Genomic DNA, 112,570 nt, shown 5'->3' with positions numbered 1-112,570 from the left:
TCCAATCCGGCCCAAGGGACGGATTTGGAAAATGTGAAGCAGTGCATAAAGATTTTTTTTGTAAATTGACAAAAACTGTTTGACTTTCATACCTTTTTGTACAAATTTAAACATTTATCTCGCAGTTTCGCTGGTCCAGCCCACTTAAGATCAAAATGAGCTCCCAACGAACAATGAACAAAGCATTCAGTGGACCTGTACACATGATTATGTCTTAGCACAAAAGCTGAGGTGTAACCAATAACATTATAAGCATGACAACTCTCTCCGCCGCAGATCTGATGACACATAGTAGCTAGAAAGCATAGGTGTAATTAATAAACTTAATTATTGATGGATGCAGTCGTCCCACATTCACATTCCTGGCATCATCGACAGAAGTGAAACAGATGCAAGATTAATGTGAATATAACGCGACCTCTTCACTTGTTTTTGAACTTGAAGTTCTGACATTGTGTAAAATGTAACTCAAAAGCAAAATGCAATAATTTAAAGCCTGCATGTAACTAAAGATAGTTTTATGTTATTGTTTGATGCTGGTTTTTTGTTTTTGTTTTTAAAGCTTTTCATACAGCAACACTTTGTGTTTGGGTACTCGAGAGAGCAGATGCTGTGGTTTTGAAAGCCAAATGTCCTCCCACTCTTGCTTGAGATAGGATTTCATCTGCTCGCTAGTTCGGGACCTCTTTTAATGGAGTCATGCTCTTTTTACAGCAGCTCATGTTACTTTCCTGTTGCCAATTTACCTAATTAGTTGGGGTTATGTGGCCTGATATTCAAAACAATAACAATCCTCAGGGCGCACCAATGACTGAAGTGAAATGAGGGTTTTGAAGGTTTTTCCGTCTTTTTCATTTTCATGCTGTTAATAAAAACTGAAATCACACGCTCATCCAACGTGAATCATAATGTAGCTCAGTGTGTGTGTGTGTGTGTGTGTGTGTGTGTGTGTGTGGCCTCCACATGTCTGCATACACTCTCAACAATGTCTGGGCATGCTTCTACTGAGACAGACGATATTGTTCTCGTGGACCTCACAGACCTTCAGGGCATCAGTGAGCTCCTGGACTGTCTGTTGGCAGCATTGGATGCACTGACACATAACATATCAGAGGTTCTCAATTGGATTCAAGTCTGGGGAACGCAAGGACCTGTCACTGACATCTGTGTCTTCATCATCCGTGAAGTTTTTACATATTTTGGTGTTGGTGAATACATGGAGAGCATGTGGTCCCAGATATTGAATGACCCACTGCCAAATCTGTTATGCTGGATGATGTAAGCAATGTAACATTCACCACCATGTGCTCTGTGGGAACTTGCTCCCATGTATGAAGAGAGTGGTGATGCCCCTCTACTGCCCGCCTATCTCTCCTCATACCAGGAGAGATGGTCTCCTAATAGGACATATTATGTGATGGCCCATGTCCTGGTATCTGGCCCATGAGTTCAAGGTAGCGTCTCATGCTATTTTTGTTACCTTTGCCTTTTTTTCAGGAATTTTTGTTACTTTAGGGTCATTTTGCATGTGTAGTCTAACGCTACTTTGTAGTCACTGTAGATGTGTGGTTGTGTGGTGTGACTTTGTGGTTATTTTGTGTCAAATTGTATCAATTTGTGATTTTATGTTACCTGGTGTCCCTTTATAGCTGTTTTTTGACTCTGACACTCATTCATCAATGAGTTTATCAGCCACAAAGAGCAAACATGTCATACAACTTGCGTTCATTGCATTCAGTTTTATTATTCTGCTTTAGGTTTAAAAAATGTAACATTAGTGCAAGATGGGATTCAATAAGCTTACATTCAGCTCCAACCAACCGATTCAGCACAGGGACTAACAAGGGCCGCACTCCAAAAGACGATGTACAAAAAACCTATGTGGTTCTAAACAGGTGGGCTATTCAACCCCACTATTATTCTGTAGAATCGTATTGTGTAGCACCTTTTAATGGTCGTAACATAATCAGTTGCTTTTGAAGCGGGAGAGCCCTGGAGAAGGATTCATAAATACAGAGGCGTTCCTCAGCGTGAGTCAGGACAGGAACTGAGACACGAAGGTCACGGCCTGGTGAACATCATCTGTCAGCTCGTCTGGCAGTAACAGCACCATCGATGTTAAGCTTTGAGTTATTTCTAATATCCTGCACAGAGAACAGAACATGTTTGCCATCAGATTCTTGCTGAATTAATCATCACCTCATTCACAGCTAATTATTTCAATGTAAACCCACCAGTTGATATAATGAACAGCCAGCTGAGGCTCATGCCTTGAGCCTTCCTCTACCACCAGAGACTGTTTCATCTGTTTGAAGTTGGCCTCAATATCCTTCTTTATTTCTGAGAAGACCTGAATTCCCCTGAAAGAGCTGAGGACTTGCTGTAAAACAGAGACATTAAATAGCACAAAGCAATTTTTTGTGGAATGAAACAAAATGCACACATTTTGCAAAAGGCACAGCTAAACAGAGGATGGTTATAGTTCATCACTCTTACATATATAACTGAGAGCTGGTGGGCAATGTACTTATGACTTCCAAGGTGCCTGATATCCTCTTCTAGCTGTTGACTCAGCACAAGGAGCTGGTTCAGTTTGGCAATGTGGAAGTAGTATTCTGCAACAGAAGTATCAAGGCAGCAGAACTTAAGAGTCAAAAACTGCAATAAAAGGAAAAGTCCTACAAAGAAACTCTCACATGCTTGTTTTTTTTGCTTTATAGACATTGTTAGTTAAGAAGCATCCACGTAGTGGTGCAATGGATCACGGTTGATCCGTAATCTGAACCGATCCCACTCCACGGTTCGGTACGCACGTGATCTGAAGATTCGAAAAAGAAGGAAAAAAAGTATGTGTATGGTGCGCGTGGTGGGTCTGTCAAGCGATAGTTATGGCCCGCGCTAGCGGTCCAAGTGGAGGAGCAGAGGAGTTTGCGATATCTAAGCAGCCCTTTGCTGCCCAGTCCAACCGGGCTAAAGCTATTACAAAAGCTATTGGGGTGTTTAGCTGCAGACTTGAGGCCATATTCCGTTGTGCAAGGGGTTTAACAAGGGGCAATGATATCCCGTTGCACGTCCACTTTAGTGGCAAGATCGTTCCAAGCATGTATGAGCAGGAAAAGATTTAAGTTATGGCTGAACTGTCCCAGGCATCTTCTGTTGCCCTAACTACTACAAATGGTTGGACCTCCAGGGCAACGGAAAGCTACAGTGGGGCAAAAAAGTATTTAGTCAGCCACCGATTGTGCAAGTTCCCCCACCTAAAATGATGACAGAGGTCAGTAATTTGCACCAGAGGTACACTTCAACTGTGAGAGACAGAATGTGAAAAAAAAATCCATGAATCCACATGGTAGGATTTGTAAAGAATTTATTCGTAAATCAGGGTGGAAAATAAGTATTTGGTCAATAACAAAAATACAACTCAATACTTTGTAACATAACCTTTGTTGGCAATAACAGAGGTCAAACGCTTACTATAGGTCTTTACCAGGTTTGCACACACAGTAGCTGGTATTTTGGCCCATTCCTCCATGCAGATCTTCTCGAGAGCAGTGATGTTTTGGGGCTGTCGCCGAGCAACACGGACTTTCAACTCCCGCCACAGATTTTCTATGGGGTTGAGGTCTGGAGACTGGCTAGGCCACTCCAGGACTTTCAAATGCTTCTTACGGAGCCACTCCTTTGTTGCCCGGGCGGTGTGTTTTGGATCATTGTCATGTTGGAAGACCCAGCCTCGTTTCATCTTCAAAGTTCTCACTGATGGAAGGAGGTTTTGGCTCAAAATCTCACGATACATGGCCCCATTCATTCTGTCCTTAACACGGATCAGTCGTCCTGTCCCCTTGGCAGAAAAACAGCCCCATAGCATGATGTTTCCACCCCCATGCTTCACAGTAGGTATGGTGTTCTTGGGATGAAACTTAGTATTCTTCGTCCTCCAAACACGACGAGTTGAGTTTATACCAAAAAGTTCTACTTTGGTTTCATCTGACCACATGACATTCTCCCAATCCTCTGCTGTATCATCCATGTGCTCTCTGGCAAACTTCAGACGGGCCTGGACATGCACTGGCTTCAGCAGCGGAACACGTCTGGCACTGCGGGATTTGATTCCCTGCCGTTGTAGTGTGTTACTGATGGTGACCTTTGTTACTTTGGTCCCAGCTCTCTGCAGGTCATTCACCAGGTCCCCCCGTGTGGTTCTGGGATCTTTGCTCACCGTTCTCATGATCATTTTGACCCCACGGGATGAGATCTTGCGTGGAGCCCCAGATCGAGGGAGATTATCAGTGGTCTTGTATGTCTTCCATTTTCTGATGATTGCTCCCACAGTTGATTTTTTCACACCAAGCTGCTTGCCTATTGTAGATTCACTCTTCCCAGTCTGGTGCAGGTCTACAATACTTTTCCTGGTGTCCTTCCAAAGCTCTTTGGTCTTGGCCATGGCGGAGTTTGGAGTCTGACTGTTTGAGGCTGTGGACAGGTGTCTTTTATACAGATGATGAGTTCAAACAGGTGCCATTCATACAGGTAACGAGTGGGAGGACAGAAAAGCTTCTTACAGAAGACGTTACAGGTCTGTGAGAGCCAGAGATTTTCCTTGTTTGAGGTGACCAAATACTTATTTTCCACCCTGATTTACGAATAAATTCTTTACAAATCCTACCATGTGAATTCATGGATTTTTTTTTCACATTCTGTCTCTCACAGTTGAAGTGTACCTCTGGTGCAAATTACTGACCTCTGTCATCATTTTAAGTGGGGGAACTTGCACAATCGGTGGCTGACTAAATACTTTTTTGCCCCACTGTACGTGACCGTGACAGCTCATTATATCACAGCGGTGTGCGATATAATTAGCGGTATGTGTTAATGTAGGGTCTACCTTACAATATAAATCGCCTTGAGGCGACTGTTGTTGTGATTTGGCTCTTTATAAATAAAATTGAATTGAACTGAATTGAGATACAAAGCCCTATACTGCCCTATATTGTATCTTTTTTTTTTAATAATTGCGTGGAATGAGTCTTGAGTTGAATGTTTTTAACAGGCAAAAATAATTCAATAAGTAAATGTAAAATTTTTGTCTTTTTTTCTTTTTTTGCTGATCCGAAAATTGATCCGATCTGTGACTTGAAACCGTGATCCGATCCGAACTGTGAGATTTTTGATCCATTGCACCACTAGTAGGACGTGTTCACAGAGACTTGACCATGACCACAAGGAAAGGAAAGTAACAAGGGGATGGTCTTTTCTCAATATACTGTCAGTCTACAAACACATTAAAGATGCCTTATGCTCAAAGATTTAACAATAAATTAATAATGTTACTGTCAACATACAAGAAAAGTTACGTGTTTGTGTGTATGAATTGGAAACACGTTCCTCTCACCATCCATTGGTGGCCTTTCCAGCATGTCAACAGGACTACCTTGAATAAGGAACACCTCAACTCGAGGAAACATTGCTGACAGTCCCACCATGTCCAGGTAGTCCTGAGGAAACACATGCACCACTTGATCCTTGATATTGACAGTTACAACTCACTGTTTTAGGGGTTGGGGGCGGATAATATGTGAAGTGCTCAATTGTTTCTAATGTTACTGTTTCATTAGGACAGAACGGTTTAAGGTCATACCTCTAACTGTGGCATAGGCTTTGGTAGATGTTCAAGGCACTGCAGCATCTGGTCAAGAATCTCAGATCCTTTAAGCCATAAACAAAATATATATATATATACAGAAGATCAGAAAATATCCAAGACATCTTTTGTTCTTAGATTTCATCACACATACCTTGAGCCTGGAATGTGTCTGACTCCTCTGGACTACACCCTTGTCCTAACTGCTCCTGGAACTGTGACAGAGTAACAGTGATTAAACATCAAAGCAGTACAGACTGAACAATGTTACACCATAATTACTATTTCCTGGTGTTATTTATTGTGTTATAAACATCATCATTAACATAATAAACATCGTAATTATACATTGTTATTTAGTTTTAAGCTCGAGAAAAGCTGCTGGAAAGAAATGACGATGATGGAAAAAAAATCCATGTGCACGTCCCAAATTAGGTCACAATATGTGTATGGGCATTAATTTGCTCATTAGGTCCTATCCAGTGCACTTCCTGTTCTCTTAATACAATGATCTAAGGTCTGTGTGTGACAGTACAGAGTAATTAACCAGCTACCCACCCAAAGCTAATTGACTGATTTATTAGGTGTGTAGGAACATTAGCTGTGCATCCAAAATGACTGTTTATTTGCTGTAGACTATGGGGATCCAAGAGCACCAAAATAAAATAAAAAAACCAACAACAACTTGTGAAGTGAAAATTAAGTGAAGTTTTAAAGTACTGCAGTTTCTGTGTCACCAGCATAGGAGCACTTTTGCAAACTGACTCTATCTTGACAAATCAACCAGATTTTTAAGATTATGCCACAGTGGTCTCACCTAAAAATCCTAAAAAATTTATTTGGTGACACAGAAAAAGTAGTATCACAAACCTTTACTTACAGTTTGGGAACTGCTGCTTGTAATGTTTTTCAAAATATATTCTGGGATCCCTGACCTCCTCAAGTCCTTACCACATACCAACATGTATAAGTCATATTTTTTCCCATTTAGATTAATTGATGACACATTTACTTTTGTGTTTAATGATGTGTGTGTTTTATTTTATTATTTCATTTTGGCACTTTTGGCCCTCCATATTCTCACCAGATTCACATTTGAATAATGAAATGTTTGATGGAACATCTGACTGAAGTTTCACTTGAAAATTGATGAAAACTAACACAAAGTTGAGGAGACATACATATACCTGCTGCATCTGTGCCCTGATGAGGAGGTCCAGCTGCCCACAAAGACACAGCATCTCCAGGCCCACCTGCTCAGGACTCAGCTGGACAGGCATCAGAGGTCTCTTCACCTGTAACTCCACTGACCACAGAGCAGTCACATCACTCCATGACATTTCTCACATTTGCCGGAAAAAATAATCTCTTAACACACACAAGCACACGGGTGCACCATTGCAGACTATAAATCAGTGCGCACACGCTGTCTATTCTACAGGTCCAAGGAAGGATGGTTGATGAGGACTGAAGGGGAGTGGTCAGTGGGCTGTAAGGAGTCGGAGCCTGCAGGGCGCACTCCTCCGAAGTGAACTTGAAACGCCTCAAAACGCTGCATGAACCCGACTAAAAAGCGTGATGCTGGGACTTACCTTTAAATGCTTCATGGTAACCGCAGGGCTGACAGAGCGGCTCCGATATCCTCACTGCCATGGCTCGGACCGGCTGTGTTATATCACTCCTATTCTCCTGATTCGGTCCCGCTAATTAAAGCCATATGAAGACAATGAACGCGATGACAACTTGCTAGAGTGGGACTAGATAATAACAGATCAGATCTGTCGGTTTATTTTATTGCATTTGGTCGGAAGTCTCTTTCGCAGGTGGTGCGTTCGAGTGTCAAACGTTCAGGTGAAACACTGTTTCTTCATCCCTGATTCGCCGCTTCCTCTTAGATGACGATGCCCCCACGCAACCGCGCACTGATCAATAGAGCCTCGTTCATGCAGCCGCTGAAAGGTTGATGCAACGACGGTAACAATAAAAAGCCCGCGCCCCTTTTGCAACAACGGCGGCGCAGTCACAGCCCGTGATTTGCGGCAGGGAACGCCCCTCAAGCGGCACGCGCGCAGAGGACCAGCCTTTCACAATGATGTCATGCTTTAGGGATGAGGAGCACAGCATCACTTTAGTGAGGATGCAGGCAGAAAACAGCGTTTTTTTCCCCTGGGAAACAAACCTCCTTTCACGACCTGGATTGAGTATTTGTGTTATTTATATTCACAATCAATGTTCAGAAGAGGTTATTGCACACTAAAAAATCTATATAATTATTGTATTTTTGCAAGTGATAAATGATGTAAAAAAACCAAAAAAAACCACTTCCTAAAACGTGAGGAGTCCAACAGGCCATAAACTGATAATAATCAGTTCATAAATCCCATAACAATGTAACTAATCTTCACAACATAATGAGATTGCAGAATAATTTTGGAAAATAAAGGACTGAAAACAAAACCGCAACATGGTGGAGCAGTGGTTAGTCCTGCTGCCTCACAGTGAGAACATCAGGGGTTTAAATCCTCTGTCTCTTCTTATTGTGTGCCGTATACATGGGTTCTCTCTGGGTACTCCAGCTTCCTCCCACAGCGGGGTTAGGTTAAATGGTGTGAATGGGTGTTTTTCTATGACAGGTTAAGTGTACTCCACCTTTGACAGCTGGGGTATGCTCCAGCTGGGAGACATTGGATGGAAAGCAAAGCCTTGGCCTTTTATATTTAAGTTTTTTGCCATATTACCCCTGTCCTAGCTAGCCTGCATTGGCTGCCCATAAAGTACCGTATTCAATTTAAAATATTACTCCTTACTTTCAAAACTATTAATAAATTAGCGCCAAGTTATCTTAGTGAACTTCTCAAACCACATACTCCTGCTAGAACACTCAGATCTGCCACTCAACTACTTCTGACCCAACCCAGATCTCGACTGAAGTCCCGGGGTGACCGTGCGTTTGCTCTGGCTGCCCCGGTACTGTGGAATACCCTTCCTCTCGACCTCCGCGCATCTGACTCCATTGCACTGTTCAAATCACGATTAAAAACCCACTTATTCAATCTTGCCTTTCCCTCTAGTTAATATTTCTTTTATGATTTTATATCATGCACTTCTATGCTCATTTAAATTCTTGTTTGCTCTGTACCTGTTGCTTTCCTATGTATTAGTGACAGTTATCTGTTTGCATATTTAGTACTTGCTTTGGTCCTATTTCTATTATCCTCCTCCTATACTCTATTTTACTTGTTAAGCACCTTGGCATACCCTTGGTTTTTAAGTGTGCTTTATAAATAAAGTTTATTATTATTATTATTATTATTATAAGTAGGCCATCCAGTGGCTCTTTTACTTACTGTGGGTCATTTTTTGGTGTTGTTTGGGTCCATTGAACTTTTATCCTACAATGAGAATTTTCTCCCTCAGTGGAAGTGATCTCTCAGTGACTCAGGGTCACTGAATGGCTTGATGAGCAGGAATGACACTTTTGGGGAGATTTGGGACAGATTTTTTAAGACCGTGCTCTCTGTCACCATGAAAAAACACCAAATGGAGGAAAAAGAATAAATAATGCAAAGTTTTTCTTTTAACACCGTTTTTTTGTTGTTGTTTTGTTTGTTTGGTAACTTACCCGATTCTTTTCCATTTCTGGTGCAAAATCCTCAAACCACAAACCAACTCAGAATTTGGTTAAATAAAATACCAAAAGTCAGAAAAGATGTCTCAAATCCTTTAATCAGGACTCCAAATGGTTCTTAATAAAATACAACTGGCTTATAAAGTTTATCACAGTTTTTACAGTATCCAAAGTGTACGTCTGAAATTAGATTGCAGAGGAATGACAAGGTAAAGGCAAGAAGCCAGTTAAATAGTGTGCTAAGGAAAATATCTCCTGATACTACAACAATATCAGTTTTTACCCAAAAAAAAAAAAAAAAGCAAGTCAGCGGTCTAGCAAAAAGAAAAATCTCTCACCTCATTCTTTTAAACACTTAAATATACATATTTCTGTAAAAAAAAAAAAAAACTCAATACATAAGTTTTGTTTACAAGTGCACCTGGAGGAAGAACAAACGAACATTTATATCCATTTGCATCCAATGTCGTCCTTGTTTTAAGGTCTACCTGAATGGCAAATCTTAAAGACCGTCTCCAAGACTGTCAAAATTGAATCCCCTTTGAAATCATCCATCACATCAAAGTCCAGTGGCTGTATCAAAGGGGACGCAAGCTGGATTTTGACCTCTCGGGACCACAGCTTTTACACTCATGCGTCGAGTAAGCTTAAGGGTGAGGCTCGTCTTCTGTCTTTAAAGGGACTTGGGTTGAATTTCCGCTCTGGGTTTGACGTCATCGTTTCTACTGACGGGTGCCAGGGGGAAGGGTGAGGCTGGCCATCAGGTCGTGAACAGATGCAAATATGGTGCACTCGCCTGGGAGGAAAAGAATACAGTCAGTGTTAGCAAAGCTGTTTTACATCTAATTAGAATATTCAGTTGGAAAAGGTTTAGGTACAGTAAATTATTCAGTGCTCGTCAGCTGAGGGAGGCCAGAGTCTCACCCTGTCTGGCAGGATGCAGCTCATTGAACCTCTTGAGGATATTAGAGACCAAGAGTGCTGCGGCTCCAGAGGAGCTGTGCTGTCTGGGGATGTCAGCCTGCTGAGTGAGGCCTGTGGCCATGTCGTACACAATGGGTACGATAATGCTCACTGGTTCCTGGGGTACCGGGATGCGCTGGGTCAGCTGCAGCTGTGGGACAAAACAGACCAAATACAAAGGGTGAGGTGGCTTCAACATATTCATGTTTTTTTTTCTCTTTTCCATCAAATGAAAATGAAGTACATGTTTCAAAAAGGTAAAGCACTGCAGTGACTTACAAAGAAAAGCATTTTAGATTTGAGCACCACGGCAATGGTTCCAGGAGGAGCGATGGGTGGAGCGCTGGGGGGGATGGTGAGGCAGAACTGGACATTCCACTTCAGCTGTGCAGCCTGGTCAGGGAACTGCAGGAGAAGAAAAGGCTTATTCATGCATTACCTTTCAAACGCAAAGACTATTAAGTGGGGGTTAAAGGGGCGGTCCAAATGTGCAACAACACTCCATATAAAAGAAGTTCCTCACCAATTCAAGCTTCATGATGCGCACACAATCTCTAAGGATATTAGTGGGTGCACCCAGCAGCTTAGTGAAGGCATTCAGAGTGTTGTACTTAAAGGGAGGACCAGCAACCTAGAAGGGAGGACAGCAGTAGATGGATTAATGATTAATGCTGGTGTCTGTTACTAGTCATATATCATATAATATTCAAACTATGTTTTAATGGATACAAAATAGCAAGGGATTGTTTACCCATTTTTATGATCAGTTCAGGAAAAATCAATAAATAAAAACATGAAGACTTACACGGGTCTCGAAGAATCTCTCCAGCACCTGAAGTTCTTCCTGGGACCAGGGACCTGTGTTTTCTGGAGTGACTTTGAGCTGCAGCGTCTGGTAGTTATTTGGGTTGAGAGCCACACGGCACTTGAGCACTTCAGTTTTAAACATGATCACCCCCGGCTCGTTAGAGTTCACGATAGTTAACTGGAGGAGAGGAAAGATGACACAGTGATTACTGCACTGGGGAGGGGAAAAAAACCCCAAACAAAAACAAAAAAGCCAATCGGGCAGTTGGTGAATTTGCATATACAGACTTCTTATAGCCAACATGACTGAATTCATATTTCAGTTTAGTCTTTTACGTGTCATCCTATATTTAAGGATGTTTAATCTATTACAATCCTTAGGTATACCAAAACACTTTACAGAAAATGTTAATTTAACATAAAGACTCATGTTAATCTATAAAATGAAAATGATCCAATTACAACTGAGAAAACTCATGTTGGCTAACATGGCCTTGCTGCGTGCTTCCATAACTCAGTGCACAGTGCAGAAAGGATATCATTTAGGAAATGAAAGACAACAGACTGATTTTTGGCTCTGCTCGTCACTCACATTGGCTTCCTGCTGGATGATCCTCTGTAGGTGCCGTCTCATAATAACTGAACCCAAAAAGCGCTCCAGAGGTGAGCAGAGGTAGCTTCCTGCCAGGCCGGGCACATGGCAGGGAGTGGGGGAAGGGAGCAGAAGCACATGCAAGGCATTGTGGGTGAGGATAGTAGGAATGGAGGCAGCCCAGGGGCGCTGAGGTAGCTTGCGGGGTGGAGGCATACTGGTAGGCATGACTTGTGAACCTAAATCAAAGACAGAGACACATGTTACAAAAAAAAATAATAATAAAAATAAAAATAATATATATATTTAAACTCTATTTTTACAAAGTGTTTGTCTTTAAATACAAGGATACAAAGACAATGTGAGGCAGTACTTACTGGTCCCAGCACGTGGAGAATTCGGGTCAGGAATGGGTGAATTCAACGAAGGGTTGCCAGGGGACATGCCGTGGATCCTTGCCCCAGGAGAAGGCCCTGAGACCTGGGGTGAACCTGGCCACTGGTTCCTATTGGTGGGAGACACCATGGCATATGGAGAGCTGGGGTCTAAAACACCTAGATTAAAGGAGAGTCAGTCATCACCATCACATTAACACTTCTCATACAACAATAAACATAATCAGATGAATGAAAAATAAACCACTGTGTGCCCGTGCTGTGTAGACCATTTGTCATATGTCTGTTAATGTCTGCAGCCTAGAAAAGATATTCAGTCCAGCCCGCTCCAGCCCATGCCCAGCAGAACAAAATTACTACCAGGCCAGTATTTATCCTGCTGCTTACCGTGGGGACTGGCAAAGCTGGTCTGGCCCATGGCTATGCCCAAAGAAGACGGGGACGGGGTTGGCCCGAAAGGAGAAGGTGCCCTTAGAGCTCCACTAGGGGAGCCAGAGGCATGGATGTTCCCTGCACACATCCGCACAACACACACGCACACACATCAAAGGGCTCATCAGACTAAAGATGACAAGTACTCTTTACACACACTCACTCCATGTGCACACAAGCTAAAGCTGGGCGGAAGGGCTATAGACTCTGGCTGGCGGGCTGAGATGGAGGGGAATGGAAGGAGCATGACTAAACGCATGCTTTGTTCCCTTTTGGCTGCGAGGTGTGCATGTTGCAAGAGAAACAACTGATCGCATGGTTTCACAAAATTAAAATGGGCACACATGGTTGTGCAATCGCATTCTTTTTGCATAATTTGCTATTGCAACAAATGCATAAGTCAGCGGGGTGGCTGATGACACAATGTGTGGTGAGAAAACAATGCTGTATGGCAGCTTAACAAGCTTATATGACACAAACACTTTACTGCAACATTCACACAGGCACAATTAAGCAATCAGTGTACGATAGGTCCAAATACCTGGTGATGGGGTGGGCATCATGGATGGTGAGGGAGTAACGTTAGCATAATAATTGGGTGGCGGTGAAGTTAGGGGAGGATATACCCCTCCCGGACCACCTCTCATAGTCTGTGGTTGTGGTTGAGGCTGCAACTGGTTCATAAGACTGTCCATAACATCTACACCCACAGGTGAAGGCGGGTTGTCATCTTCATTGACCGATCGCCTGCGAGCATCCTGATTGCTGTCTACAAACATGTTTAGGAATGTCTAGAAAGAAGAGAGAGAATAAATTAAGAAGTAAGTACCTGTACACTGAATTGGATCCATTTTAATGTCTCAATCTATTTTAAAGTCATTCAACATCTGGGAAACTGGCTTATTTGTGTGCTTGGCAAGAGTCAGACAAAAACAGTGATAATTTAGCGTATCCCTGCAGCAGAGCTGGGCTGGGCATCCTTTTCTCTAGTCTTTACAGTAAGGAAAGCTAATATGGTCCAGGAAGTGGTTTAATATTTAGCACCCAATATTTAGTGTCCTTTCAAGAGGTCACAATGCTTGTAATGACAGCTTCAAGTGTAATGACTTTTTGTGTGGAAGTTCAACTAATAATTTAAGCTTAAAGGACTTCTGCTGCATATTGTCTGTTACATTATTACTGTGCCAGTGTGTCTGGCATACCTTTAATCCTGGAGCAGGATGAAAGCCCTCTACAATCTTAGTGTTGTCAAAGAGACTGTAGGCTCCATCTCGGATAGCAACCACTCCGCGGCTTCGGCAGTAGATGTCGATGCAGTACATGTTTCGGAACGCCAGTCGGATGTGTGTGGGTGACTGGGGCAGGATGGAGAAGCACTGGTAGGCAGTGTTGGTGCGCTGGGTGAGGCCCAACATGGGCACCGTAGGTAGCTTGTTGATTGCATTCAGAGGAGCCTGTGTGTCTGAAAGGACCTGGAGAGAAAGAAAATGTAAAAATTAAAAACATTTTTTCATTTAAACAAAAAGCAAATACATTAATTTCAGGTAATTATTCATCCGCTGCCACTCGCAAAATTCAGTTCCTCACACGTAAAATCAGGACGCAAAGCAAGTATTACACTCACGAGAGTGTCTACTTGGCTTGTGCTGCAGGTTTCACTTTCACCAGCAGCTCTGCTCTCAAACCTGAATTCTCCTCGTCAATGACTCTCACCTGACAGTTTGAGGGGCGTCGCTCAAAGAAGGAAGGGAAGTAATGTGAGTGGTCACTTTCAAAGTAAGTGTTCTCTGATTGGCAGGTTGAGTTTTAACTGCTAAATTCAGTTACACCATGTCAGCAACGTGGGCACTGTTTTATACAGTATAGGATTACAATTTGGAAAAAAAAGTTTGGAGAATCAACGGCTGATTTATTTAAAGGTGTATCAGCCAAAGTACTGAGAACTGGCAGTGGATTACTTTAATGCTGAAGAAATCTTAAAATAATAAATAAATTAGAGGATCCTAATAGGCACGTTTTGAAGCAGCCCCATCCAGTCACAGTGCATGCAGTTACCTCGCTGAAGACTGGGCAACTTTTTTTGGTAGGTAAATATGCCTTTGTTTTGGCTGTTATTCTAAAATCCTAGATACTGATCCACCCTTACTCTCCGGATCCTCAGTTTCTGTTCTATTTTTTTTAATTAAGTATAATAAAGTGTGAGATATTGTACTACAGCCTAATGGTTCAGGAGTGCGGAGGCTTATCGCACAGATCTTTAACTTGAATACAATTCCATAAGCAAAGCAGTGTCACAGTGGGCAGTGTGGGTTTGGATTTTAATCGGGTACGACTGATAGAAGAAATAAATATGGTTCAGTCTGATGTATTTCTCCTCCACCTGGACTAAACGCACAGCTTTTGAAGGTCTGGGTAAAGCACTGCAACTCAACGGCACCACAGTGCTGCATGTAATACGACACTGCTGCATTCACTAAGCCACACCCAATGTTTGAAGCAATCCAATCACATCCTTTTGATTTTATTTAATTTCAAATCGTCCCTTAATCCAGCTCCAAAAAGTGCATGTGTTCATTCCGTGGTTACATTTTGTAACTGGGTCACAGTGTACCTGTAGCAGCTGCATCACTTGTGGGTTTTTGTTGAACATCTCTTGAAGCTGATGGAGGATGATATTATGGCAGTTGGAGCAGCCAGAGTTAGGCCCCACAGTTCCCAGGGCGAGGTGGAAACGCTGAGTGCTGGAGTTCCACTGGATGGTGACAGAGCTGCCCTTGGTGGTGCCGTAGCACAGCACCAGCTTACGGTAGTTATACAGCCGCACCTCTGAGAAGGTACTCAAATGAGATGGCATCTCTAGAGGGGGGGAATCATAATGTGCAGCTACGTTAAACAGGTGTACATGTGACAATACAAATCTGGGATTTACTTTTCGGAAAAAAACATGCACTCACCTGGCAGTGCACGAGAGAAGGTGAGGACACACTGGTAGAGCTGACTAATGGCATTCCAGTCGTTAAGGAACATCTCAACCACTTTCCGCCCGCCCACTGGCTCCGACAGAGGGTTCTCATAGGTCAGATACACGTGTCGCGTGGAGGCTAATACAGCAAAAAACATGGGGTTGTTTAGAAGCTGGTATATGAAGAAAATACAGATTCCTTGCTCTCAAACACTAAACGCATTTTATTCTTTTTTGCTCCAGTTTAGAGCCTTTTATGGAGTTACAGCTGCTGTCTTTGCCATCTAATTTGGACACAACATCCATAAAAACACTAATACTACAGTTGTTTCAAGACTAAATCAAAGTATATAAATAAGACTTTGTAAATGCTGTGCACCTTGCTCCTTACTATGGGTGCTGTTAAGAGGACAGTTAGCCAGCACCAGTTCAGCCACCCAGGTTCTGTTGTTCCTGCCCTGCAGGCGGAAGGTGCAGTCCAGTAGGGAACGCTCTAAAGCTCTCCTGGTCTCCTCTCCTACACCTTTACAGGGAGGAATCCTGTAAAAGAAAGCCCAATAAACCGTGGAGTCACTGTGGAGTTTTCACTTTTCCTACAGTTTATAACACTTTAATTAAAATAAATTGTGTCAATATGTGTCTCTATTATAATTACTTTATTAGACGTATTGCATGACTGCTGCCATCTCCTTCCACTTGGACGCCCTGATTTGGAATCTCCATGTTGGACATCTAAAAGGCAGAGAAAGGGATCCAGCATCAACCAGAAAACACTAAACTGGGCTTGTCTAATCACCACATGTGGGAATGATTCAAAGTATCCAAGCACTCTGAAGTACCTCTGCTCTAAGGCCAATAAAAGGCATGTTGATATCACACATTGCAACTAGGTGAGCCAGCTCTTTGTTGAAGGCACACATTTCTCCAGACCGTTTAGGCTTTTTTGGCTCTGGCTCCCCTTGGTCTCCAACAATCTACAGAATAACAGAAACAAAAAAAATAAATAAATAGCCCACACTGAAAGGACATAATTGCAGTTTTAAGTGTCCAACTGACCACAAATGTTTTTCCCTAGCAATGCCATGCCACACATAAGAAAATGAGTGTGTGAGTGGGTGATGAAAGCAGTCTGTGCAGCTACCTTTCTCTTAGTCCCAGGCTGAGCCCCTCTCCCTGTTGTCGAGTCCTGCACAAGGTGCTCTAGATTGGGTTTGAAATGCTGCAGAAGCTGCGCGCACATCGGTCCATCATCTCCTTCCAGCTGAGACACTGACAGGAAAGAGTACTTGTACTGCAACGCTGTGGGAGTGCTAGGCACTTCAAGCATCTCCACTATCTAAAAACAAAACAAAAAAAATAGATGTGAGGAAAAGATTCAGAGTTGGAAGGAGGATATAAAAATCTAAGTAACAGAGTTGTTCGAGCTCAACGTTTGTCGGTAATGTACTGGCTGAAAAACTCACTATGTAGTACTGCGGTAGCCGCGTGAGCTTGATGAAGAGCCTGTGTTTTGACAGGCTGCCGATGGGGTGAGAAGCTGAGTTGGAGAGGTGAAGGACATCGGTGCACACAGTGGGAAGGTGTTTCACAGACTGCCGGCAGCGCTGCTCTCCCAACCAGAACCTGGCCAGAAAGAAAGAAAGTGTCAGTCTTCATGAGAGCTGAGTTGCAGAAACTGATACTCACTGACCAATCACTGTTCACTCGTGCAAGACTCACAACACAGACAATTCATCTCAACACCCATCATCCCACCAGCTGAGCCAAGTGTTGCTACTGACTGCAATTAGTCAACTCTGACAAGCTACAGTCAGCCGTCAGACTCCATCTCCTACTACTGACTCCTTTGTGCATTTGCATCTTTAATGTGTGCTAACAACACTTTGTTCTGTTAGCTGTAAAGATATACTGCTCTGACTTGTATCTCTGTTTGATGTGGACTTACTTCAGTTGCTGAAGCCATGAGATGATGCGCTTCATATCATCGTTGATGGTCTTTTCAATGTCATCCAATATGGACTGATCTATAGAGAGAGAGAGAAAGCACACCTAGGGTTTTATCTTCAACAAAGGGTTGAAGGTGTAGGCTCATTCTAATAATGTGATCCACATTACCATTAAATAAATACATGTTCCTATTGTAATACAACACAAACACAAGCTTACCTAACCCATACAGCATTGGCTGGAACATGCCCGAGTGCAGGTCTACGAAAATGTGTAGACACTCTGAGCGGCCGCAGGGCTCAAGTATTGGAATAACAAGTGTAGGTAAAGCAGTCTCGATGAATGCTGAAATAAACAAACAAACATTTAAGTGTACGTCTTTTCACTGCGAATGACTCAAAGGACTGGTTGCAGATACTAGTTGACAGAAGGAGAATGAAGTATGTGTGAACGACAACATCTCTAAGTTTTTTTTAACTCATGACCACAAACACTCATCAGTCTTATCTGCAGCCTGCTGATTAAGTCTGGCTGCAGTTGATAGAAGGAAACAGAAGTTTGAAAGGCTTTGCTAAATAAACACGTTTGAAGGGATTAAAAATAAATAAATAAATAAAAAATGAGGAGTGGATGCATACAGTTGTCACTGGGATTGCTGGTCTTTAGAATTGCCTTCAGTTCCTGCAGCTTCTGATGTGACCGGGCATGCACACTGTCAATCAAAAGCTTCTCCACTGACAGGTGATCAATCTAAAATGTAAAAAAAAAAAAAAAAAAAAGTAGAGAGGGGGAAAAGTTATACTAAACTGGAAGGTAATTGTACTGTAAAACAGTGAAAATACTGATATTTGTGTGAATTTCACCTTCATTGCTCTGTCCATTAATTTGGAGTCACAGACAGGGAGAGGGGGCTCATGAGAAATTTGTAATGGCTTCGATCCATCTGATTCATCGATCCTGATAGTGACCTTATGTACTGATGCTGTACCCGTTTTCCTACCCAAAACCTGCTGACTGGAGAAACAGTAAAAAAAAAAAAAGTCAGCTTGAGCCTCTCTCTGTGTGACTGTTCATGTGTTCACGCATGTGAGGGCCGCTTATAAGCTCTTACTTCCAAACAGAGAGTGTGAGGTATTTCGCTGGCACGTATCTCTCCTCCTGCACCAGGTCTCCCCAGCGCTCTCTGATCAGCATCAGAGTCTGAGAGTGGAGCACTTCTAGCTGTAGCGACAAACAGAAGGAGTCTGGCAACAATGAGGTTAAAGAAAACACACCGTGGGAAAATACCGGGCCAGGTGGGTAGAGGTAGAGTGATGTACCCATCTTCCCATTAAAATTCAAAACACACAGTCCAGTAGTAAAAGAGGTATCTGTGCCTCATACAGACTGCTCTTTGACATGCTGGGGGGAAAAGGCGGAGCAGAGATGTACTGATTAGCATTGTGATAAGCACAGTTGTGCTCAGCTCGCATGCTTGATTAAGGACTCTGATTAAAGTGAATACTGCTCACTAACAGTTTTTTTTACCTCTCTCTGCATTTAAGCTACACTTAACCAAAGACTTACAACTGTCTGACACATGGGAACAAATCGGCACTATTACAAGATATCATCTACACATATGCTCGCTCAAGTGATTTTCAGGTTGACAACATAATACTTGTATTTTGCAGAAAACTGAACAAAGAAAAGGACTATTTTCTTCACTGTGACTTTAACAAGCCCACATCTCTCAGGGAGGTTAAAATACTGAAGCACCTGACCTGGATGGGTGACCTCGCTATAGTCAGAACAGTGCTGCTCTTTCCTTGTCATTAACAAAAGGCTGTTTTAGTGAAGGGGGGACTACACAGGATTCACTCCTGCAGCTGTGTTTCTCATTGGAATTCTACACTCATCTGCTTGACCGGTCAATACTCTATATGCTCCGACACACACTCCCGCCCTACTGCAGCAGTTGAGAGCAGACTGGGATAAAAGCCAAGTGGATGCAGGCAGGACATACACACGCAAACACATTTTCTGTATGTGTAAATGTGCATGTGTGTGGTTAAATACAAAGGAAAAAAAGGATACGCAAGCAGTTGTACATGTCTTGAAGAGGCTTTTCATCAGCACAAAGACGTGCCTGGACCAACTCGTGGATGAAGTTCACCTGCAAACTGTGGACCAAGGCTCGGCCATCTGTTACAATAGAGCGGGAAGGGGGATGTGACAGAAAGACAAACCAGTTGAGTCCATTAGCACTCGAGTACATTATCAATCAGTTTGTGTTGGAGTGAGTGAGTGCCCCCCTGTCCCTTTACCTCCAGTTTCTTTGTCCTCCACCAGAATATCTAACTTCAGCAGCCTCCAGGGAATATCAGGGTCATCCCCCATCACGGTCAAGGTGGCCTCGAACTCTCCTTCTACACGAAACTTTACGCGCCCATTAGCTACATAAACACACACACAAGATCTTTTCAGCACAGATGAAAATAATCTGATTAAGACATGAGAATGGTGCCAGTTAAAACACCACACAAACTGCTTACCGACTGTGAGATTTGCTAGCTGAGGTGGCAAGTCTGTGGTGACAAGGCGGTGTCGTAGAATCTGATTAAGCTGGTTCAGAGTGGTCTGCTTCTCTGCCTTGGTGATGGGGTCTGGAGGAATGATCTTATCCTAAGCAAATAGACACAGAAACAGTTGAGCTCACATACCAAAAAGCTTCAAGAGAACAAGTTTTAGCTACATCCATCATTTCATGCAGGGAAAGAAGTCCAAGACTTACTCTTATGCAGGTGGGCAGACGCGGGTACGACCCAGTGGTGAGCACATCGATGGCAAAGGGGATGGCAAAGCTGGGCAAACGAGCATGCACCAGGGCCTCTCTGGCCAGTGATGCCAGTCTATCAGCTGTGTCTACAAACAAGATGGTCTGCTGGTCCAGGAAGCTGGAGATCATCTGTTACCATGGAGAGTTCAGCATAACTTAATGTAGTGCTCTGATGACCAGAATGAATGTTAATAATAATTGTACTAATCCACACACACAACATACCGCACACTTCTCCACTTTTCCTGCATTGCTCGCCCACTTCACCAGCGCCAGGAGACGGACGAACAGCTGCCTAGTCCGGCTGGCGAACTGAACGATTTCGATTTTCCTAAGGTGGGAACAGCAGTCTTTTGTTATGGGTTTTAAAATATGACACAGTAACTAAATGTGTGAGTGGATAAAGGAGAATGAATGAATGAAATGTGAGAAAACAAACATACCTCTCCATGTCTGTTTTTCTGGGCAGCCTGGAAGAGCAACAAAAGATCTTTAAGCATCATTTATTAAGCTCTTGAACTCAAGACCTATGTCCTGTCAAATGATCAAATTATGTATCCTTGCTCTTTACAATGAAAACATTATTCATAATAGTATTTCGGTCAAAGGGTACTAATATATTAACTCTATGGGAGCAATCAGATATTCATCTCCAAACATAATCACCGATCCTGGCTCTATATTCCTATAGTCATGTATTGTTTACATGTACGCCCTTAACATATCAGCAGTTACCTGTGCTGCTGTGCTAATCGTCTTTACTGTTAAAGCTTTTTGCTCCTTTGAATATAAATATAAAACTGTTGGTCCCAGTTTGATGAGCCTGTTAGGCTTTCTTTTAGCATCTGGAAGACGAACATCCTCACAGTTTACTCAAGTTAGAAGGTTAGCCCGCCAGGTCAACATCACTTAGCTCTGAGGCCTGCAGCAGTAAATGCTACTCACAGTTCCGCCAGTGTGGTGATTTCCTGGTAGGTCCTTTGGAGAAGAAACTCAATAAGCATGCTGAGTCGGACCCCCGGTGTACCCGGGGCACCGAGCGCTGGTGCCTGTGGACCCGAAACAATCATACCTCCGACGTGAACGAGCGGCCCGTCTGAGCCGATCTGCACCGGAGCCATTTTACAATGACGAGACAGACTCGTTAGCTACGCCGAAGCCAGAGCTGCTACACCAAACTGCTGTAGCAGCTAACTGCTTCAGAAAAGAAGCTTTTCTGTCCCTCAAAATGTCCTTGCCCAGATGAGGTTCTCCGCACGGACTCGTTTTTCTTGTCCAGAAGAAAACTCAACAAATAGACAAAATTTGGTAACTCATTATAGAGAACAGTTAGTGCCGCTCGGCCGCCATCTTTTCTGTCGGGTCTGATCGCCTAGAAGGCGGTCGGACAGAAAACCCCGACAAGACCTTAGAGGAACGACAAACAGGGACACCGCACAGTCTATGCGTTTGTTTCCAGAGCAAAAGCACGAGTTTGACATCTGTTACAATACTGTGAAAACTGTGCACAATGTTTCGTGTTAACAGGCTCAGCTTGAAAGCAATTCTTTGTCTCAAATTATTATAATTAATAATAATAATAAAAAAATATTAATGATAAAGAAACGCATTCTGAACAAGTCTCCCTTTTCTGTTTCCGACAAATTCTACTAAAACAACGCTGTTTAATACTACTCATTTAACCTATTAAACTCGTAATATCTGATTGATAAATAGAGTCTTCCTAATATCTATTACATGAACTTGATCTGTCAATAGCTTATTTATAGCGGTAATGCCAAAATTATTCTGCTCAATTCTCCTTGTTTACACCCCTCAGAAATATAAATATATTTACATAACCTAAATAATCTCATATTTATAAATGTATTTATATATTCTACGTTATGAACATTTCACAGTCTTTAAATGTTTTAGGTAATGTGCAATATTCTCCTGTTTAACTCTAAATGTTTACATATCCAGATGTTTATATAATCACCATTTTTCCTGTACATTTCATAGTCTGCAGATGTGCTAATGTGCAATGTCCTCATTTACAATCTTATTGTTTACATCCTTTAAACGCAAAAGCACTTTTATACATATGTACGCATATGCAGTATAGGTGTATCTGTTATCTCCATGTTGTTGTTGTTCCTACATCATCATATAAAATGTTGGTCCAGGATCAACGTTACAACTGACCAATCGTGTTGTTGTGATGTCATAGCTTTGAAATGTGGTGGGAAAATTAAAAAAAAAGAAAAAGAAAGAAGCTTTGTTTACATAAAACTATCTTCTGAAACAAAATGTACAAAATTTAAAGCGTTATATTTATCAATGTATGCAATTTAACAAATATATTATCAATTTGCTGTTAGCCAAATTTAGGTTAATCCTGTAGCTTTTCTAGTTTTTAATAGCATTAGCTTACTTCTTGGCTAATGCTAACCGAATGGCCAGACAAACAACAATGCTGTGATGAAGTAGGAACAACATCAGGGGATGTCTGATCATATAATTGTATATGGATAATATACATGTATATGTTATACTTATAAACATTTTATAAATGTCAGTATATTTATCTGTTCTTCTATTTTGTGCACCATCTAATTGAGTATAACTGTTATTTATACTCTCTCACATGCATACAGCCCCTATATAAATTAATGGTCACCAAAATTTGTATCCACAATGACGTTTTCTTTAACTCATCACTAAATACAGAATAAAGAATCTGAAGAAGTTGGATCGCATATTTAATATACTCTGTTCTACTTTGCAATTTAGTCTGTTTGTTTATAACAAACAGGTAGCACTGTATGAGCACTCTGCATCGAAGTTTGAGGTGCATATGCATGTAGCTATTGAACCTTATATGCCTTATATGGGGTGGCTGTAGCTCAGGTCAGCAGAGCAGGTCAGCCACTAATCAGAAGGTCGGTGGTTCGATCCCAGGCTGCATCCTGGCTGCATGCCAAATATCCTTGGGCAAGATACTAACCCCGTGTTTGCCTACTGGTGGTGGTCAGAGGGCGCGGTGGCGCCTGTGTCCGGCAGCCTCGCCTCTGTCAGTGCGCCCCAGGGCAGCTGTGGCTACAATGTAGCTTGCAATCGCCAGTGTGTGAATGTGTGTGTGAATGGGTGGATGACTGAATGTAGTGTAAAGCGCTTTGGGGTCCTATGGACTAGAAAAGCGCTATACAAATGCAGGCCATTTACCTTATCCCTTGCATTAAGCCACACACAGACAATTTACATATAAAGCACACAAATGTTATCAGGTGAGTCTTCAAGACGCCTTGTCTGTGAAAGCCAGCTTAAACAGCAGTGAAGCAGTCACGTTGGAGGTGGGGTCATTTAAGCTGTTTCGTGCTTTGATTTCTGTGTTTTCTCTCAACATCTTCTTTTTTTTTTTTTTTGGCCTGTCCCGTTTGGCTCTTTTGCCATCAGAATTATTGTCTAAAGGCAAAGAAAGATGCCCAACGGATTTACTTTACCAAACTGACCATCCCAGCCTTGCCGTAATGGTCCATTTGATTCACCTTTTATTGTTTATTTTATTTTCACTTACTGAATACGGGACAGACTTGACTGGGGGAAAGAAGGGGAGAAAGAAAGAGGGAAAGAGAAACAGCTGAGAAGAGGGACGGGGGAGAAGGGCAAAAGACAAAAACCAACAGAACGGGCAGAGAAAAAAAAATGCATATATCAATCACCTGGATCACCTGCTGAGAAAGAAAAAAGAAAGCAAGCAGAAGAGAACAAGAGTAATAGAATAAACAACATCACAATGATATATGGGAATATGACAGTAAATACTAAATGTTAAACATTATTGTGCAGCACATAAGATCAACAGAACACAGTGTGCTTTGAGGTAGGAGCCAAAAAGGGTGTAGTTTGTGGGTGTGATCACCCGTGTGTACACCTGTGAGCATGGACGCGCTTGTTTTTTGTTTTTTTTAAAAGGTTCCTTCATGTAATAATCTGCTAGAGGGTGTGGGGGGGCCACAGCCCCGTCCTCCAGGGCATGAAGCAGGTATGGAGGAGATCAAAACTCCAGACATCCAGAGGCCCCCAGAACACAAGAGACCAAGGAAGATCAACAGAGGGGCAGCTGCGCCACTGTCCCGGAAAGAGCTGAGGAGAGTCCCAGATGAGGGCTCACTCAGCAGCCGCGGAGCAGAAGCCAGGGGGAGTTGCAGTGACGCGCCCGTGAGCTCCGCCGGCAGCCAGCTGCGCCTGAGTGACCGAGCCCCAGGCCGAGAGGCTGGGGGCACCCCACCTCCGAAGTGGCCCGAGCGAGCCCCAGGCTCCAGGCCCCGATAAGCGGCCGCCAAGGAGTGAGCCGGTGTGTACCTGGACGCCCATCCCCGGACACAAAGAACCACCAACGCACCGATGTCTGAGGGGGTCCGCCACTGGCAGGGGAAGTGGTGGTAGGGGGAGATAGGCCTCCAAACCTTGGAGGGCCTGAGATGTCCCCAGAGAGGTGGCGCCTGACACCCAACCTGACATATAGACACAGACATACAGGCACACACAGATACAAACATCCATTCCCACCCTCATGCTCTCATATGCACTTACTCCACACTCAACCAACGTGGAGACAGACATAAAGAGACGCTGTACACACGATCACACTCCCCAAGCGTACTCTACAAACCGGGTCTAGGTGCCCCCGCCCCTGGAGGGGGGAACTGCACCCAGACCCAGGTGGTGTTTCCCTTTTCCCTGCGGTGGGGGGAGGCAGACCGCCCCGACTCCGCAGCAGCAGGAAGGCTCCACACTCCAGACCGCAGTCGGACGGCCAACTCCTCCTCCTAGTCCTAGCCCCCCTGCTCCAGCAGGTCGCAGAGAACGGGGGTGAGAGAAGACTCCGAACCTCCCTCCACCCACTCATTGTAGTGTTGATGCATGTGTGTTCTAAGGTGCATTTAAAACCCAGGAGGGCTTGGAGCTACCTGCCAGAGAGCAGCATCTTCCTGTAGTTGTCAACACATCTTTCATCACTTGGCCTGTACAGCATGATAAAAAATGACCCCCTTTTTTTTCAGTTAGTGCTTACAGCTACACAGTCAAGCTGCCATGGCAACTGGGCCCTGCTGAACTGCTTTTACCCCTCACTGCTGCTTACAGCTATATTGATAATTTTATAAGCTGTCTCTGTAATTTACTGTTACCTCTCCCCACCTACTTGCATCTACATCTCTCTTACCAGGACCTCTTTTGCATGCAGCACCAGTGTGGTCAGAATGCTGCATTAGTGCACACTGACAAAACAGAAAGAAGTGTGCTGTTGATCAAACTGGAAACAAACCTGTGAGATTTGTTTGCTGTTTTAGTTAAGGTTAAGATGTTAACAAGGTTGACCCTCACCATGGAAAAATACCATGCGGTGCTTGTTTGGAGTATATCTTGCTATCCCATTATTGGCACTCGAATGCAACAGTAAAACTGTGACGAATGTGGTGCTTATATTGATAAATTAATTTGTTTATTCAAATTACTATCCTGCATATTCGAGGCTAACATTTAAAATTATAAGTTCAAGGAAGAAACCTTTCTACTGCCTGCAAATGTTGCTATTATGATTTTACATTGTAATATAGCTATAATATAACTTTTACTTATGTGAGGGATCTGAATTTTTCTTCTAAATTTGTAATTTTCCATCTCTCATGCTATTTAACGTGACATCATGTGTACTGGGGTGGAGGTAATCAGAGAATTCATCGGCTGGTCTGCTGCCTTGACCTTTGAAAGACTGGCCAGATAATTAAACAGCCATATTGTTATTAGACCAAGGGTTTAAAGATGACATTTCAACAAATGTAATCCGTGTTTTGCTCACAATGCGGGCTGTTAACTTATACACAATCAAGCTTCATTCTTCAGTGGAGCTTTCACAAGAAATCTTGTCTTGTGCTAATGTGTTGTTCACGTACACATTTACGATGCAGGGCACTGTAAAGGTGTATGAAAAAACCTGTTCAGTGTTTTCCAACTCAATTTTCAGTCCTGTATTAATTTCTGATAGATTTTTTGTTTAAATTTCCTTCAGACTCCTTTTCACTGGTTCTTGGTCCCTACCATTGCCATAACATTTAAAAGATCCTGGAACCAGGCCTGAATATACTTTAATATATGAAGTATGCATTTGCAAAAATGTTTCTTGATTTGAATTCTCTTCAGTCACAGTGTACTGTGTATAAGTCTTGAGCCACTCCACATATTGTCCTTCCAAAGAGCCTTGTCATTTTTAAAGTGGTCTTAAGCAATAGTTCCCCAGGCATTCTGAAAGCCTTTCAATGTTTGTAGTTCTAAAACTTGCCATATCTAAGCTTGCTATGCAGTGCGTCCTTCAAAAAATCTGGGGGAAATGGACAAGTGGAGTACAAAAGAAGAAGTGGCAGGCCTAAAAATATCTAAGAAAAAGATCCAGCAAAGATCTGACACAGGGCGTGAGAGATGCATCTGACCTTTCAGTTGATCTGTCTACTGTTTATTGGAGCCTCATGAGAAATGATCTCAGTTTATGTGTGGCTATCAAGAAGCCATTCTTCATGAATGGAAACAGGAAGAAAAATTACAATTTTTGCTTGAACTCATCACCAGTATGTACAGAAGAGGTCAGGAGAGACTGAGTGTCTACAGCCAACTGTAAAACAGGGTGGAGGCTCTGTCATGGTTTGGAGACTGCATTTTAGCCAGTGTGCTTAAAGAGCTTGTTGCAATTGATGGGATAATGAAGAAAAGTACTATTAGATTTTGATCCGCCATGCAATATCTAATTGGCTTAATTTTATTAGCATGACAGTGATCCCAAACACACTCCCAATGCAGTAAAAGCATACCTACATAGACAAAGGAACAACAGAACACTATCAGACCTCAACAGTATTGAAGCAGTGTGGGATCATCTTGACAGAGAACAGAAGAAAAGGCAGTTAGCATCTAAAAAAAGAGCTTTGAATGTCCTTCAAGATGCCTGAAGAACTATTCCCGAAGTAGTTTTTGGGACTAGGTCTCCAGAAAAGACAGAAATGACATGAAAGCTTGCCTTAGACAGTTCAGACTGTGTCGAAGAATAAAAGTGATCACACCAAATATCGACTTTCAAGCTTGTTAGAACTGAACAAACTGAAAAATCTAAAGAAATGAGGGGTGGTTCAAGACTTTTGCACAGTACTGTACCTTCTTTGGTAAGTGCTCAAGTTTGAATTTGCTCGCATTCTGTTATTCATTGTCATTACTTTTTAATTGATGACCACCCCAAGCGATAGGAGGCGATATAGTCAAGTGCATCGTACCGCTCGGCTTTTTTCCGCCTGGTTTTGTTCAAACTATGGATCGGATATCAATGCCGGAGCTGGAGTGAGTTATCAGAATCGAGAAGGGGTTTTATTCGCTTTCCATTCAGCGGGTGTTGTGTTAGCTGAGCTGTGCTCGGTTGTGGTGCAAACTAGCTTACAGACATCGCTGACTGTTGGAGTTCACACAGTCGTCTAGTCTGTTTTAGTGAGCTGCATTTGTGTCCGACTGCGCTTCCGCCATGTTGAACTGAATCAAGTTGTGACTGACTGCTGGGACCGAAGTGACAAGCCCCAGAAATCGGACTAGATAGAGTTAGGGGGGCTGTTACCGCGCCGGTGACGCAGGAAAAACACCCAGAAGCAGAGGAAAAAAACGTAGGAATTAGATCATTCTAGTAACAGGTTTGTGTCCTGTGAAACTGTCACTGATATAGGCCACGTTTATGTAATACACGACGACACCATCGTTCAAGGCTGGACGTAGCCCGTGAATAGAGGGGAAGTCATATCAAATTCCTGGTGAGTTGTTAGCCAACTAGCTCGCTGTGCTGGCTGGTGATTGTTAGCTGGCTACTGCTAGTACTAGCGTCAGCTGTTGGTGTATGCAAGGTAACATTATAGCATTTTGGGTTGTTGGTGTTATTCACTTGCTGATGGAGTTTTCTCTGTTAGCTACTGCTTACTGAATCTTTGACAATGTCAATGCGATTAAATTGCAATTCATAGTCCTGACAGTACGTGCAGGCTGCCTAGCTCATCCCGCTAGATTCACTGAAGTCAAGCTAGCGCTAGCTACCTGCGATTGGTCCTGTTTAAAGACTGAGAAGGAACATTTCCTTTAAACGTCTAATGTTTACATGTTGGCGAATTTAAATTTCATCCACCCAGAGTTGTTAATTGTTTTATTACACCGGCTTTATCAAAACTACATTGCAGCTAACCTGTTCTATAACCCGGGCCTCTGATATGTTATTTTCAGTTTGTTTTAGCTAAGTTAGAACTTAGCGTTAGGCGATACGGGTCAGAACAGTGAGTTAAATTTCAGGAAATAGACGCCTCCACTGTCACTGACATTTTATGCGTTATCCCAGAAAGCTAAAATGGCCACGAAGTGGCATTGAGTTGAATAGGAAAATTATAATTTTATGGGTTGAACACTAATTACTTGTCGAGTCATCTCAGCAAGCCGCTTGTCAAAACAGAAAGGTTAGCTACGGTGAATACATTTACTTAAACAGAAGCTAACGGCTGGCTAACATTAACTGTTTAGATTACTTCTTATTAGCTCGACTAATGTACTTTGCAAATGGCGTTATGGTAACACAGATGGTCGACAGTAGTGAGGAGAAACGCGATATTCTCTCAGTATTGGTTTTAGCTATTTAACCAAATTCTCTACGTATTTAGGCTCATCGGCTATGCAGCAGAGGTTTGCAGGACAACTATAACGTCAGGCCTGAGCGAATGATGAGGCCTGTGTTTCTCAGCGCAGTGGGCTTTGGACGACCAGGCCTTCACTGCTGTGCTGTCTGGGCGGATCGCCTTGCAGGCTAACCATCGTTAGTTGCCGCAGCTAGCTAGCAGCCAGGGTTATTAACTAACTAGACCACCAGCTGTTAGTAGTAGTTGACGGCGCTAGTTTACGACGACAGTTACGTAATGTCACCGTTTACTTCATCTGCATCTGGCTGTGTGTCATTTTGAAGATATTCCATCTTAGAGCATATGACATTACATGACCGATTTACCCGTTAATAATGTCGCTAAATAACACTATTATTTCAAAGCCGGGCGCTCCAAAAGGCCCCAGTTGCACCTAGCATAGAGAGCTAGCGTTAGTTATGGCTGTTGTTAAATTTGTATATCACTTTGTTGACTGTGGTTAAAAAACAAACAAAACATGATAGTATGTTTTTTTTTTTCTTCGTGCGTCATGAAAGTAACCCACCGTCCCTGTTTTGGCAGATAGTTAGTTAATAATGGCTGGCTTTACAGATAGCACACTTGGCTAAATGCTGTGACATTTAGTTCTCTGCAAGCTAAAGATACTCCTAACGTTTTGCCTTTATTAATAACTGTTATGGACTGCATGTTATGCTACCTGCTGCACCATCAAAATGTTGGTGGTGCAGCAGGTAGCATGTAAAGTGGAATTTGCGCTAGTTTCACCTCTGTTAAACCAATAAATATTAAATCAGCTATTTTTCCACACCCATGTTAACTTTCTTTCAGATAGTTGGTATGATACAAGGGAGCAGAACAGCTGCAGTTTATGTGTATCTCGTTTTGCTTGTTTGTTTTTTGTATAATGTACAACCAGCACTCTGTTTCAATTATGTTCTTAGTTCTAGTCTTATATTGAGCTGCTAAATGATGTTTCTAAGTTGAGCTGCGGTTTGAGTATTTGCTTTGTTAGATTTTATACCACGCCAGCTGCTTTCAGCTGGTAAAATGGTGTAGAGAATATGTTGATATTCCCTCTTTATTACAAGGGCATTGCAGAAGGGACTAAGGTTCTGGGTTCAGACCTTGTCAGTAAATCTCTCATATATGCTCCTTCTTGATTTGTGTGGGGAAAGAAATTAAATGGAAAACATGTTCACTCTGAATAAGAATATATCCTAAGTGCTCATTTTAATAACTGAAAACCTAGAAGGTTTGCTCCAGCAACATAACATTTTATTTTGGTAATTTGAATTTTCACTTATTTTTTGACTATTGTAATGGGAAGACTTTCTAGTGGTGGTTTTAGGCAATGTGATAAATACAAAATATTTAAATTAACAATTGAAATTGGTTTTCTTTCTGTATTCTTTTGAATATGAAAAAGTGATGAGCTTTAGACTATTTGATGTAATGAAAGTGATCTAAAGGTCTGATGGTTTAGAACTGAAATCCAGGGAGAAGGTTAAATGACATTTATTTTCAGAAATATGTGGTTATCGGTGACCCCACACACAGTGCCAGTGCTAAACTGGTGTCTAAAATTGCTTACTGATGAGCATATCTGACCTTAAAGGGAATATATGGTCCATTTATTTTGTGGTTCTCATTAAATTCATTGCTGTGATGTGTTCAGTCTATGGTACTGAACAAAATAACTCAAATTCGTCAGGGAATTTGATTTAAAATGTGAATGAAAATTGTATTACCCAAGCTCTATTTGTTAGACATCCTTGACAGTTTACAGGAAAACTTCCTGGCTTAACTTTGACCTGCTCTTCTCATCACAGTTGCACATGGACACATAGTTTTGCAGTGCAGTGAGAGAATTTTACTGACATAACAGGTTTTCCGTTCAAGTAAAGCAACGTGATTAAATAATCAGGCCAGACTGCCTTACTGTCTAATCATGAGCTGCTTGGGGTTCTTGTCCCATTGAACTGTACCATTTAGCAGTATCACCAAGGTCGTTAAATCTCAGAAATTACTTTGGCAGGCACACTTGTATTGTAATCTAAAAAATGATTGCTGAAGAGTAAGAAACAGAATAAATGTGAACTAAGGTATTGTGAGCTAATACATGACAGTGCTCAAAAGGCGTTTCATGATGGTGTAAAAGCTATAATTTTCAGTCTTAAATGGGAGTATAGTTTAAAACAAGGGATCAATTAGCTGATAACTAATGCAGTAGCACTAAATCTGTTTTTTCCTATACACTCCATTGTTAACCCGTTCCTTCATATACAATCGGATGTTTATGTCTGCATTTGAGATTATTATTTTTCTTGTTGTGGGATTCAGGCAGACAGCATCTTCTGGGTTAAATATTAGAATTAAAATGAAAACTGGCTTTTGGATGATGACTTATGGTTTGCCTCATATTGGCTAATCCCAGGGACATATATCAAAGTGTTACAATAGTAGTTTATTGTTCTTTATCTTTCTTTTCTTATTAAGTTAGTAAGGGGTAGTGTTATTACTTTAAGGCTTGATGGGCTGAGACTGAACTCTCCAGTTTTGTCCTTTTTGGCAAATCATCTTCCTTTCTGAATAAAAGAGAAAAGAACATGTAGGCAGTCACTGAAAAACTGAGTGATACAAGCTGAACTGAGCTGACAGGCACAGCTCAGTTCAGTTTATTTTATTTTAGATTTAAACATGTATTTTAGATATTACAAAGTCTCCTAACCCATTCAGCTTTTACATGTTAAGCAGTCAGCTGATAATTCTGACCTTTGCCCCCTCTTCTCTGCTCCAGGTTATGCAATGGTCTCAGCAGCACACCCAGATCTCCAGGTGCTTGTGTCCCTCTCTCGTGTGTTCCGGCTCTCTTCCCTCTGCTCTACAGCTGAGGTGGCTGTGATTTCCCTCCTGGCCAGCGCTCCCTAAGAGGCCAAGATTGCCAAGATCTGCCCCGTGGCGAGCATGACGGCCACCACGCGTGGCTCTCCGGTGGGGGGCAATGACAGTCAGGGCCAGGGCCAGGCTCCTGATGCTCAGAGCCAACCCCCACTGCCACAAAACCAGGTCAGCATCATCTTTCTAACACTCGTTTTAGATAGGTGAAATGAAGAAAAGAAAAAAAACCAAAAACGGTTATAGGAATGAAAAAAGATATTTGTTTTTGTTTTGTTTTGCTTTTTTCAGTCAACACAGCACAGTTTTTTTTTCTTTTTCTTTTGCTGATATTGCTCGTACCTAACCACACACAGATGCCCAGGGAGATGAAGAGAGAGGGGAGGTGGGGGCGGAAAAGGAGGGAGAAAGGGAGAGAAGGCGAAGCATCAATGAACAGAGCCTCCTGAGTGATGGATAAAGGGTGTGTGTGTGCGTGTCTTTGTGCGTGTGCAGGCCTGTGTTGGTTAGAGATGAGCTGTGGTGAGACGTGAGAGGCAAGCTGCCTATGTAGGTCAGCCAAGCAGAAGGAGCCTTCACCACACACCCCCACATTTTATATTTCTCAGTTATGCATCTCTTTCCACGTTGAGTATCCCTCCTTTACTCTTATACACAGCTGCTCACACCACCACCACTGTTGATGCGCACTCAAAAGATGAAAGAAAAAATAAAGTGGTTAAATGCATATTCATCGATGTACATTTTTGATTGTATTTCTCAAATACTCTTACTTCCAGTGTAGCCCATGTCAACTCTTATTATATTTCCTGTATGGTGAAATGAGTAATACTTCATATTTAAAGTATCAGAGTTATGATCACTTGAATGACCTTTCTTTTTTCTTTTGTTTTAAATCAAGCTTTTCACCAAAACTAGCGTAAGCAGGAAGTTAGAAAATGTCTATAATAGGAGCAGGTGGTCACAAACTAGCAGATCCTGTCCTAGCTGTTTGGTAACTATAGGACCTAATTTGGAGGAAAAAAATCCCTTTACATGTGAAAGGTTAATGTTTTTTTTCAGTCCTACCTTATTTTTGGGAATCCAATCTTCTCTCATGACAATGCATGCAAACTTCAGTATTTATTGCCTATTGACACTATCTCATCAAGCCAAACAGTTTAAAATCTGTTTGTCGGTTGAAAGCTTTTGTTTCAGTCAGTTCTCTTGGAAACTGTATGTAGTGCAGTTTCTTTTAATTGCACCCCTACTGGGAGATCCTTATGCAGCCTCTCCAAAGCTGACCCTAGTTGTTTGTTTAGTGTAGGATCATGGCTGTGCTAGCCCATATCTACTAACAAGCATCTTTGTCATGACATTGTTAGGCTTTGCCATAAGCCTCTCTGAACATATTCCACTTGTTGATATTTTGTTGACTATGTAAAAGCCATGCAGATTACAGAAGTTGAAAGTTGGCTTTTATGTAGGTTTATAGCGGCTGTATTCTGCTGCCAGGAGTACACAGAATATATCTTAAAACAAACAAACAAACAAAAAAACTTGTGTTATCAAACCACAGTCCAAAACGAATAAAATGGCTGTTTTGGCTTGTGGGAAAATTCTCTTAAATATTTATCATCACATGAGGTAAATCATTCAGTCCCTAACACACTGGTTTTTGTATCTTTAGTTTATTTGTTTTAAGTTAGCTGTAAGTGTTTTTGTTGTTAGGACAGATTTTTAAACAAAATGTGGGACTTCTTGTCCAACGGCTTTAGCCTGAACTAACATATTGTCTTGACTTGGCCACTGTGTCTGTAAAGGAACAACCTGCACCTGTTTCACCTCATCAGTGATGAAACTCTGAGACACACACTAATGTGATATCAGTAGCGGTACAACCAGCATTAGAGCAGAACATATTTCCTTTTCTAAAAGCAGAAACAAAAAGCCCCTGTTTTGAGCAGGTCTTCTGGTGCATCTCCAGCCTTGCTTTTGGTTCTTGAATGTACCTGGTTGACACATTCCCGCCCATTGTTATGCTTTCTAGCAGTACCTCACAGGTGATGTGTAAATCTACCATTTTGTGGGTTTTTATTTTTTGATAAAGTTATAAATGTGACTAAGTAAGCTATGCAATAAATGAGCTTCCTTTGTGAGACGTAACGCATTCAGTGATTTGTTTCTATATTTTGGTAAATTCCCTCTTTACTTGCTTTTTGTGGTTGAAAATTAAGCTCTAAACCTCAACCCAGTCAAAAATACAAAAAAACAAAACAGATTTACACTTGCCTGAAAAAGTAAATGATCCTGAGTGATAGTGTGACCTTCAGCTATACAAGCTAAGGCTTGAGTTAAGCATGCCTAGAGACCAGTTGGTGGCCTCTGTCAACCGTTGCTCATTAGGGGGGGAAGTGTGCTGTGTGACCGGTCGGGAAGTGGTTGTAGGCAGTCACTGTAAAATTGATTGCTAAAGCCCCAGTCATACAGGCCTAGAAATCAGTCAGTCAGTGGTAATCCCAAGTTACAAAGGAAAAAAAGCATTATTCCTTCACTGGTTAGCTAGTGGTTCCTGGGTGATGTTAGCAGACACTCTGTGAAATTGGTCATAAAGAGAGAGGTTTTTTTTTTTTTGTTTTTTTTTTTGTTTTTTTTTTTTTTAATCAAAGGCATGTGGATGTGTTTAAAAAAAGAAGAAAAAAAAGATAGGGGTGATATTTTATGACTTATGTCTTTTGCCCACTGAGCTAAAAAAATGAAAGATAACTGACTGTTAAGTGAACTGGATTTAATGGAGGTAATTGTCAGAAAAGATGAGAACAGTGAAATTGTTAGACAATGCTGCTTTTAAAGGTTAGGGTATTAAAGTTTAAATAAACTGAGGAAAAATGAAAATATAATTAGTTGGCCACTAACACTAGTTAGATGTTTTAGTAAAAACAAAGGAGTGAGTGTGCTGGAATAAAGCCATTGTTTTCCAAAATGCTGCCCAGGTGCAGGTCTTTTGAAATGAGGCATACTGCACATCGAGGGCCGTGCTGTCGTGTGTTTGTAAGCTGGTTCAGGCATTTTCTTTACATCAACTTATTGTTTGGTGCACTTTTTTGGAATTGGTGAATTTATTTGGATTTGTAGAAGCTAGGAATTGTTAATGTGTGAGTGCATTTTTTTTCAATTTGTTTCTGCATTCGTAATTAACCACATATATATCATTAGGTTTTTAGTTTGGATTTTAAGCTACATTTGCTTTTGATACTTGGTCTGCCATTGCATTTTTTTCCTTTCATAGCAGCATAGACCTGAAATCCAGAAAGATTATTACATGAGATCTGATTTTGATGGTCTGCATTTTTTCTAGACGTCATCTCCTAACTCATCTAATGAGAACTCTCCAGTGAGCCCACCAGATGAGCAGGGCCAGGGGGATGGTCCCCCTCAGCTGGAAGAGGAAGAGCCAGCTTTTCCTCACACTGACCTAGCCAAGCTCGATGACATGATCAACAGGTAGGTCACATTTAAATCTCAGCTATGACAGAGAGTAAACTCAAATTGTTTTGTAAGCATACATAACTTGGTTAAAAACATTTTTTAAATTGGGGGGATGGGAGGACCCATGTCTCCTGGCATACTCTGCGGAGTCCATTTAAAGTTTGCTTCGTGTTCAGTCTGAACACATCACACCATTCACACTCTCACAGCAGAGTTGCCTAACAGCAAAGTAAATATAGCTCTTTGGGGTGCAGGTAGACAATATCAATGTAATATTTATGCATTTTACACAGGTGAATATTACAAATATTGCACAGTATCCTTTTCCTCTTTTTTTCTGGCGATTCATGTCTTTCTGTTCTCCTAGGCCTCGTTGGGTTGTTCCAGTTTTGCCAAAAGGAGAGTTAGAAGTCCTCTTGGAAGCTGCTATAGACCTGAGTAAAAAAGGTGGGAGTGCACAGAATGTTCTTTTTCATAGAGGAGCTTTGTGGCACTGACATCCTGCAGTCTGTGCTTATGGCTTTCACTGGCTAGTTTTTTGTCAATATAATATAATGTGAAACATCTAACAGATGTAGGAAATCTCTTTCCTTTGAGCTTGTTAAATAATGAAACACTCAGTAGAATATAAAATAGTCAGTGATTTCTTTTGCCTGTTTTACTTAATTTTCCTTGCGTGCTTTGCACATCAAGAGTTCCTGGATGTGTAAAAATACTTAAATAATTTACAAAGACATAAAATGGAATATTACAAAATCTTCATGTGTAGTTGTAAATTTCAGATGCAAGTGTTTTTGTAACTTTTTTAGAACTTCATCATATTGATTAATTGATTAAAAAGATTATCACTAAACTCAAACATTTTCCCATTTGGTACTTGGTTTTGTACTTTTTGTTAAATACACATAACCTTTACTTTTTACTTAATCTGCAATATTGACATAATTATGTAAAGAGAACAGTGAAGAACTGGCCTTGCTATTGCAGTGTAGGTGTTCAGCTCTGTGCTGCCTATAACATTGCTAACAATTACCTTTTAAATGTTCTTTAAATTGATCCAAGATTTACAGTTATGCAATCAAAATATGTTGTTAACATATGTTTTGTATTTCTTATATGAAGTATACCAAAAGGACTTAACTATTAAATTGCATCAGTGATGATATTAATCTCGTGCATATAGGGCAGTTGTCTCTTTTGATGAAATCCACCAAAGTCAGTGAGGAATCAAAAAGAGCGAGTTGTATACAGAGACATTTTTTGTACTGGAAGTGCCCATGACCTCCTTAGCAGAGGCTTCTCTCAGGTGCTTGTTGTTGCTAGGTTACAAAACCGTCTTCTTTAAAGTTTTCTCCTCTGTCATTATTTTTAGTGTTGCTACTGTAAGTTATGCCCCTTCTGATTGGTCTCTAAGAGAGAAGTGACATTGATGAGAGCAGGAGTATTCCCAAAACTGACCTGTGTTCAGCTGAGAGGCCTGTAAAGCGCAGCGGAAAACTGCTGTGTGCCTGAGGGCATTTTTTCTCTGAGGACTATGAGTGGTATCAGTGCTCAGCTTCATAGGATTTCTATAGAAAAGATGTGCTGACAGCACATAAAACTGCATATGGACACGGGTCCTTAGTTAGGTTCTTATTTTATGTTTATGTTAACTGAACAAGTTTATTATTCTTAGGCTTCAGACTCCTCTAAACACTTTTTCCAAGTGTTTTTCTTTTTCTACTGTTTGCCCTGGATAATGTCAGAAAGAAAGGAAATCCTTGACTCTCCAAACGTTCTGTTTATTAGAGGCACCCAATCAGAAGATAGTCAACTCAAATATGTTTTTCACTATATGAATGCTTTGTTGTTGTTGTTGTGCCTCTCATTCTTATTTTTCATCTCCTTTACCTTGCTATTATTATTATTATTATTATTATTATTATTATTATTATTATTATCTAATGGGTGACTTTTCTTGCAGGACTGGATGTGAAGTGTGAAGCATGTCAGAGGTTTTTCCGAGATGGTTTGACTATTTCCTTCACAAAAATCCTCACAGACGAGGCAGTCAGTGGTTGGAAGTTTGAAATCCATGTGAGTTTTTTTTGCTTCTGCCTTACAGTTTGGTTTGATTTTTTTTAAGATGACCATGCTTTCAAATAATCACAATAAAGAACCTATATAGTATATTTAAAAGCAAATTCACATTTTTATGAGATACAAAATCGTTCTTGTATGTTAGATGCTTTTCTAAAATTTGATTTAAAGGTCCAGATTGTCCTGATGAGGGATGGCGGTCTGTAAAACCTGTTTCTTCATTCTTTGCCTTTATCTCATTAGATACATCCATTGTTCAGATCTTAGGTTGGTCTGCAAAGTGAGTTGTTATGTAGTTTTTGTAGATTTAATAGAAAGAGGCATTTCCAGCAGTGATCAGTGATCTTTTTTCTTTTTTTCTTAAGCTCTTGTTCTTGAAATTGATCTGTGGAACGTACTTGAAATAAACCAGTAAGACAGATGTGTGAGGATTTAAAGGCGGAAAAGGGGTTTTTGTTTCTCTTCCTCACTGTGGATTCTTTTTTAAAATCTAATCTTTTTCAGTATATTATACATCATCATGCTTGTCACCTGCAGCTCCTTTTAAAATGAGACACTGAGAAGATGAAGCAGTCAGAGACTTGTAAAGTCTAAAAGCTTGCTGGGAATGCTGTGATGAGTCAGTCCTGTATTGATTGCTCATATCTGGTTTCTACAGACATGTGAACTAGCCAGGAGCCATGCAGAACAGCCTGGTTGCTGGAATTTGACCAATGGCGTGACTAGCAGGAGTGCTCTTCCTTTGTTTGTGTGGAAGTGTAATTTCTTTTGTTGACAATGTGGAATCCTCATTAAAGGCAACAAAATGTGGGTGTAATGAGTGAAATGTGCAATTTTTCTCTAGCTTGGGAGCTGAAGAGTTAAGCCTGTCAGACTTCAGGGTTACTGGGGAGAAACCATGAATAGTAAAATGTGTGTTGTAAGGCTGACCAGAAGTTAATCACAGCAGCGTCGAGGCTGGGCTTTTTCCAGTTCTTGATATTGTTCTTGTGATCCTGCCTTTCTTTCTTTTAAACTCTGGTTTTATTCCACAGAGGTGTATCATAAATAACACACACCGGTTGGTGGAGCTATGTGTGGCCAAGCTCTCTCAGGACTGGTTTCCTCTACTGGAGCTGTTGGCCATGGCCACCAACCCTCACTGCAAGTTCCACATCTACAATGGCACACGGCCCTCTGAGACCGTCCCTGCTGGAGCACAGCTGGCTGATGATGAACTCTACGCTCGACCACCAGACCCTCGATCTCCCAAGGTGACTCAGTACAACAGTTGACCATAAAAACTGTAAAATGACTAGTTTATAATCTGATTCGCATTAAGTGATCCAGACTGATCCAGTCATGCGTTTTGTATTGTATAACAAATCCTTAGGTGTATGGAAAATTGTCAAGATATGTCATGCAGAAGATGAGCTTTGAGTTTTCTTTCTTTTGAGGAGAGTTAGCTCGTCTTTCTTCCTCAAGACAAACTCCATCAAGTGACATTTTAGTCTCGCCCTGAAGACCCTTTTGAAATAAAGAATCCCTCTCTGGAGCTGCCTGATAAAAAATAACATGGACTTCACTGTCCCTAAGACATTTAATGCTTATGTCAGAAAGCAGATTGTATAAAAGGGAAGGTGGATACACCAGAGAATAAGAATTGTACAGTAAAGGAGTGATGAATGCAGTGTGGGCACAGGGTCAGTAGAAGCAGTACTGCAGTATTGCTTGCCTGTCTGGCTGTCTATTGGCAGGGGGCCCAGGACTACTTAGTGTTTTACTGTGCTGTTACGTCAGAGATTATTATTATTATTATTATTACTATTATTTTTAGGAAATTTAAATCAAATTACTCATTACTAAATATTTAACAGCAGTGCCAAATTTAAAGTTAATTTTTAGCTAAAGGAAATGGTAAATGGTAAATGGCCTGTATTTATATAGCGCTTTACTAGTCCCTAAGTACCCCAAAGCGCTTTACATATCCAGTCATCCACCCATTCACACACACATTCACACACTGGTGATGGCAAGCTACATTGTAGCCACAGCCACCCTGGGGGGCACTGACAGAGGCAGTGGAAGACCAAAGGAAGACCAGCTACATTAAAATAAGAGTTGAAGTTTGAAGCTTGTTCTCCTTAGCAGTGTGCCTCTTTCACAAGCCATGCATCTCAACTGAGAATAAATATAGAAAACCAAAGAATAGATATGTTTCTTCAAGCTTGCCAATAGGAATTTAGTTTGAGAAGTTGTTCATTTACACAGAGAAAACAATTTCTGTTGTAGTTTCAACCTAAAGTCTCTGAATGGAAGCTGATGATAGTTTAGCCTGTGTAACCAACCTGACTTCACATTAAAGGGTGCTTATACAGTTTGTTTTTGTCCCTTGTTTATTCTGATCACAGGGTTGGTTGGTGGACTTAATAAACAAATTTGGCACGTTAAACGGGTTTCAAATTTTGCACGATCGCTTCATGAGCGGCCAAGCACTGAATGTCCAGATCATCGCTGCACTTATCAAGTAAGTGCTGACACAGCACAAGGTTTTACACCACGTTGCAAAGTGCTTTTGGTGCAATGGTCTTGTTTCTGGAACTGACTTTCTGTTTCTACTTTCTGTTTTACAGGCCTTTTGGCCAGTGTTATGAGTTTCTCACATTGCACACAGTAAAGAAGTACTTCCTTCCAGTCATCGAGATGGTTCCCCAGTTTCTAGAGAATCTCACAGATGAGGAGCTAAAGAAAGAGGCCAAGAATGAAGCCAAAAATGACGCACTGTCCATGATAATCAAGTCTCTGAAGAATCTGGCTTCTCGTGTACCAGGGCAGGAGGAGACCGTAAAGAATTTAGAGATTTTTAGGTTAAAAATGATTCTTAGGTAAATATCAAATTCAGTCTTCTCTGATAAATATTTTGTTTAACTTTAAGTTTGATCAGGTTTTAAACATTTTATTTTTGTTTTTTACCACCAGGTTATTGCAAATTTCTTCTTTTAATGGCAAAATGAATGCACTAAATGAAGTTAACAAGGTCATCTCCAGTGTGTCCTACTACACTCATCGGCATAACCCTGAGGAGGAGGAATGGCTGACTGCAGAGCGTATGGCGGTACGCTCAGCTCTTAACATTTGTGTTTTACATCAGGGATTTTAATGTCTGTGAAATTCATTTCTCCTTTACACATCTCATTATGGTGCTTCAGGAATGGATCCAACAGAACCACATCCTGTCCATTGTGCTGAGGGACAGTTTGCATCAACCACAGTATGTCGAGAAACTGGAGAAGATCCTTCGCTTTGTTATCAAAGAGAAAGCTCTTACCATGCAGGATCTGGACAACATCTGGGCTGCACAGGTACTCTGCAATTGATCATTTAAAAAAAATAAAAAATTATAGCCTAAGAGCCCTTACTCGTGGTTTTATCAACTACTCTTATTTTCATACGGAGGCAAAAATCAAAGTTAGATAAAACCTTGCAGATGGTTGAACAGATGCAGCAATACAGCACAGTACGGCATTGTTGCAAGATTACAAAACATGTTTTATGGGGCTTTGATCCAGGACGTGGTACGCACTGTGCTTGACGTTTGCGTTCAGTGCACTGTTTCAGGGACCTGTGGCCAAAGGAGCAAAATGGGCACTTTCAAAAACTTGTGCAAGATGTCAGTCATCTAAACTATTAACCCTTATTGCGGATATGCAGCAAGCTATGTCACTGTTAAAATGCATACCTGGTGCAGCTCTTTCCAAGAAAAGAATGCAGTAAATGCAGTACAATGGTACAAGCATACATGCACCAACGCACAATATCAAATTTTCCTCCCTTTTGTATTTGCTGTAGCAAAGGCAACTTCATTCTTCACAAGAGCTCCTGAGGTCTATGTTTGGGCTTTGCTCTGCATGGCGACAGACTGCCATTGCACAGTACAAGTCATTAAAAACGATGGCTTTCAGATTGCAGTGTGAAAGCACCTTTTAAATGTGTGGTTTTGTTTTGTCTTTTTCTTTTTTAGAGAGAGATTTTACTAGTGGTTTCTAAGAATCCTGACGATTATAATTGTTTTGCACTGGCGCCAGCTTTATTGGACTATGTTTTACAATTTTAAGATTTTAAAGATTGCCACATTCTTGTCAGTAGTGCGGAACAAATAATAAATAAATAAAAAGATGTGTCCTTGCCCAGGTATGTTTTATAGATTTGTTTTTTTTCTAACCTCAACCCTGTTTGTGCAGTATCTGTACAAACTGTGCCTCCATGGTGTGATCATGGCACACAGCTCTAGATTTCTGCAGTGCTCACACCTATAAATCGCTGAGAATGTATACGTCATCTTTCAAATCTGTCTTACAAGAAAGAGCTGGCAAAGATTCAAAAGAATACAATCAGCTGACAGAACAGAACAATAATCAACGAATCATTAAAAACAATTGCAAGGATAATTAAACCTGTTAGCAATGATCACAACTTTAATTTAAGGACAGGTTCGACTTTATTCTAGTTGAAGAGTGCGTATGTACTTGACATGCCAAGTTTGCTGCTTGCATTGGGGAATATTGAAGGTTATGTTTTTACTGGGTTTTGAATTGTAGTTAGAAAATTTAAAGAGATGAGAAATATGAGGAGGATTGGGAGCAGTAATAGTCTCTTATAAATGGATGACATGTACAAAGCACCACTACTTATTGGCTAAAAGCAATTGAATCCAACCTTTTCAATACATAAGTTTAAAGTTTTTCATAACTTTTGAAGTGTTGTATTCTATGGTAGATACTGATGTAGTTTTGTTTTGCAGCAGGACACTAAAATGTATGCACATAGTCAAGGACAGACATGAAGGTTGGACTGCATGATATTTTTTTAAGCTGGCAAAATACAGACATCCTTTTATTCTTAGCAAAAAGGTTAGATAGAAAGTATGAGATGGAAGGTGAGTCAGGGCTGAGCTGGGGTGGAGCCTGAAGCATGTAGCACACTGTCATCACCAAGAAAAGGACGTGATTTGGAAAGTAAACTTCTCTGGACCAGACTTCACGCACTTTCAACATTCTAGTAAATTGACTTAAAATGATCCACTGTTAATAGGGAATTTTCTCTCATTTAAACAAGCAAATTAGAATATACTTTTTGTAGTGTCTTTATAATAGCCAGAGTAAACCCTTTATCACAAAGTTTCTGGTAGAATATAAATATTGTGACCCTGACAGCTGAACTGTTCTGTGTATGTCTGCAGGCTGGTAAACACGAGGCCATCGTTAAAAATGTCCACGACCTGTTGGCTAAGCTGGCGTGGGACTTCTCGCCTGAGCAGCTGGATCACCTTTTTGACTGTTTCAAGGTGAGTAAGACTTGTCCTCAGTAGTTACAGGCGATAAAGGATTTTTGTCCACAATGTATATTTTTCATTTGCTTTCAGCTGAATCGTGCTGCAGTGTAATTGTTCCACTGATACTACTGTAACCCCCCCCCCCCCCCCCCCCCCCCCAACTTCTATAGGCAAGCTGGACCAATGCCAGCAAGAAGCAGCGTGAAAAACTGTTGGAACTTATTCGCCGCTTGGCTGAGGATGATAAGGATGGTGTGATGGCCCACAAGGTCCTTAACTTGCTGTGGAACCTAGCACACAGCGATGATGTGCCTGTAGACATCATGGACCAGGCTCTCAGTGCTCACATCAAGATATTGGACTATAGTTGCTCACAGGTACATGCTGCGGTTTATGTTTGACTCCAAAAATATGAAAATAATAGGCTGGTCTTTCTTAACTCTATACTGATGATGTTTAATTTTCATTCACAGGACAGAGACACCCAGAAGATTCAATGGATAGATCGCTTCATAGAGGAGCTACGAACCAATGACAAATGGGTGATCCCTGCCCTTAAGCAAATCAGAGAAATCTGTAGCCTCTTTGGAGAAGCTCCTCAAAACCTCAGGTAAGGTCATGGTGGAAATATATTCCTACATAAATGCACAAAAAGCACAGTTCTAATACTGGCAATTATTTTTTTTTTTATTAAAGGTATCATTTACTGTACTTTTAATGCTTTATAATGAATTATTTATATTTATTTTGCACAGAATGCCTGAACACTCATAAAGAAAACATAATTTTCTGTGTTTGAGCTGAGCATTTATCCCAATGGCTGAGGCGTGTCAATTTTGCATTTCAGAAAATTAATGGCATTGCAGTTTACATTTTATTACACCGCTGTAAGATAACATTTTTTGTCTGCAACTCATTCCAGTGCACTAATTATCCATCAGCACTAACCAACAAAGCTGGACAACCTTTTTTTTTTTCTTCCTTATTTGTTCAATATCTCTCAGTAAATCAGTCAAGCAGCATGGGTTGGTGAGCATTGTTTTGTTTTGAATACACTGGAAAGAGCTGAAAAGCTGCACTTTCCGCTTTAATTCGGACCAAAAGCTTTTACATAAGATCGCATCATGCCAGTCAAAATACACAATACTTTATAGACACGATACTAGTTCTGTCCAGTAAATAATATTAGTTAATTAAGTTCATCTGAGCAACTTTACAGATCACAAATATACCTTAATGGAATTCAGCCATTATCAATTTAATTATTAACACTTGGCTTTTTCCCAAAGTGTAAGTCAAGCATACATTAAAGCTTGTTCTGCGAGTGAATCAGGTTATCGTGCAGCCCCCCCCCCCTTTCTTTTTTCTTTTTTCTTTTCTTTTCTTTTTTTTTTTTAAAGCTGTGTACTCTAGCAACTCAGGGTCTTCAGGCCCCAGAGTAGCATTGATTTAAAGTTACTATAATAAATAATTTTAAGTTTGATTGTGCAACATTAAATTGTTTAGACTTGGAGTAGTGTTTTTCTTTAATAGTAACTGTAGAAAATATGTAGCACACATGCCTGTTGTTTTTCAGAAAGAAAATGCCAATTTACATACAAACGAGCTTAGCGGGGTAAGTTTAATGCTAATTCCAGGGCTCTTCCTATTTCTGTGTTACGTCAAGTCTAACTTTCTCTTTGACATATTAAAATGTATAAAAAATGCAAAATCCCTGCCGTGAATACGCTTAAGCAATTCCTTCATGGGTTTCATCTCAAATGACTTACTGCTTATTCAAATTCCTTAAAGTTTGTGCATGTGTAGGTCAGGCAAGATTAGGACAGCTCTAAATTGCATTAACTTTTATCATTAATGTTGTGTTGTTTGAAACCTTGGTGACCCAGGTGGCAAGTGTTTGCTTAGCTGTCAGGTTGTTTATAGGAGCAATTCCCCTTAAGAGCAAAAATGAGTCCTACAGAGAATTATAGCTTATATACCAAAGTTGCATCAGTTTGTTTCATAATTGTAATTGATGACTGTCTTTAGTAAGGATTTTTGTTTTGAAGTCACATGAGGCTTCTAACAACTTAAGTGTGACAGGTCTGTGGACTGCTTACATGAGTAACTAATGTTGTGCTCTCAGATTTGAACAGAATCAGGGTAATCTCGGTATTTATGGTGACATTAATACATTCAGGGTGTGGTTGATTCTTTCAAAGCGGTTACTCAATGATGTAAAATGTAGTTATTTAATAGGTGAAGAACAGCCATCACTGGATAAACTCTAGTGTGTTTAATTTCTCTAGAGACGCTTGGTGGGAGTTTCTTGGTGGGAGCCATGGTGCATACACAGCATTTAATCTAGTAGTGAGTTGCACAGCTCAATGAAAGGTCCTTTGAGATGGAGCCCAGCTCTTCCTGATGCCTTTCAGCTCAAATCATTCAATGCAAAAATATCAGGGGTATTTCATGCCTTGGATCCACATGTCTCATTTATGTTAACATGTTTTTTTCCCCCTTTTTTTAGTGTTATATATATTTTTTAAATGTTATATTTTTTTATGAATTCAAATTGATAATTGGTGTCATCACTGTACTGTTTTTTTTTTTTTAAGTTGTTCTTATAAGACAATATAGCTGATGAGTATAATGGGATGGGGGAAAAGAAAAAATATTAAAATGATTTTTAAGTATCTGCTGATTCTCGCAGGACTCTTTATGGTTTATACTGGCTCTCAAAAGTACAGGTTTGCAGGCTTATTCATTTTCAGACCAAAACATTCTTGTGGAAATAAGGCATGAAATGGCCTTTATTGATATGACTTTCTTTGCTGGTTATTCTATAGCATACATACACACAGAGATGCAATAAAAGCTGCTTTATTTATGCCCCTAATACAGACATATGAGAAATCAGTCTTGCTATGTTTTCTCAATCACAGTTGTATCACTAAAAGTATGTAGATTCAATTTCAGGCTGGTCAACAGTCTTGTGTTTTTACTCACTGCTTTAAAACCGCCTATATCCACCAATCATCCTGCTGTTCTCTCTTCAGTCAAACTCAGAGAAGTCCCCATGTTTTTTACCGCCATGACCTGATCAACCAGCTGCAGCATAACCACGCACTGGTGACGCTTGTGGCTGAGAACCTCTCAGCCTACATGGAGACCATGAGGCAGTTGTCTAAAGGTACTTTGGTCAGACCAGATATGGTCCTCTATATTAGTTGTGTCAGTTGAATTGTGTACAACCTGCTGTGTGACTCAACATGTCTCTTTTTCAGAGGAACAAGCAGAGTTCGACCCACAGACAGTTAGACCAGGAAGCCGCTATAGCCATGTCCAGGAAGTCCAGGAAAGGCTCAACTTCCTGAGGTACATTACTTTGGGCATTGCATAGTTAAATATATAAAATGTAGTAGTAAAGTAGTACTCCTTGGAGGGAAAAAGAAAGAAACAAGGTAGGATCCTGTGTAAAAATGTGCAAATATGATACAAGTCCACATATTGCGTCAACATCACTCTGACCTTCTGGCCACCAGGGTCCATTTAAATTTAAATTTGTATGTACCAGGTTTCTGCTAAAAGATGGCCAGCTGTGGCTGTGTGCCCCGCAGGCCAAGCAGATCTGGAAGTGTCTGGCTGAGAACGCAGTGTTTCTCTGTGACCGTGAGGCTTGCTTTAAATGGTATGGCTCTATTTCTCCTTGCCTATGGCATAATTAGTTTCTTAATTGAAATTTGATAATCACAAAGTATGCTTTCTGAACGATGTGTTTCTTTCCCATCACTTAATAGGTACTCCAAACTGATGGGTGACGAGCCAGATCTGGACCCAGACATCAATAAGGACTTCTTTGAGAACAATGTTTTGCAGTTGGATCCCTCTCTGCTGACAGAGAATGGGATGAAGTGCTTTGAGAGGTTCTTCAAGGCTGTCAACTGCAGGGAGGGGAAATTGGTAGCAAAGCGCAGGGCCTACATGATGGATGACCTGGAACTAATAGGCTTGGACTATCTCTGGAGGGTGAGGAGAGAAGTTGCAACAGGCACACATGAACATTTTATTTTTCTTTAACATTTATTTTTTAAGGTCATGAGAATTTGATTTAGGAGAAAAAAAATTGTACCTTGAAGATTGTAATCACGTTCTCTTTTTTTTTTCACCTTTCTTGCCACTTTAGTGCCCCAGAGCTAAGATGTCTAACTTACAAATTCTCTGTTTAGGTGCTTTAATAAAGATTTACTGTGCATGCTCTGCAGCTTTGAAGCTTCACACAACTACCTGATGTTTGGGTTGTTAATGTTTTCACATGGCCTTTAAAGATGAGGCTGCTGTGCACTTATCTCAGACATCCACACACATGAATGTATTAAAGACTGACTTGCATCTCTTCTGTTTTCTCCCAGGTGGTGATTCAAGGAAGTGACGACATTGCAAACAGAGCCATAGACCTGCTGAAAGAAATCTATACCAATCTGGGACCAAAACTACAAGTTAACCAGGTACTGTGACTTCTCTCAGTTAGAGAAACTGTTTCATCTGCTGTTCCAAATTGTTAGTTCGCATGTGTCAGTTAACAAATGTACTATATACATTAGTAATATCGAAGTCTTTGACCATTTTTTTTCTTGTCTCCCCTTTTAGGTTGAAATTCACGAAGACTTCATCCAGTCATGTTTTGACCGCCTGAAGGCATCCTACGACACCCTTTGTGTGTTAGATGGAGATAAAGACAGCATTAACTGTGCCCGTCAGGAGGCCATCCGCATGGTACGAGTTCTCACTGTGCTTAAGGAGTACATCAATGAGTGTGACAGTGACTATCATGAAGAGAGGACTATACTGCCCATGTCAAGGTACTGTCGCAATTACATCATTGATTCACTTATCATAAATGCCCATATCTCATTTGTCGAATGTCATCCGATTGACAAATAAAAACATGAGACATGAAAACAAAACTACAGCACAAACATTTTGCAACATTTCTCTTCATGAGATAAGTAAGGTGTTGACATTACTTTTACTATATTTCAGTTATTTGAACCTCTTTACTCTTTTCTTCTTGCAGAGCTTTCCGTGGGAAGCATATCACATTGATTGTACGTTTCCCCAACCAAGGTCGACAGGTGGATGATTTGGATATCTGGTCACACACAAATGACACAATTGGCTCGGTTCGGCGTGGTATTCTAAACAGGATAAAAGCAAATGCTGCCCATACCAAGATCGAGCTCTTTATTGGTGGAGAGGTTGTTGATCCAGCTGACGACAGGAAGCTGATTGGACAGCTCAATTTGAAGGACAAAACGGTGAGAGAGTGATATTCTGTTGGACTGACAAAAGAATCACTCTGATGAAGCTGCTGTACTGTGATTATTTTTTTTGTACTAATATATGTACTAATATATTTATTTTTGCTCTTTATTAATAATGCATTAACACTGCCTATACCAATATTAAGACTTTGAAATAAAAATGTTTCCTTGCACGGTAACTGTTTTTATACAGCTTATCACAGCCAAGCTGACCCAGGTGAGTGCCAATATGCCCTCGAGTCCAGACAGCTCATCTGACTCATCCACTGGCTCTCCTGGTAACCACGGTAACCACTACAGTGATGGCCCCAACCCTGAGGTGGAGAGCTGTCTTCCGGGTGTGGTAAGTAAAGTGAATAGATTCTGCATAAGCTGCACATGCAGTTTCCATGTTCCATATATATTCCATATACTTGTACAGCACTAACAAGTGCTAGTTGATAGTTAATCAGACCCCTCTAAATATGATGCAGTAATGCAATTATGTGCTGCTCAGTATGTAAGCAGACGTACTGTAACACCCTCTGCTCTCTTTTAGATTATGTCGCTGCATCTGCGCTACATTTCCTTCCTGTGGCAAGTGGCCGACCTGGGGTGTAACCTTAACATGCCCCTGCTTAGAGATGGAGCTCGAGATCTCATGAAACTCATGCCCCCGGGTATTACACACACCTGTGCTCACAATATTACACACCTAGGTTGCTTGGTGATAATGTACTCCTATGCTAATGCACACAGACGGTGTTATTTTAAGTGGTCTTGTTTGTGCGGTTTCTTTGTCCTTAGATAACACTACAGTGGAGAATCTGAGAGCTGTTTGTCTGGACCATGCCAAGCTTGGTGAGAACAGCCTGAGTCCTTCTCTGGACTCACGCTTCTTTGGCCCCTCACCCTCACAAGTGCTCTACCTCATTGAGGTGAGTGTCACTGTGCCCTGCCTTGTTATACATTGTGTTCCCTTTTATCTATATACCCTTCATTATCAGATTTGCATAATGTATGCTGCTGTACATTGACCAGCAGTGGAACAACCCCAATGGCACCTGTAATTTTATAGTGTAATCTGTATTTAATAGGAATATTACACAGGAGTGAGTTTTGTTAGGGTTTTTTTTTTTTCCCAGCCCTCATTATGTTTTTAAAGAACTTTTTTTCCTCCACTAATAGGGCATGCAGTCACTGCCTATGGGGAGTTGACAAGCAAGGGAGAAAAATGAAATAAACATACATTGGATGAATATGATTTTTGCTGAGAATGTGTTTTTAAAAATGAGTTTGCTGAAGCTGCCATGCTGGTTGTTTCATCCAGATTAAACTTTCAGTCCCAACAATTGACAAAGGCTGTGGGGTGTGGCTTTTGAACCTGTTTGATTCTTGGATGTGGGGCGTGCTAGAAAAATGTAAGATTGATTTTTTTCTTGTGTGCGTTCCAGGTTGTGTATGCTTTGCTGATGCCAGCCAGTGCCACTCTGGGCGAGGATGCCAGCGACTTCCAGTATAATTTCTTGAAAAGCGGTGGTCTGCCCCTGGTTTTAAGCATGCTCACCAGAAACAACTTCCTCCCATCTGCTGACATGGAGACACGGCGTGGAGCTTACCTCAATGCGCTCAAGATCGCCAAGCTCCTCCTGACTGCAGTAGGCTTTGGACACGTGAAGGCTGTTGCTGAGGCCTGCCAGCCTAATGCAGAGGGAAATATTCCTGTCTCTCCGGTTAGGTCACACTCATGATGCACACATAGACAAACCTGTATTACTTGTTTGACACTAGCACATATGCTTGCCATACTCTTACGTGCCTGCTTCTTTCTCAACACCTCTCTGCAGATAAATCAGGCTACTCATGACCAGGCACTGGTCCTCCAGAGTGCCCTGCAAAACATCCCCAACCCTGCCTCAGAATGCATGCTACGAAATGTAGCCATTCGCTTGGCCCAGCAGATTTCTGATGAGGTAAATTTTAGTGAGATAAGTTAAAGGAACTGATTTCTTTAAATTGTTTTTTGTTTGGTTTTTTAGGGAGGTCACGGTATCTTACCTTTAAAAATAAAAAAATAAAATAAATAATTATTTTTTATGATAAAGGCAAATGTGTTTATAAGCATTAAAAGGGCTGCGATTTAAGGGCTGACATAAGTAGGTTGATATATAGTTATAATTATTATATGTTGATATGAAAAGCATAAAATATATTCAAGCAAACACTGGATGAGTAGACCCATTTGAGCTATTATGTCTGTAACAGTAGATTTTCTGGAACTGTTTTTTTCACTAGAATTTCTTCCAGGCATCGAAGTACATCCCGGACATTTGTGTGATCCGTGCTATACAGAAAATTGTGTGGGCATCAGGCTGTGGTACAGTGCAGCTTGTTTTCAGTTCCAATGAGGAAATCAGCAAAATCTATGAGAAGGTAAAAATGACTCTGAATGCTGATGTGTTTTGTTGACTGTGTTCCAGCAGCACTTTAAACTGTCTGCCATCAGGTGTTTGATGTATGAGGAAAGAATGCTAAAGCTTGATCAGCAAAAGTCTAAATCTATATGAGGTTTTGATCAGCCTGGTGACCTTTATCTGTCTTTGTTTTTGTAGACGAATGCAGCAAAGGAACCAGATGGAGAGGATGAGCAGGTGTGCTGTGAGGCCCTGGAGGTGATGACACTGTGTTTTGCCCTCATGCCCACAGCTCTGGACACACTCAGTAAAGAGAAGGCGTGGCAGACCTTCATCATAGACTTGCTGCTACACTGCCACAGCAAGTAAGGATACCAGTTTGCATTCTAGCCACCTTCTGAGGCATGAGATTTAAGCTTTGGGTGGGGGAGACATGATGCTGATTTTGAAATCTGTTTTCAACAGATCGGTGCGGCAAATGGCCCAGGAGCAGTTCTTCCTTATGGCAACTAGGTGCTGTATGGGCCATCGACCCCTTCTCTTTTTTATCACCCTCCTCTTTACTGTACTAGGGGTGAGTGGCTATATTTCTTTTGTATTTTAATACCATAACATCACTGCAGTCCACACAACAGAATCCTAACTTAATCCATGTCTGTTTCTAGAGTACGGCCAAAGAGCGAGCCAAGCATGCTGGGGACTACTTCACGTTGCTCAGACACTTATTAAACTATGCCTACAATAGCAACATCAACCTGCCAAACGCTGAGGTGCTGCTCAACAATGAGATTGACTGGCTGAAACGAATACGGGTAAAAGAGCCTTTTAATCATTGTTAATGATTTGTTTTAGCTGTGCAAAATGTGTAAGGAATCATAATATATGCTGTTGTTCAACTAGTTATTTAAGGCAGAAGTGAGGCTGTACTGTATGTTTTCATTTGCCAGGACGAAGTGAAGAGGACAGGGGAAACTGGAGTGGAGGAGACGATCTTGGAGGGCCACCTTGGAGTCACCAAAGAGCTGCTTGCCTTCCAAACCCCAGAGAAGAAGTATTACATCGGCTGCGAGAAGGGAGGAGCAAACCTCATTAAGGTGAAACACACATTCATGAAAACAGTGCTACTATAATGAGAATATGTCCATCCTGTATTTTTCTTGTTTCACATAACATCACTAAGAAACCATATCTTCTTCTTCTCCTTTTTTTCCTGCTTGATTTAGGAGCTGATTGATGACTTCATCTTCCCAGCATCTAATGTTTACCTGCAGTACATGAAGACTGGCGAGTTCCCCACAGAGCAGGCCATCCCAGTGTGCAGCACTCCTGCTTCCATCAATGCTGGTTTTGAGCTCCTCGTGGCGCTGGCTGTTGGCTGTGTCCGCAACTTGAAACAGATAGTTGACACTCTGACTGACATGTACTATTTAGGTATGGAGATTGCTTTGGCTTTAGAGATGACGCCGCCCAAGCAGCTTGTAAATTACAGTATACATGAGGGTGTTTTTACTTTGTTCTCCATCTAGGTTGTGAGACGCTGACAGAGTGGGAGTACTTGCCTCCAGTGGGGCCACGGCCCAACAAAGGATTTGTAGGTCTGAAGAACGCTGGGGCCACTTGTTACATGAACTCTGTCATTCAGCAGCTATACATGATCCCTCCTATCCGCAATGGCATCCTTGCCATTGAGGGCACGGGGACCGATGTGGATGATGACATGTCGGGGGATGAGAAGCAGGAGAATGAGGTACAGTGAGAGTTTGTGTTGCAAGAGATTTAGTCCCAGTTTTCATCCTTTATCAGCATCCAGTGACTGACAGACTGGCCAACTATAAGCATGGAGGTCATGTAGGTAGAGCTTGGAGCTGAGGGCAGCATAATTACAAGACCAAATAGCAAATCACTTCACACAGTGACTTTCCCTCCCAGTTGTCATTTAGCTGCTATGATTTGTTTTCCCAACTAAACAGCAGCAGTTAAAAACGATAAACAATTTTAGATTTAATGACACATGTGGATATCAATATTTCACCTGCGTATTTTGTTTCCACAGAGCAATGTAGATCCTCGTGATGAGGTGTTCAGCTATCATCACCAGTTTGATGACAAACCTTCCAGTAAGTCAGAAGACAGGAAAGAGTACAACATCGGGGTCCTGCGTCACCTGCAGGTCATCTTTGGCCACCTGGCTGCATCCAGACTGCAGTACTACGTCCCTAGGGGATTCTGGAAACAGTTCAGGTATTGCAAAGACTCATTTGTTTTGAGCATCAGCAGTTTGCCTAGTTACCTGTTCCTGAAGTCTAGCGGGCTCTTATACCAAATGTTCTCGTCCTTGCGAATGGGGGATTCCAGAAGTTATGTCAGATCTCCTGCCACAGGCGGCATTTTTGTGTTGTTTTCAGCCAGCCGTGGGTACCACAGCGGTTGAGTTGAAGACGCAGTCGATGATCATGTCCGTTTTTACCACAATGTCAATGCCACATCAATATAGAAGCTTAGTGTGTCCCAGATTATACAGTTATTCTGAAAAGAAAAAGATGTCGAAAGGGGGGAAAAAGAAACTTGTTGATTTCTTTGCTTCCAGCTTCAACGTCTTTTACTCCTACACCAGCGTCGAAGTTGATGTTGTATCTGAGTGCCTGTGCCCTCAGCACTGCTATAAATGCTTTCAGAGCTGTGGTGGTGTCAATGTTTGCTAGCAAGGCGACCAATGTAGCAACCATAATGTATCCGTGTCTTCCTGTTTTAGGTTATGGGGTGAGCCAGTTAACTTGAGGGAACAGCATGATGCACTGGAGTTTTTCAACTCTTTGGTGGACAGTTTAGACGAGGCTTTAAAAGCACTGGGCCACCCTGCCATGCTCAGTAAGGTGCTGGGAGGATCTTTTGCTGACCAGAAAATCTGTCAAGGATGCCCACACAGGTAAGTACACATACTTTGTGTTTGGTGACTGAATATGGGCAGCAGTTTAAGACACTGTATACTTAACCCACAAAAAATGTGTTGTCAGATATGAGTGTGAAGAGTCGTTCACAACACTCAATGTAGACATCAGAAACCATCAGAACCTGTTGGACTCAATGGAGCAGTATGTAAAAGGAGATCTGCTGGAAGGAGCAAACGCCTACCACTGTGAGAAGTGTAACAAAAAGGTGAGAAGTTGGTGTCCTTCTGTTTAGTATGTGATGCTTGTAACTAGGGGTGGGGGGAAAAATCGATACTGTGTAGTATCGTGATATTTTGTTTGCTAATAATGTATCGATACAGGGACAGCAGAAATCGATATCTTGTTACAAAAAAGGTTTTTGTGGACTGGAACTGCTCTGACTTCAGAGCATGTTAATCCTTTTTCTAAGCAAGAATCCTGACACTGTCCAAATGTGTTTAACTTTTTTTTTGGCAGCAATAAACATGACAGTTTACTTATTTTAATTTAAGACATGTTTTATTTTAATTAAGTTTAAAACTTTTTTATTTAATGTAAAATTATATTTTGTTTTAATTTACTTTCAAATTCTTCAGTTGCTGAAGGGGCTGCATAGTTTTCATATTGCATAGTTCAGAATAGCTATAATTGTACCAGATGGTTGCATTCAGTTAAGTTGGACTAGACTGTAATACAAACCGTTCAGTTTGTCAACAATAAAACTGACTGAAATGAGAGAAAGACTGAGTGTGAGACTTTGATATTAGATAAAATGAATATTGAAAACGTTTACCTTTATGTACAGAATCTGAATATCGCAAAATATTTAAAAAAATTGCAATAATATCGTATCGTGAGTTAAATATTGTGATAATATCATATTGTGAGTTAAATATTGTGATAGTATCGTGAGTTAAATATTGTGATAATATCATATTGTGAGTTAAATATTGTGATAGTATCGTGAGTTAAATATTGTGATAATATCATATCGTGGGATGTATGGTGATTCCCACCTCTACTTGTAACTGCTCATGGGAAATTCACGCCAACTTTTACCATCATTTTCACACTGAATCTAAACAAACTTTGTTGTCCTCTGTTTAACTTCTCACCAGTTCCCTTTTCCTCACCTGTTTTTATGCTTTTTGCTTTAAAGGAGCCGTAGATAATCTGTGATGCTTGTTCTCCCTGTCAGGTGGACACAGTGAAACGTCTGCTGATCAAGAAGCTGCCTCCTGTCCTCGCTATCCAGCTGAAGCGCTTCGACTACGACTGGGAGAGGGAGTGTGCCATCAAGTTTAATGACTATTTTGAGTTCCCTAGGGAGCTCGACATGGAGCCGTACACGGTAGCAGGTGTGGCCAAGCTAGAAGGCGACGACGTAAATCCGGAAAACCAGGTTATCCAACAGAATGAGCCCTCTGAACCGACGCCACCAGGCAGCTCCAAGTATCGCCTGGTGGGAGTGCTGGTCCACTCAGGCCAGGCCAGTGGCGGACACTACTATTCGTATATAATCCAGAGGAATGGGGGTGATGGTGAGAAGAACCGCTGGTATAAATTTGATGATGGTGATGTGACTGAGTGCAAGATGGACGATGAGGAGGAAATGAAGAACCAGTGCTTTGGAGGGGAATACATGGGCGAGGTTTTTGATCATATGATGAAAAGGATGTCGTACAGGAGGCAGAAACGCTGGTGGAATGCCTACATCCTGTTCTACGAACGTATGGACTCAATGGACAAGGACAGCGAGCTTGTCAAATACATCTCGGACTTGAATATCTCCTCCACTAAGCCGCATCAGGTCAAGATGCCTGGTGTTATCGAGTGCAGCGTCCGCAAACAGAACGTCCAATTCATGCACAACCGAATGCAATACAGCCTGGAATATTTCCAGTTCATTAAGAAACTTCTGACCTGTAACAGTGTCTATTTAAACCCTCCTCCAGGTATGCATCAGTTTTGTGTGTGCGGGTAAATTCAGAGCTAACTCTTTGGATCCGAAAAAACGAATGACTCTTTTTAGCTAGAGTTTAGTTTAGTGCTAGTTTCTTTTTGCTTTATGTTTGCTCAGACCTTTTGAGACATGGTTCCAATACTGGAAACATTAACTGTAGCAGATGTTTACAAAGCCATCTGCTGCCAGATATTATGCTGGTAAATCATGGTTGCAAACACCAGCTAATATAGCTGTGTTTGATCATTTTATTAATCAAGGTCAGGTCCATGTAATCTGGAAAGCCTCTTAAGAGAGGGAGACCTGAACAAGATGGCAATGAAAACAGGCAATCGATAAAATGATACCAGCGAGAATAAAATAAACAATACTCAGATAAGACAGTCCAACCATCCACTCATGTTGACAGGTTGTATGAAAAATAATAGCATATATTTCATTACTGATGCACAGATTGTGTTGTTCCTCCAGTAATGGCCGTGCTCTTAAATTCCCCCTGAAACCTACTTTGATCTTTTTGATTAATTCCTCATTGTATCTGATCTGTGGGTTTCAAAGCTTCTCTCTTAAAGATACAGCTGCTGCCAAAAATATTTGTATCACTAATCTATGCCTAAAAAATATTATATGTATATATTATATCTCACTCAACTCAGTTATAAATAAAATTCTCATGGAGGGGAAAAAAAAATTGATGTTTAGTAGGTCAGCACAGACTGCTTAATACTGCACTACCTCTGTGTTAGGCATTACAAAGCTCTGATGCATTATTATTTGAACCAGAGCCCAGTGATGCCATAACCCCAAAAACACAGAATTTGTTCTGATCATAAGAAAATAAGAAAACAGTGTCAGTTTAGGTAGTTTCACATTTTATCTGAGCTTGCTCTGAGCCTTTAAGCTGCTGCTTCATTTTGTGAGCCGACAACTTCCCATCTGCTGTTTCATTATGTGCATTTCATGTTTCATCTAACTCCAAACAAAGGAAATGTCTGTTTGCTATTTACACACTCCAGTGGAGTTGCATATTTCACTTCCTTTGTGTGTTTCTTAGCCAGCTCTGTTGATGTGCAGTAGTTACTTTAAGGAGAAGTAGTTGTGTGAAGCCTTAGTTGCATGTTTAAGCATTGAAGAATTAGCTGCAGTTACATGGAATATTTTCTTTGTTTTGGTAACCGCTACTCTTTCTTTTAGGACAAGACCACCTTTTGCCAGAGGCAGAGGAGATTGCTATGATAAGTGCTCAGCTGGCTGCTAGGTTTCTCTTCAGCACAGGTTTTCACACCAAGAAAGTAGTACGGGGTCCTGCCAGTGACTGGTGAGCCTTGCTGTTTCTTTTTTCCTTTTTTTTTCCCCCTCAAGTGTTCCTGCCCTTGTTTACACATGTTTATCTTGTTTTCCCCTCTAGGTATGATGCCCTTTGCATCCTGCTGAGACACAGTAAGAATGTACGCTACTGGTTTGCACACAACGTTCTGTTTGCTTATCCTAACCGGTTCTCTGAGTACCTGCTTGAGTGCCCGAGCGCTGAGGTCCGTGGGGCATTTGCCAAGCTCATTGTCTTCATCGCTCACTTCTCCCTGCAAGATGGCCCCTGCCCCTCCCCCACTGCCTCGCCTGGACCCTCAGCTCAGGTTGGTGCCAGGCTTACATCTGGGCACTGGAAAAAGGACTTTAATTCGCTCTGTCTGGCCTCACATGTTAACACGATGCCTTTGATGGACTCCAACTGATTTCATGTTTGTGTTTTAGGGCTGTGATAACCTCAGTCTAAGTGACCACTTATTGAGAGCTGTCCTCAACCTGCTCAGACGAGAAGTTTCTGAGCACGGCCGTCATCTGCAGCAGTACTTCAACCTCTTTGTCATGTACGCCAATCTGGGTAAGGAGCGCACAGAGATTGTTAAGCTTTTATGTACATTTGTTCCTCAATGAATTCTACAAAATTTTATGTAAATTATAATTCAGTTCTTTAATAATTAAAGTTATTTGGTGCTTGGAATGCTTTTACTTTCTTCTGACCTGTCATTACTCCTGCCACATGCAGGCCTGGCTGAAAAGACGCAACTGCTGAAGCTGAATGTTCCTGCCACGTTCATGTTGGTCGCTCTGGACGAGGGGCCTGGCCCTCCAATTAAGTATCAGTATGCTGAACTGGGCAAGCTCTACACTGTCGTCTCTCAGCTGGTTCGCTGTTGTGATGTCTCTTCACGCATGCAGTCCTCCATCAATGGTGAGTTGTTGGGGTTCCCCCCCCCCCCCCCCTTCTCCTTTTAGGCACAAGTTGTATGAGCTCAGTTAAAGTGAACAAGTGATTGTGTGAAAAGGGTTAGTGAGAGCCCAGTGAGGATTTTCATCCTTGCTCAGGATCTAGTGACTGACAAACAGCCACTCTGAGCCTCTGTGCTGTGTAGGCACAGCTTGGAGCTGAGGGCTCTCAAAGATGATGAATGAGGGACTTTGCTAATATCCGCCTGCATTTGTAGGATAGTCCATCTTAACTTTTGTTTTGTATTTCCTGCAGGTAATCCCCCTCTTCCTAACCCATATGGGGACACCAACCTGACGGCTCCAGTGATGCCTGTGCAGCAGCTGGTGGCAGAGATCCTGTTTGTGAGGACGAGCTACGTGAAGAAGATCATTGAGGACTGCAGCAACTCTGAAGAGACAGTGAAGCTGCTTCGCTTCAGCTGTTGGGAGAACCCTCAGTTCTCCTCCACTGTGCTCAGTGAGCTGCTCTGGCAGGTAAACATCTAATGCTTCTTCAGAGCAACATGATATTCAGAACTCCATAGGTTTCTTACTTATAAACGTCTACAAGTGCTTGTAATTAGACTGTACACATTGTCTGCAGGTGGCATACTCGTACACCTATGAGCTGAGGCCTTACCTGGACTTGCTGCTACAAATCCTGCTCATCGAGGACTCCTGGCAAACACACAGGTCAGACTTGATTGCTGAGTGCAGAAAGTTACAATTTTTAAACTTGAACGTGGTTTTAAATTTCTCCTTTGCTTCTTTTTGTGTGTGTAGGATTCACAATGCGCTGAAGGGCATTCCCGATGACAGAGATGGGCTTTTTGACACCATCCAGCGCTCCAAGAACCACTATCAGAAACGAGCTTATCAGTGCATTAAGTGCATGGTGGCCCTTTTCAGCAACTGCTCTGTGGCTTACCAGATCTTACAGGTAAACAGGCTGTCTCTCTTTAACTAATGCAGACCAAAGTAAGCACTAAGTAACATAACAACAAGAAAGAGGTATATTGATGTGCTTTGGCATGTGAAAAGACTGGAAGCTTTAAAACATTTAAACGTTTGTTACATTTCTGTGCTTGTCTGTACAGAGTAACGGTGACCTGAAGCGAAAGTGGACGTGGGCAGTGGAGTGGCTGGGCGATGAGCTGGAAAGGAGGCCATACACAGGAAATCCACAGTACACCTACAACAACTGGTCACCTCCTGTTCAGAGCAACGAGACCTCCAACGGATATTTCCTGGAGCGCTCTCACAGTGCACGTATGACACTGGCCAAGGCCTGTGAGCTCTGTCCCGAGGAGGTAATACCATTAACCTTGTACTGTACACACCCACAGATTCTCTTTAACACTATCTTGCAGTCTTAGGGAGAGGTAACAGAAAAAATATTGTAAGACTGAGGCTGAATGTGAATGTGTATCACATCACTTCAACACAAATAGCCCAAATGAATGGTCTAACATGACCAGCATTTAACATGTGGATATGTATGAGTACTAACACGGCGATTAATCGAATATTAAGCCGATCAGAAAATTTGTAATTTACCATTTTCTCTACCTCTTGTAGTTACGCACGAAATGTGTTGTGTATTTTTAGCTTTGTATCCTGATTTTTTTTTTAAACATACAGAGAGTAAATTATCTGGAATCTAAGTGCTCAGCTAAAAGAAACTGAGCTTGATTAAAGTACAGCTTACCATGTTTGACTCTGTGTTGTTTACATGGCTGCAGTTCACAATACACACAGATATGATTGTGTTGTTTTCACTTAAAATGCGTTACTTGTATATATTTTTTTATGAATGGAAAATCCAGTCAAATGACACACTTCTCCTGTAATATTCCATACACAGCTCAAGTGTACTCAGGGAAGCCCAGGGAAGGTCAGTATTCCAGGCACCACGACATAAAAGAAGGAAGTGAGACAAAACCTACCAAAAGAATCAGCAGAGAAACAACAGTTTTAGCTTCCATCACATTTAACACTAGTTTAAATCGAATTGCACAGCTTTGAGTTTCTTGTAGATTAGTCAGAGGCTTGAAACACTATGACGATGAGCCTTTTGCATGTATTTTCAATATAAATGTCATGTAAATAATTTAGGATGTGCAGTTAGAGTAAACTACTCCAATTTTGTACATGTCCACTCTGCGTAGGTAAAGCAGATTGTGAGCGTACATGATATTTTATTTAAAAAAATAAATAAATAAATCATTTCTTGGCTGTTCAAGTAAAAGGCAAGGTGTACTGGCCACTGGTGAGATATGAGATGCTATGTAGTGTAACTAAGCATGAGAAGTCATGTTACGCAGCTGCACACAGTGAACAGATCTTTGTTCTCTTCCTGTCCTGTTGCCCAGTCTCAGCAGGCACTGACATAGCCAGTCTTCAATCTCAGTCTAGTGCTCTTTTGCCAGTTTTTGCTTCCTCCCCAACTTGCAGTGTGGTACGGCCAGCCACCTGCATCTCCTAGCCTCAGCTGTACTTGAGCATTCAATGCTAGTTACAGTATTTTAACTGTTAAGCCGTTGTGCTTTTTTAGCCGCTGTTTTGCAGATTTGTACATTTCTAGATCTCAAAGGTTGCACATTACTCTTAAAGGCGTAAGCAGCCCCTAATGTGAAGCTGTCAGTTTTGTTATTTGGATCAAATCAAAAGCCAGAACTTATCATATTCATAGTATTAAGTTTTAATCTGTGACAAAATAATGAACAAAAGCTAAATTGAAAAGTTTATAAACTCGTGATGTTTCAGATAGCTTTCAGGTCCTGTCCGTTACATCATGTTGTAATGTTGATGTGTACTTGACCTTGCCTCAGAGATAAGACTGTAAAACGATGAGGCTGATGTTATTCGATATAGCATGATAAAAGTACAAATGCCAATGAGCCTTGTCCTTTAAAAACGACGCACTGAAATTGCCTCCACAGTAGAGGTTCATGTGCACCTTCTGTTAGCTCCATTTTTTCATGCTCTCAGCTGTAGACGCCACCCACACACATAATTCAATCTCCTAAACCTTATTTACTTGACAACACAGTAGGAAGTTTGACTTTCCCACACAAGCTACTCTCTGATGTCAGACTATTATACTTTGTTCAAATAGATGAGCACATTTCCAGTTTTTGTCTTGATATGTGATTACAAACATATATTCATCTCTTTTATTCTAGGAGCCAGATGAACAGGAAGCACCCGATGATCAGGACTCCTCCCCACCTGAGGATACGTCTCTGTACCCACATTCTCCCGGAACAACCCAGTTTCAGCAGGTAGTGTCTCAGAGGACAGCTTACTGCCCATTCCCATCAAAGGATGTTCTATCTTTCTAAATCATAACATGTGAGGAAAAGAACTTGCAATAGAAAGCAGCCTAAGCTTTTAGCAGCATAACTAAGAGAGTATCCAGCTCTTTACTAAAGAAAAAAGGATAATCTTACAGTACAGTTCAAGTATTTGTCTCCCATACTCAAACTGGGAGCTCGGTCCACAGCAGAGGGGCCTGCTAGCTGAACATGGGGTTTCTGAACTTTGGTGTGTGAGAGGAAAGACTTTAAGATGAATTCTGGATTTAACAGGGACACAGAAATATGACATCTCCTAGTTTCTGTTTGCCAACAACTTTTGCTTAACTGGAAACTTTTCAGGGAGGGGTTACGACACCTGATTTTACAAAAATAAATAAATAAATCCATCCCAGAAGTGCGGAGCTTGTGAAGTGTTTTTTCAGTGTCACTCTGAGACAGGATGTTCTCGAGTTTTCATATTGCACAGGTAAAAGAACGCAGTCTTAGACAGTGGTTTCCATCCCCGTAGCGAGTCTTGTATTATCTGTTAATGATGCTGGTAACCATGGTGAAAAGTGTTTTTTCCTGAGTATTATTTCGTGCCCAAGCACTCACACAATCAGTGACTCAGGTTTGTCAGTTTGTGATAATGCTGTACTGCAGACAACTTTGTGTCCTTCCCCGAGTACAAACTGTACTTGAGTTCATCCCTTTACACTGATTTTGGCACGTTTTGTCTGTGTATTCAGTAATTTACCACACCAGGCTCATTTCTTTCATCAGAAACACTTCATCCGTCTTTGAGGTCAAGTGCAAGTAAAATGTAGACAGGAAGCGGCATGTGGCTTCACCTTGAGTGACTCTGTGGCTGTCAGGGCATTTATCCCTACTGAAGACATACATTACTAGTCATAGATGGGGATTTTTTTTAAATTTTTTTATAGGTTCTGCTTCGTGAAAGGCAGGGTAATTTCCTGTTTAGTGCATTTACAGCAAGCAAACACGGACTAAAAACAATCTGTGGTGCACATGTTGACTGTAGTGAAGAAATGTGGCTCTGATGTTTTTACTGATTCAGCAGCAGAGGTGAGGTCTGTCAGTTTAGATTAGTTTGGAGTTATTGGCCCCAGCAGCGTTGCACGTGCATAAAACACGTGGCTGTGGATGCAATTAAAGCATGTCATGTTTTCATTTGAGTGCATTTCTTATATGATGTGCTGATTTTTCTCCACGCTCTCCCCCCGAACAGAACAACCACCCTCACGGGCAGCCGTACACCGGGCCTGCTGCTCAGCACATGAACAACCCCCAGCGCCCCGGTCCGGCCTCCGCTCCGACTCCAGCCCCGACCCAGACTTCCGCCCCCGCCCCTGCCCCCGGTACCACTCCAGGAACAGGCCCGCGAGCACAAGAGAACTGGGAGGGCACAGAGGAGGTCGCTCCCGCCCCCACCTCCACCCCAGCGCCCGCCCCGCCTAAGGAGTAACCTCCCCCTCCCTTCCTCTGCTGTGCCTCGAGCCTCCATCGTCCCACTCTCTCCTCTTGCCGGGTCCCACCTTTCTCTTTCTCTCTCTCTGGCCCCAGGGCAGGGTAGAGCCTGGCCACTTCTCTCTCCACTGTCCCCACTCCCCCCGACAGCCTGCGGGAGACGCTCTCCCCTGACCTGAGGCCGCCTGACTGTGTGACAGGGGCCCGTTCTCGGCTGCAGAGGCGAGGGAGTGGACAAGAGTTCTAATAACGAAAAAAACAAATTTACCTGGAGCTGACGATGCTGATGCGCTTGTCTACACGACGAAAAGGTGTACATAGTATGTTAATGTTTTTGACTGTTCAGATTCCCCAGTAGCATAACTCTGTGTGGTTTGCTGTTGGGAGATGTTGCAGATGTTATGAAAAACAAAATGGATATTATAAATAATAAAAATTCCCCCCCAGAAAAAAAAACTGTAAGAAGACAACAACTCCTTTGTTTTATCACCCATGCTCAGCAGTAAAACTTTGTTCTGCCATCGGACGGTTTCTGGTCATTCACCTGTAGAAGGACGCATTGTTATCATCATAATTATATTCTTCTTAAGCTCCTTGGCAACCTTACGACCCACGCCAAATCAACCCCCGAGCTGTGGTTGGGTTTTACTGCGAGACGTGGAATGGTTGGGTGGACTTTAATGGTGTTTGGTTGATGTGAAACAGCATTGATGCAACATTGCTCTGAAACTCATTGCCTTTCTCTCACTTTTGTCTTTTTTTTTCTTTTTTTCTTTTTTTTTTTGGTTCTGGTAATTAATTCAATCCTTTCTGAAGCTCTAGTTAATATGCTGTAACATTTAGCATGGCTTCTCACCAGAATAGTGTAGCCCATGGGAAGACTTGTGATCATAACAACCTAAAAGCTGTTCTTAATCCACATCTCCAGAGGGGTGTTGTTTCCCTTTAGGTTGTCTTTTTTTTCTACTCATCTACCCTGTCTACAAAGAGGGCGATACTTTTTTTGTTTTTTTGGAACCAATGTATGAATAAGTGGCTTTTCAATTGCACATTATAATCCTCCAACTTCACATTTGGCAGTCAGTTTCGGTGGGTTAGACAACTTTAGCTTTCATCTATAGGAAAATGAACACATATGCAACAGAACTGCTGTACTGGGCTTTCTGGTGTATAATAGACTGTGTGGTTTGCTTCTGTCTCTTCAATAGAGCCTAGTCGTAGACAGACTTTGTTGCCCATCGGCCTCCTTTCTGCCGTGGAGCTGGTCAGGTTTGGCATCTGGCTGCGGTTTGGGATGATGTGACTGATCCTGAGCAGCAGCGAGCACCCACCCCACCTAACCCCACCCATCCCCACCTTTGAGAGTAGGTCCCACAGCAGGGTTTTACCGTAAGAATAGCGGCTGGTTAGTCATGTTGCAACTTGAGCTAACTTGTGATTATGTAGGAGTAAAGGTAAACATCAGTAAATACTGTATTTAATTGGTAACTTGAATGCGTGTAATTTTCTTTTTTTTTATTCATTTTTTTTCTTTTATTTTGTCAAAAACATACCAAATACTCCTGCAAATGAAAATATTCTGCCCACCGTATTATATTTAAATATTTTGCTCTTATTTTATAGAATTTATTTTGTTGTATTTCACTAAAAAAATAGAATTTGATTTAAGAGGAACATTTTTGTCCTTGTGTTATTTTTAAAGAAGATATTTGACTGTACAGAGTTCTGCGCCCTGTTTTTTGCCGACTTTTGTTTTGGCCATGGTGTGACGTTGAATTCTGGAGCTACAGTCGCGATGTGGACTTTCACTTTGTGAGGTTTTTTGTGCACAGAAATATAACAAAAAAAAAAAAGCATTGCGCCCTTAGCAAATAAAGAACATGGAATCTTGCCTGCGTGTCATTTTTAAGCGTTGGACAGTTCAGAAGATACTTGACTTGTTTTCGATTCTGCATGAACTGTTCTGTTGAGCGATTGGTTAATTGATAAATGTACATCAATTTGTCCCTGGACGGGTCTCCACTAAATGGAATCCACCACTAATAAATTACAGCTGTGGTGCTCCTGCTTTGATGGCCAAAACCTGACTGCTGTGAAAATGTCTCAAATCTCTGTCTATCAGAGACACTCACACTCATTTCCTGAACTGCACATCCTCAATTCCTCCCCTTCCCCTTTGGTACCTCCCACCGAAGATGCGAGGTAGCAGCCATGTAGTAAAATGAGACTTTTTTTCCCTTTTACAATGTCAATTAAATATGTTTGACTAAAAACTAAACTGTTTAACAAAACTTAATAAAAAAAGACTAGCTCTTCAAACAACTGCCACAAACAACTTGTGTGTGCAGTGTGACTTTTACTGAATCTGTGCCTTAATAAAGGCCCAACTTCAAGGGAGTCATACTTTGAAAAGCACATAGTATTTGTTGAAAGTGTGAATCTTACATAGTGGCCACAAGAGCAAAATAATTAAGTCTCTTTAACAAACTCTTGCCAATCACGTGGCTGTTTCGCCTCCATCAAGTCTCCAGTCTGTTTTCCACGTACCCTTCACTATTACTGATTTCTGGGTCACACTCAGAAGGCTGAGAGCAGGGATGAATTACTAAGGTCAGGCTATTTTATTGCTTATATACTTCAATGCATTGAAAGTTCAATCACCTGCCCAATAAGATGCCCTCTAGTGTTTAGAAGTGGTCACTACACTAAAGCAGCTAAAATTGATTTTGTTTTCCAAAAAACCCCAAAGAACTTTTGAAATCTTTCAGATAAGGGAAACACTCCGACCCTCGCTCCTCAAAGACCATAACCTAAAAACAAAGATTAAGACAAAGGGATTTGGTATAACAAGTTATTCCTGTCACCAAACAGTAAAATAATAACTGGTGACCTCAGTGTGATTTGTTTTCCCCCAGTAAATCTGACTAAATCTTTAAAACCTGATGCAAATTGTTTCAAATTAAAAACTAATTAGCCTTAACAGGGTTAAAAAAACATCTGAGTATTTTTTTAAATTGTGTTAAAGCTTTGCTGGTGTAACAGCTGAAACACCTGCTCCTGATTATCACAACTCAGGAAGAACCCCCCCCCACTATATTCCTTTTTTTTTAAACTCCCCAAAGTTTGTGCATGTTGAAAGCTTGTTGAGCAAAGTCAACACTGTCAAATTTAACTTCAGATTATAATATCACAGCTTCACCTTTAAAATTCTGCAACTACTCAGTTTCACACAAGGAAAACCTGCTCATCTAACCACCTCACTGAAATGGGGTTCATTGTTTTGTATGTGGTGTGGACTCCGGAATGACTTCAGCCAATCAAATGTTTTGGAACAGGTTTTTATTATCAACACGGTCAGATTTAGTTCTCCTTCTCCTGGACGGTCTTTGTTCCGCGCAGTCTGCCTGTACGACGGGCAGCAATAAGACCGACCTTGCGACCAGCAGGTGCATCCCTCCTGATTGTTGAGGGTTTGCCGATGTGCTGATGGTTACCACCACCGAAGGGATGCTCAACAGGCTGCAGGAGAGGGGGGGGAGAAGCATCTTTAGTATGAGGACTTTCAAAAGGGAATCCATCCTCTACTCTTTTCTTCCTCACTGACTAATTTAACAGCAAGCACACAACCAGGTATTGTGATAAACATCCTTTCACCAGCCTCTTAGCTCTGAGAATCAGAACCAACAGGCCTTTATTTCATATGTTCAATAAAGATTGTTTTCTTTGTGACCAGAAAGGCTCAAACATGGACTTTCTTCATGTGGTTGGTGCTCTGACAACACAGGCAGCACCATCTAAAACCTCAAAGCAGGTTGTTCCTCTAAACGTTTTGAGATTCGCCCGCCCACAGACTCATTGCAGTGTGTGTGAGTTCTGCAGACTCTTCTGGAAACCCATTAGGGTAACTGTAATACCGAGTGATTAGCTATTATCTTCACCACCTCTGAGAATAGGCAATCATCTGCATCAGTGCTGAGACTTTTTATGGGGCTCCATAGTAAACTTTTCTAAAGATTCAATGCCCAAAATAACACAATCTGATTATCTGCCTACATGACATGTCTTTCAGTTCAATGCATAAATACATGCATCTGTCTGCTGCTCTGCCTGCAGTCCTGTATGTGTTTCTAATCGCAGCACAGTGCCGGTACGCTCATGTTCACTTACGTTCATAGCCACACCACGGACACGTGGCCAGCAGTTCCTCTTGGCCTTGTACTTGTGGTAGGCACGACCGGCCTTCAGGATGGGCTTGTCAATACGTCCACCTCCAGCAACGACACCTTCACCACAGAAGGAGGGCAGACACGTTTAAACGCTTTCCTCAGTCCAAAGACTAGATCAAATGCGCGGCTGTTTCGTTACGCTTTCTTACCAACGACGGCTCTGTTGGCAGAGGCAATGACCTTCTTGGCGCCTGAGGGCAGCTTGACTCTGGACTTCTTGGTCTCGGGGTTGTGGGAGATGACTGTGGCGTAGTTTCCTGAAGCACGGGCCAGCTTGCCTCTGTCACCGGGCTTCTCCTCAAGGCAGCAGATGATGGTTCCCTCAGGCATTGTGCCAACGGGCAAGACATTACCAATGTTCAGCTGAGCTGTGGGACAAGGGATGAGAGGACAAGCTTCAAACTTCCATCTGACAATCTGAAAACAGTGTCACCTAAGCAACAGCTCTGTTCGCGTTTCATTGGAGGCTGACTGAAGACAGGTAATCAAAAAATGTAACAGAAACACGAGGCAGCAGATAAGCAGGTGCTGCACAGCACAAAAGCAAATAATCGCCCTCTGATTACACCCTAGGATTCTTCTGCTATTTTCACGGATGCTCATCTTTGCTTAATGAGCTAAATAAGACAATAGTTCAATTAGAACCAACACTGAGACTGAAAATTATTATTAAAACATCTTGTGGTTCATTCAGATAACTTTATCCATCTTCTCCATCAAGGACCACCAATGGAACAGATTTATTTTTAGACCAGAAAATATTTAACCATGCAGATGAAAGCTCAAACATTACACACTTCATGGTTAAAATTGCTGTTATCATGTTTGTCATTTAACAACCACAACTTAAAAGTCTCAGGGGAAAACAGAGATCCCCCTGAAGTGGGCAGTGTGGCTGAGGACAGCTGAAGTCCTGACCTATATATCAGAATAGAGCTGCTGGTTCCAACCCCATAACAAGTACAGGAGGGCAACTGTCGCCATCTTCTACTACCAAACACATGGTACTGGGTGCTTCTTCTGTCCCCACAAAGCACAAGTGTGGACCACAGCCCCAAAACTACAGATACCAAGTTTAAAAAAAAAAGTGTGTAAATGCCTTCAAACTGTTGAGTTTCTGTCAGCAGATATTAAAATAAAAAACATCACGGCAGTCCCAAACAGCTGACTCTCTGCACAACAGCACCATTATCAATGAAGGAAATGCTGATTTTTATTCATGTAGAAGGAAATACAAATAAAAGTAATCAAGTAGTGTAATTACACTTTGACTAAAGCTAAAAAACAACTTTAACAGCTACATCCTGCAAGGACTTTAAGACTTATGAGTGAAAACACAGAGAGTGAAGTTGAGATCTCAAGTGTGTCCAGCACTAACCCAAACTATGAAAGAGCAGAAAACATTCAGGCAGCTTCTTGTCGAGTTGCTCTGTATGTTGCATATTCTATCAGCTCCTATATCATATATGATCATTACTCCTGTGACTAACTTTATGACAGGAAAACATTAAATCATATCATTACATGGCTCCCTGGAACTACTGCCACCTCTGAAGCCACTCAATCTTAACAGGAACTTTAAAAGAGAGTCTGAGTGAGACAGAGGTCCAAAATTCCTTCTCAAGCTTGATTTAGACTTCTGTGGGAAATCTATGTCATAACTTGCACAGTAACCGGAAACTACTTTCATCCGTACACCTCAACCTTCCACGCCATTCAAGTCATCTTTTTATGTGTCGACCTGATGTTTAGTTACATTTCTCAGGAGATGGATGCCAGATTATGTAGCAGGTTGTGGCGTAAGGTTAAAATGGGGATCCAGCTATGGTGTAAGATCGGACGCAGAAATATAATTCATGCATTAGCGTCACGTTGTGGAAAGATCCATGGCAACAGATGAAAATCTAAGAGCAGCTCATACACCCTTGCTCAGCGTCTTACCCTTCTTGCCACAGTAGATGAACTGTCCGGTGTGGATGCCCTCGGCAGCAATGAAGAGCTCCGTCCTCTTCTTGAACCGGTATGGGTCACGGAAGGCCACTTTGGCCAGGGGGGCACCACGGCCAGGGTCGTGGATAATGTCCTGCAAGGGGAAACCAGCAGGAAAGACATTACAAATCTGTCCACCCTCACCACTGCCCAAAACAGCTCAGATTTATCATCAAATTACCTTCACAATCCCCTTGATGTAACCATGGCGTTCAGCGAAGTCAATGTGACGGAGTTTAGCAGCACCTTTCCTGTGCTTGACGTGGGCTTTAAACACAGAGCCCGCACCTTTTCTCTGTCCCCTGATTACACGTCCCATCGTGTACTGAAAAACAGAGCATTTAATGAAAAAAAAAAGTTACATTCTAGTGTCTTGTTTAATACAGGATAAAATTAAATCCAGCATCTCCATCAAACAGGTCAAAACAGAGAGAAACATGTGGCTACCCCTCTAAGCAGACCTGTGTAGTAATTACTAAAGCTAAACCTCATTGAATGGATCCAACCTTAACTTATGATACATAAAAACACTTTAAAGCAAACATTTAACCAGTAGCAAGTTAAAGAAAACGTTTCAAAGGCCTGAGTTTAAATGTGAGGATTTAATGAGTTCCACTGGTTTTTAAAAGCTTGAAACAGACACGTATCTGTCGGCTTGACATATGAAATGCTAACAGGGCTGCTACTAATGTAAAGTCACATTAAGTTTTCCTTTATGGGAACTTTAACTTAAAGCTTATGTATGTTTGTCGGTATAGTGGCTGAAACACTGCACAAAGCGAGTTTGGCTTCTCATATGCAGTAATACATCTCTCATAATGCTAGCTGTCGTTAGCCCGCCAAGCTAGCCTCCGTTAAGTCAATTTGTTAAAGTAACGGTTCAGGTTTAACACAAATTTCCTTTATTCCAACACTTACACGAGTATATACAAATTTAATTATTAGCAGCTTGCCAAATTTGCTCATATGAAAGGCTGCCGGCCTTTTAGCTACCAGCACACCGCTGTAAGTGCGCCATGTCGCCCAACAGGGACACACAAGCACGAAAAAAAACTTAAAATCAAAAGTCTGTCGTTAAAATGCTCGTTAGGTCTTAGTCTTATACACTTGTTCCGTATTTATAAATGTCTTTTTAAAGCGGATGGCCTAATTAAATCTGGATTTAGAACAGATTTTTAGGACGGGGATCAGAAGTAGACATCCTACCTAAACTCCGTTGACGGAAAGAGGAAGTGCAAAGGAAAAAGCCAAGGTTTTCTTCCGGAGAAATCACCGCGGGGGCCGACGGGAAATGTAGGCTTCGTCCTCGTTTTCTTAGTTTAACTCGGAAGTAAGCAGCGATTGTCGCAAATAGAAGAATCGCAGCACTGAGGTATTAAAACTCTATATGTGTTAAATGATGGGAGCACAATCTTAGCATAAATACAGAATAAATAAACCTAAACGCTACCTTTAAGCAATTTGGATTACAAACATTTTCACACATTGAATGATAGAAGATAGAAAAATAACAAAAAGAAACATTTTTGGGGGGCTATAAGGATGTTTATAGTAGCCTATAATGAGTTTCTTTCTAAATGTAGCTGAGCATTACACAAAAAAAGTATACAGGGATCTTTGAGTCTTTACTGAGGAGTATGATGACAGAAGAACAGCCCTCTTAAAAAAAAGAAAAAGAAAAAAAGAAAAAGAAAGACTGTGGGAATAAATGAACTCCAGGAGATGGCAGCAAAATAATGTCAGAGTGGTTTTTATGCTCAACCATGAAATAATTGCCTGAAATATTTTTGAAAATTAAAGCTTCTGACAATTTAAAAAACATATTAAATATGAATTTGCATATAAGCAAAGCTTGCTAAAGCAGAATCGTGACATTTGTGACATGTGAACTACTAAGCAGAATTTTTGGCCTGCGTTAAATGATGTTGGTAATTATGTTTTAGGGATATTATCAGTACTTTTAGTGTGAAATGTGCTTGCACTGTCATTCTAGTGATGTTTGGTAAAGTCATCCCAGTTCTAAAAGATCATGTGGCCCCTGAAGTAATGCCACTGGACTCTGGGATTCTGTTATTTTGTCCTCTAGCTTCACCATTGAAAGTCAGCAGGGTGGTATTAGTGCATTAGCGCATACCTCCGGACAGCTGAAATCGAGATGCACTAACTCTTAATGGGAAAATTAGCAGGAAGTGTAAATTTAGTGCAAAAGTCAAAATTCACCTCAAGTCCCCTGTGATTTTTCTCACCACAGAAGATGATGTGAGAGCAACAGTTGGCTCCCCTTCTGAGATCCGAGTGTCCCGCTGGTGGAACCAATCCACTGTGATTAATGGGGGCATGCACACACCCACAGAGCTGACAGTGTCCATGATAAATAGGTGGTTCACTTATTGTGATGCTGCATTGTTTTATAAAGTCCCACAGGCTTAACATGAATAAATGCTGCACACATGCACACAGGTTTTACACGTTACTGTGTTTTTGTTTCTTCTGAGGACACAGGAGTCATCCTAATTAAGATCCTCCAAATGACCCTGCAGATGTTTGTTTAATACACTGCAGTCTCAGATCTTCATGTCTTTACCAGTCACATCCGTGTTTCATTGTTTCTGTTCACTGTTTAATGCATTGAAATAAAGCAGTCACTTTAAATTGTTGTAACAAAAGCGAGAAGCGAGTTCATACAAGCTCAGAAACAAAGCATTCCTTTCTGTATTATTGTGTTACCTGGATGCTAAAGTGAGAAAGATGATGAAAGAATATTTATCATCACTGGTAAGAAACTCCAGGCAGCACAGCAACACGGTGATTAGCACCGTCTCAAAGCAAGAACAGTTCAATTCAACCACCTGGCTGGAGCCACGCAACCCTGACAACAATAAGAAAAAGGTAAGAAAAATATCATTCAATCACACTTCTCATGGCTTCATCTACAGTAAGAGGGTTGCAAGGTTACCTTGCTTGAGGCTTCTGCTAATAAAATCTGTATCTATGTGTGTCACTAAAAGATAAAACCTATCCTTATTTTATTATATTTATATATACTAACAAATTCCCAAGCTATGTGTGGGAGGCAGGGAAAGTACATACATACATATGATCATTACAGTATGATGCTATGATACATTATATTGTGACACTCCAGTCTAACCTGACATTCGTCAACTGCTGAACTGAACTGTCAAATATAGATACACAAATATATACGATTGTGGTATTTGTACAAAATACGCCATATAGATGTTGCCACTCACGGTAACTGTTTGTGCAAGAATGGTTCACCAATCATAAGGATACATACACCAAGGTTTTTACTTGATGTGTCTTAATCAGAATCAGAATTTGACTTATCCCTAAGTTTGTACACAAATGAGGAATTTGTCCTGATGTCATTGTGCAAAAACCTGTGATACAGAAATGAAATATATCATATAATATAGGCATTGGTACAAAAACATTGATGTAATAACAAATGATGAAAATCCATGCTTAGTACTTATAGATGCTAGAATAGAAATTAAGAAAATATAAAAAATCTTTAAAAAATAAAAATAAAAAGACAGAGGGAAAAATTCTAACTGTTGGTAGAAAAGGATGTTCCCTGACCGGGAATCGAACCCGGGCCGCGGCGGTGAGAGCGCCGAATCCTAACCACTAGACCACCAGGGACCTGCGACAAATTCCGCAACCTCTACAATCAGAATTTAATACACCTGACCGCCAGATGGCGTTGTTGAGCTTGGTGGCAATCCAAACGCAGAAGTTTTTCCATGAACTTTAAAACTGTCAAAATATTCATCGTTTGATCCGCAGCAGTGGAGGAACAGCGGTGAACACCAGAACTGCCTGTTCAGCATTCAGCAGCACACAGGATCAACACCACAGAGACAAAAGAATTAAGCTAAAGAGTGAGTGCGGACTCGTAATCATCTGGTGGACGCAGATGTCTGAGCTTTATGAGGTGGTAATGTTGTGTTTAAACCTTTTTACTTCTCTACTCTAAATGCTACAGATTTAAAGGCTGCTACATTTTTTAGGTGGAAAGAGTGGAAGTAGAAAGAAGCCCTGCCCATTAAATAAAAGAAAGAACCTGTGGTTTTGCATTTAAAACCCAACTTTTCACATACCTGCTGATCTTCACTGCTCCTCATTGGTATCTAATTAATACACTCTACATTATACTCTCATCTGCCACTTTATTGGGTACACCCTTTCAACTGCTTGTTTTTTTTGACTATCTAACTAGCCAATCACACGGCAGCAGCTCACGTGGTCAAGACTACCTGCTGAAGTTCAAGCCGAGCATCAACAGGCGAAAAACTATGATTTAAGTGACTTTGAATTTGGTTGTTGGTGTCAGACGGGCTGGTATGAATATTTCAGAAAATGCTGATCTACTGGGTTTTTCGTCACAACTATCTATGGGGTTAGAGACAATGGTATGACAAAGAGAAAATATCCAGAGGTCAGCGGTCAGAGGAGAATGGCCAGACTGCATTGACCTGTTAGGAATGTAATAGTAGCTAAGATAACGACTCATTGCAACCAAGGTATGCAGAAGTCAAACCTTGAAGCAGAAGACCACACTTGGTGCTTCTCTTATCAGCTAAGAACAGGCAACCGAGGCTACAATTCACGCAAGACCACAAACTGGACAAGAAAAGATTGTAAAAACGCTGCAAGTTTAATGTGCCTCGATTTCTGCAGTCACATTTGGATGGTATGGTCAGAGATTGGGATGAACAACATAAAAGTATGGATCTATTCTGCTCAGTAGGATGGTGTGGGGGATATTTTCTTGGCACACTTTGGGCCCTTCAGTAATAACTGATAATCATTTAAACCTCACAGCTTACCTGAGAATTGCTGCTGACCATTTCACCCCCTTTATGACCACAGTGTACCCATGTCAAAGCACAAATCAGCTCATACTTGTTTCCTGAACACGACGATAGCTTCACGGTACTCAAATGGCCTCCACAGTCATCACATCTCAATCCAGTCGAGCACCTCTGGGATGTGCTGGAACAGGAGATTGACATCAGGGAATCTCCCATAATGCTATGTGTGTGTGGACCCAAATCTCCAAGGGATGTTTCCAGCACCTTGCTGAGTCTATGCCATGAAGAAGGCAGCTAAGACAGTTCTGAAGGCAAAAGTAGGGAAAAGTAAGGTGTGCTTAATAAACTGTCCGTGACTGTAGTTGATCCTTGTAGCATGTTGTTCGCTAATGAAAATGAACTGCTTCCTCATAAAAAGCAAGGTTCAGGACATCCGAAACGGAGGGAGCGGCTGCGGGTACGAGGAGGAGGAGGTGACCTCTGACTTCTGACCTCCCAGTGGTGGAATAACCTTCGGCCTCTGTATGAAGGAAAATGCACACAGCTGCAGATGTGACAACAGAGCTCCATTCTGCTGTCCAACAACTAAACACTGCACTGCCTCGGCGTGCGTGTGTGTATATTAGCCTCTTCATCATTAATACAGTTAGCTTTGTCAGATCTGGGACAAAACAGAACAATAGAGCTAAAACCCCAATAACATACATAGACTCTTCTGTATATTCTACTGTTTGCTGTCCTGTTTCTCTCCAATTTAATCAGAAAATGTCCAGCAGTGGTTCTCCTCCTCCACTGCAGCTGCACAGTTATGCGTCCCTGTATACTGCTGCACACCAAGGAGGCTCCTATTGTCCTGTGGAGTTCATATCTGCTCACTCTGCGTATGGACGTTTGTGTGTATTTGTGCGTTGCTATACAATCAAACACATCCTCGGTCTCTCCCACAGTCTCCATGGGAACTACAGACAGGAAGTACAAATTTAAACTTTAATTAACTTTAAAACACACATGTGCATGCATACAAACACACACACATGGTTGTGATTCATATTTCAGGTCGGATGTCAGTGTTGCCACTGTTTCTTTGTAAATGCTCTGCAGTTTTGCAGAGGGTACTGAAATGTTTCTCAACCAGTAGATCAACAAATAATGAATAAAATATTAGAGGAATTTAGTGGAATCAGCTGCCCTTTAACTTAATAAAACTGGACGTGCACTACGACAGCGCAGACCTCTGCCAGTGTCAATATTTTGAATTTAATAATCCATTTCTCCCCCAAAAATAAACTAAACTGAACATTTTGGACTTCAAAGGTTAACATCAAATAACATATAACAATATTTCTTCTTAGAACTCTGTCACACATTGTTCTGTTTATGCTTGAGCTGTTGGTGGTCCCAATCACAGAAAAAACAGAAATCACAGCAGAAACATTGCCTGTATATAAAAGATGGAGGTAGTGACAGTCACGTCACCCACTGGTTTGTGAAGCTCTGTTCTGAAGCCTCGTGGTTATGATTTTGGAGCCAGAAGTGAGCATATTAAGATTTATGAACTAAGTTATAAACAGAACTGTGTATTTGAGGCCGATCACGTCACAGCGACGCAATGAAGGCTGTCCAAACTTGTAGACTCCTCCGAATGCAACTGACAAATGTGTCCTCCTTTTCCCCGAATTTGAAGGATGTGCCGGGTGTGTCCTTCGTGGCCCACCATATCCCAGAATTCATAGCGCGGACCAGCCAATTCCAGTTTTCAACAATGGCGGCCGCTACTAAGTTTTTAATATTACTCTTATTACTCTTTCTGGGTCACAAAATAGACTTTTAACATATTTTCAGGCGAGAATGTAGCTGTGTAAACTTCAAATATCTGCTTGGTTTATCAAGACATCGGATATTTGCAAAAGTGCTCCGATGTTGTCGGAGATGTCTGTTATCCACCAGCTCGATAGCTAGCCGGGAGCTCGAGGGTCACTAGAGCCGGCGAGAGCGGCAAACTCTCGGCACATCATTTTCAGATCACCGCGGTCTTTCGCTACTCAGGTTAAACGTAACATATAAATCACTTAGATAATCTAAAAATGTTATTGTTGGGCTTTTTTCAGTGTTTTATTTGTTCGTGAGTAAATCGGTTTGGCTGAGATTAAAGTTATTAGATTAGATAAAATAAAACTTTATTAATCCCCCGGGTGGGTTCCTCCTTGGTTTTCACACAGCTGACTAAACTTCAAACAGAAAACTGATTAAACAGAAGTGTGAGATGGTCGAGAATTTACACCAGTGTCCTGTTATATTCTAGATAGCAAGGAGCAGACAGCTGAGTTTATTAAACTCCACCGAGACAGCGGTGACGCAAATCTGAAGGCTAGACCGTCCAATTTCACAGCCGTTTACTTTCGGCCGACCCGACCTTCTGAGGACCCGACCCACGTAGACCACGAAGGCCGGGTCCTCAGGAGGATGCAGCCAATAAATTTGAACACGACTGTAGTTCTCCAGAGACCTGCTAATGAATTCATCATTTGATTCAGGTGTGTTGACCCAGGGTGATATCTAAAACCTGCAGGACAACGGCCCTTGAGGCCTGGAGTTGCCCATCCCTGCTTTAGACTGACTTACTTTTGGACCCGGCCTCAAGTGGCCTTTAGAGGAACTGCAGTTTTTGGTACATAATTGAATTTCCCAGCCTGCAGGTTGCTGTTTGAATAGGGAAAAAAGCTTGTTTCCAATAGAGCAGAGTTGAGTTTGAAACCGCCCTGGAACATTTCCTGTTTGCTAGTAAATCTAGCTTTCTCGCTACTTTCCAGTTTCCTCTCTGCTTTCCTATCAAAGTAAAGGTCTAAATAAGGTTTTTCATATCTTTCTTCTTCATGGTGTCACATCAGGAGACATGCTGGTGGGTGGCGCGGTTGTCTGACATGGCTTTTAATGAGCGGCTGGTGTGAGTGAATTATAAAATAAATTTTGGCATCCATCCTTCTTCCAATAAAAATGGGTAGTTTCATCATTTCCCCTTGCTTCATCGTTCTAACCTCGTGAAACAGTTTCTGCTTTAATAAAGGTTTCCTTAAAAAAGTTCTTTTGATTCCCAGCTCTGACAGTCTGCACGGGGGTGGACAGGTTGCTGAACCCCAAATTTACCTGATGTAACATGACAATAGACAAAACAAAAGTATGAATGTTTGTGAGAACTGATAGATGAGCTTTCAGGCTAAGTGTAGCTAAATAAACTAAAGGTCCACTGAAGCTGCCTTTAATGAAGTGAAACTCACAGTTTGGGACAGAGTGAAGTTCGAGGAATTCAGATAGTGATGCTGTCAGCATTCCACTGTGTGTGGGAACTCGTGCGCCCCAATGTCAGCCCCCATATTAGTAAAACTGTGTCTCTCTCTGTCTCTCTCATTCGCACAGTCTCTGTCTTTTTCTGGGTCTCTCGCCCCTGGACAGAACAGCTGCTTTGCTCCAGAGGCATTGTGGGTCTGGGTTGCTGTGGCGATGCCTCCAGTTATGGCAGATGTTCTATTTCCTTATGTCAATATCGCTACTGGCAACACCAAAGAAAATAATAACACAGTGGCCACGAAGCTAAAAAACAACAACACAATTTCATTAGGACAAACAGAGGATGTGTGTGTGTGGTGTGTGCCTTCCTCTCTGCTTGCTGCAGCATTTATACACGCTGACTTCACAAAGCTGTTTCAGAGTTTACCATGTGACGGCACTGACCTGACAGGAAGTGACCTCACTGCAGCTCCCGTCTCCGATTGGATTGGATTAATACTGAGGCTGTCCTCTTACAGGACATCCCATTCCCCCCATCCTGTCTCACTTCCTGTTTGTTTTGAGGGGGTTTAGCCGAGAAGACAAACAGCGTGATGGAGATTGTGCAAAGTGGTTACTATGGAGACTCTGTTCGCTCTCTCTCTCTCTCTCTCTCTCTGAGTGCAGCTGTCAGCTGGTTGAGAAGACTTCCTCCTTGTTTGGGAGAGATGAATGAACACTGGAGATATTGTCAAGAAAACAATCAAGTAAACATAACATTCAAAGGATAATTCTTGTTTATTTCAATTTACCTTATTTCCCATTAATGTGCCTGTCAATCATGACTGTGAGTTTAGCCAACTTTGCACTCTGGAGACACAGGAAAACAAAGAGTCAGACAAAATGGCACAAAACTAGCACAAGCTCCCTGCAGCACTGCAACAAACGTGAATTTTTCCATGGATGGAGAAAAGCCTGCAGACAAGTCAAGATGCTGTGTGTCATACACACATAGCATGCCTCTCTCCTCACACGACACACCAAGCACAACCTCCCGGTTTGGGAGTCTATTTAAACTGCAGAATTTTCCATCCCTTCCTCTGACATGTCAGTGCTTTTCCTGTCCTGCATCCCCGTCTGCTGTTTCAGCCCCTCCACCAACCCAGCACCCACCCATGGACCTCAAACTGTAACTAAATTGTGCTGCTGTGATATAACATTCTGGACAGGAGTCTTCTAAATGAAATCATTTTAAACACTTGTCTTTTGGACTGAAATGAGGGGTAAATAGAAACCTGCATATTCATCCGCAGACAATAAAGTGGAAAGAGCCACACGAGCTGTAATTAGAGATGATTATGACCAGTTATAGCTTCACTTTGAGAGATCCGTGTTTTTTAGTGTCAGAGCAGCAGGCCAGCAAATCCCCAGGGTAGGTGAACTAGAAAATAGTGTTCTACAAGTATATAATTATATTAGGGTGTATTATAGAAAAACTATACACTCACCAACCACTTTGTTGAATACACCTGTTTATCTCCTTGTTAGGGCAAATATCTAAGCAGCCAATCGCAGGACAGCAACTCAGTCCATTTAATCATGTACACATGATCAAGATGCTTCTCTCACACTTTGGCCTCTTACTACCTGTGCATTTGTTTTTATTTCCACAGCCTGAGTATTGTAGTTGCCCATGTCCTGTATGATCACAGTGTATCCATCTTGAACTCACAAAGCTCAAATCATCTAAAATTGGTTTCTTGATGTGAAAATTGTGCTCAAATAATAGAATTCCATCAAGGATGTGCAGCTAACAAATCTGCAGCAACTGTGTGATGGACCAAAATCTTTAAGGAGTGTTTCCAGCACCTAGTTTAATGCAAGCCATGAAAACTTAAAAGAATTTTGAAGTCAAAGGGGGATTCAACCCACTACTAGCAAGGAGTGAAGTATAAATACGGATTAAACAGGGTTGAAGCTCATTGATGACCGTCCACATGGACTCCGGTTTTTTGTCTCCGACCTGCCTCCTCTAGGCTGCTTCCCAGTCAGGTCCATTTAGTTTAAAGCAACATAAGCCCCGTGTTGAATGTTGAGTGTATACCAATCACATTGACGAATACTGATTCAGCACTCAACTTAAACCTGCCTCTTGTTTAATGTCTTGACACTGATTGATTATTTTTTTCTTCCTGTATGATAGGGGTTACATTTTTAAATTGTCACTCCACAGTTTGACATCTTGTATAATCTGCTGATTTACAAAAAAAAAACAACCCACATAGGACAAGATGTTAATTAACTGCCACGCTACGCAGCGTGCAGATTACAGTGTCAGTATGTAGAGTGGGGACGGGAACACGGTGCATTAAATTAACCTTCACTTTGACAAATTAGAGGGTCTCGTCACTGACTGGGACCCTCTTCTATTCCTTCAACCTACAGCTTTCTTGGGGTGGAAAATGATTATGTCAGCGTTAAAGGTATTAAAGACACTGCAGTGGGATGTTTTCACTGCAAAAACACTCTCACGTTAGCAGCTGTGTCGTCTCCCACAGACAGGTTTCCAACTGTTGATTCATTAACACGCTCCGCTGGAGATGGAGCGCTCTCTCTCTCTCCTGATGCGAAGCGTTGTGTTGGAGAACTGTTTGTCCTCTACGCTGTGGTCGTCGCGTACTGTCACACAGAGATGCGCACAGCTGTACTTCATCAGGAGGAAGTGCCACGAGGCTTCTGGCCACATCACACAGCTCATCTTAGACCGTTTTTGCTTTGGCTATTTTTTTGCTTTTTAAGAGTCTAACTACTCTCCATATTTCCAAATCCACCACAGTGAGTTAGTAAATGAGTAAATGACCTGCGGCACGATACCGCTGTTGGCAGGGCAACATACAGTTTTTGTGCTTTTGATTTGAAGGTTTAGAGCTCAACAGCAAAACGTAGAGACTTATGTTTTTTTAATTTTAACCATCTATCTGTTCATGTTCCTGGCAGCCATCATGACTGCATGTCTAATAGCTTCATGTATCACTTAACCTGTCAAGCACACGCATTCCTCCTGCCATGCTTTGCTAGTACAATTAGATTCATTGTCCAGCACACAATTGATCATTTGTTTATTTACTGAACAGAGGCTGAACAGCAGGTTGGTTACTTTTAAGACTTTTACATTAGAGACAGAATCAGTCTGGTTATATCGTTTTTTTTCTGGTAGGTTTCAACTACTTCAAGGACTTGTAACCCTTAACTGAACACAAACTTCGGGTAATTCTGTGTCATGAAGCAATTCAAAAGTAAAACTATCAAAGGGAAACATCAGGGCCCTATTTCAGGAAGCCGGTTTAGTGGAAAAACTGAGTAAGTATACCCTGAGTTAACGAAAACTCTGGGTTTTCAGTTTCACAAAGCGAGTTCAGATGAAGCCTCAGTGAGTCACTATGACGACACACTCCGTGAAGCTAACCTGCCCCCTAGCAGGTTTACTACAACTAACCCTGACTGTCTCCGCCCCTTTGTCGGAAACCTGACAGTAGGAAGTGTCGGACATGGCGTGCCCCTTCCTTGAAGAGCCAGTAGATCGTGAAGCCCAAATTCTCCGCAGAGCTCTCCGCCGGGAGAGAGTGATCAGAGCGCGTTTGGACATTTTATCATTTCCTGATGATTTTCTGTGCGAACGTTACCGTTTCTCAGCACAATCTATAAGTTATTTGGATAACATCCTCAGGCCATATATTACGCATGTGACACATCGCGGACATGCTCTCAGTTCATTACATATTATTTGTATTGCACTTCGGTTTTTTGCAAACGGGAGCTTTCTGTATAATATTGGTGACGCTGAGCACGTTTCCAAGGCTACCGTCTGTCGGGCAGTCAGGAATGTTACAGTTGCACTGAAACGTCTCCTGTACTCGTTTGTGGTGTTCCCCGGTCATAGACCCACAAGATTTATCAAAGAGGGATGCCACAAAGTTGTAGGTAGCAGGATGAACAAAACTTAATTTATGATGTGGTGATACTTGAACTACTACTTAAATTTTACATTTATTTTCACGGTTCCCAGGCGTGATTGGCTGTATAGATGGCACTCACATTCCAATCATTGCTCCTTCAGTAAATGAAGGAGACTATGTGAACAGGAAGTCTTTCCACAGCATTAATGTACAGGTACATAGTTCCCTGTAGCATTTCAAACTAACAAATTATTTCATTATAGTAATGGATGCTAATTTGTGTTCTCTGCACTGTGAAGATCATATGTGATGCTGCCAACATTATCACAAATGTGGAAGCCAAGTGGCCAGGCTCTGTCCATGACTCACAAATATTCCGTGAATGTACACTGAGCACAAAATTTGGACATGGTGAGTTGAAAATACTTTAAAATATATAAAGACCAATTGCTACAGGGACATTTGAACTGAAGTGTATCCTTCTGTCTTAGGAGAGTTCACTGGCTACTTGCTTGGTGATAGGGGGTATCCATGTTTACCCTATTTGCTTACCCCTTACCCTGACCCTGAACCGGGCCCACAGCAGCGATATAATCTGGCTAATTGCAGGACAAGAGCCAGAATTGAAATGACTATCGGAATGCTTAAGGCCCGGTTCCAGTGACTGCAAAGACTCAGGGTCACCCCAGAAAGGGCATGTGACATTATTGTGGCATGTGTGATTCTTCACAACATTGCCACAATTAGAGGAGAACACTGTCCTTCTGAACCAAACAGCAGTGATCCAAACCATGAACATCCTGACCCTCCCACGGACATACAAGATGGAAGCGCAGTCAGAGACACCATATGTCACAATCATTTCTTTTGACCCATCACCTCAACATGTTGAAAGAAGAATAAACAGATTTTTTTGTTCAACTGGCTTTATTGGTCACCTGTGTTTCCTGTACACAAAGTATTAAAAGATGTAAACCTCATAAAGTGTCTCTGTTGCTTCCTCCTCTGTAACAGCTGTCAATGTTTCTTCATTATTTTCCTGTAGTAAAGAAATAAACAACATTGCTGTTCTACTGTAAACTCATATAATCTGTGGAGTATTACTCACAACTGCATGTTGGTCTGGCTCAACAGGAGGCTGCACCAGATGCAGTACACCACCACCATCAACTGATAGAATATGAGGTTTATACAGGTCACTTATAACTTACAAGGGACCAAATGGCAATTAACAAACATATAGCACTCAGCTTACACTTCATTGTCATTATACTCTCAAAGACAACCAAGACTGAGGGAAGGCAAAATCAGTAGGAAAATAACTTCACTACAAACAAATTCATTATGGTGAAGAGTTTATCAAATGAATGAGTAGCACTGCAAAGGTGACTGTGAAGAAAGGATGTATGCACATCATGTATTATTTTGAATTTACCCCCTATGTAGGCACTTGTGTCTTGCGGGGTTATTGACTCAGAGGATGTCCCCACAGAGATGCCTTCAGCCACAGGGCGCCCACTGTTTTGGCTGAGGGCCAACTGCTCAGCCTCTGTGAGTGGTGGTGGTGGAGGACCCCCACCTGTTTTTCGGGCCTCCGCTTTTTTTCTGTTGGCTATAACGGGGTCACATTTGAGCATACAGAGCAAGTGCTTACAGAAAGAAAATTAATGTAGCCTCTAACTGCAATTGATTTACATGGGACAAACAGACCAAGCACTATGGCTCATAATACAATTACACCTTACCTGTTTGGACTATATTTTTATATTTCATTTTTACTTGCTGCCAGGCACGTTTGGGGCCTGTTGGGTTGCACCTGCGCTCACATCACATCACAACATAAAATGTATAAAATAACAAATAAAATAACATATGATAAAATAACGTGTTAAATGGGTGGAAATCCCTAGATCAATGTTTAAATTAACACTCACGCATTGACTCTGTCGGCTATGTTTTGCCATGAATGCTCACTTTCTTTTGCAGCTGAGGCTGTTACACCTTTTTTTCTGCAAAATTTGCATGTTATCGGCATATGCTGCCATCAGAATTTCGGCCTCAAGCGCTGTAAAATACATTGACCGCGCCTTCTTTCCCTCCGTCTCCATGGTGACTCGCTTACTCTGTGCTCCTCTTATCAGGGCTTTATGTATCCTCTAGGGGTGCAACGATACACAAAATTCACGGTTCGGTTCGGTTCAATACTTTGGTGTCACGGTTCGATATTTTTTCGATACAAAAAAATGTTCATGCCTTTTTAATTTGTCATTTATTAAAATTATAAATATATATTTTAACTCAAAAGTACAGTTTTTAAATTTAACCCTAACCCTTGTGCGCGTTTTTTATTTTGACAGCGAATGCGCACCTGCGGACCACTTATGTGCAGCCCTGGTTATTTAGCTCGTCATATTGCAGCCACAGAAATTCTTTTGTCCATGAAACCATGAAGCTGCACTTTCTTTTTGCCTTATAGTCTGATTTGTCATAACTTCTCCGTTTTGTGGTAAGCTTTTCTTTGGCTGTCACTTCTTCACCCTGACCTGTCTTATTTGGCTCAGAAGAAATGAAATATATATCCTCCTGCTTTTACACACGCACTCACATAAGCTCAGCGATTCTCTGCGCGATCAACCTCTCACATGTTTAAGCTTGCTGCGGGAGATTTCACTTGTCATGTTTGCATAGTGAGCTAACGATTAATAAGACGATGTCAGAGGAATTGGTGCACAAATTTTCATCACTCACAGATCAGTGCTGTCGCTCTCTATACACAGTTCGCACATTGCAAAGTGAAAGCAAAAAAACAAGCGCAAATTCAAACGCGATTTCAATATGTCACATATTGACAGTGGCTCACCGATGCCAATGACATAATTACCCAGCTACATTTCTGAAAGAATGCAAAAGCATTGACATATATTTTTCTTCCTACAATAGCCCGACGGGCAGGGAAGAGATAGATTTTGGTAGCCCGACTGAAAAAAATCGCTAGCCCCAGGACGTCAGGCTAGCGATATTGCAAGCCCTGTATCTGATTGAGGAATCACTCATCTTTGGAAAAGAGAGTTTATTACAGAGAAATGTCTCTTTCCAAAATAAAAGCTATACTATCCGCTTCTTCTGGGCTATATTCTCAGCAGCATAAGGAGAATCATGTGCTAACAGCTGTCTAAATGACTCGGCTAAAGTTAGTAGCATGCTTGTTGTTTTTGTCTTTGCACTAGGATGATGTCGGCGTAAATGTGCAGTCATATTCGTTGTGTTCCCACTAGTGCTTTCAGGTTAATCTCGTTGAAATGACCTTAACGCCACAACACGGCAAATCTCCGTTAACGAGCTACCGCCGATCGCCCTGTGCATGGGGCTAGACGGCCAACACGTTAACGAGCTAACTGCGCTAACACACTAGCTCCCACCCATGTAATTGAGCATTGCACGGCACATCCAACATACTGTTTTACTTTAGTCCATGACTCGCTTACCTTCAGGGTCATACGTCACATGAAAACCAAAATAATTCCAAACGCCAGATCTGGAGAGCTTAACTTCTGTCTTGCTAGCTTGCCCTGCGCTCTTCCTTCTGACTATGCTGTCTGTGTTGAGCACTCAGTGGATCTGCGCTCGACAGTGCAGCCTAGGCGGAGTAGTCGAACGCAGATTCACTGAGCGCTCAACACAGACAGCATCGTCAGAAGGAAAGTTGATAAAATAAATTACAAATGTTGTATTGTTCGATACATATGCATACCGAACCGAAAGCACTGTATCGAACGGTTCAATATCGATACGAATATCGTTGCACCCCTAGTATCCTCGTCCGCGCGCTTCACTTGGGGTTAGAGCAACTCCGCGTTGATTGAACTACTTGTTATCAGCCTTTCTGAAACCGAATATTCCGAGTTGGACAGTTCGGGGTTACTCAACCCTGAGTATCGTTTTTCACTCTGAGTTTTCTAAACCGGCTTCCTGAAATAGGGCCCTGGGGCTGAAAAAATCTACTTAAACCTGAAGATAACAAAAACAAAACAAAAGCAAACAAAAAACCCCAAAACCTGCAGTTACTTTATTGGCCACTAGAGGCTGGCTCCCAAACCAAAAGGCAGTCAGTCACCTAAGACTCCTGTGTTAAAATGCTCCACATTACAGCATTACAAAGGGATAAAAACTGTTTTTATATCCATATACTGGGGCGTGGGGCGTGGGCACTTTGATTGACAGGTGTGTCACTCAACTTCTGTGGTGTTTGGTGCCTTTGGGAGCATTTTTAATACAAATATGGTAAATGGCCTGTATTTGTATAGCGCTTTACTTAGTCTCAATGGACCCCAAAGCGCTTTACACTACATTCAGTCACCCACCCATTCACACACTGGTGATGGCAAGCTACATTGTAGCCACAGCTGCCCTGGGGCGCACTGACAGAGGCGAGGCTGCCGGACACTGGCGCCACCAGGCCCTCTGACCACCATCAGTAGGCAACAGGTGAAGTGTCTTGTCCAAGCACATCTACTGCTAATAATGATAGTACCCGTATGACACAGTATATGGCTATGGTCTGTGTTTCATGTAGTGTGAGCAGGAATCTGAGATATCTTTTTCCTCAGTGTCGAACCAGTTCAGTCAAAATCCTCCAGAGATCTCGCTGCCCTGGTCCCTCTTTAGGGTGCTTTGAGAGTCATGTGACTCTGAGGAATGAGGAAGCCTTAGAATTGTCTTTAACCCCATCAGACAGTTTTCCTTGTCTTCACCAGTGTGGTTGTTCCATAAACAAAAACATTTTTGTTTATGTCCGTGTCCAATAACTTGTCAGGTACGTACTTCTGGCAGACCATAGTGACTGGTTAGTTTTACTTATTTTTACTCAGTCTTACTCATTCTGGGAGTTGTTTTTAAAGCACTTTTAGTTCTTTCAGAGAAACTCCCAGTAAAAGGTCTGTGATTACATAGTAACCCAAGGTCAAAGTTCACGACACTAACCACTGTTTCCCCTCAGCTGATTTTGGTTGTAAATACCTCGGTAACCATGGCGACTGCACCAAACTTCCTCTGTGCTCTTCCACAGCAGGGATGGAGGTTTTGGTGCAACACTGGACAGCTGATGGCTCATGTTTGTGCCTCGCCCTCTTCCCGTTGTCACAGGATGTTCGTCTATGTCAAGGTCTTCCCTTTGTAACAACATCAAAATAAAAGCACGACATGCCGACCTTGGGTCAGAATAAGAGTTGAACTCTTCATCTTTTTGTCAGTGAGAAAAACAACATCCTGAACATGCTTTACTAAAACACACACATTCCTGTATCTCTGTTTTCCTGCCTCCCTCAATCTCTCCTAAGCAGCCGCTCATTGTTTTATCTTTCTTCTTCAAAGCAGAAGTTAATGAGTAAAGCCCCATCTTTGCTTCCTCTTAACTAGACAAGAGAAAAGGCTTCGACAATTATATACTAGCTGTGGAAGAAAAGGTTTGTTAGATTAGACATCACACCTTCATGAATCCCCCAAATCAGAAAAACCTAAACTATAACTGGTATATTCTTCTTTAAATCCTCAAGTGACTTAATACCTCGCTCCAGGATGAACTGAGATGAGGATAAAAACAATAAGTTTGAGGTTTTGTGTTGAGTGCTTAATTTACATAGCTTGAGTCCAATTTTCAGCTTGTTTAAGTTGATTTTTCAGGTCAGATTTAAAGCATGAGATCTAAAACATGTCTTCCACATTACAATATACTGATACGATTAATATACACAACAATATTAAAAATCCTTAGACAAGCTACACCATCAAACAGCTGCTCACTGTATAGCAAAACAATACTTTTGTTTTGCTATGGAGCGGCTATTATTTTTACTATTACCTTTTTATACACTGGAATATTCTTATACATTTGGTTTGGATTACAATCCAGTTTTACGTCCACCACTGGATAATGAAATGCCTTGGATGTGATAACATAGTAGTTATTAATCAACTTGCTGGCATGTTATAGATTAAAAAAAGGTTAGTTATTACTGTTTTTGATTATTATTTTTGTCAAAATTCAATGAAAGATATCAAAAGACTGATTTAAACTTAAATTATTGAAAAGGGGTAGATATGCAGTTAGTGGAGAGCAGCTTAGCTGACTGTCTTCAAAACATGCAGCCACCAATGAGCTGATAGGCTATCGGTGCTTATCAATGTTTGCATGATGCCAGAGGACGCAGGGATGCAAAATCTTCACTCAGCTCCTGTGGACACGATGCTCCTGAAAATTCAAATATTTCACCTCCCTTTTTTATTTTTAGTGACACCACAAAAATGTGACTTTTAGAGGGTTCAGCAGAAATACCTTTTGGAAAGTATGTGCACACTGTGCATAGAGCAAACAGATACTCAGGTACTTTTCATAAAACCTCACCCAGACCAATGTAAAATTTGGAAAACAGATATTACTTTAAAAATATGCAAACATGTGTCCTATAAAAACCTAAATAATGTCAGCTTAAGATGGGCAAGTTATACCAACTTCTTTAACTAAGTTAGTATACTTTACCAGAGTGAACGCTAAAATGTCTAAATTTAACACTGACGTCTCTTCATCAAAAGTTCTCTTCAGTTTTATTTGTATAGTGCCAAGTTAGAGCAACACCCACCTCAAGGCGCTTTACATTGCTGTTGATGTCTCAACAGTGTATGAATTTTTAGGTTTTTGCATTGTTGTGGCCCACACAGTTAGAGGAATAGTGTTTTTATTAACATTCAGTCAGCCACAAATGATTAGAAATTGTTGAAAAATAAATCAGTTTCACGATGTGAACAAAGGTTAGGGTTTAGCTTCCCCTGAGCACCACTTCCCTAGAGGAATATTCCAACTGCTGTCAAGGTCTGCTGTTTTGCTGACCCATCCCTCCACCCTGACCTCCAGCTTCTACTGATGTATTATAATGACAGGCAACTTCCCTCTTTGTTGCCAGTGAATAAGTCTTACTTCCTGAGCACAGAGTCTACATAAGACACACCTAGTGATCTGTTACACCTAGTTCTTGTGAAGTGCCACTGAGCCATGTCAAAGGAATGTAATTAAAGTTATTAAAGACTATTCAAAGGGCCATAAAATAAGAGAAGGGGGGGGGGGGGGGGGGGGGGGGGGGGGGAGGCATGAGACTAATTAAAAAAGGGGTATAACTGTGACCATTTTCAGAAAAAGACTAAATTAGAAAAGTGAGGTCCCATACAGAAAAGGATTTACATGGTTTTAGAAAATGAGCGATAAAATAAATGGTTTAAATTGTGCATTTTGTCAACACAAATCTGACTTCGCTTAACCTGTTTGGTAAATGTCCTCCATCTGCCAGACCCTCGCTCAGACGCACACGCTCAGCCTTCATTAGAGACGATGTTGGTGGGAGCCGCTCATCGCTTCCTTCCCTCAACACCCCCACACGCACGCACGCCCACCGCAGGAGGCCACAGAAATGAAGCCAACAGCTGGATCCAGCACACAGACACACACCCAAGACCTTGTCTCCTGCCAGACAGGAAGAGGTCTGTGTGTTTGTGCGCGTGTGTTTGTGAATGAGGAGGGGGGCTTCATCCTGAATTTTATCTCTCTGTAGCCCTGACCTGCTTATCTCGCACTACTACTACTACACAAACACACACACAAACACACACCACACACAGAGCCGCTAACGACTGCTTAAACCAGCCATCAGCTCGTTAACAGACTATCTGTTTCCCTCCAGGAGAGATTTTAACTGTAGCTCATTAACATAATTAATTGAGGCTCGTTAGCTTAATGAAACTGCAGGCTAACAGACAGAACAAAGTCCTTGGTGTTCATTTAAGGCTCCTGCGCTTTGCTGTTATTAAAAGAGATGCATGGCAGGTGGAGTCTACAAATTGAATGAACAATAAAACAGAAAGTAGTATGAATGTAATAAGGAACATGTTATTCACTTTGTATAATTGACAATGCTGTTGCACGGCCATGAGCCTGTCTTGTTCTGGCTGAACATACTAGCAAATATGCTGCAATATTAGAGAGCGAACAATGCAGCGTTGTGCCAGGAGCCTGTGCTATGAATCAGGTTCAGGATGCCCAGCATAGATTTTCCTTATCTGGCTCCACTTCTCCTAACATCAGCAATCTGGCTAAGGCTCACATGAAGGATAAGTTATCAGCTGGATAAGTCAAACCGGGGTTTCGCAATCAAGAGCATGTCCACAAGAAAGAGTCAGTGTTAGCAGCACACGGCCAGTCAGAAACATGAGCAGGTCTGCTCGCAGGACATATAGCAGAGATGATCAAACAACAAAAACATGGAGAGGTTAAACAGGTAATACAGGCTGAATGCAACAGTGGCAGTGTGTGAGATTATCCAGTAAGTAAAGGATTAAAAGTTGCTGTATGACTGCTGTGTTAGCAAAGAAGGAGCTGGGGTACGAATAGATTTAGAATAACATCTTCTGTTAATTAAAAAAAAGATGGTCTGAGAAGAAGTTACTGGCAGTTTTTTGTATAATGTATAAATCTTGGGTGTCTGTTTTAGGATCATATTACTGTATTAAAGCTTACAGAACAATAACATTGGTTTAAACTTGTTGGAGTCAATCAGGAAATGGCACCATCAAGTAAATGACCAGTACTTACACGGTGCTTTTATATATGTATCTAACAATCACACACCAATGTTTGCATCAGGGATCGCCCCATCCACCTTCATGTTGGTAGACAATCTGCTCCTAACTTTTTTTTTCTTTGATCGATGCTCATCAGAGAAAAACAAAAACCCACAGACCCCCACCTCCCTGTGTACTGAAGTCCACAGACCTTTACAGGAAACCGTTTGGTCAGTGAGCGCTGATTTTGTACACAGACTGTTTTGCCTTATCTTGAATATAACTGGCTCCAGAGCAGGTTAACACTTGGGAAAAACCCCTGTATAAGATGAAAGTTTCCCATATGCAGAATCATTTCATGTGCAGTGTAATAACAAGAAAGGGGAATGTTTTGTCTATTAAGGTGGCTGCTGCTCCCTCCATTGTTTCCAATGTAAACACTTAGTAACTGGTATCTAGTTTATTTCATCCTATCCAAATGGACTCAACAGGACATGGTCAGTTGTCGGGGAAAGTGCATCTGAAAGTCAGCAACGCTAATTCAGTCACATATTGGTGTGTGACTGTAAAACAAACAACTCCCTCATTATTTAATGAGGGTTAAACACTGATGCTCAAATTCTGAGTGACTTTCACAGAAAAGGATCTTTTTTTACTCTGTGGCTAAAAAAAAAATCCCAAATTCGCCTACAGTGATAAACTGCTGAATAAGAAAACCGCTGAGATTCTCTGCCAACAGCAAAAAACATGAACTAAATATAAAGGTAACTTCATCTTAATTTCGGGTAATCGTGTGTGAGAAAATGTGTAGTTACAAGGGCAGACATAAGCATTTTTTCTCTATTAGATTTGATTTCGCTGACATTACCACTGAAGAGAATGGAAACAAAAGATTAACAGGATTTTTATTTTTAAAATTTTGTGTCCTTATATTTAAAGACATTTATGGCTTTAATTTGCTGTTAACAGTAGACACAGACAGGAAATGTAGCGGGAGGATGGGAAAATGAGAAATAGGAATGGACCCCGAGGCTCTGGTGCTGCAGGCAGTCTGCTGATCATATCCATCATCACCGCATCACCCCTGTGAGCTCTGCATGTTACCCAGCTACAAGAATGCTTTGCTTTTCCATTTGCTTTCAGAAGACCAGCGTGCAGCTGTTACTGTCAGCTAGAAAAAGTACTCATATCCTTTATATAAATGAAACCATAATTAAATCACAGTTTCACAACACTTAACATAAACATCTTGCAACAGAATAATCAGATAAATGCAGCGGCAAACTTTCTCAGCACCTGGATGCCAGTTTCTCCATCACTGCTGTATAACTCAAAGAACACCGTACGCACAGTCACGCACAGTGGTGGAAACATTATGATGTGGGGCTGTTTTTCTGCTAAGGGTGCAGGATGACATCACTGCATTGATGGGGCAATGTACTGTAAAATCAGGAACCTCCTTCCTTTAGCAAGAACACTGAAGACACCGAAGACAATGACCCAAAAGATACCGATAATAGGAGTGGTTAAAGAAGAAGCCCATTAAGGTTATAAAGTGTCCTCTATAGCAGACCTTAGTCCTATTAAAAATCAGTGGAGAGAGCTAATGCCTTGAGTTTGTTTCTTTTTAAGTGAGCAAACTTACAAATTCAACAGCGGCTCAAATAATTATTTCCCTCACTGTAATTACAGTTGTTTAAGTGGAAGGAAACGGAGGTTTAGAGGGGAAATCACTGTTTAGTAGAACTGTTAATGACTTGTAAATCTCCCACATGTTTGTTTTTTTAACTTGTAAACCAGAATGTTTGAAAAGCACAGAGTTAATCTTAGGTAGCATCCATGTGCACATCAGACCATGAGATAACTGTTCTTTCTTCAGTCAGCGGTTCTGAGGTGAATGACTTCTGATTTTTAGTCAAATAAGTAAATATCAGTTGAAAAGCTTGTTTTTTGTTATTGATGTGAAATGTAGGCCATGAACTTGTCCAGCTTCTGAATGGGAAAAAGGTCTGACTGACCTAAAACTGCATAAACACTGCCTTGCATGCTCTTCCTGTCCAGCAGCATCATGAGTGTGAGACTGAACTGATTCCCCAAAATGGGAAGAACAAGCTCCGCACGGGAAGCTTACTTCCTGGAGATCACAATGGCAGTTGTTTCAGACAGAATGTAACATCATAACCAAGGACTTTGCCAGAGGATGTGGTTGAAACTCTGCGTCTCCTGTAACATGGAGGCAGCGTATCTGCCCATCTGTGTCCTGATGTGCACTGTTGTTACAGCAGAGGTCTCAGAGTGGCGTTTGTTCATTGTTGTGGGTCCGCTGCAGTCTGATATCAGACTATGTTATTGAAAGTTTATATTTTTCTCTCTCTGAGTGTTCAGGAGGAAGTGTCCTAAAGCAAAACCTTCAAAAATTCAATGAATGATGATTGTTATTTTTTTAAGTATTTACTTTCACCACTGTGGCCAAAACCTTGTTTATTTGCAGGAGCTTTGAAGAGTAACTGCAGACAGGTCACGCTGGCTGATTAGTTTTCTTTGGACTCTTTTTGTAGGGCTTGAAAATTACCAGAAATTTAATACACAGTTTGACGTCTCTCTTTTGCAAAACTTGGGAGAAAACTAAACGTAACGCTGGGTTTTTAGTTTAGAATCAAGTCCTTCGACCTTTACGTCTGTGTTGGATGTGATGCATGCATCCTTGCAGTGCTTACCCTCCTGAAACTCCCATTCGCTTCTGTCCAATCACATAAAAGGTCAACTGACTTTTCCCCCCTCGGTTCATCAGGAGGATATGTGGATTATGTTTTAAATCTGTATCTGTATTTTATTTATGTATACGTAATTTTTGCATGGGTATTTGTGTGTCACTAGTTTAGATTGATTACACTTAAGATAATCACAAAAATGTTGCGTAATTGTTCTTTTTCTTAGGTTTTGGTACACTTGTGGTTGGAAACTCTTTCAGTCTCCATGCACATATGTGTCTTTAGTTTGTTGAATGTGCCAAAAACGATTCACGTGCAATGAAATCAGATTCATTTGGCTGATAGTATTTTTTTTTTCCCCAATGACGTCATTGTGATTTTTTTTTCAACCACTGTGATCATGAAATAAAGATCCTATAAAGTGATGGTCTTTCCCTGAGACTGATGTCACGATCCTGGGTCTTTTGACCCAGCGTTTTGAGTTTAGTTTATGTTTAAGCCCTTCAGGTTTTCTAAGTGCATTTTTTATCATGCCTAGGTTGTTCTAGTTCTTTGTTATTAGATTCCCCTTGTGTCTTCCACCCATGTCAAGTCTCCCTTCCCCTTCATGTGTTTCATGTCTGTGTCTTACGTTTTCAAGTTCAGGTTGTCATGTCTGCGTCTTATGTTTCCTGTTTTATTTTGAAGAGGTCTGGTGTTCCTGTGTTCATCGTGTTTAGTTTTACTCTTCCACTATGACGTCGTTGTGTTCATGTGTGTCAGCTGTCCCCCGTGTGTTCCCACTTCTCTCATTAGCCTCCTGTGTGTATTTAGTCTGTGCGTTCTCATTCAGTCTTGCTCGGATCGTCTGTGTTGTTCCCATGCCAAGTCCTGCGTTCAGGTTTTCATATATATGTGCTCATCATCATTGCCATGTTTAGAGTTTTGTTTGTTTTTCTGTTTGCCAGGGTTTTTCATAGTTCGTGTTTCCTTTCTAGTTTACCCAGTTTAGGTTATTGCTTAGTTCGCATTGTTTTTGCCCTTTTATTTTGTACTGTTCTGTCTGCCTTAATAAACAGCTCATCAGTTAAGTTTGAGTTTTAGAATGTCTGCACCTGGGTCCACTCTTCACTCCACGCAGTTTGCCTCGGCAAACTGTGACAACTGATGTCATTCAGTCTGACACTGATTGCTTACATTTGTGCTTTGTCCAGTTGGAGTTATGGGACTAAAATATGTCCTTGAATATTTTTATATTTTTTTTTGATAAAGTTAATTATGAATATCATTTCACGCCAGGAGAGATTTTACTGTGTACACTCTTCTGTCACAGGTGACACGGTGTCACTAGTCAGGTCATCATGTTTAGGCTCATTCACTCCAAATTTATTTCAGCCAAATCTTTCAAACGGTGTCACTGCATACACATTTTTAATTCATTTCAATCGCACAAATGCAGAAATAATTGTTTGCAGTATTTTACCTGATTTATTGTGAGGATTTCATGCCCGACCATTTGTCTTTGGTACTTAATTTAAATGTACCACAAATATTTAACCCGTTTTGCCTTCACAAGTCATCGTATGTTTTGTCTATCCACAGTCACTCCGACCCACATACTGAACACATGAACACATTGTCACATGCTCTATGTGACAAAGCCTTCAAATCAGGAGACCAGCAAGTCTACAAAGAGGCACGCCAATCTCTGCTGAAGGGCATAAAACAAGCCAAGTGCAAATACAATCAGTGCATCGAGGAACACTTTAACGCAAACAACTCCTGAAACATGTGGCAGGGGATCAAGACACTCACTGGGTACAAAAGACATCACCTTACCTGACACCCTAAACCAGTTCTTCGCCTGCTTTGACAAACAAAACAGGGACACCATCACCCATCCTGCCATTTCAGAAATATTAAGTTAAATTTGAAAACGGTTTAAAAAAAATATCCCCATTACAAAATGTTATGTGACAATCTCATTGGCTCACGCAGTGATGATGTCATAAGGACAGCGTTAGAATCTTAAATCCTAGAATCTTAAAGTTTTGCATAAAGAGGAGTGAGAAGCAGCAACCTTTAGTTCGTTTCTGCGCAGCCTTCAAACGCTCAACAGGGAAACATTTGGAAACCTTTTCAGAGTCATCATATACAAACTCCAACATGTATCCAAGAAAACACCAACAAAGACAAAAAGATTACACCGCCTCTCCTTCCTGGCATGGCCGGCCAATTTCCCCAAATGGCGTCTTATTCCTCCAAAGGAACAAGACACCAGGAAAGTAGGAAAGTAGGAAGGAAAACTACCATCTCCAGGACAAAATTAAACACACTGAAGTAGAGAAACTTCAACTGGAGGAGAAGTGCAGACAAATGTAAGCACAAAATAAACACCTGGAAGAAAGACAGCAAAAAAAATAAAGAAATCCTCCAACAGAAGGAAGAAAAGGACATAAAGCAAAGAGACATGCAGCGCAACACAAAGGCATGGAGGAAAATATACAATGCTGAAAATAAGGTTGGATCAAAAAGTGCGCAAAAATAAAGACCTTCTTCAAGAGAAAGAGCAACAGGAAGAAAGATTAAAAGAAGAAAAAGTTATTCTTTAGGACTTTCCAGGAAATCTAAAAGTGAAAGAATTTTGTAATGAAATGAAGGACAAAACTACTGAACTGGAAGGAGAAAAGGAAAAACTGGAAAAACGATGCTCACAGATGGAAAAAAAGGATCAATCAAATGGCGAGAAACAACTCAGAGCTCATTAAGGGGATATTGTTGTCCTTCAACAACGTGAAGCACGAAAATACTGAAATGCAGGCGCAAAAACAACAACAAGACAAAATACATGAAGACCTGCAGTGTACGCTCTACGACATCCAGAGAAGAAATCAGCAGTTAGAAGACATGCGCAAAGAAATACAACAGAGAAGTGCAGACCTGCACAAGGTCTGAAAAAGATAACACAGGAGGCAACATCCAACGAACTGAGAGGAAAGCTTGAAGAAAAACCAGCAACATTAGAAGAAGTGGAACAAAGATTCAAGAAACTTGAGAACCAAAACGCAGCGAAACAATCAATGAGTTGAAAATCCTCATCCTGGAGAAAAAAGCGCTCATGGAAAAGAAGAAAAAGCGCTTCTGTTTGCTCCGTAGGAGGGACACTGCTGCTTCCTCACCTGATGTAGCCTCGTCTTCCTCCACCTCTGTTCACCCCCCAACCAGTCCTGGCAGTTGAGTCCCCCCTCCTGAGCCTGGTTCTGTCAGAGGTTTCTGCCCATTTAACAGCAGTTTTTCCTCCCCACTGTTGCCAAATGCTTGCTCAGAGGATTGCTCAGGGGTTTCGCTCTCTCTCTCTTTTTTTTTTCTTTTTACCTCATTTAATCTTGTTCCTCTATTTACTTGTTTCTTTGTTTACCTTTTTTTTTCAACTTATCTAACAAAATAATAAACCAACCAATTGATCCTTTGAGTATTTTCATCTAATCTTTACAGAATTTTTCCAAAACATTTTCAAACATTTGAATCTTTCTGTTTTTTTTCTTCTTGAAACCTCATAAATGGTGAACTAAAAACCCTGGAATAGTTTGAAACACTGAAATTGTTTCAGTTGAAACTGACGAAGTCATACGTGTGTGTGTGTGTGTGTGTGTGTGTGTGTGTGTGTGTGTGTGTGTGTGTGTGTGTGTGTGTGTGTGTGTGTGTCCGAAGGCATCTTCTTCAGTAACAGCTTGTGTTGCCTGTGGGACAACACTCACCCATCCGCACTCACCCACACACACACGCACACACACACACACACACACACACACACACACACACACACACACACACACACACACACACACACACACACACACACAGTGCTTCTGCTTCAGGCCTGTAGCTCATTAAAAATTCAACACATGGCCATGCATACACAAACACACACAGTAAACACTTGAACTCTTGTGATCTTGTTATTAATTACTGTATTATTGTATTAAAATGAGACAGACGGACAGATGGTATGAACTCTGACCCACTTTTGCTGGACCGAGTTTATTTACGTTGTGTGTCACAGTTGGGACTCCTGCGTCGTTCCGCTCGCAGCATTGAGTCAAAGACAGCTGGATCCTCTTTGGTTTATTCCTGAAGATGTTTCTCTTCTTCAGTTCAATTATAGCCCAACTATTCTTGTCCAACTATTTTTGGCCTTTTTTCCATGTTTCCGCCCAGTCTGTAACATCCAGTCCTCTCTCGCTGCAGTCCTCGCCCAGGTTAAGACCCTGACATGCACTGAGATGATTCAGGACAGACCCTGAAATATGCTCTGGTCACAAGACAATTAACATTCATCTTTGAATTCATGTCTGCAACAGCAAAATGATCTTTCCACACTGATGAATCGGTTATTATAACCAACTGATCCTTGGAGGATGTCAAGATGCTTTGCAAAATGTTTAATGCCTTACTTGGACTCATATTTCTGCACAGTAGTAATTCTCCTTTACCCCATTGGTGCACTGCATGTAGTCACAGGCTGTCTTCCATTTGAAAACTTTCTGGTGTGATATTTCAGCTGGAACGCTTCCTCGAGTCAGACTTCTAAGTTGGTAACACATGGAAGAGCCAGCGCAGCAAACCTTTACAACCACTACTGTGTATTTGTGACTTGTTAAATAGGCCATACAGAGACCAGGTACTGTGAATCTGAGAAACAAAACAAAACAAAACCCCCTTAAAATAACAAGAAACAGCCAGTATGCTGTTGCGTCACTCCTAGATCAGACAGTTTGACATCTGGGGGAAAAGGAGCAGTGTACTACAAGTGAGGTCACATCTGCTGGCACAGACTGGCCTAACTTTGTGTGAATCCCCCTGTCCCCACAGCTGGGTTTTAGATAAGAGATCGTGGTGGTTTTTACTGCTATTTTTATGTTATATCAGAAAAGAAGCTTGGACAGACTATACGGAAAGGATGCTTAAACTGTTTGGAAAGAGGTTTTATTTGAGTGGCGGCATGTTTCATCCAGGGGAACACTGCAACAAGTACTCACTCCTATGAAAGGTCGATAAAACGTGCAGGACTGCACTGTTTGAATGCAAATCGACCAATGCTGGGAGCATCACTGGACCCTTCCATGAACCTCCATGATCGTGTTTAGCCCCTTTTTCATTAGCATCTACTCAGATCAACTCACCACGGGTCATCACAGTTTTCAGGGTTTTCTATTTGGTCATAGTACCTGATACAAGGCAATGAAATATAATCAGAATGCATGCCACTGATTGGCTGGTCAGTAGCGATGAGTCATCAGCAGAGATGGGCAGTAACGCGTTACTGTAATCTGATTACTTTTTTCAGGTAACGAATAAAGTAAGGGATTACTGTTACAAAAATGGTAATTAGATTACCGTTACCTTCCCGTAGGAACGCTGCGTTACTGCGTTACTAAAACCGTGATTTTTTTGCGAGAATGTCTCATGAAAGTGAAGTAAGCGAGTGCGCCGTTAGTGACAACAGCTGTGTGCAGATCAACAATGGATCATATATCGAGTGCGGGCGAGAGTATGAGCATGCAGCGTTTAAAGCGTGGAAGTACTGACCTTACTTTGAGTTTGATTCCATAAAAAGTGACAAAAACATTAGCGTCCGTTGTGCGTGGGAAGAAAACTTCTTTTTACAGCGAAAAAACCCCCTAAACTTCCAAGCAAGCACCAAGTGCGCTACCACGTAATGAGAAATTCACAGAGAAACTCGTGGATTCTTCCACTGACCGCTGCGGCACACCTGCACCAGGGTAAACCTCCGCCTACCCCACTCCTGCTTTACAGGTGAAAATAGAGCAACAGGACCGCTGAGTCTTTGACTTTATTTATTTTCTGCTGTGTTTTACTTGCATCTATTTGAAAGAGTGAGTGTAAACACACACACAAAAAAAATATTTTGTGTGCTGGAATGTGCAGAAAATAGGTTTAAATGTTAAACAAATTTCTTCCAGTCAGAGAATGTTGCATATAATTATATTTTTTAAAAGATTAAAACGAATAAAAAGAAGTTTTAAAAAGGGACTTTTCCATTTGATTACATTTTGTATGATGGATTATGCAGAAAAAGTAGAATTGGGCTGAAAGATCTATCGCTTTATCACCTCTTCAGGTTGTAAGTCATGTTTTTAAAAAGTAACTAAGTAACTAAGTAATTAATTACTTTTGAAAATAAGTAATCAGTAAATTAACGGGATTACTTTTTTTGGGAAGTAATCGGTATTTAGTTACTGATTACTTTTTTCAAGTAACTTGACCAACACTGGTCATCAAAGCGTCTCGTTTACAAATATCAAAAATCAGCCTTTTTTGAAACCCATTAATGAGGGAAATGGCTACAAAAACCACGTTTTTGTATTCCCGGGTCTGATGAAAAGCCACAGATCGAGGAGCAGGTATATTCTCTCCTCAACGTCCACCTTTGTTGTAGCGTTTGTTTCACATACTAATTACGTCACGGGATAATGGGCCGTGTGGCTATATTGACAACCACGCACACTAGGAGGTACTTGATTGTAAAGGACAACCAGCCAATCCGAGTCGAGCTGTGTTGAGTTGATCCAAATAGGTACTAATGGAAAAGGGGCTTTTGTGTCCTTCACACTTTGAAGGACGTGTGAGGTCACATGCATGTGTCATCACACACAAAAGTATGAAGTGATTTCAGGATGTGGTGTCAGAGTATCGTCCTTCCTCGTGTGGTGAGGCGCAATCCTCTCTGCTGTCATCTACAGTGGGGCAAAAAGTATTTAGTCAGCCACCGATTGTGCAAGTTCCCCCACTTAAAATGATGACAGAGGTCAGTAATTTGCACCAGAGGTACACTTCAACTGTGAGAGACAGAATGTGAAAAAAAAATCCATGAATCCACATGGTAGGATTTGTAAAGAATTTATTCGTAAATCAGGGTAAAAGACACCTGTCCACAGCCTCAAACAGTCAGACTCCAAACTCCGCCATGGCCAAGACCAAAGAGCTTTCGAAGGACACCAGGAAAAGTATTGTAGACCTGCACCAGACTGGGAAGAGTGAATCTACAATAGGCAAGCAGCTTGGTGTGAAAAAATCAACTGTAGGAGCAATCATCAGAAAATGGAAGACATACAAGACCACTGATAATCTCCCTCGATCTGGGGCTCCACGCAAGATCTCATCCTGTGGGGTCAAAATGATCATGAGAACGGTGAGCAAAGATCCCAGAACCACACGGGGGGACCTGGTGAATGACCTGCAGAGAGCTGGGACCAAAGTAACAAAGGTCACCATCAGTAACACACTACAACGGCAGGGAATCAAATCCCGCAGTGCCAGACGTGTTCCGCTGCTGAAGCCAGTGCATGTCCAGGCCCGTCTGAAGTTTGCCAGAGAGCACATGGATGATACAGCAGAGGATTGGGAGAATGTCATGTGGTCAGATGAAACCAAAGTAGAACTTTTTGGTATAAACTCAACTCGTTGTGTTTGGAGGAAGACGAATACTGAGTTGCATCCCAAGAACACCATACCTACTGTGAAGCATGGGGGTGGAAACATCATGCTATGGGGCTGTTTTTCTGCCAAGGGGACAGGACGACTGATCCGTGTTAAGGACAGAATGAATGGGGCCATGTATCGTGAGATTTTGAGCCAAAACCTCCTTCCATCAGTGAGAACTTTGAAGATGAAACGAGGCTGGGTCTTCCAACATGACAATGATCCAAAACACACCGCCCGGGCAACAAAGGAGTGGCTCCGTAAGAAGCATTTGAAAGTCCTGGAGTGGCCTAGCCAGTCTCCAGACCTCAACCCCATAGAAAATCTGTGGCGGGAGTTGAAAGTCCGTGTTGCTCGGCGACAGCCCCAAAACATCACTGCTCTCGAGAAGATCTGCATGGAGGAATGGGCCAAAATACCAGCTGCTGTGTGTGCAAACCTGGTAAAGACCTATAGTAAACGTTTGACCTCTGTTATTGCCAACAAAGGTTATGTTACAAAGTATTGAGTTGTATTTTTGTTATTGACCAAATACTTATTTTCCACCCTGATTTACGAATAAATTCTTTACAAATCCTACCATGTGGATTCATGGATTTTTTTTTTCACATTCTGTCTCTCACAGTTGAAGTGTACCTCTGGTGCAAATTACTGAACTCTGTCATCATTTTAGGTGGGGGAACTTGCACAATCGGTGGCTGACTAAATACTTTTTTGCCCCACTGTACAAGCTGACAGCAAATGTTGCTCTTCACAGATTTTCTTCCATCAGCGTCCGGAAGACCAATTTATTATACTTCTACTTCTATGCCCTCTACTTCCACTTCTTTTGCATTTGCTTCCAACTTTGTATTATAATGTCAGTGTAACAGATGGTCCATGACAGGTGCGTCGATGACGGTCAGACCTTCCTTGAGTAGGTCTTGAAAAGCTTTGAGCTGTTCTTGAGCTCACAAACCTCGTACAATATGAATCCCCATGAAGATACAAAGACGAGGGTGGAGCACATCTCTGAAGAATGGAGAAGCACTTCATCTTGATCAGGGTGGGGTCCATTTGGTGGAGTTGTCCATCTCCAAGGTATCAAAAAACCCCAACCCAGACTTGAATATTTCACCACCGTGTTTCACTTCCACTTCAAAAACCCTTTATTCCTTAGCCCAACCCAAAAACTGAGGTTACTATCAGACAGACTTCTTTTGACAAAGCATTTTCAGTCTTGAGTTACATTTTGACTCTTGTGCTTATTAAGTAAATGTTGGGTTTCTTTAATCTCTCAATGAGCAGAGTGTGTGTTCACTTTTGTGTGCACTGCTCCCTTAGAAACCTTCAGTCGGATCATGATTTCATGCTGAGGAATGATCTCTTTGCTGTAATTAATAAACTAACTTCAGGTTCCCATGTTTTCCACCATCACATCCTACTTATGACATAATGTAAACTACAAGTTCATTTATTAATTGAACTCACTTCTGGTTTGTCCACTCAATCCACCCGAGTGACATCTGGATCAACAGAAGATTTTAGGAATATTTTAGGAATTGCAATCTTGTGTGCAAAAAAAGTTAGCAAGGTGAAGGCTTCAGATTTGTTGCTCCCAAATATTTATTTTACATTTCACCTCTTCTAGTTTCCACATCCTTAAACCATTTGATTATTTCCAGGTTTACTTGAAAATCAGATTTGATGTGCTTTCAGACTGTATTGAGTGTAAAGATGTTGGATTTTTTTTGTCATAGTTCTTTTGAAAGACGTGAAAAAGTAGCTTAAAACTGAAACAAACTGGCATGATGTATGTGACTGACTGGAACACTCTCTCTCTCTCTCTCTCTCTCTCTCTCTCTCACACACACACACACACACACACACACACACACACACACACACACACACACACACACACACACACACACACACTGAAGCCTGATGGAACCAATTAGCAGACGTTATCATGGCCTGGAGACGTCACAAGCTGTTCACACACCCCCATCCTCCCCTCCTCCCGCCGGGGGGTCTCTGTGTGTGTGTGTGTGTGTGTGTGTGTGTGCGGGTGTGTGTGTGCGGGTGTGTTTGTGTGTGTGTGTGTGTGTGCGGGTGCGGGTGTGTCACAGCACATACATCACTCCTAAAATATTTACAGTCCTCTGTGTGTTACGGTTTATATTACTGACCTACATTAATCTGTGTGTGTGTGCGTCTGATGTCATGGCTATCTGTCAATGACCTCAGTCACAGGAACATCACCATATTTGGCTGGAAACACACTTCACAATACTCTGTGTGTCCTCATGTTTAACATCAGGCAGTTTTCTGTCTGAGAGGTTCCTCACACTCAGCTACATTTGTCTCCCACATTAAAGCCCTCCATCCGCACCAAATCTACATCTCACTGCATCCATGAGCTGCTTAGTGAGAGTTGAGGCTGCGTGGGCATTAAAAATCACACAGACTCGAAATGTCACTTTTTTTCCACCAAAATGCTCCATGACTCACTGTCGGAGCACATCCTTTCCGGTTCAGTCATCAGTACATATGACTAACATGCATGGTCTGAATTACCGTGGAACCGCCTCTGAAAATGGAAAATGTAATAAGCGCCCCATTCAACTTTAAAGACATGGGGAACAAAAGCATGGATTCAAGATTCAAATTCTAAAACCCTGAGACACTAAGGTGACCCACAGCATTTCCATACACAACAGTCTGTGTAATGAAAGCTGTAAGTGCCTATTTGATTATCATTTATTCGTCATTGCTCATGAGCAGCTTCATGGATTTGGTGTCATGTCAGCAACCTGCTGGAAATAATTCAGCGCCGTCTGCTTTTTGATTCTGTTAACTCTATCCCAGAATATCGTGTCGCGAAATCGATCAATGTAGAGCAGTGAGACAAACCACGGAGGCCCCAGAAAAGTGCAATCAAACGGTGAGTTTATTAACAGCCAGGAGAAAACATCAGCATATGTCTTCTGACAAAAATACATATGGAGAACACTTATAAAGCAGTGGGGTATAAGCCCCCCCATGGCGTCAATTACAGATTAAAATAGGTTAAAGACGTTAGTTACAGTGAATGGTACATCTTGTACATCTTTAATGGCTATAAACAGACATAGAACTTCTCTTTTCTATAACACCTTCCATACAAGGTAATAAACTTCAAGCCCTCAGGGTCTCTGGGGCTAATTATTGACTCTGGTCATCTGTTGCCAAGTTGACTAAAATATAGTTAGAAGCTAAATGAGTTAAGGCCTCAGGCCTGACACATTCCTAGATTATATGTGTTATATGTATTGTAAGCATGTATTGCAGTTATCCTTCTATGCTCTAGTCTCTAACACAATAGATTGTGAAGACGTCGCGCTTTACAAAGCTTAAGACCCTCTGTAGACTAAGCAACAACTCTTAATGAGCACAAATACTATGCAATGTGTATGAAATACTTCTGTTAACATGATGGAAGGATCCTCAAATGAACATCTTCAATAAACAACTTTAATGCAATATCAATACTGTGAGAAATATTATTAGATGAAACAATGCTGTAAAGAATGTTATCAATGCAGTTATAATGATGCAGATTATATGGCAGCAATAAAAGAATTTCTGTATCTCCACAATCGACTCCTCTGATTGAGGTTTACTCTAACTCCCACATTACCTTTCTATAAGAGAGGGTCAGATCAGGCTTAAATATTCTGTGAGTGTCTAATTATGGGTAAAATACAAATAAAAACACACCATGCAACTTCACATACAGCAAATTCTGCTGTATATGATTTTGACTGACTTCAGCTGCTATGTAATCATTCTTTATTAACTACAGCAACAACGAAGCAGCAAAGCAGAACTTCTTTAGATTAAATAAACAGTTTAAGCCATGACTATTTATAGCTCTCTGTGTCTTTTTCTCTAAACTGTGTCAGTGTTGAGGGAAATGTGGATGGATGCAGACAGTAGTTCAGTATGTACAGGAGGAATAAACAGTCATTTCCTTCTATTTTCAGTAATGTCAGCAGCTGCACCCACCTCCACCCTGACTGTATGCAGTCTGCACACACACACACACACACACACACACACACACACACACACACACACACACACACACACACACACACACACACACACACAGAGTCGTTGAGATGAAAGCTCTGTATCTGGCTCTTATTCGACTGATCTGTGATCAATTCATGTGAACGCAGCAGGAATTTGCTGTCATTAGCATACCACAGATAACACACACACACGCACGCACACACACACACACACACACACACACACACGCGCGCATGCAGAACTTTAATCTGTGACTGTTTTTGTCTTTGTGTGGAGAGAGCCGGCGAACAAAAAAAAAAAAAAATTTATAGACCTGCAGGTTTTGGTCTTTATTTGGCAGAACATGAAAAATCAACTAAAAGACTAAAGAGATGTGTAAAATTGGAACTAAATATTCAACTGAAAATAAAGAAACAAACATCAAAACTAAATTAGGATAAATAAAAAAATGCTGATTAAAACTAAATAAAATGAGCATGTACACCCAATTAAACAGCTAAACAGCTGAGCTTAATATAACTCAAAGTAAACTGGAGCTGCCTCGTGATGGATCATGAATAGGAACGATCAAAATCTTTCAGAAAACATTTACTTTGAGCAGCATTTGATGAACTCACACATTTGCTTTCGATCGTTAGTGAGGTAAGGCCTCTGAATTCGTGCTTCAGTATAATGTTACACAGATTTTCTTGCTGATGTTTGCTTTCCTGTTGCCATGACTCCCTGATCTGATGGTTGCTTAAAAATGCTGAATGCTAACTGCAGATAACTTCTGCACTGCTGCTGCTGCAGCTGCATGAAGAAACTACCGGTAGGTCTTTTATCTTCTTCTTTGTTGCTATTATACCAAATCACTTTTCTGTATCTGTAAACACTGAGACATGTCACAGCTTCAGGAAGCAGAAGAGAGAAAGCAGCGTTGAAAGGCCGCTCACTTATCAAATTCACTGGATGAAGACTTTACTTGATGGAGTTTGGCTCAGAGTTGCACAGCAGCATAGCCTGCACTGCTGCACACACTGTTTCCACTTCACGCCAGTGCAATTTAATGAAGTGCTGCCAAATCCTCAAAACTACAAGTTAACATTCATGTTCACATCACTGTCAGTGTGGCACATTTTAATGCCAGAGAGGCAGTTATGATGAATGTGCATGTTGGCTTTTTGACTTTGTGAACTGTTTTTGAAGAATGCTCTAAAAGCAATAAAGTGATTAACTATCTTTAATTCTTTGGCTTGTTTCTGGGCTTCTCTGAAAAGTAGGGACACCCGCCTGCAGCACACTGCTCTGAAAGGAAATTAGTGAGAATTAAATGAGAATTAAGTGTGCTGACACTTCATTAGTTAGTGAAGACTTGTCTTTTGTAATTCTGGCAAATGTTGAGCTGAGTTTTAAGTTTTAACAGTCTGATTACTCCTGCATTGTTACAAGCTCACCTCTCTGTGCCATTCAGGTCATTGTATCACTCAGTGAAACACCTGACGACCATAAAAAATCACAACAACAACCAAGCCTCTTCTTGTTCCTCCTTTTTGCTTTACGTAGGGTAAGGGGGACAAAAATCAGGAGGTAAAGGGTCTCACATACCCCAGAAACTGTGAGAACTGTGACAGTGAGTGAAAAGAAAGAGGAAACGAAAGAGAACAGAGGAAGTGTCGGAGCAGTGGGCTGTCAGCACATTCACATGTAGCACAAAACCACCATCATACTGTATCTGCATGACAACCAGTATTGTTGCTCTCTATATGACAAAGAGAACCTATATGCTTACTGGCTGTGTGTGTATGGGCTCTCTGTCTTTGCCCTGTTTTGTTTTCAAACGGGATTTTTCTCTGCAGCAGTTTATTTGTCACCATCATCAAGATGCTAAAAGAGGCTTACAGTATGCTAGCTGTAGTTTTTCTGCTAAGTACTTCTTAGGAAATGTTTGTGCAACCACAAAAATTAAACATCTTCAGAAACCTAAAGAAGTTCAGTTGCCTTCTTCAGCCCTCTTTGTACTCACAAATCACTAAGAGGATCTTAATTGCTGTTAGTATTAAATCGTCCCCTGCTGAATGTCCGTGCCAATCTTTATCTTTAGTCTCCTGTGTGAAAAGTCTTCACTGTCCTTACAAATACAGGTAAAAATGACACCAAAATGATGTTGCTGTTGTTGTTGTTTTTTTTCCAAAAAATATCTCTTCCTGGTTGTTTTGTTTTGCATACAGAGCTGAGGTCATGCAAGTCAGTGATTCCAAACAATATGAGTCATGTATTCTTATCATTAGTCAGTTTAGGAGAATTCAAAGTCATCCGTATCTTAAAATCTTCTAGACAGTCAGCTAAATCATCAGCATTATGAAGCATGGCTTTTTATAAAAAAAAAAAAAGTAAAACCATCGGGAGCATAGCAAGTATCAAGAGCCAACAGTGGATCCCCAAATGACCCCTCATGTGAGTGGATTTTTTTTAAAGGACGATGGTTCTCCAATCTTAACTGTAAAGCCTCTGTTGGTTAAATAAGATTTAAACCACAGGAAAGAAATTCCTTTGTTTCTGACCAAGTGGTCTAACTGAGGTGAGGGCACCATGATCTATGGCAGCCTTGGACAACTGCAGGCCTCGAGGTTTTAGATCTCACCCTGGGTCTACACACCTGAATCAAATGATTAGTTCATTGCCAGGCCTCTGGAGAACTTCAAGACATGTTTAGGAGGTCATTTAGCCATTTAAATCAGCTGTGATGGATCAAGGACACAGCTAAAACCTGCAGGACCACTGGTCCTCGAGGCCTGGGTTTGGACACCACTGATCTATGGTATCAAAAGCAGTGCTGTGGTATGCTAAAATATGCTAAAAGTGAGTTAGAAATGATTAAAAGGCCATTCAGGCCCCTGGTAGAGCAAGTATGTCAGACCCCGTTTCAGTAAAGAGTACTGAAACACAGAGAGCCAGAGAGCTCATTGCACTGCAACACAACCAAACACAAAGTGAATCAGGAAAACCTCTTCTGTGAACACATGTGGTTCAAATAAACACAACCAAAAAGAAGTTGCGCAAATGACAATGGAAACATTTTCAGGCAACACAAAAAAAACGTTAAGTTAAACACACTGCTCACCAGTGGCTGTGTTATCGTCACAAAGCACTGAACTCCAGCCAGGTTCATCACTTTGTTGTGACCCCTGGAAGGACGTTGTGTTGTCCTCTGGGCTGAATGAAGTGCCTTCCTGTTGTGTTGTGAGTTTCCGTATTTGGATGTGTTGCGTGTGTTTGCAGTGCATTTTTGTCAAATTGATAACACATTATTGCTTCATTCACATCTGATTTTGCTCTTCGTCCTCATCTTCTGAGAAGTATCAGAACAATCCACCTCCTCAGATACTGTTGGAATAACAGCTTTAAACTTCTCACAGAAAGCTGTTACTTGTGTCTATCAGTCACGTGAGAGCCAGCAGTATATAAATGTTTTTTAGAGATATACGTTGCAACAATCAAACTAGGTACAGCACAGTGGCAGATCTAAAAAATTCAGATGTGGGAGCAATGGAAACTATACGAGGTTATAATTCAGTAGCAGAGTAAGAAATACTCAGATCTATAAAGTAAAATTAGCATGTAGGAAATCTCCTACATGTAAACAGAGTCAACAAAATATCCACGGCTCTACAACAGGTGGGCAGTTGCCCAACCCTGCCCCCCTGTAGATCCACCCCTGGTACAGCAGGTATGTTGAGCCCTGAATTTCTCATATTTGCACAGTACAACTCACAAACACTGGTTATTCAGACCCCCACCCCAAAGCTGCAGTTTGTTCTTCTTCAATTTATCAAACATTATTGTAAAATTGTTCTACAATGTGTTGAAGATTTTTGCAGATTGATGAAACTCTATCTTCGTTTACTTCTGAGAAACTCTGCCTCTCTAATTGTACATTGACTCAGTTTAAACACTTGATATGTACTATTGTGAATAAAATGTTCTTCTTTTATTTTTTTTGCACAACACCCCAACTTTTCGGGAAGTTGGTGTTGTGCAGAAAACAATGACAGTGATTGCGAGATTTTAGCTGAAGCTGACAAAAGTCACAAGAGTGACACCTGCACTGCTGATGTAATAATAATAATAAAAAAAAAAAACGAAACAAACCCAAACCTTAAGTATCTTTTATATAAACTAAAACTCAAAAATTTATTCTTCAAAAGTTCATTTATTTAAATGAATGTAATGATTACGTTAATGATTCATGAATCACTGCTTGGTAAATACCATTTACAGATTCCATTAAATGTAACATTTTATATTCCATGTAACAAAATTATATGGACAATTTACATGTTATCAAATTACTTTTGATAGTAATCATTTTGGGCATAAATATGATTTAAATGTAACCAGTGTCATTAATTTCATGACTTCCCGAGCTCAAAAGAACATGAATCGGTTCAAAATAAAGCAACTAGTTAACTACTCCACTCCATTTATCAGACAGTCTGGCTTACAATAAAGATTTCTGTGGTTTTACTGAGATATTTGAAAAATCTATGTGAGATTTCCCAGCTTTATCTGACAGAAATATTGTGTAACATGGACCCTAATGTGACCCCAACCATGTACGGATTACTAAACAGCCCTACAGAGGACTCTACTGCCTATTTATAAGTTGTTGTTTAAAATGAAAACAGTATGGGTGAAAGTGCCTAATGAGTCTTAATCTACAACAGCCAGAAGGCAAAACATTCCTAAGATATTTTTTCCCTCACATGGACACTCTGCGGGAAAAAAAAGAGCATTAGTTCAGGAACGTGATACTTTATGCTAATCAGTGGCTTTGTCTTCAGGTTGGACTTAAAGGTACATATTGTAAATTTTTGTTTAGCTACTGTCTCAAACTGAGCAAAATTAACGTAAGCTATCAACAGAGGTTAAAGAGACAACCAATACAACAAAACCACTGTCAAAAAAACACTGAGCTGACGAGATATTTACTCAAGTTAAAATGTAGCAGGGCCGCACTTTTCTGTAGCATCAATTTGTAGCCCAAGACGGTAACGATTCAATGGCATCGATGACATTCACATGTTTTTATTTGCAAAGGCAGCCTAGAAAATATGAAGGCTTCTCAAGGAAATCAGGCTGAGACAACAATACAAATAAGAAAAGAATAAGTGCACACATTTGAAAACACACCTACGGGCACAAAGTATTTCCCCTGATAAGTTTCAAGAAAGTGAGAACATGATACATCCTTGGAGTTATGTGGTTAAAGTTATTTACTGTCGCTACTTTCACTTAGCTCCACAATTTACTCTGTGTGCTGGATATTAACCTATTCAGTGTTAATTCCCAGAGTGGTTTTGTGTCCGCTCAAGCAGGTTCAGCATTTGATTGTGATTCTGCAATTTTTACAATAAAGCCACAAGCTTCTCTAGCAAAGAAGATAAACCCCAAACCACATGCTTTCAGTGACTAATAACAATCTTCTGTTGTTAGCAGCCAACATCCTCTCTGGTGCTAGGCATATCCGCTGCCAGAAAATTGGTTGCTACAGTGTTCACAGGGTGAAGATTGGTGAGGAGTGCACAAAGTTCCTTTTCTTTTAGCTGTTATGGTTACACCATCTGCGCACTCATAGTGTACTACATGTAGCCATACTCTTGTCAGTATGAATCCACATCCATCCATCCAGCTTTTGTGATGTTCAATTGAGACAGTTTGCCAGTCTGCCAAAGCACTAACACAACCTACTTTAAATGCACATTTGCACATAAAATAGCATGCACCAGTATATAAGCATTTGAGATCAAACTAGTGTTAAATGTATATAAAACTTTGTGTGACCACAGTAACAGTGCTTCAGCCACCAGTAGAGGTTAGCTAACCTTATTATTCTGTGTTAAGCTTGCATGACTTTCTTTCTTTCTTACTTTTTAAACATATGGACTGTCAGAGTGTGCAGAATAGTGGGAACAGAAGCTACATAATAACTGCAGGGTCATTAACAGGAAATACCAACAAACACACTGAGTGAATGTGTATGTGTGCGTGAAGCCGAGTTCCTGTCTGACATTCACCAAAGCAGCTTGTCTGCTCCATAACTGTCTTTCATGCTGTAGCTATTTTTATCTGAATGGCCAAAATCAGGCTGATTTTATGCGAGTTTTTCCGAGTCCTCTTTTCTGCTGAACGGGAGAAGTTTGTTACTTAAAGAAACTTAAAGGATGAGTTTTAATGTACTCCCTTAAAACGTTTGTGCTGCCTTTTGCTCATGTTTATGACTTTCTGCAAACATATCCTCTCATCTTTTCTTTGGTTTATTTAATCACGACTGGCTGAAAGTCTGGATTGAATCACAGACTGGCTGGAGATCTTCAGTGACTTTGCTAGGAAATCTACCCCCCCACCACTACCCAATCTCCACCTAAACATGGCTAACACCAGCTGTTCATCACTACAAACTACTTCACACTACTTATGCAGTCATTGTTTACTGAGTCCAGTAACAGTGAATTAAACAGTTGGAGTCACACAAAGTACTTGTGATGTAGTTATTTATTTTTAGCGAGTAGCCGGATGGATCAGATGAAAGGCTGCTTTTTAGAAGAGCTTTTTTGTCCCCTTGGTGACCAACAGGCAACACTACAAAGCCGAAAGTCTACAGATGTGCTAAAAATCTGGAAAGGGGAATTACAGAAGTGCTACACACTATTATCTGCATGTTAATGCTCTCCCAGTGCAAAAATAGTGACCTTTACTGAAGAAGGAACTATGCTAATGATTTCACAAGGTTCTTGTCAAGAGACCTTTTCTATCATCCACTTATCATTGTAATATACACATGCTATAAACAGCAGGCTATAACCGGCTGCTATTTAAAGGAATCCCTCGTTATGTATCCAAATCTGACCACCAGAATCTGTACTGTTGTAAGTTACCTGAATACAGATGGACTTTGTGCGTTCTTTTGCACACATTTTTTGCTTTTGCTGGCTCCAAACACCATTTTGGTCAAGCATAACAGATTTCCAACAGCTAATCCAGATAAAAGTTGTTACAGAGTTCCCCGAGGGTGAATCCTGGTTATCCTACATTGGATCCATATTTTAGTTGTAACCAAGATCCTGCAAAACTAACACAGCCATCAACCATCAACCTGTTTGTTTGTTTGTTGTTGTTTTAAAAAAATTGGACACTGCCTGAAGTGCTGCTTCTCTGAACACAGCGTTAACAATACTTTAGATGGTCAGCTGACCAGAATTAGAGACCACATGATGGCTGAGACATTCCACCGTGCTCACACTGCAGACATAAACTACTTTAAATAGAAGCAAAAAGTACATTAGGAAAATGTAACATCCTCTTTCCATGCGTTTGTAAGCTTCTGGGAAAGTGAAACATATTCAGATAAGCTTGTTAATATTAGCAATGATGTCCACTAGATGATTTCTTGCTGTACTCTGAGTGATCAGCAGATCAGGTCTTTTTTTCTGTGTCTGGTGAAAAATGTCACAACAACAAGGAGTTTTGCATCCACTGCACTCGCTATGTTGCTTCATTATAATTCTCAAGACTAAGTTAGAGTCCTGGAGGAAACTATACGAGGTTATAATTCAGTAGCAGAGTAAGAAATACTCAGATCTATAAAGTAAAATTAGTATTGTAGAAATTGTTTCACAATTATATTACTGCATTTTAAAGTGTGAAAATGTTATTTTATTTTTTTTAAATAATTTAGTTATATTTTCTGGCAGGAAAACAACCTGTACTGCAAAAAATGATCCAAATTCCAAATAGTGATTTTTTATTTTTTGCCTTATTATTGTGAGTCTTACGAACATCACATTGGATTCAGTCGGGTTTTAATAGCACTTGAAACAATGCATAAACAATTTCTAGTATCTAATCTAATCTGTTCATTTATATTTTCAGAATTTTGAATTAAAAAAAAATTCAAATTCAACCTTTTATGCATATGAATTTGCAGGCCGCATAGTGCTTTATTCTTAAAGCTTCACGTGTTTCACAAATGAAAACAATAGAAACAATAGAAACATCCGTTGTGAGGATGGATTTTTTTTAGAATAAAGGAGTTTTTTAAACTTTAGAGCCACGACTGCTGTGTTTTCTGTCTTCACACTTTAAGAGAAGGACTTCTCATATTTGTTGTTTCTGAATATTTCCTGCGCGCATTGCACGGTTCAGACAGTCACATTAGATCAACGCTAACTTCATTCACACTTCAGTGACAACTGAAGACAAAACGACTCTAACACACTCACACACCGCGCGCGCTCAGGCGTGGCTTAGAAGAAGAAACACCGTTGCACACGCACGCGCGCAAATAGAGAGGGGAGGGTCTCCGCGCGCTCATCTCTCAGTTTCATTGACTCCATGTGAAACTCTGCTCAGCTCAAGTTTTCACTCTGTTTTCTGTTTTTAACATTCAAACTCTCTCGTCTTAGTTCTTCTTTCGTACTGCACGTGTTTGCCCGAATAAGAACACACAAGTCTCGTGCGAAGCCGGTCCACGCACGAGACTCTTTAGGAGACTTGGGGAGCAACAGGAGGATTTACGCACGAGCGAGACCCGCGGGGAATAATAAAGTGGATTTAACGGAGACGTCTTTCACGCGCTGCGGTTCTCCTGAGTCTGTCAGCCCCTGGACCTGTCTGACCCGGGATAACAGCTGTCTGACCCGGGGTAGGCTTTCTGCTGTCTGAGCGGTACAGTAAGCGAAATGTGGACCGTTTATACAGTGAATGACTGATAGAGCTGATGAAGAATCAAACAATGCTGAGGAGTCAGGCTGAAAAAAATATTTCTTTGTTAACGGTTCAATGAGTCTGTAAATAAACTGGTAATAATGGCAGCAGTCGGTAAAGTCATAACTCTTCATATGACCCAAAAGTTTGGGGGTCCTCGACATTGGAAACTTGACAACAGTGTGTTTGAATGTCTGGGACCATTACTTATAGTTTTTAACTAGCTGTTATTAAGCTCATGTTTATTTAGAAAAGCGTAACTTTGTACTTTACTCTGTAAGAGCAACCACAGCCCAGCATGATTCAAACAGGCTAAAATAAGCAAATTAAGATGAATAAACAAATCCAGAGAAACAAAAGCACAATGAAAAATAGATTTTGCAGTTTTCCAATTTTGGAAAATCGACTTGATTGAATT

General features: G+C 41.2%; 5 protein-coding genes, 1 long non-coding RNA gene and 1 other non-coding gene across 19 annotated transcripts in view; 2 read left to right on the top strand and 5 right to left on the bottom strand.

Annotated features, from left to right (window-relative positions):
• Positions 1-1,724: 1,724 nt before the first annotated feature.
• On the bottom strand, positions 1,725-7,674 carry si:ch211-218d20.15 (uncharacterized). 2 transcript variants are annotated; one of them, XM_076875059.1, is made up of 8 exons: positions 7,234-7,674; positions 6,823-6,947; positions 5,796-5,856; positions 5,639-5,706; positions 5,393-5,495; positions 2,497-2,615; positions 2,235-2,380; positions 1,725-2,144 (listed from the first exon to the last, which is right to left on the bottom strand). In XM_076875059.1, exons 1-8 carry the CDS (start codon positions 7,292-7,294, stop codon positions 2,036-2,038), a joined length of 792 nt encoding a protein of 263 aa, XP_076731174.1. In that variant the 5' UTR covers positions 7,295-7,674; the 3' UTR covers positions 1,725-2,035. The 2 variants fall into 2 exon arrangements, with proteins under 2 accessions (XP_076731174.1, XP_004568004.1); XM_004567947.3 differs by having other exon boundaries at positions 6,829-6,947.
• Positions 7,675-9,349: 1,675 nt separating this feature from the next.
• Positions 9,350-21,565, bottom strand: med14 (mediator complex subunit 14). Of its 3 annotated transcripts, none has more exons than XM_004567944.6 (29): positions 21,131-21,565; positions 20,629-20,655; positions 20,411-20,516; positions 20,141-20,314; positions 19,902-20,031; positions 19,674-19,802; positions 19,444-19,551; positions 18,479-18,611; positions 18,231-18,381; positions 18,006-18,117; positions 17,587-17,712; positions 17,366-17,444; positions 16,884-17,043; positions 16,562-16,756; positions 16,260-16,394; positions 16,076-16,152; positions 15,800-15,960; positions 15,413-15,559; positions 15,070-15,314; positions 13,661-13,930; positions 13,000-13,249; positions 12,414-12,536; positions 12,009-12,185; positions 11,632-11,870; positions 11,038-11,217; positions 10,756-10,863; positions 10,512-10,637; positions 10,194-10,383; positions 9,350-10,065 (listed from the first exon to the last, which is right to left on the bottom strand). In XM_004567944.6, exons 1-29 carry the CDS (start codon positions 21,304-21,306, stop codon positions 9,992-9,994), a joined length of 4,308 nt encoding a protein of 1,435 aa, XP_004568001.2. In that variant the 5' UTR covers positions 21,307-21,565; the 3' UTR covers positions 9,350-9,991. The 3 variants fall into 3 exon arrangements, with proteins under 3 accessions (XP_004568001.2, XP_004568002.2, XP_004568003.2); XM_004567945.6 differs by having other exon boundaries at positions 15,812-15,960; XM_004567946.6 differs by lacking the exon at positions 12,414-12,536.
• A 5,882-nt stretch (positions 21,566-27,447) lies between these two features.
• On the top strand, positions 27,448-64,166 carry usp9 (ubiquitin specific peptidase 9). 9 transcript variants are annotated; one of them, XM_004567939.5, is made up of 48 exons: positions 27,448-27,553; positions 31,694-31,962; positions 35,129-35,274; positions 35,627-35,706; positions 37,223-37,335; positions 38,373-38,591; positions 39,729-39,844; positions 39,951-40,202; positions 40,297-40,432; positions 40,527-40,679; positions 42,557-42,661; positions 42,820-43,026; positions 43,123-43,259; positions 44,226-44,264; positions 45,688-45,821; positions 45,916-46,006; positions 46,206-46,319; positions 46,429-46,657; positions 47,041-47,136; positions 47,279-47,490; positions 47,706-47,946; positions 48,146-48,295; positions 48,491-48,611; positions 48,739-48,869; positions 49,386-49,664; positions 49,779-49,904; positions 50,227-50,364; positions 50,544-50,710; positions 50,811-50,919; positions 51,011-51,157; positions 51,293-51,439; positions 51,569-51,776; positions 51,872-52,092; positions 52,399-52,586; positions 53,098-53,271; positions 53,360-53,501; positions 54,474-55,230; positions 56,433-56,556; positions 56,647-56,872; positions 56,991-57,120; positions 57,286-57,471; positions 57,763-57,983; positions 58,093-58,181; positions 58,272-58,428; positions 58,586-58,798; positions 59,353-59,382; positions 60,674-60,772; positions 62,037-64,166. In XM_004567939.5, the coding sequence occupies exons 2-48, from the start codon at positions 31,861-31,863 to the stop codon at positions 62,271-62,273; spliced, it is 7,839 nt and encodes a 2,612-aa protein (XP_004567996.1). In that variant the 5' UTR covers positions 27,448-27,553; positions 31,694-31,860; the 3' UTR covers positions 62,274-64,166. The 9 variants fall into 9 exon arrangements, with proteins under 9 accessions (XP_004567996.1, XP_004567997.1, XP_004567994.1 ...); XM_004567940.6 differs by lacking the exon at positions 27,448-27,553 and adding an exon at positions 27,585-28,011 and having other exon boundaries at positions 50,239-50,364; XM_004567937.6 differs by lacking the exon at positions 27,448-27,553 and adding an exon at positions 27,585-28,011.
• Positions 64,167-65,597: 1,431 nt separating this feature from the next.
• On the bottom strand, positions 65,598-69,839 carry rpl8 (ribosomal protein L8). Its single transcript, XM_004567936.6, has 6 exons — positions 69,697-69,839; positions 68,672-68,815; positions 68,443-68,584; positions 66,651-66,869; positions 66,443-66,558; positions 65,598-65,794 (listed from the first exon to the last, which is right to left on the bottom strand). The coding sequence occupies exons 2-6, from the start codon at positions 68,807-68,809 to the stop codon at positions 65,636-65,638; spliced, it is 774 nt and encodes a 257-aa protein (XP_004567993.1). The 5' UTR covers positions 68,810-68,815; positions 69,697-69,839; the 3' UTR covers positions 65,598-65,635.
• Positions 69,840-72,087: 2,248 nt separating this feature from the next.
• Positions 72,088-72,159, bottom strand: trnae-cuc (transfer RNA glutamic acid (anticodon CUC)). The gene has a single exon. It is a non-coding gene; the product is annotated as a tRNA-Glu (tRNA).
• A 4,915-nt stretch (positions 72,160-77,074) lies between these two features.
• LOC143413017 (uncharacterized) lies at positions 77,075-84,343 on the bottom strand. The gene is made up of 3 exons (XR_013093570.1): positions 84,037-84,343; positions 77,408-77,465; positions 77,075-77,309 (listed from the first exon to the last, which is right to left on the bottom strand). It is a non-coding gene; the product is annotated as an uncharacterized LOC143413017 (long non-coding RNA).
• A 27,415-nt stretch (positions 84,344-111,758) lies between these two features.
• The window catches only part of itga4 (integrin alpha 4), a 23,904-nt gene continuing 23,092 nt past the window's right edge, over positions 111,759-112,570 (top strand). Inside the window, exon 1 of one of the 2 annotated variants that reach the window (XM_004567935.6) lies at positions 111,759-112,090. The gene's annotated coding sequence lies outside the window, so the exon portion shown is untranslated. Of the gene's footprint in view, positions 112,114-112,570 lie in introns of both variants that reach the window. The other variant, XM_076874693.1, reaches the window with a different exon arrangement.

Source organism: Maylandia zebra, linkage group LG16 (genome assembly GCF_041146795.1).
Source record: "Maylandia zebra isolate NMK-2024a linkage group LG16, Mzebra_GT3a, whole genome shotgun sequence".
Classification (NCBI taxonomy): domain Eukaryota; kingdom Metazoa; phylum Chordata; class Actinopteri; order Cichliformes; family Cichlidae; genus Maylandia; species Maylandia zebra.
This window is presented reverse-complemented; position numbering and strand designations above follow the sequence as displayed.

Coding starts and splice junctions, on each gene's coding strand:
- si:ch211-218d20.15 (XM_076875059.1), bottom strand. CDS start 7,294: ATGGCAGTGAGGATATCGGAGCCGCTCTGTCAGCCCTGCGGTTACCAT. Junction 5,707..5,795: donor AGACACATTCCAGGCTCAAG/GTATGTGTGATG, acceptor TATGGCTTAAAG/GATCTGAGATTCTTGACCAG. Junction 2,381..2,496: donor ACCAGCTCTCAGTTATATAT/GTAAGAGTGATG, acceptor TCTGTTTTACAG/CAAGTCCTCAGCTCTTTCAG.
- med14 (XM_004567944.6), bottom strand. CDS start 21,306: ATGGCTCCGGTGCAGATCGGCTCAGACGGGCCGCTCGTTCACGTCGGA. Junction 13,250..13,660: donor ATCCTGCTCCAGGATTAAAG/GTATGCCAGACA, acceptor TCTTCTTTCTAG/ACATTCCTAAACATGTTTGT. Junction 10,384..10,511: donor AATCTAAAATGCTTTTCTTT/GTAAGTCACTGC, acceptor TTTGTCCCACAG/CTGCAGCTGACCCAGCGCAT.
- usp9 (XM_004567939.5), top strand. CDS start 31,861: ATGACGGCCACCACGCGTGGCTCTCCGGTGGGGGGCAATGACAGTCAG. Junction 46,658..47,040: donor GCTTGGACTATCTCTGGAGG/GTGAGGAGAGAA, acceptor GTTTTCTCCCAG/GTGGTGATTCAAGGAAGTGA. Junction 47,137..47,278: donor CAAAACTACAAGTTAACCAG/GTACTGTGACTT, acceptor CTCCCCTTTTAG/GTTGAAATTCACGAAGACTT.
- rpl8 (XM_004567936.6), bottom strand. CDS start 68,809: ATGGGACGTGTAATCAGGGGACAGAGAAAAGGTGCGGGCTCTGTGTTT. Junction 68,585..68,671: donor ACATCAAGGGGATTGTGAAG/GTAATTTGATGA, acceptor TTCCCCTTGCAG/GACATTATCCACGACCCTGG. Junction 65,795..66,442: donor TCCGTGGTGTGGCTATGAAC/GTAAGTGAACAT, acceptor CCTCTCCTGCAG/CCTGTTGAGCATCCCTTCGG.